The following is a 143,115-nucleotide window of genomic DNA, read 5'->3' on the forward strand; positions in this document are numbered from 1 at the left end:
GACCTGAAGGGGAATCGAAAAAGGTTCGAGATATCGGGAGTTCAAGTTATCGAGGGTAAAATTAATAAGAAAATGACCTGAAGGGGAATCGAAACAGGTTTGAGTTAGCGGGAGTTCGAGTTATCGGGATTCAACTGTATAACCCCGATAATGGGAATCTTCTGCAAGGTTGGCACAAGGTTGGCACAAGGTTGGCACAAGGCTGGCACAAGGTTGGATCATTGTGGATCACACGTCACATACCAGGAGAACGATAGTCGATGTTTTTGCAGTCAGGGTCGTGACACTTTTGGTAATATACACCAAGCCTCAAATCTGCAACAATCCTGAACAAAAAAAAAAAAAACAAGAAATAACATGGTTATTTAATAGCTTCTTGAACATAAAAGAGTCTGTTAAATAACGTTTCATTATTGGTTTTGGTGCAAAGCAATGATATCGTATTTTAGGGAAGTGGTCATAACAAGTGTACTCAGTGAGGACCCACCTAGTAAGGGGAAGGGGGTTATGCAAGATACCACCTGTCTGATTAACAAAATAGACAAAAAAAATTTGGCTTCATAAGTTGAGTTAGGACTTTCGTATTTGGTGTGCATGAAGATTGTACTGCTATAGAAATGGCACAAGGAGGTTTAATTTTTTTTTTAATCGCTACTCCTGATAGAGTAGGTACATAAAGAGACCACCTGTCTTTTTGCAGAGTGGTGGGTCCTGTCTGAGTACAATAGTTTTGACCATTTGTCTTATAAGAAGAAAGCAACATTTCAGAAAAAAGTGGTTATTCCGTACATTATGTGGTTGCTTTTGTGTGCTCTTCCAATGTTTTCTCACCAACGGTTCTTCCAGATGTCATAAGTCAGTAATTTTCCTGTCAATTAAAAAAAATATATATTTAGCCTCCTCTAAAGGAAGGTATATACGACTATCATTAAAGCTATATTAAGGGCCTCAGAAGGGTTACATGTTATGTTATGTTATGTTATGTTATATGTTATGTTATGTTATGTTATGTTATGTTATGTTATGTTATGTTATGTTATGTTATGTTATGTTATGTTATGTTATGTTATGTTATGTTATGTTATGTTATGTTATGTTATGTTATGTTATGTTATGTTATGTTATGTTATGTTATGTTATGTTATGGGGTATTCCTTTCGCATACCTGCAAAAGGGATTACGGCATCTCTTTTACTTTTCAATTCAGTGACCCATTAAATTACGACTTCCTAAATCGGGCCGTTCAGTGGATCTTTTCGAAATATTTTAGAATAGCTTCATTTGCTTGTTGTCCCATTTGAGACCACATGATGTTACCCTTGAAAATTAGCTTTTTCAAATTAAAACAAATTCCCCTGAACAAACTTCTGGACAACAACACATGATAGACATAGACATAATTTATTTATACACGAAGAGCTTAGGAGCCGTAGCTCGTTAAAACGCTCTCGTGAAATGAAAAAGGTTTAAAAATTACAAATAAAAGACGGTTAAAAAGGTAAAAAGTGTATATGTACAAAATTGTGATTATGTAATGTTTAATAAATGAGCAGCAGTGTTTTATCAAGTTTAAAACACGAGGCGCAGCCGAGTGTTATAGACTTGATAAAACACGAACTGCGAATTTATTGAACGGCTTAAAAATCTTCTGATGTAGATCAACTCATTCTTGCACTAATATTTAGATTTGGGGTTATTTTGGCCTAGAAAATTGGACGTAAAGTTTAGCCGCGTCTTTATCAGATATAAAGACACTCATTAAACATTAATTTCTTTTGTATTTTCTTTATGAATTATTAATGAGTTTTTTAAGACATGAATAAATAGAAATCTATATAAATATAATTCTAGTTAAAAGGTAATTACAATTTCAATTAAAAAGGTATCTAAAATTACAATAAAAAGTTCATTAAAAAATTACAATTTTAATTAAAAATGAAGCTAAAATTGCAATTAAAAAGGTCTTTGAAAATTACAGTCAACAGAAAGAGCAACTGCAGCTTTCTTCTATTGGTAATTTGGATTCGGACAGTAATTTCTTAAAAGAGGTGAGATATTCGGCCTGGCGGACTTCAATAGGTAATAGGTAGGTAGGTATCTAAAATGTGCAATTAACATATTCTGTATACGTAGCTGAAGGTTTATTATATTTTCTACATGAAATTGTTTGTTAAGATCACTTCTTGTTGTTTTCACTTCAATTTTTCATTGTCCAAGTTTTATTGTACTTAGAAAAACATTAACATTTGTTAGCGAAATTGTTGAACCAGTGAAACTAGTTTTGTAGTCGCATTTTTTGTTTTGTTTTGCGATGAGGTTAAATTCAAATGAAAGTAAAATTCCTTATTTAGATAATGCCGTAACCTTTACAGTGAAATGACTCGCTATGTTCGTTGTTCCACTTTAGAGTTTTGACCTGATATGACGTCAGATATTATTGTGGTCGATTAGAATATTGCCTATGAAAGAGACTTCTCATTTTTCTGTTTTTAAAAAAGACCTGATCACCTCAGGAAACCAAAATCTCACAAGAAGGATTGCAGAAAATGTAAGAAAAATATTTAAGAGAATTTTTATTTTGATCTAGAGAATGAAAAGGGATCACAGCGGTTTGGCGTCGCTTTACTCCAACGACATCATTTAGTGATGTACAACACGAGTATTAAATGAACACATAGAGCCGTTTTCACTTGAGTGTCGAAAGTAAATTGCGTTTGCTTTGGTTTTTGCATTACTACGCTTAGTGATTGGCTTAAAAATCTCGCACCACTTTCTCAGCCAATCAGAACTAAAACCAAAACCAATCGTGACTCGCTCGCGCACGTTTTCCCGCGCTTCGTGCCAGCTACATGTATTTGCTACGAGTTTTGATTGGTTCACTGGATTGTCTGTGTCCTTTGTGATTGGCCAGAGTAATTACTTTGGTTTTAGTTTTACGACACTCAAATTGAAAACTGCTCTATTTATGTGAATTTGAGATGAAACCAATTGCCTTTTCTTAATGACATTGCTTGTGAGGATCGTTTTTTCAATTCAATTGCGGTATTTATTGTCCCCGTTTTATTATACTTAGGAAAGCAAATTATTTAACGGAACTTCTGCTCACATGCAAGTCGGTGGTCACGGGGTGGAATAATTAGCAATGAAAATCAATTAATATTTAACAAACTTTGCCTAACATCTGCCTAGCTTTGGAAAGTGGGACAATTCTCTTTTCGTTCGTCTCCATAGAAGAATAAGATGCATCTTCTGTATTTTGCATTCTTTGTCAGTGCAGTAAGCGGATCAAATCGTTTTACTAAACCAAGCTTTAAAGCAATCAATTTTGCAAGAGCCATAATTGGACAAAAACTTAATGGCAGTGTGATAAACGAAACCGAAATGGACTCAGAGATTTCTTGTCAATTTGCATGCGTCAAGGAAAGTCGCTGTTTGTCGTACAACTTTGGACCCACAGAAGACAAGAAGAGATTTAAGTGTCAACTAAGCGATTCTGATCGATTTGTTGGCTTGAAAAACTTCACTGAAGATAGTGAACTTATCTACCGAGGAATACAGGTAATTTCAAACTTTAGCCAGGATTAAACTATCATTATATTTTAGTTATTGCAAGAGAACCAATCATCAAATGAAACCTTGTTATTTAACGGAACTTCTGCTCACATGCAAGTCGGTGGTCACGGGGTGGAATAATTAGCAATGAAAATCAATTAATATTTAACAAACTTTGCCTAACATCTGCCTAGCTTTGGAAAGTGGGACAATTCTCTTTTCGTTCGTCTCCATAGAAGAATAAGATGCATCTTCTGTATTTTGCATTCTTTGTCAGTGCAGTAAGCGGATCAAATCGTTTTACTAAACCAAGCTTTAAAGCAATCAATTTTGCAAGAGCCATAATTGGACAAAAACTTAATGGCAGTGTGATAAACGAAACCGAAATGGACTCAGAGATTTCTTGTCAATTTGCATGCGTCAAGGAAAGTCGCTGTTTGTCGTACAACTTTGGACTCACAGAAGACAAGAAGAGATTTAAGTGTCAACTAAGCGATTCTGATCGATTTGTTGGCTTGAAAAACTTCACTGAAGATAGTGAACTTATCTACCGAGGAATACAGGTAATTTCAAACTTTAGCCAGGATTAAACTATCATTATATTTTAGTTATTGCAAGAGAACCAATCATCAAATGAAACCTTGTTATTTAACGGAACTTCTGCTCACATGCAAGTCGGTGGTCACGGGGTGGAATAATTAGCAATGAAAATCAATTAATATTTAACAAACTTTGCCTAACATCTGCCTAGCTTTGGAAAGTGGGACAATTCTCTTTTCGTTCGTCTCCATAGAAGAATAAGATGCATCTTCTGTATTTTGCATTCTTTGTCAGTGCAGTAAGCGGATCAAATCGTTTTACTAAACCAAGCTTTAAAGCAATCAATTTTGCAAGAGCCATAATTAGACAAAAACTTAATGGCAGTGTGATAAACGAAACCGAAATGGACTCAGAGATTTCTTGTCAATTTGCATGCGTCAAGGAAAGTCGCTGTTTGTCGTACAACTTTGGACCCACAGAAGACAAGAAGAGATTTAAGTGTCAACTAAGCGATTCTGATCGATTTGTTGGCTTGAAAAACTTCACTGAAGATAGTGAACTTATCTACCGAGGAATACAGGTAATTTCAAACTTTAGCCAGGATTAAACTATCATTATATTTTAGTTATTGCAAGAGAACCAATCATCAAATGAAACCTTGTTATTTAACGGAACTTCTGCTCACATGCAAGTCGGTGGTCACGGGGTGGAATAATTAGCAATGAAAATCAATTAATATTTAACAAACTTTGCCTAACATCTGCCTAGCTTTGGAAAGTGGGACAATTCTCTTTTCGTTCGTCTCCATAGAAGAATAAGATGCATCTTCTGTATTTTGCATTCTTTGTCAGTGCAGTAAGCGGATCAAATCGTTTTACTAAACCAAGCTTTAAAGCAATCAATTTTGCAAGAGCCATAATTGGACAAAAACTTAATGGCAGTGTGATAAACGAAACCGAAATGGACTCAGAGATTTCTTGTCAATTTGCATGCGTCAAGGAAAGTCGCTGTTTGTCGTACAACTTTGGACTCACAGAAGACAAGAAGAGATTTAAGTGTCAACTAAGCGATTCTGATCGATTTGTTGGCTTGAAAAACTTCACTGAAGATAGTGAACTTATCTACCGAGGAATACAGGTAATTTCAAACTTTAGCCAGGATTAAACTATCATTATATTTTAGTTATTGCAAGAGAACCAATCATCAAATGAAACCTTGTTATTTAACGGAACTTCTGCTCACATGCAAGTCGGTGGTCACGGGGTGGAATAATTAGCAATGAAAATCAATTAATATTTAACAAACTTTGCCTAACATCTGCCTAGCTTTGGAAAGTGGGACAATTCTCTTTTCGTTCGTCTCCATAGAAGAATAAGATGCATCTTCTGTATTTTGCATTCTTTGTCAGTGCAGTAAGCGGATCAAATCGTTTTACTAAACCAAGCTTTAAAGCAATCAATTTTGCAAGAGCCATAATTGGACAAAAACTTAATGGCAGTGTGATAAACGAAACCGAAATGGACTCAGAGATTTCTTGTCAATTTGCATGCGTCAAGGAAAGTCGTTGTTTGTCGTACAACTTTGGACCCACAGAAGACAAGAAGAGATTTAAGAGTGAGTCCGCACGAGATCCATGCAGGCGAGTCTACAGCGCATCTCACCGATTTCCCTCAAATTTGGCACACTTGTGTAACTTCACTAAGACATTAACCATGTGCAATATTTTGGTTCAATTGTTTATTGTTTTGGAGAAATGTCAATCAAACTGTCAGACAGTGGAAAGTACTTAAATTTGACCTAAAAATATTCACCATGTTTGATCCCCTGCTACATGCTAAATATAAAAAGAAATGATACGAAACTTTTACATAAGACAAATCAAGTCCCGAACAATAGAAAAACGTTCAGTAAACTTGTGTCATTTGCTGCGTTTGGCTGAAAGCAAAGTTCCAAATCTCCTTATTCAATTCGTATCAAAAAAGTGGGGTTTCAAAAGTCGTTGTTTGTAGACATGCGGCGTTTCTTCAATCGAATTTGAAAGTATCAATAGATTGCCAAGGAAATGGTGTCTCTATTTATCAAATAAAATCTCTGTTAAGTTTAAGAGGAATTACAGGTTCGCATCAATAAATGGTGTTAACTTCGTGACAATATGCAAATGAGCTCAACACAGAAATCGTGATAAGTTCAGAGTTTGTAAAATATAAACTAAATAGAATGTTGCTATAAGAAGTACAACATCGTTATGAAGCTTTTTGCATAAAAATACTTTTAAATCGTTAGTAGTTTTAACTACTGGAAGTCGTTGGCTGGTAATAAGCAAATTAAACAAATTAAACGAACACAAAGGTCATACCGACCTGCTGGTCGTACCGCACCAATGTGAAAGATATCCCCACAAGCAAGCATCATTGCATAAAAGTCATTTCCTTCAAGGGTTTTTGGCATCGCCCTCTTGGTGAGTAAGCTGCATTTTGTCGTATTTGCCAGCACCATAGTAATTTAAGAACAGATGTTATCAAAACAAGTTGGCGGCGAGGCATCAAATATAATATCCACCGATCATGAAAACCGACTTGTTTTAGAATTCGGTCGCGTGTTTTGTTCACATATAAAAAACATGTTTCCACTGCAAAGAAATTATGCAGTCATCGTTTCCATCCAGTGAGAATCTGCGGCACAAGTGGTTTTTGGTGCTGTCGTTCTTCGAAGAACACCGACAATAGTTGATTGCGTGACAGACCCACTTGAGAATTTTATCTCAAATTTCATGTCTCAAATTTCACTCTGACTCAGATCATATTGCGATCGTCATGGCTTCGTTTATGTGCTTTCAAGAAGGACCTGACATTCAGGGGCCATGGGATATGTATTGAGTCATCTATAAATGATCCAATACGCCACAAATCGCCATGGCTTTAATTTTCCACCTTTTTTAATTTTGAAAATCTGAAATCGAAAAATTAGCCTTTAATACCTAATACAAAAATTAAAACGCAAAGCGACTTGAAGACATGTTATCGGTTTTTTTCGGCGGAAAAGGGAGAGATGTCAGTGACATACCTGAAGAATAAAGACTTCGGCAAACTAGTCGTTTGTGTAAAATCTTCAAAATGGAGAGAGCGGACGGCACGGCGAACCAGGCACCGAAAGATTTTAAAACATCTTTTCACCGAAGGCTCTAACGCTCACGTCGAATAAGGTCGGGTCGAACATTTATATCAACGATGTAGGAAAGTTCAAGCTTTTCCCGTGAAGTGGTAAGTCCCAAACGCTTTCAACAATCACAATTTCAATATTCAGCTCGTGTTAGGGCAGGTTTGCACCACAAAAGTGCCAGAAGCGAGCAAATACTCTGCAAACGTCCAATAATCAAAAGCTGGCGGCCAGATGGAATGGATATTCTTGTTTTAAGGTTTCAAACTCAACGTTGATTCGCAATTTTAGCCATTTCAATATCCTTTTGACGGTTAAAAAGAGTTGAATTTTGCTGTTGTCGCGTCGTTTTACTTCAACTCGATTCATTCAAGAATTTGACAGTCACCCGTTAAACTTTTAAACCAATGAAATGATTTTAGCGTGCGCCATTGATTGTGCATGCAACTGGCTTCCTTTTCAGTACTCGAAAAAAGTCAAATAATAAATCCTTTATTGACCAAGCTTGTTCGGTCAAGATGGCAGGATATTGGCCTCGTTCTTTTTTTGCGTGTTTATGGACCGAGACGAAGTCGAGGTCCATAAACACGCAAAAAAAGAACTTGGCCAATATCCTGCCATCTTGACCTCACGCTTGGTCAATAACCCATATATACTACGCTTCGAGTAAAACAATGGGCGCTTTCCATTCGACCAAAAATTCTGGTTTGAGTTTCCGGAAAATTCCAGTGGCAAATGGAACAGCATTTTGCAACTTTTCCGGTTGACTGCACGGAAGGCAAAACAAAATTTGCATATGGTCAGGCAGTGCGTCTAATATGGAAATTTCTACGGTGCATTAAAATAATGCACTGTTGCCGGTTTCCTGGACATATAACTCGATATTTTTGCAAATAAAAAGCATTCCTAGCACTGAAAATAAACGCCATGAATGACATCGTGGCTACAAATACAGGGACCTTTCAAAAGGCACACTACAAGCAACGAAAACGTCGCCAACCCAAAAACTTTAATGAGCAAAACAATGCCGTAGCCTGCACGCGCGTTATAAATATTTGTACATTTCTTTGCTGCCGCCTGCAAAACAACAACGAAAAACAACCGAGTTTCAAGAATGCTTCCTTAACACACGTAGCTGCATTCAGCTGCACGAATCGCTAAATTTTCTGCCGAAGGAACTCAGGCTGAGTGTAAATTAGTAGCTTTTTCAAAAATTTCCAGAAAAGAGGACAACCTCGAAAGGTAGACCCAAATTTTCGAAAACAATTTCCGGGAACTTTCAGTTCCATTTGATTTTGCTTCTGGAATTTCCGGGGTTTTCGGTTGAATGGTTCGCATTTCGGAAAGTCAACACTTTCCGGATTTTCTGGAAACTTTCCCAGGAAATTTCTGTACCATTCGTCCTTGTTCCGAAATTTCCGGAATTTTTGGACGAATGGAAAGCGCCCAATGGTCCATTCCAGCGTTTCGATCGAGCACTGAGGCAAGTCTTGAGAGACTGGGTACTAGTCCAAAACAACATGGCGCCCGGGTGAAAAGTAACTTACCAGGCTTATGAAAATGTGAAGTACTGAGGCCATCGCTTACGAGACAAGTGGAAACTAAATCCTTGCAGAATTGTTTGTGAACATTATAACTACCGGGTAGACAGAAGTGAGCGACGTTTTCTCTTTCCAATCTGCACGTGAAGATACGCTTGAATTCGATCGATGATATGTCAAGTGGCTTGTTTACCTTTTCTCACGCCGTAAGTCTGTATTTATGGGCACTAAATAGCCGGATAATTAACATCACGAACCACTTTAGATGCTAAAAGGTTTATTGGATTTATGTAAGCGGTATTTCTCACGTCCTCAGCCGACCTGTCCATCATGTTATGAAACTCGTTCTAAAACTTTCAGAACTTTGTTTTTGTTTTGCTCACATGTAGCACATTTTTGTACGCTAAAATCATACGTGCCGATTGAACTTAACATACTTTTTTTGACTTTAATTTATTATTTGGTAAATGTTTTACAAAATAATGGCTAATGGAATCATCAGAATAACGCCGCATCGGCGATATTCAAACGTAATTTTACCCTAAAATCTCTAGTGTCACACATTGCCCGAAAGACCTTATTTTTAAAATAGGTTTACTACCAAACCAGAGAGCGATGAAAAATCTTGATGATATCATTTAAATTGTACTAGGTGATACTAATTACAGTGGTGTTTTGATATGGAAAGCTTCAATTCTTGCAGAGATATTTTGGTCGAAAGATGGGTCAAAATTTGGGTATTTTTTGGCTCAAAACCGACCATGGGCACGTTGACCACGATATCTTCCACACGTTAAAGAATTTTGCGATAATATTCTACCTACAGCATTGTCATCTCAATATGTAGCCCCATGCAAAATATAAAGGAAATCTGAGAGGGTCGATGTAGACTCAAATTTTAATATTGCATGGATTTCAGATGGACCCTTTCTTAAGTGTCAACTAAGCGATTCTGATCGATTTGTTGGCTTAAAAAACTTCACTGAAGATAGTGAACTTATCTACCGAGGAATACAGGTAATTTCAAACTTTAGCCAGGATTAAACTATCATTACCCATTCAGCTATAAGCCGAGCGATTTTTACACAAGTTCAGGCTAAATTTGGTGAATTCTGAGCTCAAGAAGGGGGTTCGGCTTATAGCCGAGATTTTTCCCGAAACAAAACTTTTTCCACTTATTAGAACAAAGAAAAATGGGCATGTATTCACGTATAAGCCGAGCGAGATTAAAGAAATAAACCAGAATAAACACAAACTATTAATCGTTGGTCATAAACTTTTTTATTTTATGGTGGCTCCTAAAGGAGCCGTTTTGTTTGTTGATGTTGTTGCTCAGCTTACTGCTCGTCGTCGTCTTCACTATCGGTGTCGAATTCATCGTCCATCTCTTCGTCTTCTTCGTCGGTGAATTCTGCTGTTTCTTCTTCGTAGATGGCGTCATCTTCCGTGCCGTCGAGCGCGTTGGAGATCCCGCAAACTTTAAATGATCGCCTCACCATCTCGTCCGGAAGGTCGCACCATGCCTGCTTAACCCAACGAAGCACCAGATTCCGTGATGGAGCTTTCTTCTTGCCAGCAGGAGTGAACTCGAAGGGGCCCGTTATCATCCACGACAGGTACTGCTTTCTGACATTGTCCTTGAACGGTTTGTTTAGGCATTTGTCGAGGGGTTGAAGCACTGGAGTCAGGCCGCCCGGAATAACTGCAACGTCGACCCTTCGTCGCTGCAAATCGGCTTTCACTGAGTCTGTCAGGTGGGCACGGAAAGAATCCCAAACCAACAGCGATCGCTCGTCCGCAGAACTTCTCGGTAAACATGTGCGAATCCATTCTTTTACACCTACGATCAAAGGAAAGATAAGAATCGATTAGCACTCGAAAAAAAATTGAAACACGTGCGAATTCAACTCGTAAACAATGGTCAGTAATTTCTTTCGATATGTTCTGATTGTTTGTTTGTTGTTGCTAAGCTATGAAAACAAAACGATTTCCCATTTTCCATTCTAAAGACGATACTCGAAGGTTTTTCTGGGCAAAATGATGCGAGCGAAATAGCGGAAATAGCATAATCGATCATCGGTGTTTCGCCTATAAACTGTCAAATTATGAAATAACAAACGCTTACCAGGTTCATCCATCCATCCTTTTTTGTGGAATGACACTCGTAGGGAGTCTGGAACAACGAGGTCTCTTGGAGTACGCACGCCTTTGAAGGTAACTGCCGGTTTTAGTTTCTTTCCATCGGCGGCAACGGCGAGAGTCACTGTGAAGCTCCTTTTCTCAGCACCACAGGATTTGACAGGAACAGTTCTGCTGCCGCTGAATTCAAGGGTACGGCTGGATGGAAGTTCGAACCTCATCGGAGTCTCATCCATATTGTAGATCCTGGACAAGGGATATCCGTAGCGCTGACGGGCTGCGATGACGAACCGATGGAATTTGACAGTTTGCTCTTCGAGATCACTTAACCTGAGTATCAGGCCTTCCTAAGGGGAGGGGGGGAGGGTAGGGAAGGAAAGAGGAGAGGAAGGCCTGACACAAACGCTTTGATTGGGTCATGTCGAACATCCAGATTCTGGATGTGGCGCTGATTGGGTAATTCACAATGGGCCCTGACGTCACACCACCGGCCGGAAATAAAAATTTCATAACGACGTCTTCTATGAACTGATGTCCATGCGAACGAACAGTGAACGAAAACTTCGCTCGACGTTATTCAGCGTTATTTCAGTGTATTTATGGAAGGCGACGACTTCAAAACGGCTCGTGAAGGCGCTCTACAGTTTTTCCTGGAATTAGACGTAATAGAGGACAGAAATTATGCCTCGAAAGCTGCTTGTGAAACGGAAAGTCGACGTCCTCGGAGTTTTAGCAAAATAAAGGTGACGGGCCTACGTTTGTGACATTTGTACCCTTGCCGTTCTGTGTTAAATTCGGTTTTTTGACGTAATTTGCTTCTCACTTGAGGGGAACTGTTTTATTTAGAGGCATTATGTATTAAATAGAGCCGTAAGATTGTGGCCAAGGAAATGTCTAGAGGTCATTGCATAATAGTCTGCGCTGCGTGGTTTCCTGTTTGTTTCACACTTCTTTGCCACATGTTTTGCTAGTTTGTTTTTGCTCAATTCTATTTGTAAGATATGCTTTAAACTCTCGAAATTTTCGCCGTGTAAAGACAAGATATATGTTCCGTGAAAACGTTGATTACTTGCATTTTATTGATGCCGGGATCGGCATTATAAATATTGTTGCAAGATGTATTGTGTCTTATCAGTTATATCTTGGTCCGGCTTCGCAAGTGACAACCGGAAATGAATTTGATTGGTTGACGCTTATCACGCCGTGAGGGGTGGAAGACTGGAATTAAAGCGTCTGTGTCAGGCTTTTCTTTCCGTCCGCGCTCCTTCCTTTCCCCCCTACCCCTTAGAAAAGCCTGATACTCAGGCTAAGATCACTGGGCAGACGCTGCGCGACGGTGGTTTTCGTGCGAAGGCTGATGGAATGCCGCTGTTTCCACCGCTGGTACCAACCGAGGGACGCTTTGAACTCGGGATCATCACAGAATTCTTTCGCCTTTAACCGCAGCATTAATCCACTAACAGCAATTCCTGTAACGAAGGAAAAAAGTTTATTAAAAGATGCAAAGATACAAGAAACGAGCAATGTTTTGATGCCTTTGTCAAACTGACCAATGAGAATCATCCGTTCCCACGGCTACGTAAACAAACTTGTCATATGATACAAGACATATAAAGTCATATGATTCGAAGATTTCGTTCGTTTCGAACATGTTTTCAAAAACACAAAACGACGCAAAGCACTCACCTTGACTTCTCTGCTCAGTAAACCATTCCAACATCCTTTGATCAAGTTCAGGATGCTTTGGCGTAAAGCAGCCCATCGTCTTGCGTTTTGCTGACAGCTTCAGTTCGCCGTTAAAGAGGTTCGCTTGGTCTTTCCTCCAGCGACGGACCATGGACTCGCTGATCCCGTATTCTCTAGCGATCTCGGAGTTGTTTTCGACGGCTTCTGCTTCTGCGACAATTTTCAGTTTGAAGGCGAGATTGTAAGACGAACGACGAGCTTTAGGCATGATCACGGATAGACTTTGAACGATTGCGAACGATTGACTTTGAATGATTGTTTTCTGAACTCAGTTTGTTGATTTAATGCCGTGCACTTGCTTTTATTGATTCGGTTGGATCACATTAAAATTCATCTTAACTGTGATTTGTTGTTTAGTTACACAAAATGAATACTAATTAATTATCAGTTAACGTTTTGCAATACGTGTGTTTTCTGAGAGGTCAGTCTTGCTTTCTTTAATGCTTTTTGATGCTTCTTAATATTCATGGCACGGTTCGCGTGCGTTTTGTCGAGTGTGTTGCTAGTACATAGTTTTTATTTACCCGTTCACTGTGATTAAAATACTTTTGATCGGTGTGTTTTTGCAAAAAATTTAGTGTTTGTTACGAACATTTGACTGAAAATGGGGTCTCGGCTTATAGCCGAATGTTTTGCTTTTTTTTTCCGTGATGATCCAACTAAGTTTACAAGTCCGAAGTTTGGGGTCTCGGCTTATAGCCGAGATCGGCTTATAGCTGAATAAATACGGTATATTTTAGTTATTGCAAGAGAACCAATCATCAAATGAAAACTTGAAAACGAAATTTCAAACTTAGATCAAAATAGTCGTTATCAAGTCTAATATTGCTGTTTCTTGATAGTCGAGTCACTTTAGTTGACCAAAATCTATCGTATTTATTCATCATGTACCATAAATATTTTGGACTGAAAGATTAATATTTTACATTTAAAATTCTACAGCAAACTTTGGTCAAATAATTGATACTTTGTGTTAAAAGGCAAGTTAAGTTTACAGGTAAATGTTAACATTTTACTCTTCAACATGGAACTTTTGCTGGATGATTGAAATAAATCGGCCAAAAAGAGTTAATTGTTCGCAGCTTGCCATCGAATATCACGTAGGGATACGGACGTCAACTAACTGACTAAATTTATTTTGTTTAGCAAAATATACAAAATAAAAAGGTGAAGTTCCTTTTAGTGATACAGACCCCTAACTTTCTGTTAGACAATTTTGCAGCAAAAAATTGCTACAAAACCAATTTGTTTGGTCCTTCAGATTATTTATGCGCGCTGGGATATTGAATTTGTTTTGACTTCCTTTGAATTGAATAACTGGAAGAATGTTCGAGAATAAAACCTGATACAACAAAAAATTAATTAACTTTCTTCGCGTTAACACAGATAAATCAAAGACAATCCAAAACTGAGTAAAATCACCTTCACGTTATTTTTTGAGTTTTACAATTTTAAGTATTAGACGTAAAAATTGTCGACGCTTAAAAACTGCCGAGAAGCTTCTATCAGTTACTAAAGAAATACTAAACCTCCTACCCAGTCTTGTATTTGCTTTGGTTTGCCTCAGGATCCAATTTCAATCCATTTGAACGCGTTCTGGCTTATTGGGCGGCTTCTCTTCTTCTTGTATCTGCAAGTTGCTTGACGCTATTTTGTTTCCTGTGAAAGCGAGAACTGGGACGTCGCAATCTTAACTTCGGGTGTGTCCAGTCCTTTAGACGGAAAACGACGCACTATTGTGGTAACCTTCTCCCAATCTCCCCCCCCCCCCTCCCCCAGACAAATCAAAATACACAGTGAACCATGCACAGCCATGAACCCCAAACACTCAAGCGCCATTTTGTATTTGTTTGTTTTTTAATCTTTCTTAATTTATTCATTGCTGAACAGAGTATCTGTGAGACCGGACCCTTTCCTTGCGGTGGCAAAGAAGTCTGTATTCCTGACTACCAAGCAGAAACTTTCACCTGCATTTGCGAGGATGGCTACTCGGGAAAACCCTGCAGTACGTTATTCTATTCATTTTTAGAAACTGCCCAAAGGTAAAACAAGTTATGAACACTTCATAATATTTCGTTGTCATGGACATTTTGCAGAGCCTAAGAGCTGTTCCCGCTTGCTAAAAGATGGTTTCACATCCAATGGCGTGTACACCATCAATCCAGATGGCGGCAAACCAATACAAGTGTTGTGTGACATGACCACGGACGGTGGAGGTTGGACCATTTTTCAGAAGCGTTGGGACGGCTCCGTTGACTTTTACCTCGGATGGGATTCCTACAAAAACGGGTTTGGAGATCTGAACGGCGAGTTCTGGCTTGGAAACGATGATCTTCACCGTTTGACAGCTGATAGTGACGTCATGCTGAGAGTTGACCTGGAAGACTTTGATGGCGACATCAGATACGCTGAGTACACGACTTTTAAGGTGGCAGACGAGGGAGATAAGTACCGGCTTTTAATTGGAGGATACAGTGGCACGGCTGGTGACTGCATGTACATGTCCGGCAACGGAGAAGAGTATGCCAAGTAAGTAATGGCAACTAATTAGTAAAATATTTTTTATTTAAAAAAAAAAGTTGATTGATCTATGCACGCCGTTAAAAGTTACATCAAACGTGAAAGTAACGATTGCATTTTAAACGAAGACGCGGAGCAATCATACCCGTGGAAAATTTACAGACCCATCCTTTTGGTTTTTCATGGTCATCTTGGCTAGCGGCATGGTTCGCGGGCGCGTACGACGTACGGAAGTCGTTCAACATGGCGGCCATAGTTTGATGGTAAAAGGAGTGAAGCAAGGCGGCCGTATAAAGGCGGCCTTTAAAATTTAAAGGGGTTTAACAAGAAAAACACGAAGCAAAGAAAGAAAACGTGGCTGACAATTACGTGTAGAAAGTACCGTATTTACTCGATTAAGCGCCGCCCCCGAATAAGCGCCGCCCTCGATTAAGCGCCCCACTTGGAAGGCGAAAAATTTAATAAGCGCCGCGGCGCTTATTCGAGTAAATACGGTAATCGACCGCCAAAAAAGTGAACATTAAGAGCCAAAATCGATCGATGGCTTTCGTGTCTATCTGCAGAGCTAGCGTCGTACATGAAGAAGCATTCGAAAGCTAAATCGGGTTTCACGTAAGCTTCATCAACGATGGATCTATCTAACACCAAAGCGCTGGCTAAAATCGAGTGCGTGGCTGCTTTATCGCAAGAAAATGAAAAGCTTTTCAGATGTAACAGCACAAGTATATTTTTTACCTGAATCAGTTTATATGTTCTGATATGTTATTTCTTTACTGCTTAGAAACAACTGCTTTTATTCTGCAATGCATACCTAAGGAGCGATATAATAAACAAACCATTTTATTGTTACGGGGTAAAAAAAGAAAAAGAAAAAGAAAAAAAACCTGACGCCACTGGGATTTGAACTCACGACCTCCCGCGCAGCATACCGGGCACCTTGAGCTAGATGAATATATCCTATATCAAGTAATAGATACTGCTGCGAAACTATAACAGGATCGCAAAACTATTTTCTATTGCTAGAAAGCAGATGATTCACTGTACTCTAAAGTAATTTTTCGTGCCATAATTAATGACATTTGCCCTGCTTTAAGATTATTATTTTTGTCGTACCGCAGACATTCAGTTTAAACGTGAACGATTTAAATTTGTCATGCACCTGTAAACCACCGTAAACATTAGTACTTTGGCCGCTTATTCACCAGAATAAAAACATTGTAAGCTCCAGTGAAAATGAAATAAATGGGGAGCTCCGCTTTTAGGCTTGCCTAAATCTATATATTATATTTTTAATATTAATGATAAGATATATTTGAACAGATGATTCCTTGCGTTTTTATTTTGTTTCCTAGTGTGCTGCGGGATGTGCTTGACAACTTTATTGACATACAGGCAAAACCTAATACGAACTGCAAAAAATTACTGTAATATCTTATTATCGAAGTGGCTATAAGCAACTAAACTTGGAAAATTAATTATGAAACAAGAATCGAAAACTTTAGCAAACAAAGATTTACCAGAACAAATCATGTTAAACTTTTCACACTTCAGTTCAATACATCCAAATTACCTGAACCCAGAACTTACTCGAGCCTGCTGTGATACAGTTCATAAGTTACTCTTTGCGCTGGATTAATATGTTTTGGTTAACTATATGTCGGTCTTAGTTTATTAGCAGCATGTCAGCAAATCGGCTGTGAGTTCGAATCCCCAATCCCTACCACGAAATTTTTTTCTTTCCTTTTTTTTTTTCACCATTTTGTCTTTTAGGATGTATGTATGTAACATGTGTTGTTTTTTATAATGTTTGTCACCGCAATATGTTTTTTTTTTGTTAAAATGACCTAAGAATAAGAATGTCATGATATATATGTTATTTTATGTATACATCATAATAAATGCTTTGCAAAATATTTTCACGTGATCTTGACAATAATAAGAAATGGTTGTGGATACGAAACCGATGCCACAGATTGCGTGGCGAAACAAAGACAATTTCTAATTCCATTTTTTTACACAATAAAAGTGTAAAATAGCGTTCTCTGGTTAAAAAGTTAAGAAAAAATATGAGCTTTCGGCTATTTTACTATAGCCTTTGACGAATGTAAATCAAAGTCTCTTCGAGATATCGACGTTTTTGCATGAAGTATGAGTCGAAGGTTTATCCTGTGCATTGTTCTTCGAACTTATCATTACAGTTTCTTTGTAGTTTAATTTAACAATTTCCTATCTTCGCGGAGGAAATGCAGCCATATAATTTTGTCAAAAATGGCTCGTTCGCGCCGGGTATTTATACACATATTCCTTAACATTACACAAATAAACAGTGCAAATTTCAGCGAGATCTGACAATTCTATACTTTAAAACTGCAAGGACCTTTCGAGGCAGTCGATTACGGCAGCGAAATTAGCAAATGAAACAGCAAAATATGCGTTCGACGCTTTGTTTTTGCGACGCTATATTTGAATTGTTATAGGTAGACCGCCGTTCAATGTGTTCAAGGCCGTATCGTTACGATTGCTCCATGAAAAAGCACGAAAAAAATACGGATATTTCCGACTACTGTCGGAGAAAACATTGCGCATATAATTGCGTCGTAAACAAATCGTTACACTCAAGCTGCGTTTTGTCTAGGCTCTGCGAGGGTCGGATATCAAGACCCAGGATTAAACAAAAGCCACATATACAGTGAATGCTTTCGAATTATATTTGAAGATGAAATACGAAAGAATTTTGCTGTCTTTGACTGAAATTCCACTCGAACTGCGTAGATACGATCGCATGTTGTAAAGCCGATTCATGCAACATTGAACATTGCTCTCAACGCGATGTAAGTGCTAGTGATTATTTATTCGTGTTTTAGTTACGCAATCCATTGTTTGTGCGACGCTTTTTATAGATCGCCTTTCAGACACACGTGCGTTGAGATAAGAAAGCTGACATGTCACTTTTAAAATTGTTATATAACGTTTGTTAATGTGACAAGTCACGTTTTTTCCACGAAATCGCAAGTGATCACCCACAGCGGAAAGTAATCCCTTGAGAAATTAAAACAGTCCCTTGAGAAATTAAAAAAGTCCCTTGAGAGTTTACAAATATGTGGTTCCAAATTTTGTTCACTAACCCCTATTCTACCATTTTTACTTGTAAACAAGCAAAAACGTCGAAAAAAGATAAAGCGCGTGGTTGGAAATATATACAAGGGAGGGTGTGAAAATAATTAAAAACTAAAATACAATAGAAGTGTAAAAAGCTAAAAAAGGACAAAAACAGACAAATTAAGAATTACAATAAGATAGAATATTGTCTTGGTAACGGTTTGGAGTTATTGTCTGCGCCGACAGTTTTGGCAGTGTGCCAAGATTCTAGTGTTCTTCGAATACGGTAATTGCCTTTGTCTATCACGGTAACGCCATCAAAGTCAATTGAGTGATTGTTTTGCCAAGCATGGTTAGCAACGTTCGAGCCTCTCGTATAATTTTTAAGATTTCGTTGATGTTCCTTTCTTCGGGTTTTAAAACATCTGCCCGTTTCTCCTACGTAACTCCAACAGCAGTCAGCGCACGGAATTTTGTAAACAACATTACATTGGAGATCCAGGGGCTGCCTGAATTGGTGTCCATGTTCTTCAAATGGGCCGATCCATCTGACACATCCCTGGGTTTCGCATGTCTTCCCTATATCCGCGGATTGACTGAACCTCTCACCAGGTTACTTCGTAAAAATGACATCCGTGTAGTAAGCAAACCAGCTAAAACCCTGCAACAAGAATTCCCTTCTCCTAAATTCAGGCAGCCCCTGGATCTCCAATGTAATGTTGTTTACAAAATTCCGTGCGCTGACTGCTGTTGGAGTTACGTAGGAGAAACGGGCAGATGTTTTAAAACCCGAAGAAAGGAACATCAACGAAATCTTAAAAATTATACGAGAGGCTCGAACGTTGCTAACCATGCTTGGCAAAACAATCACTCAATTGACTTTGATGGCGCTACCGTGATAGACAAAGGCAATTACCGTATTCGAAGAACACTAGAATCTTGGCACACTGCCAAAACTGTCGGCGCAGACAATAACTCCAAACCGTTACCAAGACAATATTCTATCTTATTGTAATTCTTAATTTGTCTGTTTTTGTCCTTTTTTAGCTTTTTACACTTCTATTGTATTTTAGTTTTTAATTATTTTCACACCCTCCCTTGTATATATTTCCAACCACGCGCTTTATCTTTTTTACATTCGTCAAAGGCTATAGTAAAATAGCCGAAAGCTCATATTTTTTCTTAACTTTTTAACCAGAGAACGCTATTTTACACTTTTAATATGTCTCATCCTGGTTGCAGTTCAATTTTTAACAATAAAAGTGTTCGTGTAAATTTTGATGGCCATTTGAAGGTTCAAAAATCACGGATAAACATTCTTGATGTTAAAGCCTGCCCTCCAGCATTTTTTTCTACACAAATCCTCCAAGCTGCTGTCATTATGCCACTACCATGTATAATTGCTAATTATTCGTTTCTATTTTCATTGGCAAATTGTCAAAAACAAGACGATTTTTTTTAATTTTGCATGCATGTTTAGACGGTACATCTGACTCCGTCAGTGTAACGGTTGCCTTAACAAATGTTCAATTATGTTGTGTGAGAGTTACAGAGCATACGTTACATAACATGCGATACATTTGTGCGCGTGCACCTGACCAAAACGGCATAAGGTAAAGGCGCCTACAAGGAACGAGTCGAATTAATGTAGTGAGGTTGACTCAGGTGGAGCTTTTCCTATTTAATGTACATGGATTTTTTTTGCTTAACTTGGTACCTTTTGGCTGCAGAGTCGAAACATGTATGTAAAATGGAAAAAGTCGTTCATTTTCATTTTTTAACTTTTGCTGACATTCTTCTTGTCAGTTGTTTTTCTTGTTGTTTTTGTTACTTACGACTTTTTTTGTTTTTGTTTTGATTACAGTGGCATGCAGTTTTCGACTAAAGACAACGACAATGAACCCTATAGTGGCAGCTGCGCTGTTAAATTCAAAGGTGCCTGGTGGTATCGTACTTGTCATGCCTCAAACCTCAACGGACTGTATCATGGTGGACAGCACGACTCTCGGGCCGACGGAGTTAACTGGTACACCTTTCGAGGATTTTACTACTCACTTAAACGTACTGAAATGAAATTGAGGCCGTCTCCGCAGAATTGATACTGAAGCTGAAAAAAAATCGCTCTTTAAGGCCATGTAGGATTTTATTGAGGAATTGGTAGAAGTTGTTAAAAAACATGATACATTCCTTTGTCGAGTGATCTGCGTGCAGAACCCTTCTATTTCCTAAAGAAATAGGAGACGTTTGCAAGGTACGATACTAGGATGCTCCGAGGCATCCTAGTATCGGAAGCTAGTGCCCAGTCTTCCCAAAATTCCTGCAGATGGCTACTTTTTCAAGATCCTCAGGCTTTTGAAATCACATGTACAAATGTAAAATACAATGCTGAATATTTGCTAAGTGGCCAAATAATGCCCTAACTTTAAAAATATATCCTCAGTACGATTTGGAAAGCAGCCGAAAAAGAGTAAGTTCTGCTGCCATTTTCTTGTTAAAAAAAAACTGTCAGTCATCTTTTTATTATGGGCAACAGACGTATCTATGTACTTAGAAAATGTAAGCCAATAACAAGCATAGACTATATTTCGTGTGTAAAAAAGCCAATAAATAACATGCTTGGATACTACGATGTCCCACTTATTTTACAGCAATACCTATGGTTATAAAAATCCGTTAAAAAGACATGTTATTTCCCATTACAATTTTGGATTGCAACAATTATCAAAGCAGTCAGCATTACGGTATAGTAACAGCCTTTGGAGTTTTTCTTCTCATAGTATGATTCTGCACATGTAGCATGTACAGTAAACACCCGCGTGTAAGAACCTAGTGGTTTAAGAACCTGCTGGCAGAAATTTGCCATTTTAATACCCCAAAATATAAGAACCTGTTTAGCCAAGCAAATTTCAGCAGGTTCTTATATGTGGGTTATAGAAAATTTTTATGAACATTTTTAACAGAACATCCCAAACTGTATTTACAAATAAAGAAAAGACAGATTAACATAGACTGTAATTGTCTTCTTTGGACCTTGCATGAGGCTTGAAGCAATACAGTTATGAATAAATGCTGTATAATGAAGGACCAAACCCATTTTTTTTCTTCTCGTACAATCAAAAACTATGGCTCCTCCTTAGAAATTAAGAACCTTATTAAGAACCTACTTAGCCTAAATTACCAATAACTACCCCCAAATACAAGAAACTATTTTGCCAAACTTAGAAAATTTGTAGGTTCTTACACGCGGGTGTTTACTGTAGCTTTTTTTCATTTTTTATATGAAAATGTTATTGCAGTTAGGTGTACCATAAAAACAACTTTTGTGATTTCATTTAAATGCTAAAACCGTGATATAGTAGTCAAATCATTTTATCTGTTAAACACATTCAAGAGACACTGTCACGGGGATTTTAATGCTTTTCGGTAAAATAGTACTTAAATTGGCGAATAGGTCTTTTCGTACATGAAATGCACCTAGAACATCAAGATGAAAATATAAAGTAATTGTTGTTGAAGAAAGAAGGGAGCCATAATAATTTTTAGGCGTCTTTCCAGTCTACAAGGACAAAACTTAAAAAACAGCCTGACTTTTTTAAGTTAAGATCTAAAGTTCCTGATGGCATCACAACAATATTACTTCTTTATCGCTTCAGTACACTTGCATGGTGATTTTTAACAAAATTGGACCACTATTCGTAGTTTCCATGTCTTAATTATTAAAATTATTAAATTATTAAAGATGAATTACAGTCCGTACTGCGCAATCTCGGCTGCAATGTTTATGTGAGCCTCACAAACAAAGCAAAACTAAAAATTACGTGACAAACTTACCTGTTTCTTCATTATTAACGCCAGATATCCTTGCAGAACAAATAATAACAAGTAGAAGAACCTTGATGCTATTTCAAACCGACGTTTCAGCTCATCGGAAGTTCTTGAACGAAGCGAACTGTAATGGCGGACTAAAAAACTTCATGTATGCTGTCACCGAAGTGTAACGTTTCAACGAATTCAAAACAAAAACGTAAACAAACCCCGAGTCTGCGCAGTACGGACTGGAAATCAGCTTTAAGACTCTTGAGTTAAAGAAGTGAAACTGGTGACAGTGTCCCTTTAAGACAAAAGATTAACAACTATTGTAGATTTATTGGTAAGCTGTATTTCAGCTTCCTCGGCAGCAAAGGACAGCTCTAAATCACTAACAGGATCCTCGTCCAACCAGCCGCAAACGTCTTCCTCTGATATAGCTACCAACTTGTTGTTCTCACCACTGCACTCTTCTAGTGAGAATCCGTGACAACTGTCGCAAGTTTTCGTCGTACCCTTCCCATTGTGAGCAATTTCTAAATGGCTGATGTCTTGGTTGCATAACCTTATTGGACCAATTGTTTCTCCAACAATCAATGTGGGTCCACTAGTGCCATTTTCTAATGATCCCAAACCCTCTCTAGTGCCTATTTCGTTTTTCTGAAACTCTTCCAGCGTCCTCTTATGGTGTTTTTGCATGTCCGTGAAAGGAATGCCAACACCTTCACTGACATCACTGTCACATTGGGCATGAACCTGAAGCATTGGATTATCGTCCCAGTCATCCCAATTAATGTCACACTGTGCGACATTTGTATGGCTTCTCGAGGAAGATAATCCTTTGCTATTGCTCTCAGTTGTATTGAGAGCATCTTGAGTTTTAGAGTTATAGGAATTACTGCTACCGTAATCCTCGCATTCAGCCGCAAGCTTACAAAGCTCTTGATCGTCCCAATCTTCTGACACAAACTCACTACACTGAAACGAAAACAGGACTGAAGTATTATTTTTATTATTTTAATAACAGAAATAAGTGGACAAAATATTTAACAATAAGAGTGAGAGCTGAAGGTTTCTTAAAAACAAGAATGTTTCTGTCGAGGGTCTATGGGCTGATAGCTGCCGCGGAAATTGTATGTTCTAAAGACAAATATTAGCCCAAAACGAAATTCGAGGGCTTATAAGTAGGCGTTTAGAACATAAAATCTTCAAGGGAAACTATCAGTCCATAGGCACGAGAGTTAAATAGTTCCCGCCCAAAAACGGCAAATGAAAATTTAGTGATAAACTTAAACTATAGATAGTAAGTGTCTGTATAGCCATGTTATGCTTTCCTCATTGTCGTAAGACCCTAAGTTAAATTACCTGAGCACATGACAATGGATTAATCTCGTCAGGAATAGGCCTTTCTGGAAATGAATAAACAAACAGTGACTTGCCAAATGTTATGAAGTAAGTTTCATTAATTATTGAAAACAATTTTAGCAACATCTTGGAATGTAGATTTTAAGGTGTTACAAATTTCCATAATTATAACCATCCCGATTATGGAAATCTTCTGCAAGGTTGGATTGGTCACACGTCACATACCAGGAGAATGATAGTCGATGTTTTTGCAGTCAGGGTCGTGACACTTTTGGTAATATACACCAAGCCTCAAATCTGCAACAATCCTGAACAAAAAAAATAACAAGAAATTACGTGGTTATTTAATGGCTTCTTGAACATATAAGAGTCTGTTAAATAACGTTTCATTATTAGTTATGGTGCAAAACAATAATGTCGTATTTTATAAGAAAGCAGCATTTCTCAGAAAACAGTGACACACATTCGTGGTTATTTCGTACATTATGTGGTTGCTTTTGTGTGCTCTTCCAATATTCTCACACCAACGGTTCTTCAAGATGTCGTAAGTCAGTAATTTCCCTGTCGATTGAAAACGAATTTTATTTAGCCTCCTCTCAAGGAAATTATATACAACCATCATTAAAGCTATATTAAGGGTCTCAGAAGGGTTACATATATAGAGGATATTACACAGCAGCGCGAAGATATGAATTTTATTTTCGAGTGGTAAAGAAATATCTTACGAATGAGCGCAGCGATAAGTAAAATATTGCTTTTACCACGAGGAAATAAAATTCATATCTTGAAGCCACCGTGTAATTCCCTTTTTATTATATAGACAAAAAACATACATAAAGTAGAAGTTAAAATATTCTTATTTATCAAAAGGTTAAACACTAGCGACGGCTAATATTAAGCTTAACAAATTGCCAATCTGAAAGGCATTCCGCATACTGAAGGTTTCAAAAGACGTACGACTTAAATGTAAAAGCTGTTTATAAATAAGCTTTCATCACTGTCACTGATAATTTATAATTCGCTGTTTTGAAATCTGTTTCTACTCAAACTCGCCGCTTTTCTGATTTCTAACAGCGAAGTCTTGCAGTTCGGCTGCTGGAATTTCTTGATTACCTTCCCTTCGTGTTCACAAACAAGAAACTCTTTTAAATAATTTCAAGTCATATGAAGTTTTCTTCCTCACGTTAGCATTTTCCTGCTCCTCAGAAAAAAGATTTTACTTTGGCTTCAGTGAACTTCACGAATTGATAGACATCTCAATAGCTCGCCATTTCCAACCGGCGTTTGGCAGCTTTGCACAAACAACCGTGCAAAGGGGGGAAATGACGTCATCGATATCCTCACTAGTGAGGATATGGAAAATACGCCACTACAGTCCCGGATGCAGTTTCGTATGAATTTTACGAGTGGTCTATTTTCCAGTAAAACACTCGCGGCTATATATATTGTAATAACCTAGCCTGTGCTGCTCTTGCTGAACTAGGTAAAACGGCTGAAACAAAACAGACACTGATGCTATACTTTAACTTCAGATTAACAAGCAACTGCCAGCATTTTACGATACAATTACTATTTCCTAATGTTGTTGGTACGTATGCGTCACCCTGTTTCCCTTTACATACAATGTGGGTATATGATGATGATGATGATGATGATGATGATGATGATTGGGGAGTTTACGCAACCATGATGGTAACGCTGAGGACAATTCCGATAAAAAAATTCATTAGCTTAAGAAATTCCTGAATATTTTGAGCTATTCAAGAAATATAGATAATTCACCGTCGTGGCTCACATTCTACCAAAAACGCAGAATTTGGTCATATCACGTTTTTGCAGCTCAGACGGATAACAAATATACCAAGATGTATAACACACATACTGATACAGAGTGCCATTTCGGGACATTCTTATTCCTATCAATCGTTTAGTCGTCGTTGTTTGCCTAAAACCCATGGCATATCATTTGATATATTTTTTTCTTAAAAATCCAAGACAGATTTTGCACAAGTTGCATTAAAAACTGGTTTAACATCATGGTGCTGATAGTTTAATATACAACACTATCCCAACCATCTACATAGGTGATACAAAGCAATCAGGCCTCTACCCCTTTCCTTTCCATCTTAACCCGATCTTATGCATCACTATGTATGCTATGAGCTCTCGGAAAAAGAATTGAGCGTTTTCATGCTACCACCACATATAAAATCATAGTAAGCAAATTGACTTTTTATCCTAACTTGCAAGAGTGTCTGCTTCTTTAGCTGACCAAGCTTGTGAATACCTTGCGGAAAGAAGACCCATCTTCTAATTTCACCTTGAACTCCTCCCTTGTTAATGACTTGTGATATGAATTGGTCAATCTCAGGATAAGGCGAGTGTTCATAACCACTCTGGGAAGATGCTGGGCTGTCTGAAAAGAAAAGTAATTCTGTCAGTACTAAGGGAGCACCTATTTTGAAATTTGAGGCTTAAGAGGTTCTTATACAGAGGGTGTATAACTGGCAAGTTTAAGCTAACAGGTTGTTAAAAATTAGGTTCTTACTCGCAGGTTTTTACTGTGAATGTCTCATGATATCTGTTATGATGGATGACAAATAACATGGACTTCTACACCATAAATGGACATCATAACAGTTTGTTGTCTAATAACATTGGATATTCCGAAGTTTTGGATGCTTTACCTGATGTATTTAAACCAATTATTCGCAGAAAAAATATTTTGACAAATTCTAACCTCCAATATAGATGTATACAACATAAGCAGGCTAACAACGTACCTGAGTCCTGTGATCCTTTCTGAGAGGATCTTTTGGATGATTTGGCACAACTGTCGCATGTTAAAACTTTCACATCCTTTCCTCCAACTTGCATGCTGTTCGGATTTGATCATTTTTGTCTTAACACACGATAGCCATTAAAAGTGCAGCTGTCTCTCTGCACAGCATACTAATAACTAAAATGTATTACATGCCTCGTAACCTCTTAAACTCATTAATAATTCATCAAGTTAAAACAAGGAAATTAGAACTGCAATCATGTTTTGGATATGAGGTTTAATTAGCATATTATCTGTTTTTTATGATTTTTTTCTCTAATTTTTTTCTGTAGCTTTTGTTTGTCTTGAGAAGGTATTTCAGACTCTTGAGAAAGTGTTTCATCACATTCCTAACACCTTGAAGTTGGTCAAAAATACTCTAGTCAGTGGCATGTGTGAGGCACTCCTCTCATGTTTGATTTATAACGTACATGTATCACAATCTTATGCCAGAGCCACTCTTAGCAAGAAGTTTTGATACAGCTAAGGTTCAGGGTGTGTTCTATTCAGGTAACATTGTGATTGTTGGGGTGTCTGACACATTCTTTTCATCAGAGCATGAGTATGGGAACAATATTCAAGTATGAACAGCAGTCTTTTAAATTTTTAGTTATGTTTATCAAAACCTGAAGGAAGTAAAGAAAATGGCAGTCTACCACTAAGCTGTTCCGAACTGCTTCAATATAATTATGGGTCAGATGTGCTCTCACCTAACATTGGAAACCAGTGAATCCAGGAATAACAAGTACTCAGGGTCTTTTGAAAAACTTCCTTTCCTATCCCTGAAGCTGGGCTGAGACAACAGTAACATATATTCTTTAAACAAAGATAATAACCTAGCAATATAGTCCTGAAATTTGTGCAGAGAGCTATGTAGCTAAAGTCCTTTGCATGTGATTCACGCTTATAACATTATAGGGCTGTAATGTGTGCAGAGAGCTATGTGGCTGTAGTCCTTCTTCATTGCAGGCCTATAGCTGGCCAATTACAACCTAGCAATATAGGCATGCAATGTGTGCAGATAGCTATGTAGCCGCAATCGCTTGCACGCATTGCAGACCAATCAAACTAGTATTATAGGTATGCAATGTGTGCAGGGAGCTATGTAGCTAAAATCCCTTGCACGCATTGCAGACCAATCATACTAGTATTATAGGCCTGCAATGTGTGCAGAGAGCTATGTAGCTGCAATCTGTTGCACGCTTTGCAGCAAATCATACTAGTATTATAGGCCTGCAATGTGTGCAGAGAGCTATGTAGCTGCAATCTGTTGACTTTGCAGCAAATCATACTAGTATTATAGGCCTGCAATGTGTGCAGAAAGCCCATGTAGCTGCAATCTGTTGAGCACTTTGCAGCAAATCATACTAGTATTATAGGCATGCAGCGTGTGCAGAGTGTTCGGTAGCTGTAGTCCTTTACAGGTACAGTAACAACCTGCGTATAAGAACCTAAAATTTAAGAACCTGTTAGGCTAAAATTTTCATTTTTAACCCCCTTTTCATAAGAACCTATTTAGGAACCTAAGTAGCCTAAAATCCCACTAAATACCATTTCTATAAGAACCTATTTAGGCTAAGTTGGAAAAATCTAGGTTCTTATACACGGGTTTTTACTGTATTACAAACCAAAATGTAATGATGCTATTTCTATTGTTGTGCTCAGATCTGGTATTACCTTAAAGATGTTCTGGTCAGACACAAGAAGATGGGCATTTTTCCCAATCTTTGTTGATTTGAAAATTCTAAAGTTTCGATTCTTTGTGTAGACTCCTGAAAGTTAAAAGCTCAATGACTCACTGTTGAAAACCACAGTTAGATTGAAATCAACAGAGGCCCCCATTTTCCATCATTTCAGATAACAATGTTAAGGTATACTTGTCACTTAGTAACAAATAAACTAACGAACCTCGGTCACAAAATGTTCCAAAATTGCCTTTTCCATCCTTAATAATAAGCTCTTGCAATTCTTGGAGACTAACTACAAATTAAATTAAAAGGTCTTTAGTAAACATAAGTCATACAAATCACTTTCTTGCAAGAGAATTGCTTGCAACTAATTCCAAAATTTCCACCTCAGTGATTCCCCCAAGACGTGATTTTTATAATGAGTGACACAATTCTTGTATGGTGATATAAGAAACGAGACAAGAGGTGGTAACTTACTTTTGAATAGTACTGTAACCCTTATTCAACAGTTAGTAAGGCTAAAACTAGCACAAGTACACAGTCAGAAATATATCTTTACACCCTTGCTAAAGATGCTGTGTTTTGACCCAAGAAATACAACTGACGTATATAGCTCTACAAAGGTCTGCATACATGTACATTAGACTTGTCTACAAGTCCAGCTCACAGAGCATGAAGTGCGAAAGTGAGCACGAAGTGCATGAAGTGATTCAGGCTGGTCATTACTTGAGAGTAAATTTCAAAACTAAGCTACAGCCAATCAGAGATCAACTTTCTGGCATAACACAGATCCCTTAAGTTAGATCATTAGTATGAAATTTGTCAGTTCAAATCTCCAATGTCCCTCAAGCGCCAGACAAATTGAGCATGTAATGAGGGGCTTACACTTTTCACTTCGGGTAGACAATAACACCATATGGACACGGCACAAGGAAACACATGGTACTTCTGAATACCTAAACACTATTCATACCTGAAGCAAAGCATTTATCTTCTTTCCCTTCAGTGCTGTCAGCACCAACAGAATCTGAACCATCATCTACACTTAAATTTTCAGTTAACGGGTTGGCTTGAATTGTTGGATGAGGATTATCAGAATCGCAATCTAGGTTCTTACATGTAAATATGTCAGATCCGAAGCCAAGCTTCCGTTCCAGTAGTTTACAAATGTGTCGCACAAAATTTCCTGGTAGGTGACAAAAAATGTAAATTTTTTTACTGAATGTCAACACTGCATTTACTGTACATGTTTATTGGCAGTTAACTTGTGTGAAATCTGATATATTTTTTTGTGATTTTCCCCTTGAAATACACTGGTCTGTTACGTAACTGTACCACCTCTGTAAAAAATTAAATGGCAGCAATCAGGCCCGGAGGAGGGAGGAGTACTCAGGTATGTTTTGGGTGGGTATGTGCCACCCGGGGTCTCCAAAAGAAAGAATATAGGAATTTAGAAAGAATTTGTACCCAAAATGATACACCGTTCTTGAAGCAGTTTAATTTTTTAAACCCACAATTTGGCTGCTGATTATTTGAAACTTTTCAATCCTGTGTTCAAAATATCATAAGAACCCCAATCAAGAAATTGTCCCAAAAATGAATACCCCATTCAAGATCGGGAGCACAAAATCACAACCCTGTTGGGCAGCATATACCCCGAAAGGTATTTTGGGGGAGTACCCCCCTCCCCGGACAATCACGCCTGACATGTTAATCTCACCAGCATCGATGTTATCCTTAAAAACAGCACCAGGCAAGTGGAAGATAAGATGTCTTGAAAACTTGGTAGTAGTGCTGAAATCATGTGCAAGGATAGTTAAAATTAAAGGAGATTAACACAGATTACAAAAGACAAATAACGTCAACAAAATAATTGTTTATGAAAGAATAAAACAAAATTGTTTATAAAGAATCATTCAAAACCAACCTTGAATCTAAATCTATAATGCCCTTTCTACTACAATTCATGTCATACATGTCCTTCAGGTGATGACAGACATACTGCAAATTGAAAAAAAAAACATCTACATTATTTTATGGTTTTTCAAATTACCCATTTTTAGTCAGCCTTAAAAAATCCATACACAACTGGAACTGACTTGGCCATTTCATATCGGTTCAATCATGCTTTGCTTTGTTGAATGCTAAAATTTCCCCATTTAATCTCTCTTTTTTTTCGTTTACTCAAACTTAAAACAGGCCAATAAAACAAGATACATGTAAATAATAAACAAGACAGAGTAGATAACTACGCTCTTGTGGTTTCCTTGAAAACCTAACTTAATAATTACAGACCAGATCTTAATTACCCATACCCGATTGTAGCCCAAAATGTCCCCTAACTCCCCCCCCCCGACCCCCACCCCCTTGGGTTTTTAAGCTGCAACTGATTAATATATTCACCTTTATAAAAATCTCAACCATCTTAGGTCCATCCTTTCCTGGATTAAATTCTGTCTTGAACTCCAAGTCAAAGTACAGCCTGCATGCAGCTCCTAGAATGAACATGTAACGATACAATTATTGCAGTACCATTAAACGTGGCAATATGCATAAATAAATAAGGTATCAAAATTAAGGACTACAGGTACAATGTAGAAAGAACAAAAACAAATGAAATGAAATTTACCCTCTGGTATGACCTCATAGTAATTTCTGTTTTCAGGAGAACATCCTCTGTTAATTCAAATACATGTATGGAATCTATCAGGAATGAAATATTAGAACTCGAAAGGATTTGGTTCAAATTTGCTGTCTGTGACGCTAGAAATAGCAACAATAAGATTTTTACTTCAATAAGATATATTTATCATGATGCCTTTCTGTGTGTAAATAAAAGGCATACTACATAAAGATCATGTTTCTTCAAAGAAACAACCTACAATCTTGGACAAAACTGTTGACAGAAATGCTTGGCCAAATTTCCACTAATTTCAGTACCACAGCTCATCGTTTTTTTCAACCTCCCTCCCTCATTTCAACTGTGCCGATGTTGTCATGTTGTGAAAACAACACAACAACAAGCATAATTAATGATGATGATGATGATGATAATGATGATGAAAGTTTATACCCAGTTGTAAGTCAAGACAATGACATTAATATTTTGCAAAATGTGTGTGACATCTGTTTGTCTCAACTAGTTTTGTCCATGGTTGAAGCAGTTCTACAAGAAATTTTTTTAATTTCTTTCTCTCACATTTTCCTGCCAAATATTTATTAATCTCTACTGAAGCTTGCTGTGCAGTAAGTCACTGAACCATACCTTGTGTATTTATACCAAAACTGTGGTAAAGTGGCAACAATGTAGACGCGCTTTCCATCACAATCCTTTTCTCTAGCAAACATATGAACATCCTGCCCAGTAATAACATTGAATACTTTAGTTGTTTTATCCACAACTCTAGAAAAACCTGAGATCTCAAATTTGTGCTCCACTTACAGAAATCATTAAGTAAACTGCCACACATTGTTCAGAACAGTATTGACATCGCAATAAACTAAACGATGGAAACCATGCTGGTGCTGCTTGGCTTAGCTTTCATGGCACAATAACTATTGAATAATCTCTTATAATTCTGAACAATTATTGTTCAAAATTATAAGAGAGCCATTAAGCCATTCATGGCCAGCCGTTTGAAATTTTTTATATGCCTTGCACATGGGTTGGTTACTCATTCAGAATTTTTCATGCGCTGTTCGCACAGTTCAACTACCTGTTTGCAATTTTTCATGACTTGTTCAAACCACTTGGATGTCTGTTCGGAATTCTTAATAACCCATTCGAACTTTCAGTGGAACCCGTTTCAAACCACTTGGAGGCCCGTTTAAAAACAGTTCGATAGTCCTTTATTTCACCTGTTTAATAGAAAGCCGTAAGTGTCCGTTTTCATGTAAAGGGTCACAATTTTAAACCATTGCCATCTAACCATACGTACATGTATCTAAGACTTCTGGTTACAATAGAAAAATGTCCCTTATTTCAGAACACAAGACAAAATATTGAGGTTTACTGGAATGACCATTTACGCAACCATGAAATACATGTAACAATACATTTATTACTGTTACATTAAAGTAGCAACCCACCTCCTGACAAGTCTTTAAGTAATCAAAGGCCATTTGTTGTCGTGGGAAGGTTTCAAATATGGGCACGGGGTCATCTATCCTAATTGACATACACAAGTTGTAAATTATTATTGATTCGTCAACCACTCCAAAAATCAACCAACTGGCCAGTAGGGTACTTTGGTTTCTTGGGCAATGAGTAGCTCAGAAACAAAGGACAGAGGACTAGTAAGAGTGCACACTAGTCTATCTATACTTTCTTATCTAGTTCAAACTTCACAATATTCTTTGCCGTTGGAGCAAGTCACACTGAGTAGTCAAACTGATTTTTTTTTTTTTCAGGCTTCTTTATTTCCAATTGCTTAAATTGGAAATTCACTGCGATGATCATTAATTTTATCACTTTCATATACATCCGCAGTTCATATATGAATCATTTCATATACATTGCATCATTTCACTCCTCTCACGGGAAAATATGAACTCACAATTGACCTCGCTCCCAATGTGTGGCTTCAATAGCTCAGTTGGTAGAGCATCGTTCTGGTATCGCGGAGGTCACGGGTTCGAATCCTGTAGAAGCCCTAAATTTTTTTTTTCAGGCTTCTTTATTTCCAATTGCTTAAATTGGAAATTCACTGCAATGATCATTTATCACTTTCAAAAAGAGTTTTATAACCATTTTGCTAAATTTTGACCATTTTGGTTTGAAATAGGGTATAGTTTCTACACTTGGGTCAATACGTGTAGCTGGGTATAATTCTTGGAAAAACTACTTTAATTTGAAACCATTGTTATTCATCTCTTGAAAACTGCATTTCTACAATAGTAGGCATTCAAAGCCCTTCTCAAATGTTTACACAAAGGTAGGGTCATGTCTGGAAATAGGGTATCAATCCTTGGGTGAGGTGTGAAATAGAGTAGAGAAAATGACATATTTTGGTCTGAGAAAGGGTTTACAAGGAGTTTAGCGGGAAGTGCATCGCACACCCCCTCCAAATTTCTGGATTGTACCCCCAGGGATTGGGTTCTAAATACATTTACAATCACTTTGAAATACTGTGTTCGCAAGGTCATAATATTCCCCAATTAACAAAGAAGTCAATACCCTGCTGGCACAGTCGCTTTGATATTTCCTAGATAAGTCAGGAAAGAGGAAGGAAAGATCAAAGTGGCTCTGCTAGCAGGGAAAGAAGTCAGCTAACATAATTTTTATAAACAAGTACAACATTTTCCTTTTTTCCTACCTTAGATGTCTTGTGGGTAATATTGGGTGTTTGCTGAAGTCATTGGCACATCTTTCCAGCTTAATCTTTTTTTGTTCCCAAGTTTTGTTTGATCTGCCACATAAGAAAAGTCACACAGTGACTTAAGATGATAGCAAAGTTGCTCATGATGTTTCTTGGGTGAGCAAAGGAGCGGGACACAAAACAAAATAAAATTTAATGTATTGTGTCCATGCTACGCAAACGGGAAACATTTGTTGCCAACACAAAATGTTTCTGAAAAAATCAGAAACATTTTTTCAGTCTCGGATATAAATTTTGGGTCTGCAAAAAATGTTGTGCATGCGGGCAATAGGGAAACATTTGTGCAAGCAACAATGTATCCACAACATTATTAATTTTTTATCCTTGTTTGCCACCACCTCTATATTTCAAATTAGGGTCTGGGTACAGAAGTACAAAATTTGAGGGTATTCCATGTTGTATCCACAGCCAGTGGATACAACATGGTCAGTTCTTAACACTTTACCCTCTCCCTCCCAGGTACATCTTTACTTCAACGGTATCCGGTGTGCGTTTTTAACATGAGCCCCTGGCTCAGGAGACTGGGTAACCACTCCCGATGTTAACGGCTTTAAATAAAATACCGTATACCTTACCTTATACCTTTACCTTATTCGGTCACCTCGCCACTAAGGAATCTCTCCACCAACCAACTCACCATCAAAACTGGTGTATTCCTTGTTCTTTAATCCATGAGCCAAGCTGACTTCACTTGGTGGCGAGATTGCTTGGTGGCGAGGTGACCGGCATTCATTTCAACCCAACCACCACCCCACCACCCCCACCCACATCACAGCAGATGAGATGAGAAACAGATCAGCATTTTTGTTTCATATTTTTAAATATTTTTTTTAAATATTTTTACATATTTTCATATTTTTTTAATATTTAAAAATATTCTTGGGTAGGGGAGGGCTTTGTAAAACTTTTCCTGTTTTCCATGGGTGAAAGAAAAAAAACTCGACTAATAAGCTTATATTAATATATTAAAGCTTACTTGTATTGTAAGCTTATTTTAAAGTTCACTTTTAATTACCTCTTCGAGCTATCTCCGTAGAACTTCCTGATCTTTGGATCACTTTTTGCCATCTTGTCCGTGGACACTACATATATTCAGTCTGATTTAAGGTCAACATAACACTTCTTTATCCGTTGATTTAAAGCAGTTCATTCCCGTAATAAATTGACAGAAAACTTTGCGTAGGACATGTAATCCGCCATGTTTTCAATGTTTCGCGGGCAATAACGCTCGACAGGGATTGTGGATAATAACACCATATTTAGAATCCTATGAGATTGCAAAGACTTGTGGGAGGAAGATGAAAAGCGCGTGTCTTTTGCATTTTCTTTACCGGCGAAATCTATGGAGTAGTTTTGACGGTGTTAAACCTGCGTTTACGAAGCTTTTGCAAGGTGATTTTCACTTAACCGCAGAGCAAGATGTCCAAAAGAAGATTGGATGTCGATGGGAACTCATCCAATTCGTTAAGCACCGCGAAAAGGATTCGGGAAGAGTTGAGGTAAGCAAGATATTTTTTGCGTAGGACAGATTTGCATTGCAGAAGGTTCAAATCGGCAGCTGTTGAATCTGATCTGCTATGAAAGTGAAAGTTTCTGCATGTAAATTGCCTCTGCTGTTTAAAATAAATCTGTGACTCCTCAGGATCCGGCAAATGCTTTTAACTATACGATGTACAGTGCTTCAGTATTGTTCGTACAATTCAATGCAATCAATGCTGATTGTTATTTGAGGGGCCTGAAAAGGTAAAATGGGAACTGGGATTTGCCTATATTTTCACTGAGAATGAGTTTTGGGTCACTGGGACCGAGAATCACAACGAAGAAATAAGAATGGAGCTGGGATTTAGGCAAAAAGTAGGCTGGAAAATGGGATTTGTTCAAATTTTGGCTGGGAAATGAGATTAGTACCCCCCTCCCCCCAAAAGACCCTCTATGTTCAAATATTGTAAACTTAAAGATGAATTCCAGTCCGTACTGCGCAATCTCGGCTGCAATGTTTATGTGAGCCCACCACGAAGGGAATGTTTACAAGCAAAACTAAAAATTCCGCGCCAAACTTACCTTTTTCTTCATTATTAACGCCAGATATCTTTGCAGAACAAATAATAACGAGTAGAAGAACCTTGACGCTATTTTAAACCGACGTTTTAGCTCATCGGAAATTCTTGAACGAAACGAACTGTAATGGCAGACTAAAAAGCGTCATGTATGCTGTCACCGAAGTGTAACGTTTCAACGAATTCAAAACAAAAACGTAAACAAACCCCGAGTCTGCGCAGTACGGACTGGAAATCAGCTTTAAGTTTGATGAGGGCCGAAAAATGCTTACATCAAATTTCCCTCTTTTGTTAAGTACTATTATCAGACATAATTTTGTTAAATGCCCTTAGTTTTCTGCCATGTAGTAGCCTCATGCGTATTTACATGTACATATACAACTTCTTACATCGAATCCTCGTCACTTCAAGTCCTCAATTACATCCACTTTTGTTTCTTTTTTTCACTGTTTTCAGCAACCCAAGTAATCTGCGTGGGAAGATCAATCCTTTCAATGGCAAGCTATTTACAGACAAATATTTTGACATTCTTAAGAAGAGAATTGAGCTGCCAGTATGGGAATACAGAGAAAAGTTTATGGAAGGCATGAAAGAACACAAAGCATTTGTTCTTGTTGGAGAGACAGGGTCTGGAAAAACAACCCAGGTATAATAAATGCAGTTAAATGCAAGTTAACGTAGTTAACAACAATGCAATTTAACGGAGTTAACAACAAAGAGTGTCAGTGTTCCCTTGTGGTCAGCGGTGTTTTGGATATGCCCATGCGCCAGGACTCCATGTGCTCCGGATTTCAGGCGTGTGTTTGTAGTGTTGGCCAGGCCAGTAGATTGTTTGCCCGGAGTTTAGCCTTTACTCTGTTCAACCCCTTCCCTCCCTCCCTTTCCACTGTTTAATCAGTGTGACGGGTGCCTGTCCTCCTTCTTTCTGCGTGGGGGCTCTTGGCTGGGTTGCCAGGATTTCCCAGCCATGGGAGCAGTCTCCATCTAGGCGCTGGCCACCAATAGTGGAAGCTCCTGGATGTCGCAGGCACCCAACCTCCATTTAGCGATGCAGTCGTTAAATGTACTTAATTAATCTTCAACAAACTATGACAGGATACATGTAGTGGTAGAATTTTTTTTTTTTTTTCGGGACAAAGAGCATCCCATTTCACTTTCAAACTTGAAGTTATTAGCATACTTTTTGCTTCAGAAACCAGACTTAAATACTGGTACCAATGAACAAAGCTGTGCTCTAAAATAATTGCAGGGTGCCCAAAGGCTCTTATGTACTAAGAAATCTTGGGGGCCCGCCCTAAAGCTTTCTGAACTAAGTTGCCTGTGGCACCTGGGCTCTGCCAAAGCACAGCTCTGAATGAGACCTCTGGCTTTTCCAATATCTGGGCGTCATGCATACAGTGTACTCTAACCTAAGGTTTACATGTACATGTAAGTAAAAAATTTCTTCAGAGATCAGTTATGAAAGTTTATGAACGATGCTTTGCAGATTCCTCAGTGGTGTCTTGAAACTCGCATGGACAAGCGCAAGGCTGTTGCCTGTACACAGCCCAGGAGAGTAGCTGCCATGAGTGTCGCACAGCGTGTCGCTGATGAATTAGACGTGATGATTGGTCAGGAAGTCGGGTACACTATTCGATTTGAAGACTGCACAAGCCCTAGAACATGCCTGAAGTGAGTACACTGTAGTTTACATCTAGCCATCTTGAGCAAATTACTGTGTCAAATAAATGATGTTAATCTTTACTTGTACATTTAACGGTATAATGGTGATTATAATTTTCCAAGGTCTTAATTTGCTCCCTGTCCCTATTAGTATAAATGAATGACTTACTGTATTTGTATGACTTTGTGTATGTTGCAGTTAATTTTAAATTTTACCTAGTTAACTTTTTTCTAACTAGTTAATTTTTTATACAAGGTAAATAATAGGGTTAGGGTATGGGTTGCAGTCATATATTTTTAAAAAATAGTGGTTCATCCAACATTTCCTACGTGGCAAAGTGGTAAGGGGTTGGACAGCAAATCCAGAGGTCAAGAGTTCAAATCCAGTGCAGGTTGGTAAAAATAAAAAAAATAGATGATAGTACTTAGAGGAGGGGGATAATATTAATAGCAGATAGTAAGGGGGGTGTTAGTAAAGATGGGGGGTGGGGTAATGAGACATCAAGGGAGGGGAGGTGTATTACTTTTTCTACTAATTAACCTAGAATATAAAAAAACTAGTTAGAAAAAATACTAACTAGTTAAAAAAAATTAACTGAGATCAAAAATTAACTGCAACATGTACATATAGTGTACATTTAGGTGATATTTTCAGAATCAACTTTCTTTATCATTTTAAATTTTGTCACATACACACACATGTACAGTGTAGCTTCTTGTTCTTTGAGATGTAACTTCTGTAGTTTTCAAAGATGAAGATAAAATCGAGTTCATACCAGAGAGAATGCACTCAGAAACAATTTAATATAATTTGATGAATGAGCTAATTTCAGTTTTCTGCAGGTGTAAAATTACATCAGATACTGTACTTGCATGTTTAGATACTGTAGTCTTCTTGATAGTCTTTATTTATTTGTTTTTTCATTTTTTGTCAGCCAGACAGTAGTCAAAATTCTTGTTAAGCAAAAATGTACAACAGTCAGTAAGGATTGTTTTATTCTGCACTCAGGTACATGACAGATGGTATGTTGTTACGTGAGGCCATGACAGATCCCTTGCTGGACCGGTATGCAGTTATTTTGCTTGATGAAGCCCACGAGAGAACTCTTGCCACCGATATCCTCATGGGTCTACTGAAAGAGGTACAAAACAGATTTACTTTACACCCACTTTTTTTTTTTTAATTCATTTACAAACACAATAACACTTATTACACGAAAAGAAACTACGTAAAATATTACTTACATTAACAACATACAAGAAAGAAAAATTAAATAAATAAATAAAAGGGCAACTCCTCTGCCTAAAAAGGTTTCCTTTTGCCTATTGTTACATCAGTTCATTATTATTATTTTTTAACAAATATTATACGCGATAGCTACTTCATATAGTTCAGTTTGATTAACAGCAGTTACTAATAATTAATATTTAATCCTAAATGTTATTTCTAGTTAATAGTTGATAATAATTGATAATAATTGGTGCAGAAAGATATCCTAGACTTTACACCCACTTGCAGTGTGAGATATTCATATAGCTATCTTTCTATTCATGTATATCGATCTTTCAACATCATCTTTCGACATGCTGTTTGAAATGAGCCAATTGAAACCAATACATACTGGTGTTTGTTTCATGCCAATGAGCAGCATAAGTTTTCACGCTAGTGGGGGTGATCGGTGGATTTCAATCCATCTTGTGTATTAAGCACATCAAAAGATGGATGTTAATCGAAAGCCACTATGCACATAACACTGAAAGTGGGTGTAATATTACATGTAAATTACTTTCTACAAGGAATGCAATTTTATGTTGGGAAGCGCACAGTCAGTGTTTTTGGCTGCACCTGAAGAGGTCTGGGCTTATGCCCTTGCTTGGGTCCTTGTATTGTGTTCTGTGGCAACTACACACTCTCGCAGCACCTCTCAACAGCAGGAGTATTAATAATATTGCTTCAGCAAGCGGCCAAAATGATTGGGGATTGGGTAACTTGTAACTGCTATTGTGCCATACTGACAGAAACTGGACACCCAACTCCACATCACAACTAACATCAATACATGTATAACTGTGTTTCTTTACAGGTTGTGCGTCAAAGACATGACCTGAAGATCATTATCATGAGCGCCACTTTGGATGCTGGAAAATTTCAAGATTACTTTGACAATGCTCCACTCATGACAATACCTGGACGGACACACCCTGTTGAGATATTCTACACCCCTGAACCTGAGCGAGACTACCTGGAGGCAGCCATTAGAACTGTGGTACAGATCCATATGTGTGAGGAAGTGGAGGGTGACGTTTTGCTCTTTCTCACTGGACAAGAGGTGTGTACCAACCTGGTTCACACTAGCGACATAACGATATAACGACATGGACATAACATTAAGAAAAGATCAGTTCTTTCCTCATGTCATTATGCTCCAACTATGTCATTATGTTATGTTGTTCACACTGTTGACATAAAACATCAATGTGAGGTTTTTTGCATTTGTGTGACCTTGCTGTTATATTGTTATGTTGCTAGTGTCAACCAGGCCTGAGTTTGATGGATCCCATTTTTGTGTTGAGCTGAATTTGTGCTGTGATGCTTGTTTTAACTTCTCCATGTAGCCAAATACATGTAGCTAGTAATGCCAACCTTTAAAGTTTCTTTTTCAATGACACCCCAAATCCTGTATTTCGTCTTGTGCACAAAAGTGATTCTAAACTGTATTACTGCGGTTGTTTATTGGGATTTTGACCTCCAAGAAAAACAACATGTGTAAAATTACGATATTTTTTTGTGTGTTTGATATCACCAATCACATGCTGACAAGGTGGCCATGTTTCAATGGTGAATGAGCCAAAGTTTAATCGATATTAAGTCGAAACATCTTCGGATCTTCCTCAGCAATCTTCGGAAAAGTTTGAACTGGTATGACCTTAGACAATATTTTTAAAATTTTCGAAAATCTTAGGAAAATGATCAAAAACCTCATTATTTGTAGGTTTATAAAATAAACAAAATAACACATGGTTGCTTGGAGATATAAGATTTCTCCTCTGGTGTTTAAATCGATATCTCAATCGATCGCTGCACTCACTCATGAGATATTGAGTTGAACACTCGAAGAGTAATTCTGTATTGATCAACATGTATGTGCACCCATCTATTATTCTCTATATGTTCCTTTTACACAGGAAATTGAAGAAGCTTGTAAAAGATTAAAGAAAGAAATTGAGAACTTGGGTCCTGAAGTAGGAGAGTTGCGCTGTATTCCTCTCTACTCCACTCTACCTCCTCAACAGCAACAAAAAATTTTTGATCCTGCCCCAGCTAAGCGACCCAATGGTGCCATTGGCCGCAAGTGTGTAGTGTCGACTAACATAGCTGAGACATCCCTCACAATTGATGGTGTTGTGTTTGTTATTGATCCTGGCTTTTCAAAACAGAAGGTTTGTTGTACCATACAATGTATGTAGCTTTGATATTAGCGTAAGAACACAATGCACAGGCAATGGATGTACAGTAGAATCCTTTTAACTGCAACTCTGAAGGGAAACAAAAAACAGTTTGAGTTAGCGGGGGTTCGAGTTATCAGGGTCGATTGAATATTTAAATTGCCTTATTAATAATTGATCTGATTTTCAGCACTTTAGTATATAGGACAGTGTTAAAATACTGACAAATACGTGATTTGTTTGTTGCACTTATCAAAATGAAATTGCTGTAGTGCCACTTTTAGTGTTTGGATCCGATTACACAACAAAAAGAGGTAGTGGGATATTTCAGTTATTATCCCTGCCGAGTTACAAGAACCATAATTCAAGTTAGTGGGGTAAATTTTGATCAAGGGAAACAAATTACAGACAGTGTAGTTGCAGTTAGCAGGGAATTTGAGTTATCCAAGTTCTAGTTAACCGAGTAAAAGTGGCTAAAAAGTGGGGTCAAATCCAAGGGAAATGGGACTTAGTTCGAGTTAGCAGGGGCATTTTACAGGGGTTCTACTGTATTCAATCCACTCACTGAGTCTCTTTGATTGTTTTACATAGGTGTATAACCCTCGTATCCGTGTAGAGTCCCTGTTAGTGTCTGCCATCTCAAAGGCCAGTTCACAGCAGAGGGCCGGTCGTGCTGGTCGTACCCGTCCTGGCAAGTGCTTTAGACTCTATACAGAGAAGGCTTATCAAACTGAAATGCAAGACAACACATATCCTGAGATCCTTAGGTCCAATCTTGGTACTGTGGTACTGCAGCTGAAGAAGTTGGGCATCGATGACTTGGTGCATTTTGATTTTATGGATCCTCCCGGTAGGTTTTGTTCCGTACTTTTAAAAGCAAGTGATTTTGTTGTTAATCAAGACAACAACAAATTCTGGAATTTAATTGGTTATCAACAGGTTTCATTTGAGCACTAACAGGACAGTTTAATGCAACATGTGTATTGTAACACTTAAACATCAAAATACACATAAGTTTGAATTCAAGGAAAAAATGGTTAAGAAAATTTTGCATAGAGCAATTTTACCCAATGTTTTAACCAAAAAAGGAAATTAAATGTACATGTATGGCACAAAGATAAATACAGAATGGATAGCCAAAAAGAGCCATTTCTTTCCATGCATCTTATCTTACAAAGTCATGTGAATCCCCTGTTCAGGATCAAATTGTCAAAGCTTGCCTCTCTCCACCCAGGTGTATAAATGGTTACCGGACAATTTACTGCTGCGGGTAACCCTAGCATACCACCTGGGGGGGGGGGAATTGAAATGCTCTTATCCACTTAATGCTACAGAAACCTGGATAAGCTCCGGCCAGATGAGCCACTTGGCTTGACAGCAGGCTTTACCTTACCTTTTACCTTGGATAAAAATGGAGTGAAAAGGGTCTTCTACAAATTTTGAAGTAGATGGTACCAGATTTTTTTCTCACCAAAACTAAAATTAATAAAACCAGCCATGATTAAACAAATTTCTAATATTATTGATTTTGGTTCTAGCACCTGAGACTTTGATGAGAGCTCTTGAGTTGCTGAATTATCTTGGTGCTCTTGACGACAATGGAGATCTAACACAACTTGGTTCTATGATGGCAGAGTTTCCTCTCGACCCACAGCTTGCCAAGATGGTGATCGCAAGCTGTGATCATAACTGTTCTAACGAGATTTTATCCATCACCGCCATGTTGTCAGGTACATGTATTGAAAAGTCATTTTGGGTCAAAATTTGATAATTACATGTATCTCAGATGGAATTATGAGGTACCGTACCGCTCAAAAGTAAGTTACCACCTCTTGTCTCGTTTCTCGCGAGACAAGATTCTAGTCTACACTTTAAGAGATTACACCTTAGACGTTTTCTTTGTTTTTAAGCTCCCGTAAGCAGACACCCCGAAGAAAATCCTGTTAACAACCTCTGTATCTTGTTTTTGTCAATCAACTTCACATCGCCGTTCGTCACAATGATTATACAGTAATAACCATTACATGTACCATATTTCGGTGCTTGTTTTGTCGTTATCCACGTCCTTCCGGTTATTGTTAGCTGGGCAAGCTCCCTTAAGCGGCCATCTATCCCCTACACTTCTATTGCTAGCTCCAGTTGTGGACACTTTTTTCGCATCCTGAAGGTGTCCGCTTACGAGAGCTTTAACTGTAGTAAAGTTATTCTGGTTTTTTCCCTTAGTTCCTCAAGTGTTCCTGAGGCCGAATGAAGCCAAGAAGGCTGCTGATGAAGCTAAGATGAAGTTTGCTCACATTGATGGCGACCATCTCACCTTGCTGAATGTCTACCATGCATACAAACAAAGTAAGTTATACAGCATTTGATGTTGTAAATATTATCAAAGCTAAACCATTCACTCACAACTCTTTTTGTTCCCAAATTCGTCTCAGTCGATTGAAGAGCCCACAACCACAAAATGCACTTTATTGGCACATGCCAAATTTGACTATCAAGGTTGTTATAAAACAGGGTTGCCACAAGTCAGGAAATAGTCATGGAAAAGTAAAATTCTTCAAGCCGAAAGGTTTGGGAAAAGTCAAAGAATTTTATTTTGAGTCAGGGAAAATTGAAATTTTCAAATGGTGAGGGAAAATTGGAATACAGTCAACTCTCTCTAAAATGGACACCTTCGGGACCAGCTCCAACTGTCCGTCTTAGAGAGGTGTCCGTCTTATAGGGAGTTTAGTTTCGGTAAAATGACTAAAAAACGGCAGGAATGGGGCCAACATAAGGTGTCTGTCTTACATTGTGTGGAGGTGTCCGGTAAGAGAGAGTTGACTGTATAACACCACTGATTTCATACAACTGAGGGCTGGAAGAAACAGTCATTTCAAGTCACAAGATCTCAGTGATGTTTCTTTTTGTTAGAAGCAGAGGCTCGAGGCTGCTACAATATACACCACCCCTGTAGCTGACATTTTTAGTTATTTGGTCAGGGAAAATTCATTTTTATCAGGGAAACGTTAGTAAAAAGTAAGGGAACTTTGAAAATTGATGTCTGTGGCAACCTTGCATGTGAAACCTTTTTCTATTACATCAGATCATGAAGATATCCAGTGGTGTTATGACAACTTCATCCAAAATCGATCACTCAAGTCAGCTGACAATGTAAGGCAGCAACTCACCAGAATCATGGACAGATTCAACCTTGCACGACGCAGCACTGACTTTAACAGTCGGGATTATTACGTGAATATCAGGAAGGCACTTGTGGCTGGATTCTTTATGCAGGTACCGTAACAACTTGCAGGCCTTAGTTAAAATGGCTTCAGCTTGAAATGCCTGTGACCCATAAACTCAATAAGTGGGACCACATGCCTTTCCAGACCAAAACTGTGTTGAATGCCATTTTGTTAAGGTTTGTTCTATTTGTTTACTTCATAATTCTTTGACATGCCACTATACACTGAGAACATAGCTTCTTCAGTTTTTCCTTTCCATTGTGTACAACACAACATACACACAATGGGCTTGCATTAAGATTGGTTGGTAGTTCCAGAGCTGTGCTCTAGCAGAGCATGGGTGCCACGGGCGACCTACTTTTGTCTTTGGGAGACTTGTTTAACTTAGCTATCATAAGAGCTTTTAAGAGCTGGGCACCAAGATTTCTTAAGGCCGATTTACATGGTACGATTTTGCCGCATGCGACGTGCTTACAACAGGCTTATGACACGAATTGTGACGTGTAAATCAAACCTACAACTCCTAAGTCATGTCGTAGGCCTGCCGTAAGGATGTAGCATGCGACAAAGTCGTACCGAGTAAATCGGCCTTTACATAACAGCCTTTAGCCACCCTGCAATCATTCTACGGGCACAGCTTTGAGTTCTGATTTGTAAAAGAGCAAAAAGTTGCTTACAGAAGAGATCAATAATCCATTTGTTGCATGTTTTTCTCTGTCCCTCACTGTGTTAAGCGCCACCATTTTAAACTTGTTTATTGTTATTATGTGCTGTACCCTGATGTCCACAGTTAGGGGAACGATGACCTGTTTGTCATGTCCATCAGAGGTGTTGCCAAGTGATGTGACATAATATTTTTTCTCATTGGTTGCTCTCGCTGTTTTACAATTGGCCACTAAAGAAATTTCACAAACAGTTAGGTCCACACTGTACTTCTTAACAGACATGACAAAAAATGGTTTGGTCGTGTTCCCAAAACTGATGTAGTAATTTTATTTGAGGTACCTCAGATATACTGACCATAAAATCTGTGAATCCCAACCTTACCCTCCCACTTAACTGTTCTGATGAGTAGGTGGCTCATTTGGAGAGGTCTGGACACTACCTGACAGTCAAGGACAATCAGGTGAGATTAAGTTACAGCAATATAAGAGCAGACACCGGCTGCCTCAAGGGGAGGGGGGGGGGACTTAATCAAGGAAGGGAACTTAAACAGTGAAATACAGATACAGTGGAAAACCGGTATTATGAACCCCTTCATAATGAAGTTCCCAGACAAACTACAATATTCCCCGGTGGGGGGACTTCCATATGAGAGGGACAAGGGTGTTCGCTGTCTCTTCCAGGTGTAAATTGTGAAGAAGCCACCAAGGTCTCAATTTAGGTTTCATGTGAAGACATTATAAGATGCTGTCAAATTATTGTGTTGGTGGTATGGACCAATCAATTCAGGTTTCATGTAAAATAGAAAATGGTATCTTTAAGGAGGAAGAAGAAGCCTGAATTACACCAAGATTGCTCTGTTTGAGGGATTTAATTCACATCTTCCGATGAGCATCTCATCCTTTTCATAAGGGAGTCCCCGCCCTCCAGGCAAAGTTCTTCACTCTGGTCAAAGTAAATAACAGTAAAATATATGGAAACAGCCCCTCAGCAAAAAGAACCTGGATAGTTATTTGTCCAGTGGATAGATTAATGCACCCTTTGAATAACCAGGACCTGATTTACTGAGAATAGTATCTCGGCTCTGATTACCACCTCCTTATTGCACCTGTTAAACATTTTTTGTCGCAACCTCAGTTACTATAAATCCCTTTGCAAAGCTTATAATCCTAAGATGGAGTGCGGATAAAAGTAAATCGTGCGATCGCCAGTCCACTCCCCTTGTGGCATTAAGCAATGGCTATGATGTCATCGCTTGAAAATGGAACATCCCGAGAAGACATTGACAAGCTTTAAAAAATCCTTAGATAATATCTTGATGTACCAACAAGTTCTCCCAGCTACCATTAAAAGAAAAGTATGGCGATCATTAAGGAGAGTTTATTTGTTGATCTTCAGGTTGTACAACTGCATCCATCCACGTGCTTGGACCACAAGCCTGAGTGGGTGCTGTACAATGAGTTTGTCCTGACGACCAAGAACTACATTCGAACATGTAGTGACATCAAGGCTGACTGGTGAGTAGTCGCACAACATTTTGTGTCAAGCAAAATTAATCACCCTGTAATTCTCCTCTCCAGAGCCGCTTATCTACCTTTTAGCCAGCTAAGTCTGTGCATGAGAAACAAGTGGCTCTGGGGACACATGGTTTGATTGGCTAGATTTTCGCAAGGGAATTTTAAAATCAAGCCAAGCAAATCAACCATTTCAAACTCCAGTATAACAAAGGGATTTTAAAACGGCTCAAGATTGGATGCTCCTTTTGTTGAAATCCAGCCATTTTAAATCATGTGACCCCAGAGCCACTTGTATCTCGTGCACAGTCTCTTAGCTGGTGAAGAGGGGCAAGCGGCTCTGGGGACGGGAATGATCACCCTGGGCAATGAAGAAACCAGCTCCACACTACCATGTGTTTCTGTTTTAAGGGGTAGGTCATGTGTATCGTCAAGCTACAAGAAGTATATTTTGTCACTGTGCGAGAAAAAACAACGAAGTTATAAATTTCTTAAGAGCGACCGAGAGAGACTGTTGTCGGTGGGCAAGTCAAACACAGTTCAAAGACAATTAAGCTCAAGTCACTGACCGACTCTTTTGTTATTTAGGCTGGTGAAGGTTGCCCCTCAGTACTATGATATGAGAAACTTCCCCATGTGCGAGGCCAAGCGTGTACTGGAGAGGATCATCGAAAGATTACAGAAGAACAGATAGGAAGCTTACATCTACAAAGCTACAGCCAACAACCATCATGAGAAAGAAGGATAGAAAAGACTTGAAGAAAAATACTTTGATATCATTGTCAACATATTCCCCCGCCCCCAGATATCTTGCTGTCGGAAAAGAAAGACACTAAATTAATGAAACGACAGAAATACACACACACACACACACACACACACACACATACCATTTTCATTTGTTAGCTTTTCAATCAACTAGAACTCATTTGCTTTTTTAAATGTTAGTTAAGACGGTAACTTGCTTTGACATTTTGGCTTTGTAGTATTCTAACAAGACGGTTCTACTTAAAACATGCCACAATATTTTCTGGCCTGCGAGAAGACAGCTTGCTCGCAGGCCACCATGTTTTCATGCATGTCTGTCCGTGTGTTCCCCATAGCCAGGTTGCATTTTTTGTAACTTGTAGCTGTAAATAGTCTAAACTGTGTATCACTGGGTCTTTCTGATTGCGTTACAAAACCTCTGTGATTGTTTCTCGATAAAACGATTTAACACTTTTGATGCTTCGTCCTTCTGTTGCCTCCCTCTCTGTGTTACCTACAGCACAACCCTGATCTGACGAAAAGGAAAAGATTTCCATAACCCCATACTTAGATATGCATACAATGTACTGTCTTTTATTCTATCCCTTACACGCAAAGGGAATAGACCCTTTCCGCACTCCAGTTTAGTGCGTACAGACAATAAAACCAGAACAAGGTTGGGGTGGGCATCTTCATACATTTCTTGTATTTTTTGCCCACTCAATTAAACCTCTACTCGGCCATTGTTCGCTGGAATGCTGGAAAGGTCTATAGAACGGGACTTACAAAATTGTATGTATAATGAAGTACGAGGACGGAAGTCTTGCCGACGAAAGTGTACTGGTCTCGAAAAATTTCTTAGTCATATATCTGCATGCCAGCGCAGTATTGTTTGAATGTATTTTACTGCGGCTAAGTAGCTGGCTCTACGAGATGTGATATGTTATGTCCGGAGGTGTGAGTTATTTACCGAGTCTGTCATATCAGGGTTGTACTGCAGATCCGTAAATTGAGTATCAACCAAATTACAGATGAATGTTTGTTAACAGATGTTCTGTGAAATTGTGCAATAAAATACGAGAAAGCCAGTCTTGTTTTGTGTGTTTCCTTAAAATGGACCTCTTGAATTGATTGGACGAGCACTGTTATTCATAACCCATTTCTTCTCAAACTCGCAATATTGACTAAAACGGCACAAAGGGGAGCTCATGGTAACACCGTCAATTTAATCGTAGTGCTGGCCATCAAACAGAAAATGACTATCCTTAGTGGCAATCGGGGAGGCGCGGTGGCCTAATGGCTAGCGCGCTCAACTCCGAGTCGAACGGCCCGGGTTCGAGCCCTGGCCGGGGCGCTGCGTTGTGTTCTTGGGCAAGACACTACTCTCACAGTGCCTCTCTCCAACCAGGTGTATAAATGGGTACCGGCGAATTTACTGCTGGGGGGGGGGGGGGGGGGGGTACCGGTAATCCCTGGGATGGACTGGCATCCCATCCAGGGGGGAGTAGCAATACTCTCAGTCGCTTAATGCTACGGAAACCGGGATAAGCCCCGGCTGTATGGGCCACTAGGCTCGGACACAGACTTACCTTACGTACCTAGTGGCAATCACGAGATAATATTTCAAAACTGAGCGAGGAAACTTTGGTGGATCAGCTAAGGATATAATTTTTCTAGAAGATTTTTCGTCAATTTGATGTTAGCGCTGTTTACAGTAGTTCACCAACGTTTCCCTTGATGAGAAATGCAAATGTTTCTTTACAAATTTTGTGCTTGATGGCCAGTACTACAATCAGTTCTTATTTAAAAAGAAAGACCACACTGTTTAAACCACCAGATTTTATTGGTGGCCTGCTGGGTGTTAGGTGAAGGGCGAACAAATAAGCGAATGGAGTGGGCCTGGGAAGGGGATCTCTGTGAGGATGCTCTCCGCTGGCCGATTTGTTTTTGGCGCCCGCTTATCTATTACTTATGCTTTAATAGTACTTTTACATTGACCATTTTGTTTCCTCGATCTGGCAATCGTTTATAATGTAACTGTATTTTGTCCCTTGTTTATAGTGCCTTCCCTTACAGTTAGCACCAGCGCAAAGTTGTACATCCAACTTTATGTTTAAAATTAATTAAAATGGACATCTTGGGCCAATTCTTGTGCTAGCCTTCGCCTGTTATGTAGGGTCACTGACATCCTCTGCACTGTTTGTGATACATTGTGCCAAAGCTCGTGAATTGGGTTGTTCAGCAACTGCTTTCACACTCCAACCTTTGTTTTTCATTGCTTCTGCTGTAGTTTTACCAATCGCAACAAGCTGTGAATATAAAGAATATAAAAGGATTTCGTCCATAACTGTTGATGTAAGAGGAGGGGATGAATAGGTGTACGAAATTCTGCGGATCCGTGCTATTTTTTGGCTAAATCCGTAAATCGGCCGCTATTTTCGTTCAAATCTGAATCCGTATTTCTTGAAAACTTTGTGTGATATAGTTTCACCGCAATGGACAGTAGGTGTTGTTTTTATGTCAATTTTTTAGGAAGTTTCGTTTCACTGTTTGTTTTTGCGACATTTCCGCCAACAAACCGTCGAAGACCCACCAAAGTGATCCGAGCTTCGTTTATTATCCACGATCCAAACTTCCTGACATGAAGAGTTCGGTATCCGGGCCAAAAGTCTCAGCTTATCCGCGATCCGCTGTATTTTCAAAATCCGCGAATCCGCTCAATGTGTAGCAAAAATCCACAATCCGTGCGCTTTATTGGGACTGGTCAAAAAGTACAGGGGGGGGGTGGGCCGGAGCAGAAAGGGGGTGGGTCATCCCTTTTTGAGCCCTCGAAATGGGGTGGGTTATATAATTTTGATCCAAACTTAGGGGGTGGGTCATCTTATTTATTCACTAACTTTAAACTTTTATAGTTCCAAGAAAATCTGTCAGTATATAAAATTGATAAATTTCTCCATGTGAGCATTTTGTAATGAATTTCTAGGGGTTTCAGAAGGCCCAAATATAAAAATTTCCTGGGGGAGCATGCCCCCTGACCTCCCTAGATGGCTTGTGATCATAACTTCAGGTTTGCCTGTCTCTCTTCAACCTGCATAGATTCGCGCTGGGCTTTAAGCCTTTTAATACCAGTAAACTCAAACACTTTGCAAATATGAATGATGTACAGTGGTTGAAGTTTCTGTTATCAAATTCTGTATAAAAATATGAACTCTTCAATAGTTGTTTATGAATTAATATTACAAACTGTTTCAGTTTTTGCATATGTTTGTATCTTAATTTTCCCATGGACTTTACACACAAATATGTGGAAAACTTACAAAAGACTAGTATAAGAAGTGATAAATTCCGCATTCTTCTTCGCTGTGTTAAGAAACGGGAAAAGACGTACATGGAACTGCAGTGTCCATCAGGGAAAATTAGGGTGGTATATGTAGGGAATTTCACTCAGAAACTGATGTCAAATCAAAAAACGTGAAGCCCTAACAGATAATAAAGAAATGATTGGCTCCTTGATTTTTTAGCGAAGGGGGTGGGTCATGTAATTTTTAACCCCCTATCAGGGGTGGGTCAGTCAGTTTTGAGCCAAAAGGAAGGGGTGGGTCACAAATTTTCGAGCCACCACTTTTCCAATTGCTCCGGCCCACCCCCCCTGGTACTTATTGACCAGTCCTTTAATCCGTCGATCCGCGAACCTATTTATCCCCTATAAGAGTAAAGGCTACCACACGCAAATCAGTCTTTTCATTCTCTCGTCGTTCACACTAGCGACAAAACCAATGTAAACAACATAACATGACATAGAAGGAACATAATGACAAGGATGAAACTAATCTTTTCTTTATATGTTGTTGTTGTGTCGTTAGTGTGAACCAGGCTTAACGGCAACGGCTACGGGAACGTCGCTCTACACAGCTTGCATTGTAAATCTCTATACATTTCTTTGCCGTTCTCTTTCAAATGGCCAAATTCTACGTTATGGTGAAAACGTGATCCACAACGGCGAATATACTCAGCTTAGGATAGTTCTGGCGCCGAATCTGACATCGAAGGAAAGACAAAGATTGCTGCTAAGATAATCGCGAGATTCATTAACTTGTAAAATATCAATTTACTTTCTAATCAACGTTGTCCTCGGCGTCGCTGTCATGGTTGATTTAATTCCCTATAAAATACCCTTCAGTGAGATCCACCTTCACAAGGGGAATACTGGCTTGATGTGAGTAAAATAAAATAGAGAAAATGTGTACATTTTTTCTAACACAGCAAGAGGGAAGTCCGTGAACCCCAACGCTCCAACCAACGCCATACAACAATCAATTGATCCAGTTCTGTACGACTTTTTTCCTGGGAAGTAAAGCCCAAATTGGAGCAGCTTTTAATGAAGTGCAACAGCCTCAACAGTCGTACCTTGACATTACACCATTGAGGAATACCAGAAAGAACATCTTGTGTGAAGTTAACTCCTGAAGGACTGAAGAATACGGCATACGATGGAACAACCTAAAAATAAGAAATAAGAGGAAAGTTACAGTGTCACTATTAAAAATAGTCAGTCTTAGAAATGAGCTATAGCATTTTTTAATAAAATCCGCACCCTATCTTGTGGACTGTCCTGAATTTTTTAATTCGGTAAACAATACTGCACCAAATATGGGTCAAATATGGGTCACCCTAAAGAATACCGTCCTCTCGGCCATTGTTCATCTAACCCTCCTGAAGAATGCCTTTGATTTGCTTCCTGAACCTTAGAAGAATCCCGGGGGGGGGGGGGGTACTCCCATAAATTTCGGATAGGGGTGTGCCGCCAAGGTTCTTAAACCCTGACCCTATTTAAGGATAAAGAAAGCGAAAATTGATACCCTTTTCAAGGCCCAAAACCGAAAAATGACACCCTATTCAAGGGGAGGAGAAGCGTTCCGTGACGATCCAAAAAACGGCTAACCGCGCACGGCAAGACACAAATCTTTATAAAATCGCTTTTCTAATACCTGAACAGAAAATTCAGTTTTAAGATATCTTTTTTTCGTTTAGCTGGGGGTTCATTTTAGCTAATAGAATTTAGGTACCCTATCTAAGGATCACACCGGGAACACATTACCAAAAGGAGCAAAAATGATACCCTATTTAAGGACCGGAAACCTCAAAAACCATACCCTATTGGGCGGCACATACCTATATAGGCCACATATGGGAGTACCCCCCCCCCCCCCCCCCGGGGAAGAATCACGGATAGTAGTAGTTTTAATGATCCATGGAAGAATTAATTTTCCTGGCTGAAAAACTCAGAATCCAGTTTGGTCATTTTACGCCGTTGTTTCTGACCTTACCGTACCCAAATTCGCACCTTAGCCAATCAGCAGCTTTGTCTACTGTCCTGATTTCCTGTGATATCTAGCCACTTACTTAATATCACCGGATTTTTGGCCAAAATTGGGTATGGTACCTATTTGGTATGCTTCGGCAACATGTCAGGTTCATTGGGTCTCGCCATGGGTATTTTGGCTCCACTGCGTTTCGCCCAAATACGAACCATGGCTCGACCAAACTCGCCTGATATGCTGCGAAGTATACCAAAAGATACGATAAGTTATGAGGATGGCACACATATGTACCAAGATTTTTCACGCACAGGCAGGGCTATTGTACTGTTGCATAAATAATTTTCTTTAGAAATGTTTCGTTAGAGATGTCATTGTTGAGGTTGATATAGAAGGCCCGCCACCCCCCCCCCCCCCCGGGATAGAAGGACATGGATTTAATTGCAATAACTGCATAGTAAGTGAACAACTAAGGCTTCAAGTTGTTAGCTCTGAAGGCAAAACATTACCTTTTCTCGTATAAAATCTTCCAAAGATTGCTTTATCTTTGAATCAGCACATGTGCTGTACACCTGAATGCCGTCAAGTGCTATCTCTGTAACATCAAAGTGTTGAATATTAAAAGCAGTGTGTAATAGACTGGTTCATCTTAAGAGTAAATTTAGTGGCCAATTCAAGCCAACTCAGCAAGTTTCATTAAACAGGTTTAGTTACACTGGCTTAGTTAAACTGGTTTAGTTAAGCTGGTTTCATTAAACCATTTTAAAGACAACACAGGGGATCTATGACATTTACCTGCTTTGGCCATCTCATTTGGTATTGTCTCTCTTCTCAAGTTACCACATGGAAACAATAATGGGTCACTGCCTGGCTTGACAGCTGAACAGATTGCAAAGACAAGAGAAATGTATTCATACATGCACAAAAAACCCAAAATCTACAATGATCAAAAAGGGAGAGTTAAAAACAAAGTTCACTCAGTTATTTTCTTTGATATACACGATTTTAATAAGTCAAGGGGCCATTTTGAATTTTTTATTTTTCCACAAATGACGTCATTAACAAAATATTCAAAATGACACCTCGGCCTATTACAATGTTAGATACTTCATTTTAATACGTCAAAGCACAAATGAATATTTCATTAACGACGTCATTCGCGGAAAGTTAAATATTCAAAATGGCATCTTGACTTATTAAAATGGTGTATAACCAAAAGTTTCATGATTAAGGGCCAGCCACCAGGCAAATTGACCAGATGTGTACATGACTTTGCCCAAAGAGGACTTTGCCCAGGTGCAATACCTGATGCCCACCAGACCTTAATGAATCACCTGTGTATTAGCTAATACTATTCTCCACATTTAATTATGTGAGGCATGCCGGCCCTATGGTTAGTGCACTTGACTCTGCATCAAACAGTCTGGGTTCAAGCCCTGGACTATAGGGCAGGGTTTTAAGGTATATGGGTTCAAGCCCTGGACTAGGGCAGGGTTTTAAGGTATATGGGTTCAAGCCCTGGACTATAGGGCAGGGTTTTAAGGTATATGGGTTCAAGCTGTGGTCTACGACAGTAAGACACTTTACTCTCACAGTGTACGATCACTCCACCCAGGTGTATTGGCATACCTGCCAACTTTCCAGGTTTTCCTGGAGCCTCCAAGTTTTTCATCAAATCTCCCAGTCTGATTTACGGAGAGTATCAATATCCTTACAATGCATTAAGATTTCTAGACGTCTCCAGATTTTTGTACTCTGGGGTTGGCAAGTATGAAAGTAGAACCCAGCAAGTAAAATGCTGGAGGTAACCCTCACCCATCCAGGGAGAGTTGAAAATTCTTTTAGTTGCTTCATGCTTCAGATCATTGCAAGAGATAAACAAGTTGGCCTGATGGGCAACTAGTCTCAAACTTAGACTTAACCTACCATAACTAATTGGCCATCATTAAGTGCTTACAACATAAGACCAACCTTGAAGAATTTTTGGCAACAATAAAGTAAGTGACTGTATAAATTATGACAAGAAAAAGTAAAACTGAAAAAGAAAACATAAAGAACAGCAAGTCTCACATTGAAGAATGATTGGCACCAGAGCATCAGCACTGCCTGCATCATGTCCACAACTTTCCAGTCCAAGTCTCTCATGGGCTAAAAGTAAAGAGACAAAATTACCTTAAATTTTTATGGTATATGTAATAAACATGACTAATATTGCTTACTAACATAAATTGTGCACAATTTAATACTACCATTAGCCTATTTACAGGCATTTACATACAGTCAACACAACTGCTTGCACACTTGTTTGACATCTCCTAACTTGTCTCCACAGATCTCTTTTAGATCAAATTTCTTTGACTAGTAATTCCTGTAAATTTATTCTACTGACTCGAGAAAAGTTAGGGGTAGGAAGGGTGGAATGAGTAGGAAGTTTGGAAAGGAGCCTGCAACCACATTCATAGTAAATAGGTACATGTAGTAAAGTCTGTGTTTGAGCCTAGTAACCTATCAGACCGGAGCTTATCCTGGTTTTCATAGCATTTAGCAACTAGGAGTATTTCTTCTCCCTCCTGGATGGGATGCTAGTCCATCGCAGGGTTAACCCAGCATTGTCGGCACCAACTTTTACAGCTGAATGGAGAGTGTTTTGCCCAAACACACAACATGGTGCCTCAGCCAGGGCCTGAACCTGGACCGTTTGATCTTGAATTTAACACACTAACCGCTAGGCCATCGTGCACTAACCATTAGGCCACCAAAACTATGACTAGGCAGCATAACTTACCAGCTTTTGCTGTAGCTTTTCCAACCACAAATACTGCCTTCTCTTGCCATCCTTTCACAGTCTTACTTCTCCAAACTGAGAACAAGAAACTATGCATTACATCACAAATATAATTTCTGAGTATGAAACTGTGTTAAGAAAGCAGGAATTTTCAATATATACTGGCACAACAAAATGTACACTTACCTTCATGTGATATAAAGTTAGTCACACAGAGTTCTATAGCTTCCACTGCACGCTGGCTTGTAAGGACCATACCTACCCAGCACAAAGTTTCTGAGCAATTAATTGCATAATATCGCTAAAAACCTCTTCAATGTTACAAATTGACAAAATTGACAAAAAGTACTTGAGCCACCAAAAACACCACCCCAACTCTATAACACATTCTCAAATCCTACTAAATCAGGTTAAAATATACAGGGTTGTAAAAGGGTTATGCGTGACGAATGATTTGGAAAAGAATAAGCGTGTGACACATGAAAGCAGCTCAAATCTGCCCGTGATTTGTTAATTTCCAGTCTAGTGTGACGCGTGATCTGCTTATTTTGAGGACGGTTATTCTTGATGCAAGCTGAGCACGTTTGTGAAAACCGAAGATAGATTGAGTACTCAAAAATCATTTTATGGCATCGAAACAAAATTGACGAATGATACTGAAGCCAAAGACTGATTTTACACTGTGAACTCGCCTGAGAGATCAAGTTTTGCAACTTGGCTAATGAAAGGTACATGTAAATGTGACACGAATTAACTAATCAGTCAAAGCTTATTTTCTTTAAAAATTAATTTATCCAAAGACATGCTTTGTGAAATGGTCAAAAAATATATGTGTCTCATGATTCGTGATTGGGACCCCCCCTTTACCGCCCTGATGTAGTCTCCAGTGATAGTGGCTCTAGAGCGGTTCTCACTTGAGTGTCGAAAGTAAATTGCGTTTGCTTTGGTTTTGCATTACTACGCTTAGTGATTGGCTTAAAAATCTTGCGCCACTTTCACAGACAATCAGGAGTAAAACCAAAACCAATCGTGACTAGCTTGCGCACGTTTTCCCGCGCTTCGTGCCAGCTACATGTATTTGCTTCGAGTTTTGATTGGTTCACTGGACTGTCTGTGTCCTTTGTGATTAGCCAGAGTAATTACTTTGGTTTTGGTTTTACGACACTCAATTGAAAACTGCTCTATGAGGAGGCCAACATGTAGGTGGACCAAGCACCCCTCTTGTTTTGTTACAAGCACAAAAAGGCTTTTTAATCCCCCGACCCCGGGCTGCCACCCCACCCCTAATAGTTGTATATGCAGTACCTCCATATTTGCTTGATTCTTTAAGTTTTTGGGTCAGCTCCTGTTGGTTATCGAACTTGAATGAAAGGACTGGAATTGAGTATGGTTCAAAACCGTGAGCCAGTAATTCCTGACAAAATGAGAGAGAAAATATTACTGTTTGTAATATCGCAGTGCATTTTAGAACTTGCAAAACAAGTTCATAAAAAACATTCTACACTTGTTTTAACCTCGCAAGCTAAGCACTAAAGAAACAGTATGTTGACAGCTAGCCTAGATAATTTTCCTCAAAGATATTGATCAAAAATAATTCTAAATATATCGGTTACTGCTACAAATCAGCAGCGGTACAAACAGATTATTGTCCCCCATTTTAAGTAACGATCGCTCACAAATTTCCTAGCTGGTCATTTATTCCATTTATTCATATTTCTTACCTTGTGGTATTCGTCCTCTGCAGGCGGTGCAGTTGGAGATCGAAACAACACAACAAGCGGCGCCATTTTCAACCTTTGGGACAGAGTTAAACCTCGTCAAAGATTCGCCTTATCTGACCATTGAACATGCAGATCCTTTTTTGTGATATTCTCTTGATCACGAAGCGTTTTCTTCTTCTTATCTGATCTATAACAAGGGAAAAGGCACAGAAAAATAACTACAGATTTTCCGTGACTACGGCCGCCATACTGTTTTTCTGGGGTCCGAGAGGAACTGGAACCCAACATCACGCCAGAACAACTTGTCACGCAAGTGGTTCCAGGCGTTCGGTCTTGTAGCTGGTAGTTGGAAAGTATCGCGAAAATAAAAAGGGTTTTGGATATTTTTGGATATTTTTGTCGTTGTGCTTCACGCCAATCCCCAAACCGAACGCATACAACTGGCTACCCAAAACAAGGCGTTCCACTTAGCTGTTTCGACCAACAGAATGATTAACTAATAAAAGGCACGCAACGCATGCAGAAGCGATGACATTTCACAAGGAGTTTTACATTAAATTTGTCAAAAACTTCACTTAAATAAAAGTAGCTGGCACCTTGTTCGTGAAAAGAGTTTTATCCTACTAAAGCTTACATTCTCGTTTATGAATTTACAGGCCAAGAACAACTATGAAATTTTATTTTATATTTTTAATTTTGTTTAGATTTCCCTATTTTGTCTCATTTAAAAAAAACAGCATTATTAAGAAGCGTGACATCTGATAAACGACAAATGGTACGCGCGACCAAGCTCAGTTTTTATCTGCGAGAAAGGTCAAACGGTCTCTTGCTCACAACGGCCCTGTATATAAGAAGTTTCTGTCCACTAAATCTAATAGATCCCATCATATATATTTAAACTCTTTCGTGTATACATGATAGTGTTCAATTCTAACAGCACTGGACTATTTTGATTTTTTGTTCTACACGGCGATTTCTTGTTTTCCAAGTTAAACTTGATTTCTGTTCGATTGCGCTAAACAGACAACAGAATAAAAGAATAAAAAAGATCCTGTCGATCGGTCTCACGCAGTCGTTTTTAGGGGCGATCGTGTTTCACTCCTCCCCACACTGAAACGCCTGCTTAACAGAGGCCAACATTTCTTTCCGCCGCTAAGGGAAGGTACGTTTTTTATTGGGGGGGGGGGGGGGTGGGCCGGGGCCTCAGAGGGGAGGGTCATCAGTAAAATTTTTACAAATTGGGGAGGGCCAAACCTGTTTTTTTCACAGGAGGGGGACGGTTACACTTTGTTTCGGCATGGAAAAAATTAACATGAAAAAAAAAAAACATAAATAGTGGCAACAAACATAACATGGGCAACGCATGGTTTAAAAAAAAGACCCTAAAATGTCTTCCTCGTTTCAAACCGCTTTCATTACCCTTCAGTTTTTCAAAGCATGTGCTTTTCCAAGTAGTGCCCAGTTTTTCCAAAAGAAAGATAGTTTGTTTTGTTTGGCCAGTTTTCCGGCCATTGGTGATGGAATGGAGTCTTTTCTGCTTGGCCAGAAAACTGGCCATCGCTGGTAAAAGAGTTGTTCGTGATTTACCACTATCGGCTAGAATCAAATATATGAAAAACGTTTAAGAGCACTTACGTATTCTAGCTGTATAAAATGACAATGTATGGTTCTGTTGAAATAACCTAATTCTTCCTCCAGAATGCAGGAAATGCACTCTTAGAGGTCCAAATTTTACTCTTATTAAAAACCCTGTAATAGTTGCTTTGTGCACAGATGAAGCTACCAGAAAGCGTTAAGGTCAGCAACACTCCCGTTTATTTTTGTTCCCAAGGAACCACTGAGTAGGTGGGGGGAGGGTCACATGTTTTTGTGTGCGTGTTTGTGGAGGGTCATGCAACAAAACATTCTAGGAAGTGGGAGGGCCACGAATTTTTTTGCAAAAAAATTCTAAAATACCCCGGCCCACCCCCCCTAATAAAAAACGTACCTTCCCTAAGCCCGGCAATCAGATTTTACCTAACAAAATCCGAAAGGTTGACCTTGACCGCAAGAAGCTGTTCGCGGAACCATTCTCGTCCCCAGAGACCGCGATCCTTCTGGTCAGCACCAGGGATGTTCGCGGGACGAGACCAAAACTAACCTGCGATCAGGCTTTCTTTTTTTCGCGGCGAAGGAAAGGAGAAAAATAACTCCGCCGCGAGAAAAATAACGCCTGATCGTAGGTTAGAACAAAACAATTGATTAGAGCAGTTAGCACCGTGTGCTTCCAAGATAAAAATGTTTCGCTTGAATTCATTCAGATGAAAGCAATTTCTAAATTTTCTGGCTACGATTAATCGCTTGCTTATCAAACTTGTCCTTTGCTGTGAGAAGGAGTGAAACACTATCGCCCTTAAAAACGACTGCGTGGGAGGCTAGTCGATCGGCTGCTTGCATAAAGCGACGACGTCATCACTTACACGTCATTGCTTAAAAAAGGCTTCTTCTGCTGCTATCAAATGGACTTCCTCCTTCCGACTTCGACTTTCAACTTCTGACTTCCGACTTCCAACTTCCAACTTCCGAATTCCGAATTCAAAATAGCTCAAGTTCAAGGTCATGTTTAATTCTCGTCCGTACTATGTTACGGACGCCCATCGAGCTTGGGCGACCTGTGTTTATTAAACGAAAGAAAATATTTTACCGATCTACCTGAAGTAGCTATAAAGTTTTCTATTAACATCCCTGAATAAGTTAAACATGGTACAGCATCTATATTTACCTAAAAGATAACTAAATGCCAAAATACAATATAAGAGTAATAAATTATCGTAAAATTCCGGTTATACACCACCCCCCCCCCCCCCCATCCGCTTATAAGCCCCCCTGGTTATAGGACCATCTTACCTGGAAACAGCCCCACCTTTTTTTGGCTGGATGACAGTACTCACAAATGGTGGGTAGATGTTGCTATACTATAACTGTTAAACCTAACAACGTATTTCCTTCAACACTGCCGTGGCTCGTTTCGAAACCTTTTAACCTAAAACGTTTTAACCTAAAAACGTACTTCAATCAACACTGCCGTGGCTCGTTTCGAAACGTTTCTTTATTCCGCTTAAACCCCCCCCTCCCCCGTGCCACCCCGGATATATGACCCTCCGTTTATATGCCCGCCCAAATAACTTACAAACTTGTATAAGCCCGTAGCTCATAACCGGAATTTTACGGTATATTAAAACGTACAAGGAAAATCTTAGACCGTTTCGTCTCAAAACAACTTTAAGGAAGTGCCACAAGGCAGTAAGTTAGCTGTTAGCTTTGACAGGCAACAAACCTTGAAACTTTTCAGAAATAGCTTTGTATTATCTCAAAATAGCTTTGTATTATCAAAGTAGTATTACTGACATCTTAAGAGTCAATTGAAAACAATTCTTTCAACAGTGTTCACTCAAACGCAACAAAAACATTAACAAATCAATAACAACACTATGCTGAAAAGGACGAATATAACCACAATGCAGATATAGGCCCGTTTTATGAAGAGTGATGTTGGCGCTTTTAGGCCGATACAAATGTGGAATGTTATAATCGTTGAGTACCCTTCACTAAAAGATTTATGTGCGCGAAGATAGCTACACGCCCCACTTACTTCTTAAGAAAGAGCAGACTTTCAGGAAACAAACATAAACCGAGCATAGCTTGTAGGTGGTCAATACGTTTTTGCTGTGAAGGTCTGTGAACGGCTTGGCCAGTGTTAACTAGCTTCATCCAACTTTGTACGCATGTAAGTAGCCTAGAAAACTACCCTAGAGTTAGACCATTCTTAAGTCGCGTGTGCCATTTGTACAGTGTGACTAATTTATGTTCAAGGCAATCCACGCTATTTATACCTAATCGTACCTTTTTGGTACGCTTCGGTGGCATATCAGGCGAGTTTGGTCGAGCCATGGTTCGTATTTTGGCGAGACGCAGTCGAGCCAAAATACCCATGGCGAGACCAAACGAGCCTGATATGCAGCCGAAGCGTACCAAAAAGGTACGATTAGGTATTTACCGTACCCAAATTCAGCCAAAAATCCGGTTATATTTATCGCTCTGTTGAAGCCATGCTTGCCAGGTACATGTACGTAGTACAAATTGTGTTGACCTGCTAGCTTGTATTAATACGTTTTTGGTCTTCAACACTTTAAACAAGTTCCTCTTCTTCCCTTTTTCCCACTTGTTTGTTTGGAGTTTCATTCTTAGTATTCTTTAAATTTCCAAATCCAAATTTAGCGAAAAATGTGAAAAAATTCCGACTCCATTGTTTCAGTCTGAATGTCTCAGTTCTCAGCAGCAAACATCGCGCAATTGGCGAGCGCGCTCAAGTTTAGTTTTGGCGGGAAAGTTTTTCTCCTTTTACGACCACTAAACACCAGCTAAATTTAAAATACAAGGTTCCGTTTTATTGGTAAAACCTCTTTTCAATTCATCGTACGGTAACACTATTGTACTTCAAAGTGACCGTGATATGGTGGCATATCAGGTCAGTGACTTGATATCGTAGGATATCAGGACAGTAGATCGCGCTTCTGATTGGCTACTGGCGAATTTGGGTACGGTAATTATGAAAAACATATCACTAGGAGATTTGATCCCAAGTATTTCAACTTTACACTTGAAAGCCTGAAAGAAACGCAATATGTTCAAATGTGATTACATCTTACATCATCAAGGGTAAACCAAGGCCGAAGCAAGACTTAAGGCGTAGACGAGGCAAGATCTTACTAAGGGGATCTGGGATCATGCCCCAGAAAATTTTGAAATCTAGAAGCTCTGAACTGGCCTTTTTCAACATTTTTATAAGTTATTTCGTTAGAAAAATAAATCTTCTTCAACTAGGGTTATTTTTCCCAACCAAACGTATTTTGTTTTACAATTGAAAATATTGGTTTCCTGCTCCGGATACATAGTTAAAAGGGTTTAAAATGTTTTCAAACTCGGAGCGCAAAACACCACCTCATTGACTGATGAAGTCTGGATGATATCAGACGAAATATTTCACGCTTTTAAATTTTATTTGCGCTCCGAGTTTGAAAACATTTTAAACCCTTTTTTTGTTTTGTTTTTTCCATTTTGGGTTAAAATCTAGACGAAGTAAGTGCCTCGTCATGGCTCTTGCTAGTTACGGCCATGGGTAGACATTATGACAGATATCGATTTTTACACCCATTTCTTCATTTTACTGAGCCTTTATCAAAGATTTTGATTTTTACAAGAAAGTTTACAGAAGCATAGTGTTAATGCTCTTAACACATTGCAAAAATCAAAAAATCCAAAATCTTCTTTTTGCGATTCTTCTTGAGACAGAAACTGGCATTTTTCTGCATGATGAGAATCAATTGAAATTAAAATGAACTGATGTGTATGTACTTCCTACAAAAATGCAAATAGCACAAAAGATGGAAATAGCAAGAAAACTGCAAAATGAAAATGCCTTATTTTTTAGCCAAAGAAAGCTGTTTAATCGATGCAAAAATATCATCAGCTCAAACGTTTCTGATTTTTTCTTGAAAGTGTTTATTCCAAAAAAAAAATAAAGGCATTGAAATGAATTTGCGAGGCATTATTAAATCTTCTCTTCCGCCCTTGAAAGTCAATATTTACTTTTATCTTAAACTCTAGTCATCGCATTTACAATTAACTTATCACTGTGTTTTCGTCAACTAAGATATCCTACCTTTTTTACCAGTGAAATTGGATTTCTAGATGAGATGAGATTTTGTTAAAAGTGATGTGACTTACCAAGGAAAAAAACTCTTTTACAATATTTTTTTTCTATTTTTCCTGAATGTTTCTGCCGGCAGTAACGCTATAGTTAGAATCCGAACGCCTGAGGGCAATGTTTCCTCAATTAAAGAACGAACTTCCATTGCAATGGCACAACAGTGATTTTTTACATGTCAAGCTGGGTCTGAACAATCCATAGGTTATTTTTGCACACAAAAGGGATGCAGGTTTAATTTGCTTTATTTGTTATTAGGCATTAATCACCTGCGAAGAAAAAAGGAGGATATGTTTTCTAGAACGTACAATAATCGGGCGTGATCAAATTGACCTATTCGCCGTTCTTCATTTGCTCCGAGACTAACTCTAGAGGTAGTAGTTAAGAGCCGGTAAGCGCAAAGAATGCCGATTACATTTTTATGTCACAGAAATGGACCAATAATTGCTAAACACCAACTAGATGGAATTTTAAAGGTGGCTATATTTGTCGGACCAGTCTATAAATGACATTCTTTTTAAGTTGATGCTTGAGAATCCGGCGCCGCTAATGGATCTTTTGAGAATGATGGAGCATTTTGCTGAATCATAGTTAGTAGACCACCCCGGCCAGCATTCAGTGTATTTTAATGAAGGGATAATGGAAGTCGACTTAGTTTGAAAAATAATCTGCACACATTTCAATCTCTTCGATAGCGGTCGTAATATGACTTACAGCTACAAAATATCTCTTCTCATCTTTAAGCGGAGTTTTACAATTTTCCATGGTTTCTCCTCCTGATATCTTCTCGCTTTTTGGTTCATAAATCAACGCAGTTGAACGCAAATATAAAGCATAAAGTGATCTGACCCAGTTAAGACTGTCAATAGAATGTCATCATTGTAACAAATCACTGCACAGCTTTGAGCGCTTCAAAAAACCTGACAGCACGCAAAGATGACTTAGGGCTTTGTGTACTTGCCAAACGAAAATTTAAACTTACCCAAGAACAAATCAATTGTTTCTTAAAATCTTTGACATCGTTTTTTAAAGAAATTTGAATAGTGATTGAGTTAAATTTTGGATGCAAGTGCTTTATATGTTAATACTAGCACTAAAAGCCTTATCGTTATTAAGTTACGGTAGCTAAAAGCTACATTATTGCTGCTACCTTTTAAACTTGCTCTGCTTCCGTTTCATGTTTGCCGATAATTGCGCCGCTAGAGCTTTTTCAATTAACATTTGGTTCAAGTAAGCTCTAGCGGTTGCCTTCTTTTAATATCGCTTTTATGCACACGACTAAAGCAATTACAAACTCTATTCAAGCGTTTTAAGTTGATGTGCTGTACTTAACTGTGTACGGTTGATTTCATCTATTTTAGATGCTTCTCAGCCCAGCCATTCTAAATTTTGGACGACACTTGGAGAAAGTAGTACAACTAGTACAACTATCAAGTAAAGGATTTGAGGAAGAAACATAGAATCGACATGTTCGGAGGTAAGCTCACCTTTTCTGGCGATAATAATTTCGCTGTTTTACGCCATTACTGAAGATGCAACTTCCATGCAAATTTCTTAGATTTACTTGCTATGAAAATAGTTATAAATCAAGAGAGAATGTTAAAATAGATTGACATACAGTGCCTCAAACCTAGCGCGTATGCTTTCGATTATCACATTTTACACCAAACTCGTACCGATATTCTTCGGTTCAACTGGTCAGAAACAGGGAGGAGTGACGGCTCTGGGAACGTACTTATTCTTGATCTCGTACTTGCACTCCAATCTCAAGGTTTTTATTTGTCTCTTTGCAGACGGTGTACTTTTCTTCATCGTTTGTCTCGCTACACCAAACGTTATTACAGCAACAAACACTACAACCCATCAGCTTCCCACAGTAGCTGGTACAGCTTCCTCCAGTATGGTCACACCAGCTCCAGAGCCAGGTCCTGACTGGCCAGTAGCCAAACAGCAGTGGGGACACACATGGGAGCTACACTGGATAGGAATGGCTATTGCGTTTGCTATCCTGGCATGCAGATCATTGTGGGCGATATTCAGTCGGACTCCAGACGTTAACAGCAGGTTTGCCCGAAGAAACCTCTACTATTCAATTAACTGGCTTCTGGTAGCACTTGGTATCACAAGGAGTTTGTATCTTTTGATTGACCCATACGAATCTGGAGAAAACATTCCAAACTGTCCCTTATGGGTTGATAGACCTCTTTTTGGCATCGCATTTCCCTGCCTTATGTCTGCATATTGCCTCGTGCATGTTGCTTTCTTGGAGGTTGCCAAGATTCAGCTCGTTTCACCAAAACTCAGCAGTCTTCGTTTCGTTGCCGGCATAATCCTTGTGCACTTTTCCGTTGTCATTGTGTCAGATACGACCGCTGCAATCGAAGCTGATAGTACGGAGCTATTGATTGTGTGCCAGTCATTCTTTATAGTGTGGGGGCTTCTCAACTCAATCTCTTTCCTTTACAGTGGAACACGAGTTGTGATTAAAACTCGCAATATTCGAAATCGAATTTGTGAAATGGTAAATGCTGAGTGGAATCTGCAGGGTCTGCAATCAAAGTCAGCTGAGCGACGTGCTGCAGAAAAGGAGCCTTCATGTGAGAAAAAAGAAACAGCTAGACAACCAAGCACACCACAAAACGATCACAACAGAGGTGGTCCAAAAGTCGCTTACACAATACAGCCCCTTGGGTTTGGCAATAACCTTACCGTTGGAGCTCTTGGTACCAAACACAAGGTTCCCAGCCAGGGCCCAAAACAAGCCAAGGGACAAAGACAACCCAAAGCCACTTTTGGCCCGACCGGTAGAGAGCGTGCCATACAAAACATTGCCAGTATCACGGTAATAACAAGTATTCTAAGCATCTCATGCTGTGCTCTTCAACTTTATTCACTCTTTGGAGTTTATGGCGCCTATTCCAAGATTATGTCACCCAAGCCATGGCCGTGGATGGCATTCCAGACGTCGTTTCGGTTTGTTGAGCTGATCTTGGCTTTCATGCTCTCTCACTGTGTTCTTCGATCACGCCCTGGTTGGAGAAGAAACATACTTACTCGATTGTTCAACCGCCGAAGAACAAGGAAGACTCAAGCTCCACACGTCATAACTATAGTTCAAGTCAAGGATGCATTTCAAGAGCGCCTTGCATAACAACTTCTACTTTATATGTATAAAATAACCTTGGCTAGCGCCAAAACTGGCTGTTTTTCGTTTGAAATCAGTCAACCAAACATTACCATAAAAGACATTTCAGCGGAAGCAGAGATTTTATTTGTTGTATTATATAACTACAGTACTGTAAACCGTAAATAAATGTAATCACAATATACGCTACAACCTCAGTCAAACGTGGAAGGAAGGTTTCCTATTTTTCTGCTCCTCTCCCCCCCTTATTCATAAAACTATATCCCTTTGCATGACCAAGTTTTACCTTTATAGCTATAATAGATCTTATTTTATTAATTTTGGAATGTGGCATCCCCCCCCCCCCATCTCAGTGTTAAATAACTCAGTGTTAAATACATGCGTACCTATAGAAAAGTTATATTTAAAAGACGTTGTAATCGAGGCTCCTTCTTGGTGTAGAAGCACAGAACACGTCACAATAGAACATAATCGAGGCGGGTTTCTTTTACATCCTTCCCAACCATTTTTGTCTGAGGTTGTAGATCGACGGTAGACTACAAAAGAGAACATTTCGCGAAGAAAGATCGCGCAATCACGGAAGAGATCACTCAATTTATTTTCCTTTTTCGAAAATAATTGTAGATTTTAATTGTATTGATCTAAGAACTTAAACAAGGCATCTATTACGTACACATTTTTTTTTTTTTTTTTTGGATTATCGTCGGGCAAGTGAGATAACCATTTACAACAGTTTTACAAGTTGACTTCATTTCCAATGCAAAACCCCAATGGTTTTACGGAAAAAGGAAACTTTCATTTCTTAGAATCTGATGACTTAAAGGGACTATGTCACGGATTTTTGCGAGATTTTTGAACCGCCAAAATTTTTAATTGTGTCGCATGAAACCTAAAAATAGTAGTCCATTTTTATTAAAAAAATGGCCATATTAGAGCACTGAATCTGTTAACTAACATCTTTGGCTGCAAATGGCTCGGATGGAAACGGATTGAAATTTGAAAACGTTAGGAAAACGTTTTCAAACTGTTTCCGCGCGTCTTTAAAAAAAATCGATATTATTTTATAGCCGTGGATTGATTTCTATCCCCAAATTAAGGTTATATCTTCATTTAGATGTTCAAAGATAATGTTTTTTATGGGTTAAGTTGCCTACCACTTATTTCAGAACAGTTTTGACCAAAAAACTGTGAAATCCCCGTGACATAGTCCCTTTAAGATTAACTTTTTAGGTTTTTACAAATGCACAAATTTTGTTTAAGTTTTGCTTTAAATATGTGTTCAACATGGTACATGAAGTATTTGTTTTGTTACTTCATTACAGGAGCTTTCTGTAGATATCAAAAAAGTAAGAGGTCAAGTTATTATAGTTTACTGATAAATCACTTGACTAAACCAAACAAATCAGTATTCGTTTCCCTGAAAATACGTTTGTGATTCCTTCGCATCAGAAATGTTATTATAGTCCACCAACAAAACTTGTGGCTAAACAAAAAAAAATCAAAATTCTTTTTCCGGATAATAAATTCGTGATTCCTTCAGTTTAGTAGTGTCCACACCTCTAGACAACAATTAATATAAAATGGTTAAAGGAGAGTCATCTAAAAATCTTTTCATGACTCCAAACAGGCCATTGCGTGAGCTTCAGGAATAACATAGAATGCATACGTCAGAGGTGGCAGGATAAGCTGATAACCGGGTGGGACTGGATTCGGCTGAAAGACTGGAAACGATGAGTCTGCACCCAACTCGAGCAGGTTGCCATTTAGCCTTATCTTCCTACAAAACACAGAAGGCCTTCTTGATTATTTATCAAGTAATCGGCTAAGCATCACATGCTTAACAAAGGAAACAACAATAGTTTAAATATCGAATACAGGTAGTCAGGAGTTGACTTTATATAAAACAACAATAATAAAGCATTATATAAATTAACTTGTTAACGTCACATGTGAAGATATCAATTTCGAAACGTTTGCTGACGAGTTTGTCCTGTTTCAATGCTAAATAAGCCAAAGTTGATCGATATTAAGTCGAAACATCTTCGAAACCTCCTCGGCAATCTTCGGCGATCATCGGAAATTTTCGGAAAAGATTTTTCGTAAATATTCCTATGGCAAGTTCGGAAATCTTCGGAAATGGTCGGAAATTTTCGGAAAATTGTTCAAAAGGTCGTAATAGGCAGGTTTTGAATAAACAGAACAATACATGGTTGCTGGGAGATATGAAATTTATCTTCTCGTGTCCAAATAAATTTAATATCTTCGCGCAACCATGTATTATCCTCTATTTGTGTCACGATGTAGAAACTTGTGAAGTGATTTGGGAAGTTTCGACTGCATACTGTTGTTGTTTAACAGGCGGTGAGGTCGACTAATGACCAGTCGAACTAATCGCCTGATGAAGACGAAACGTTTCGATTCACAAAACAAGTGCTACATCGTAAGACAAACGATAATACTTTATTATTTTTGTACTTTAACACTACGAACAACAAAAACTTTTTTACGAATTAGTTAAATTCGCGCAAAGCACTTAATCAAAGGCAAGGTAAATTTAAGTTGACATCATGATTTCCAAATAAAACATACTTCGTTTTTTTTAATATACGGTTATTTCAATTAACGTTGTCAGATCAAAGCTTTAAACCAATAGACAAGACCGAATTGTGATCTGGTTATTCACTGATGCTTTGCATATTGGTCTATAGGTAATGTACAATTTTGTAATTTGCACGTGAAGAATTAATGAATTTGTACTGTCGAGTGGCAGTGAGTTTTGATAAGTCTTCTAAAATTCAGTTAGACTCAAAGTACCTTGTTTCCACGTGTCTGTAGAGAAAGAAAACTTGCAATTCGCGTTTGTAATGCCAGTATTATCTATTAGTATTCAACACGAGCAGTTGCTCTCTTCTTCTACCCATACTAGCTTTTGTCTTCTCTTTAAACTTGATGGAAAGTTAATTCATGACAAACCTCGAAGTTATGTTTCCCTCTGGAGTGAAAAGATATTCGTCTACACCAAATCCGTGAAGGCCTTTTGAAGGCGTTATATCAGCTGCTTTATTTGGGTGTAAATTCATGGCCATGAATGATACAGCACCTTTCTTGTAAAGTCTATATGAACGCACAATAAAGGAACCATATTGTTTGAGAAAGTCATTTCATGAATGTATAAATAATCACATGTTAAGAAGTTGAATAAAGGGTAATAAAAGTGGGGCCTTCTTAGGAACAAATTATCTTTCATTGTTGTTTAATTTTATTTTCCTATAGTAACCAAACATTGACAAAAGCTTGTATAAACGGGATTGGAAAAGCAAATTTAAGATAGCCTGTATGATAAACTTCATGTTATAACGTGGATTAGCCATGCTGTCTTTCAGGGGGTAAAATCCAGAAAATCGGCCGTTCTCAATACTCAGAGTTTAAATTCTTCTTAAACAAAAAAGATAAGTAACGCCGGTGTATCCTAGTTAACCAAACCCTCTCATAAATACGCTTTGAAATAGGCAACAGTCCTTTCGAAATCCCTCCGAAAAAAGTCAAATCGTGATATCGAGAATTAGTATTCCAAGACATTTACCACCCAATTAAAACTGAGGAGCTAGGAAAGGCGGAGCAAGGTTTCCACAAAATGCCTGGAACTAAGCTTAGGTCTTTTACGCCTCACCTGCAGTTCCTCATCCTCATTTCCAGTGACGCATCCGAGATTTAATATTTCTTTTTGTTCTGTTTGTAAAGTTATCGCCTAAATTTCCCAGTGATTGTTTCAAATGTTTCTGGTATTACTGACAAAATGCCAACTAGTACAAATTTGTGACTTGTTTCTGACTTCCCCTCCCCAGAAGCAATACTTGGCTATTGGGGCTGGGTTAGATGGGTCAACGATGTGGGTGTGGAGTGGAAAAGGAAAAACAAAGTCCATTTGGAGGCAAAGATGTAAAGTGTCCGAACATTTTTGGCAGGGATTGTAGCTGTATACATAACAAATGACATTTTCTCACCCAGATTTCGTGTTGGTACAGTGAGCAAAGATTCTCACCATTTCTTGAGGATAGTTTATGCGATGTACTGCTAGGACTTTGGTGCCAAATAATCTTTTATGGAGGAGTGAAAGCCAGTAATCCTGAATGGATACAATTAGGTTAATACAGGTTAGACAAATGCAGAGCAACGTACATAACTTGAAAACTCTGCATGCCCATTTAGGTGCAGGCTATGCTTTATAAGAGGTAAACAAATTGACTAACTGTATGTGACCGGGTGACAAAGTTGATGTAACATTGCTTATTATTGTTGCGGTTGTTGTTGTTGTTCTTGTATTAAATAGCTTATCAAAACCTAAAATTTATATTGCTTTTGTCATAGAGTAGAGATGGAGAGTAAATTTGCCTGTCAGTTGAAAGGCAAACCATGATTTTCAGCTTTGAATTGAAGACGCTCTGCATGCTATGCCACTAATTCATTGCAAACCCTATACGCAGGAATGAAAAGCAGAATTTTTTTTATGTCTCGCGTTTTGTATTCACGTTTGCTCTCAATGCTAAGCTGATTATTAACTCGAAGCATATAAAGGTAAATTAACCGCGTTAGCGAATTTGGAAAAGATGACGCTGCGAGCATTAGTCCATCGTCTGCCCAAAAAGCGCTAGCGCCCGTAATAATGATCATTTTCATTTCTAATTTGTGCTCCTTTTATTTTGTTTTCTTTTCCTTTTTTATGATCTTCTCTTTTTTCACTCCCGCTCCAAAAGCTTTGGTCCAACAGCGACAAGGTACTAGATGTTTAAAGATGAATTAATTAACAGAAGCTAATTATAACGGAGTAATGAATCGTTAGAACACCGAACATATTGCAGGGAACACATAACAGGGAAGCAGCATTTTCAAACTTGGACTTGATCAAAACACTATCATGAGCGTGTTTTCCTACAGCACTGTGAGATCCGAAAACGTTTACAACTGCCTTTCGTACAGTAAATTAAAATTAAAACCATTAACCTTACAGGGTTTGGTTGCATGTCTTGACCAACCAATGAATATCTTCCTTGAAACATTGTTTGCCTGATAACCACCTTATAACCGTGTTGAGCTGCCATGCCAAGTTTGTTTAACCACCTAAAATGGAAGCAAACAGTACAAGATATGACGAAGAATAGCAACAAGGTTAAAGAAGAAGAACAGCCGCATTACCTGTTTAGTATTAATCGAGTTCGACCAGAAGTTTTGTTTTTTTATTTATAGCTTGGGGGAGCAGGGATGGCGCAGTGGTGAAAGCGCTCGCTTCCCACCAGTGTGGCCCGGGTTCGATTCCCGGACCTGGCGTCATATGTGGATTGAGTTTGTTGTTGGTTCTCGTCCTTGCTCCGAGGGTTTTTCTCCAGGATCTCCGGTTTTTCTCCCTCCACAAAAATCAACACTTCTAAATTTCAATTCGATCGGGAATCCGAGGGCCACAGGTTAGTCAGTTGCAAGGCTGTTACGTGCAACCGTCGTTAAAACAAAGTCTTTTTATTTTATTTTAGGGTAAGGTACTTGGACAGTAAATGAAAAGGTATAATTAATGATCTGGATCAGCATTAACTTACGGTAATTTCGTTTGTTTCAAAACCCATAAAGCGTAACAAGAAAGAATCTACATGCTATAAAGCTTATCATATCGTATATATCTTATTATCCACTCCCTTGGGTCTTTTCTTGGATAATTTACAACACTGGTTGGGGGACTTTGCCAGACTGCCTATTGTTTACAAGTAACGAAGGAATGAAAAATGATGCCACGTATGTGAGTGTGAAATTGTGATAGACCACTACACCGGGGACTTCGCCCCCTACTCTTAACGAAGGGTATGAGGGTCATGTAACATCCCACAGAATTTATTACATGTGCAAGGCTTGCATGTGAGACGGGGCCTACGGTTTATTGTCCTTATTCGAGAAGTCTAGAATATCTAACCTTTTGTAGATGTCATTGCAAAGGCAGCATATTCCTACTATTCCCCCCTTGTTACCTTAAGACCCTGAGTGCTGGTCCGGTCTGGGACTCGAACCCGAGACCTCCCGCAAGGAAGTCCGGCGCTCTACCAACGGAGCTAACCGGCAGGCCTTAAGGTAAAACTTAAATTTACATATTGATACTCACATAAAGCCAGCCACAAATCTGTCAGATATTCCTTTCACTCCTCCTCCGCTAGCACCAGCTGTTTCACCTAACCACTTTGAAAGATTTGGAGCAACTTGATTGATCACGGCGTCAGCCTCGTCAAGGTCTTGGCGTAATGTATCCAGTGTTTGTGGCTCGATGAACTGGGGTAGGCAGGCGTCAAGAGCCTTCACATAGTAACTGTCAAAGAAAATATGTAATGCTGTAAATCAGTAAATGGTCATTTTGCTCACATTGTCATTTGAAGCCATCTTGCTCTTTTCCAGGAGACCAAAAGAAGGGAAGAGAGATGATGATCTATAAAATGCTGTTATGACTGTTATTGACTTCTGTTACAATGAAGATGAATTGTTCAACAACGACACAAGCATGGGACAAAGAAAAAAATCTGAGTCCTCTTTGAGGACTCAGATTGGGGAATTGAACCCATGGCCTCCAGATATCGGTTGGGCACTATAACCAACTGAGCTATGAGAGACTCGTAGTGGTGAGCTGGGGCATTTACTAGGTTGATATGTGACACGCGTCCTGCATACTGCTAGGATCACCAATGTCAAAATCATCAAGTGTGCAGTAAATAATATATAATATAATATAGTGCACACTGGAGGAGTGAGCAAATCTCTTCGCAATATTGCTTTTCTCGTGTGGGTTTTGGTGTACATTTTCACTGGCAACTTTAAAAAACAATTTGACATGCATATGCTTTTAGGTGTTGGCGTTATCGAGTTATGGTGTTCTTGTCTGCATTTGGGAAGTTTGGAGATCATTCAAGAAGGTAGAGTTGTTTTAGTTATTTCCTCGTGAAACTCTTACACTTCTTTCGTGCTCTCCAAACTTCCCGCGTGCACCATAACTCGAAAGTGCACACTAAAGCATGAACCAATTGTTAATTATTAGAGGTTTTAATTCAAGAAGAGAAAAGAGACATCAATTTTACCATTTGATGTCAATGTACTCACTGATGCCACGTGACTGCATCGATACAAGAATGTCCTTTCTCGAGAAACCTACGGAGCAAATAAACCGTTGCACTCTTTTGGAGTCAGTGGGTCTTATTCAAAACATCCGATCATAACATCTTTACCATTTCAATACATCTTCTCAAGTCAACTGAAACTGAGTACTGTATATTGTACAAAGAAACCAAACCTCGGCAGAAAACAAGCACTTATAAATGTGTGATCGCTTCCGGCAACTCTACTTTTTCATAATAATCTAAATTCAGAAAAAAGCTGACTGATAGGAACAGTGTATAGGACCAAAAAAAATCAGTTTCTTAAATCGTTTTCCGTGACAGATAAATGGAAAAAATGTCACTTTTTAGTGGGATTTACTCGCCTTAGCTAAACCTGAAATAAGTGCCAAGTTTTTTCACATGATGTTTATGAAAAAGTAGAATTGCCGAAACTGATCACTGATTCTTCATGAATTCATGATATCCTTGTAGGCTGCCAATCCTGTGTGTCAAAGGATTGCAAAATACAGCACTGCACACGAAAAGGACAATTTGCATTCCCAGTGTATTCTTTGCCAAAATTTCACTGAACTTTGATCGACTTATGGTTGATTTGCAAAAAGCATAAAAAATTTAGTTATTCATTATTATTGGAACAGTGGAGCATACTATCCTCAATGGCATATAACCTCACCCTTTTAAATACCCCATTGCGTTTCCTCGTGGTTGTGTGACATCGGGTCCAACAAGAAAATTTTTAACGCCAGGAATGCTTGATAAATGTTCTTTTAGCGTTCTAAAATCTTCAGCAAGTTGCTCAGGCGGAATGTTAGCATTGAAATTCTTTAGATGATTTGGTTCTGCAGTGAATCAAAAAAAAAAAAAGATAACGGTCTTAGGTCTTTTCGCTACTTAGCAGAAAAGACATGGAATGCTTTGCCGGATTCGATTCGCGTTATATATGGCCGGCACAAGGGAATTTTTAAGAAGCATTCGTTATGTAACATTTTAATATTGTAATTATTGTAGTAATGTAGCTTTTAAAATTGTACTTTTTAAACTTTTAAATTGTAATTATTCATGCACTAATATATAGATAATTAGATTCTTAGATTTTTTAATTTTTTTACTTTTTAGATGGTTAGTTTTATTTTACCTTTCCATTTGTTTTATTATGCATTTGTTTTCTTATTTGTGGGCTTTCTGTAAAGTAGCTTTTAGCTAAGTGGAGTGCCGCGTTAAATAGTCAACTCTCTCTTAACGGACACCTCTATAAGACGGACACCTCCATAAGACGGACACCTGGTGTTGGTCCCGTCCCTGCCGTTTTTCAGTCATTTTACTGTAACTAAACTCCCTATAAGACGGACACCTCTCTAAGACGGACAGTTGGAGCCGGACCCGAAGGTGTCCGTTTTAGAGAGAGTTGACTGTACCAGTTAATCTCCAGAGCAAAAAAATTCCTTTGCGATTCTGACGGAGTATCCGACGATACAAGATGAGAAAATTTATGCTTCGTATCATGATACATTTTACAAAGGGTTCAATAGCTGTTATTGTAGCTCCCAGCGCGCGATTTGACATACGAAAGGAGAAAGGGTCATCCTGCATTGTTTCAACCGAAACATTGACCCTTTCGCCTCGTTCGCATACCTTCTTAACAAAGTAAGTAAGTAAAGCCTTTATTTCAATAGAGAATTCATCAGTTTTAAAATTAAATTAAAACTGTTATTAACAGAGGCCCTAGTTAAAAGTAAAAATGAAAAAGTCACAAAAAACCTATGATAACTCGAACTCGGATAACTCGAACAACCCTCGCTCACTCGAACAAACTTCTATTTACTCTTGGATTTGAACCCACTTTCAGTCATTTTTACTCGGTTAACTCGAACTCGGATAACTAGAAAACCCCGCTAACTCGAACTACCCCGATAACTCGAATTGTGGTTCTTGCAGCTCGCCACGCATGCCCATTGAAACACCCGTTAGCTCCTCTTGTCGTGTCGTCGGATTTAAACACTAAAACTAAAACAACAGCAATTTGATTTTAATCAGAGCAATGAATAGCTTGGCAAATCGAATATTCAATCGACCCTGATAACTCGAAACCCCGCTAACTCGATCTTTTTTTTCGTTTCCCTTCAAAGTTCGAGTCACCGGGGTTCTACTGTATATTAAACGAATATATTATCGCTAGCTTAACTGCAATTTACTCACGCACAGCGTGCGGTAGTATCATTATTTATATTCCCTTACCGTTACCAAGCTCCCAACCAAATTTGTATCCTTTGTCCGCTGCATATTTTACTATTCGAAAAGAGTTGCTAGGATCCCAGGAGCCATCCATCGATCTTCTAAACGCACTTAAAGCAAATACTACCTGCCAGCCAGCGTTTTTCGCTATCTGGTTAATTCTGTCCAAATCTTTACCAGTAATGTGTATGGTTAGTTTTCCAAATGGGCTGCTCCTTTCCTCTTCGTTGAATTGAAAGTTGACAAAGTTACTGGGAAGGCCTCCAATGCGAACATAAGCAGGAGAAAGAGCCTTTGTCAAAGCAATAATTCGTTGCTCTGTGGTAGCATTGAAGTTCCAACCAAGAATAGTCTTCCAACTCATGCTAACAGACAAGAACTTTTTGTCTACATTTGCAATCTCTTTGCTTGTTTTTATTTTAGCCATTTCAGCATTGAGGTCAATTATTTGCCTCTCTTCTGTAGAAAGGTTACCTCTGTTGACCACCCACGAGAGAGAAAGCGAATAAACGAACACAATTAAAATGATGCAAAGCAAAGTTACAATTTTCCTTCTGCCATGTTTTTCACAGGGCCACAACCTAAATCGCCGCCACATTCAGAAGACTCGCAAAGCAGTTAATGGTACGACAAGCTACCAAATGGTTCTTAAAGTAGGTATTTCGAGAGTCGCTTTGACCCCACAGCTCACTGTCGTATTTCGGTTGTTGCCCTTGGTCGCTCACTCACGGCCCGAGAAAGACAGCGGACGTCATGTCGCTTCTACCTTTATTCGAAAGGGAGAGATCGCCAGGCAAAATACATGCAGGAAGTTCGTTTTGCGACACAAAAGAAAACTTGCCTTTGTTTTTAAACAAAGGTTTTATTATGCCAGTCGGAGAGTTCGGAATAGGCCATTTCCGAGTTACCCTTTGCCTCTGTTTCAAAACGAGTCTACGTGCGAAACCATTCATATGAAAATGAGCTTCACCTACAGGTCCATTTTCATGCAAATCAAACTCATTTTCATTTGAATGGTTTCGCAAGAAGACTCGTTTTGAAACTCGGAAATGGCCAATTCGAGCAAGCGATTGTGTTGATTGACCACGCATCTTTTTTGGTGAGTTCCACTACGTTTGATTGAGTTCGATTCGGTTAGAGTGACTCCGGAGGTAAAGCCTGCGAACGAGGCGAATAGTCAGTGATACAGCCAAGCGACTGTTACCGGGCGAAAGCGATGAGAGGCGGCTACATAACAGGGAAAACAACAGTTTAACCCTTTGCTGACGTGAAATGCATACATGGATCGACGTTATTATTACAGACTTCGTGAAATGTTGTGGATACGGCATTTGTCTCATTGCGATAATCTTTAGCCTGCGTTGCGGGGTTTTGTTCGTCTGCAACGCAGGCTAGATAATCTTATACCACTCAGAAAAAAGTAATAAGAAACTTCCTCGAAATAAATTTTCTAACAAAAGTTAGCGATACGAAGACACAACGATTCGACCCCTCCGAGGTCATTTTCAAGTGCGAGAAAAAATGCAAAATTAGCATTAATATTTTACTAACTTTTAAAAAAGTTACATTTTTGTAACACAGGTAAGATTGTCAAGAGCGCGTAAATGTGATAAAATATTCTAAAGGTAAGAGATAAATTATATTGATGAAGTTAAAGAGGACATAAAATAATGAAACAATAAGACAATAACAAATGAGGCTTGTTTGTAAAGAAGGAACTGACTTGACCGAATAATATTCTGACTACACTAACACGAGACATTCAATGTGAAGAGTTTATTGAGGATGCGTCCCGGGGGGGGGGGGGTACTTGGGTAAATTTTTGTTGGGTATGTGCCGCTGGCCTCTCAGAACCCCTACCCCATTATAGTCATATTCTATGGCCAATTATAGACCCCATCTTAGTCACTTTTGGGTAAATTTAATTTTTACGACCCCAACTCAGTCACTTTCTGGGAGCCGTTTGTCAAATATTGAACAACAGCAATAAATACGGTAACATTTTTTTCGGCGAATATTTCCGTTCATAAATCACAACTTGCCAGATTTTCGTACTCTCAAAATCCCGGAAAAGTGTGACCCCATTCTAGTCACCCTATAAAAAATGCTTGAAATGGCGACCCCATTATAGTCAGTCCAGTCGTGAAAATGCGACCCCATCCAGCGGCACATCCCCATTAGCCCATTTATAGGAAGTGCCCCCCCCCCCCGGGGATGCGTCAGTCAGTCATCTGATGCAAAATGTATCGCACTGTTTGTTGAATGTTGTGAATGCTAATTTTATACTTTTACTCGCACTTGAACATCGTATCGCTAATTTTTATCACAAAAAATAAAGTTTTAACTTGTGAAAAGGCAGCAGGCAAATGTGTAATAGCAAAGGTTTGAGCTTTTGATCTCGTTTTTCACAGCTTTATAATTAGCCATGTTCAAAACGAGCAGGGGACTGGGTACGAATATTCAATATCGATTGCACTGAAAAACTGGGCCCGTCATCTGAAAGAGCATCCAAAAATTAGTAACTCAACCAAATTTGAGAGTTATTGGTTTAAACGCATAGGTATGGTTCCTGCCTTTAGAAATTGCTAAAATAAGAGAGCTTAGTATGGATTGGAGGGACAGCTGTCCATCCAGCCATACTAAGCTCTCTTATTTTAACGATTTTTAAAAGAGTTCCATGCCTTTGCGTTTAAACCAATAACTCTCAAATTTGGTTGAGTTACTTATTTTTGGATGCTCTTTCAGATGACGGGCCCAGTTTTTCAGTGCAATCGATATTGAATATTCGTACCCAGTCCCCTGCTCGTTTTGAACATGGCTAATTGCATCAGTATAAATGTTAACAAAGATCGTTGACGAAAAACTGTCATGTTGCAAGCAAACTTACTCTATTTTTATTACGTAAAACAGCTAGCAATTATTTTATTTATGCGTGTGGAATAACAAATGGGACCTTAGAAGATCAAGTAAATCTTTTTCATGGTTATACAAATTCAGATTGTTAAGTTCAAAACTTGAAAAGGCCAAACCGGCTGAATCGGGGACAGGTCGAAAACGTGAGGTTGGCATAGTCGCCTAAGTTCGCCCCCTTAAAATGGAAGCTCAGACATTGTGGTTTTTTTTAGCACCGGCTTTGGAGCGCACCTGTTTAGAGATGATTTAATATTCCCTGACAAGGGTGTAACTTTGTTTGCATTGTAGTTGTTTAGTTATAAAATTATTTTCTTGTAACGATCTCAAAATGCTAGCAGATGGTTGAAAAATAAATGTCAGCTTAGCATTTACATTTTAAGGGAGGTACAGGCCTAATGGTTAGCGCGCTCGACTCCGGGCCGAACGGCCCGGGTTCTAACCCTAGCAGGGACTTTACTCTCACAGTACCTCTCTCCACCCAGGTTTATAAATGGGGCTGGCGAATTTACTGCTGGGGGGTAACCCTGCGATGGACAAGCATCCCATCCTGGGGCCTGAGTAGCAATACTTCTAGTCGCTTAATGCTACAGAAACCGGGATAAGCCCCGGCTGTATGGGCCACTTGGCTCGGACATCGACTTTATACCTTAGCATTAATATTTTACACGGATTGAAGGAAGGAGTTGACTCTCACCGGTCATGCTAAGGTATGCACAAAATGCAGGAATTATGACCAAATAACCTAAACTCTTAAATTTTTTACTGTTTAAAATGGCTGAAAGATGGTTACAGCACAACAATAGGGTTGAGAAGGGGAGATTCTTAGCAAACAAGGTAGCGCTAAGGTCAAATCAGTGATGCAAATATATAGGAAGTCGGTATTCGTCCAAGCCAGTTTGCAAACGAACTATTGTGCGATTTCACCATATTGGAGCTCGCCAAGAGCGGTAGCTAGAGAGCTGATGATAAAGCAAATTACGACGGCAACGCGAACGGCAATCTCGTGCGCAGAGCTAGATACACTGAATACGTCTGGTTAATCACAAGATTCCCGAGTAAATATAAATTCAAATTTCACTGGGCGTTGTCTTCGGTGTCGTCATCATCATTAAGTTCCCTACTATTTGCATAGCATGAGTCATGTGACTTGTATTAACTGGTTTATACCTTGAAATCCTCTGTATTCGAATGTTAACTATGCTGGTTTGTTTGTCGCGGCCTGTCACAAATATTGCAAATAATTACAAGCAAAGCAAATACAAGTATTCTGAGAAGGTCAATAATTTATTACAAAAATTTGGTCTATCTAGATATAATTTTACTTTATACATGTATTTTTTCGTGGTTTGCAATTTTCATTGAGTTATTCTTGCCATTGCTTGTTTGTTGTTACCGATTGTGCAAGAGAGGCAGTTCTAGCACCTTTGACAAAAATACCAATGTCCACGATTTCATTTACTTTAGAAAAATGTCAATTACACGCACCCGTACCGTTGCCAATGGAGACAGCTTTGTGATGGGTTTCCCACTGCAAGGCTGGAAGGCGGGAAACTCAAAAGCACGTGCAGTTTTTGGCCTCTTGATTGGCTGCGACTTTCGGAAAACCAATAAAATGCTCTTGTTCACTGCACTGACCGAGCTCAACACGCACTTGCAGATTAATATTTCTCTATTCGTAGTTAACGTTGACAAATCAGTCATCTTCCACAATGGAAAGTGATTTTATCTCCGCTAGTTTTTGTTGAAGCTGTTGTTGGCAGTCCTCGTCTGAAAGATCTCCTTTCTTCCAGCCATTTTTGTTCGTGAGGTCTGAAAGAACTTGTGAAGCTTGGCTGTAGTAACTCGCCTGCGAGAAAAACAAGACAAGATTAAACTAAGGATGGGCCGATACTCGATACCAAATATTCGATACATCGATATTTTGACAATTTTAAAAAGTATCGATACTTTCGAAAAATATCGCACTTTCGATACGTTTTCGATACTGTTCACGTGACCTGAGCCTGCGGTCTCCTGGTCAGCACCTGAGGTTTAAAAAATGCAATTTTGCTCAAACAAATATTGTTGTTCTTGTCACTATTGAATTTTACTTGCCTTGACTTGATGTCCACACCAGGATCCACACACTGCTGATGCAACAGTGAATCAAAAAGACCAAAAAACAACATTCGTGGCTAACATCTATAATGCCAAGACTGTCTTTTGAATTCTTAGACGAATCACGTGACATACCTATGACGTCACGACGGAAATGACGTCATAATATCGATATCGAGATCGATATCGAGAAAAAAGGCAAATATCGTATCGATATCGTATCGTTTTGAAAAACCTGTATCGGCCCATCCTTAGATTAAACTCGACTTGCCTAGTTCCTGTACAGCTTTTTTCCCAGGCCTTCACGGTATTACTGACGTAACTACAGTACTCGTTTCGGTGACGTATCCGGGGCGAACACTTTTTCGCTCGGACCACATGACCCGAAACGAGTTGACCGCAACGACAATAGAGGCCTAGGAACTAGGCAAAAACTCGACTAAACACGCATGGCACACCTTGGGCGCACCTTGAAGATTTTAGCCTTAATTTTTCAAATTTGTCATTTGGAATCTGTCTCTATCAGAACATTCCCTGTTTTTAACCTTAGTAAAATTTTATCATGAGGTTTCCTTGATTCAAAGATAATTTTGTGCATGACAGAAAATTACTCAATATACCAAGACATAACCTTTTTTAAGCTTAACGTACGATACACAGGAGCAGTTGAAGTGCCGTATTTATTCGATTAAGCGCCCTGGGCGCTTATTAAATTTTTTGACTCTTAGTAGTACATAGTCAATTTCAATAATCAATACTTCTTTTATGGACTTCAGTTTTTTTTCTGGGGTGAGGGTGGGCGCTTATTCGAGGCTGGGCGCTTATTAACTTTTCCTACCTTAAGGGTGGGCGCTTATTCGAGGTGGGCGCTTTTTCGAGGTTGGGCGCTTAATCGAATAAAGGTATTTTTTCAAGGTTGCGGAAAGTCACACTTTGTTTGCTTGCCTTTGTGTTTGCGCTTGCATTTTGCGTTAGCAATCACTGTTCACACGCGAAACCTGCGCAAATGCAAGCGCAAACCAAATGCAATAAAATGGACAATTCTCCATTTCTTGCGCTTGCATTTGCATTCGCGTTTGCATCGCTCGTGTAAACCAGTTTTTAGGGTTAGTTTAAAGGGTTGGTGTTTCAATACTGTGAGAGATAACCTCAGCTTACTTCACTATAGAGCATCGAAAGTAATTCCTCAGCCAATAAAAAGTTAAACCAAAACCAATCGTAACACGCTCGCGCATGTTTTCCCGCGCTTCGTGCCTGCTACATGTACATGCATCTGTTTTGAGTTTTGATTGGTTCACTGGATTGTGGGTGTTTTTACAATTGGCCAGAGTGACTACTGTGGTATTGGCTTAACGACACTCAATTGAAAACTGCTCTAAAGGTTACGAAAGCCGTTGAACTTACCCCTGATCGGATCATGGCTTCAAATGAAGGCTCAAAGTAGTCTATTCTCCCCTCTATAAGTTGCGGCAAATCCTGTACGAAAACAAACGAAACTCGAGTAAAACAAACTCTTTAGTACTGGTGTAGGCAGAATTCATTTTGAACGGCTTGGTTGTAGTGATCTGCATCGTCAGTTGAATTGAGCAAAAAGCAGCGCCCGAACGCATACGCCAACAAAAGCAGAGAGTAAGATATTTTACAGAAATGCAAGACCTGTAGGAGATATAAATACAACGGAGCTATTCATCAGTTTAACGAACGCAGACGTACCTCTAACATAACGGCATTCTGCCTTTCATAATCCAGTTTGGCCGCTGCAAGCGCTTGGTTATTCTAAAAGAGACAACATCTTGAATTACCTCATGTAAGCGCGTTCTCATTATATCCTAAACGTTGTTTTAAGGCCTGGCGAAATAGTTGTGTCTTTGCTTTAAGGCCTGGACAAACGAGGCGCAAAAATTCGCAAGTAGTCGGATTGAACTTGCGTGCAGACTTGCGTTGGGTGGCCAAACGGACTCGCAAGTGAACACAAGCTGCAAAAAAAGCTATTTCAAGTCTGTGAAAATGTAACCAAAACGAATGACGTGTCATCAATTTGCGTCTGGTCGCCAAAACGGCCGACTTGGGTGTAAATTTCATCCCGACAAAAGTGAACGCAAGTATTCGCCAGCCCTGGCCAAACGGAGTCGCAAGTAGACGCAAGTTTTCCTAGCCTTTAGTTTTACATTTTATAGAACATTCTTATTGGTTTATAAACACGGGCAACGTGCTCCAGCCAATGCGAATAAAGGAGTTGTTTTCTCCGCCAATCAAATGCAAACCAATCGTGATTTGGCTGACGTTAACGTCCCCGCCCTTGTCACAAACCACGTGTTTTCGTTGCGAGCTCTGATTGGTTATTAAACAGAGTGCAAACAACATACAAAGAGTATTGGAGACAGCTGTCATCGTTACATTTTTAGTAGCTACTTTCAGAAACATTTTCGGTGACTAAATTCAATTCTTATTATAAAAACCACAGGACATTACCGCATCCAGTTTGGCTTGATTCTGTGGCGTTTTCTCCCTTTCTTGAAGCTTCAGTACTTTAGCTTGGTATTTCTGGTAATCCTTCAATGAAAAGGACACTCTTGAATAAAGTTGTAAACTACATCTACATCTACATTAGGGGGGTCCCGCAGAAGGGATACCCATTACTGCAAGACTTAATTGAAAATAAATGGGGAGATAAAACACCTATAAAGCGGACTTTTTTCTTGCATTACTCACTGCATTGTAACACTCAATAACACATTTGCATAATTTCAGTGGAATAATATTGTAAATCATTTTCCTTCAAAATTCTTATTCATACCTGTAGTGCTTGATCTCTTCTTTTTATTGCTGCATTCACACTGGGAAATACACCACTAAACCTGGATAACAGCAAAAAATAGATATGTATGTACAGTGTATTTAGTAACTATAAGCCAAAGGTTAAAAGGTTAATTTGAGCCCAGTGGCCCATCAGGCTGGAGCTTATCACCATTTATGCAGCATTAAGGGACTAAGAGTATTTTTACTCCCCCCTGAATGGGATGCTAGTCCATCGATGGGTTACGGCCCCCAGCATTAAATTGCATGTACCCATTTATACACCTGGGTGAAGAGAGGCACTATAAGTCAGAGTAGTGTCTTCCCCAAGAACACAACACAATGACATATATGGCCAGGGCTTGAACCGGGATTGCTCAATCCAGAGTCCAGTGCACTTTCCATTAGGCTACCATGCCTCCTATATTTAGTCACTGCTCCTATAAAAATAGCTACATGGATGACACTGAAAACATAAATTATATAATTTTGAAGACACATAGAAGAAGAAATCATGGAGTATTCCATTTACTTTTTCATAGGATCTGTTACAGTCTTCTGATTTCTACTTGCCTGTAGAAACAAATAAAGAATGAAGTTACAAACTTTACACAATATTCATTAAGGATAATAACAATTGATTATAATACAGTTTTATATAGCCTGTGATTGATGGAAATTTTAAAAACCTCATTAATAATTCATAAAGAAAATACAAAAGAAATTAATGTTTAATGAGTGTCTTTATATCTGATAAAGACACGGCTAAACTTTACGTCCAATTTTCTAGGCCAAAAAAACCCCAAATCTAAATATTAGTGCATGAATAAGTTGATCTACATCAGAAGATTTTTAAGCCGTTCAATAAATTCGCAGTTCGTGTTTTATCAAGTCTAAAACACTCGGCTGCGCCTCGTGTTTTAAACTTGATAAAACACTACTGCTCATTTATTAAACATTACATAAAAGTTTGTAGGAGAAATATGTAATACTTTATAACTTGTGGCCAGCAATTTGATACTATGTACACATGAAACTTACAATGTTCAGTCACATTGGAACCATGATTCACACATGCATGTGCACAACTTGTAAGTATGACCAAACAAACAAAAAAACAAAAAAAACAAACTGTACAAAGTTCACTAACCAGTTCTTGTCTTAGCTCATCTAGTCTCTCTGCACAGGCTGTGCACTCTTGAAGCTGCCAATACAACACATGAGAACAATTTAGTGACCATTTCAGCCGTGATGTCAACATCCAAGTAAAATAAATGGCTATATTTTGAGAGGATGCCACATCAGCACTAGCTGGTTTTCATGCGGGTCCTCTATCCAGGTTGAATTGGAATTTGGAAATGTTGGCTTTTCAGGAGGAAGGAAAACCGATGAAAGAAAAACCCTCAGAGCAAGGCGAGAACCAACAACAAACTCAACCCACATATGGTACTGGGCCGGAATTGAACCCGGGCCATATTGGTAGGAGGTGAGCGCTCTCACCACTGGGCCAACCCTGCTCCCCTTTAAAGTTCCTTCCCCTTAAAAGTTCCTTCCAAGAGTCACTCTCAAGTCTGCCTACATTTGTTAATGCTAGTTCTACCATTGTACATGATTAAGACACAAGTCTTACACAAAAAACCCTGACAGTAGGCAGTATATTCCTTAATTCTTAATGTCTACACTTACAGGTTCCCTAAACAGGTCATCCTGAGAAACTGGACTTGTAGCAAGATCCTGATAAATACGCAGTTCAGCTTTTGACAGGGCTGAGTAGAAAAACAGGATAATCAATAAATTGTGCTACATGTACATGTATTCAAGATGGCCACAACAACCAAAGGATATCTCACCTGCGAGTGCCTCGCCTTGTTTTCTGGTGTCTTTGTAAATTTTCTTGGTTGCTCCCTCTAACCTGATTTAATACAATATAAGAGCCTTAGTTTTAAACATCCAAGAACATAACATAATTACCCGGCCCAGACAGGAAGCAAGAATATTTTACACGATCCCAAACACGATCCCGGCCGCGCTTGTAACAGAGTGTCAGCAATCAAACAACACGCGGAATCCACCGCGCATGACATCCACCCAAGAAATACCACGATCCTTGAACGAGGAATCTCAAGTTACACCAAGAGACTGTTCTTAGAGTCGTGACACTCAATGGTGGATTCCAACGTAGTTAACGAAAGAAAAACCCTTCCGCACGCTTACACTCCACTGCTAAGAAATTAAAAATTGGATGGCATATTCAAACAAGCTTAGCACATGCTAATGTAAAACAAACATAATTTTACTCTGATAAAATTGGACAGAGGCCACCGAAAAAATTTAGTGAATTTAAGTTCAGATTGGATGAATCCTTCTACTATATAATAAATATTGTTTCAATTTAAATTGGCATCATTATTAAACACTTACTGGTTGAATTTTGCCACTTCTCTCTCAAATTCTCTATCACCCTGAAAAATGTATCAAGAAAAAGAATGATTTAAGCAATGTATTCACGAAAAAAAAAATCTCTAAAATCATTCTGACAACAATAAACTTAACAGGTTAAAAAGGTTGGTACAGAAGTTACAGCGTAAATATTGAGCTTCTGGTTGATATTAATATTGCAGTATGGTACAGGAAAACAATACACGTAAATAAAAAAAAAATATATATTTGCCAAAAAAATATATATATATATATATTTGCCAACTGGTAAGAACCTGTAAGCCTTTCATTCTAAAACTGACAAGAATAATTAATAAATCTTAGTTATATAAGCCACATCTTTTACTCGCTGTCAACTAAAGGAATTTTTTTACGAATTGATTCGGAAAACAAAAATAAAAAACTATTACTAACAGAAAATGTATACATGCATCACGTACATGGACCAAAAAAATAAACCTTTCATTTACTGTATGCACAGTAACTTAGCAGTGCTCAGTTAATTATATGAAGGCAGTACTGTTTATTATGTCAGTGAAATGTCTGACACAGCTGCCAACTTGTAAAGCCCACAACTTTTATGGTCGAATTGCTTTTCCCAGGAAATATAGTGTTTAAATATAATATGAATTTCTTTACAGGTCTTAGTTTATTAAATACCTAGCCTATAGCATTATTTTCCAGAGAACAAGATAATGAACATTATATTTTCACAAGCTACTTAAAATGAAGCTTCTTCTTGGTATAAGCCTTTAGTATTTACAATATACACTGTAAATAAAAATGAATTGCCAAATACAGTCGAATCCCGCTAACTCGAACCTTCAAGGGAAATCGTAAAAGGTTCGAGATATCGGGAGTTCGAGTTATCGAGGGTAAAATTAGTAAGAAAATGGCCTGGAGGGGAATCGAAAAAGGTTCAAGTTAGCGGGAGTTCGAGTTGCTGAGGGTTTGAGTTAACGGGATTCAACTGTACATGATATGTTAGTGATATATCAAAATGGAAGTTTGAAAAACATAACAAAAACAAGCTGAGCCACAATAATTGGAATCTTACCCAGAGTGTGTTATATTTTCTCCTCACTCTTGATCTCTTTCCGATGCAGCTAAACATTTTTTTTTAACTCAGTACAGAAATCACACCTGCCTTTCACAAGGACTTTCAATATACTTGAAAAACAGTTTGCTAATTAACATAATATAAACATTTTCAAGACCATAATTTCTGTGTTTGATTACATTTAACACAAGCCCGATTCTGAAAAGACTGAAAACCAATTGTAAACTGGAAAAGAGAATTTTGCAAGGCAGTCTTAGCAAGTGTAGATCCTTTTGGTCCCTTTTAACTAGTTCTTTGAGGTAATAATTATTATTCAAAATGCTTCCCAAGCTCCTGAGACTAATTGAAACTCTTTGTGAGCTTGAAAATTGGATAGCTAGGTTTGCTAATTAATTATTAAAAAGATCACTATTTGATAAAGGTATGTCAAGTGGGGAATTATTTGAACCATAAAAATATTTATCACTTTCAGAGATAATTAGGAAAACTACAGATAACTGTTGGGATGTATATGTCTTGTTTGGTTGCAAAAACTTTAAGATACATTTATGATGTTTGAATATATTGCAGATACTAACAATACTGCAAGCACGTCACATGGATTAAAGTGTTTCAATATTTTATTACTAGCAGGGCTGTCATTAGGTTTTTAAGCAGTGATAATACAATAATTATTGAAGTCATCACCCATAGCATTTTGCTCTGCATGCAAGGTTAGTGTAACATAACAAAAATTGTCATCTTCACTGTACCCGTAACATTGAGTACAATCAGCCATGCCAGGTGCTGAAAACAACTATGGGTTACTGAATAGTGATGATCAATGATTTCAACAAAAGATCCAATCAACAAAAACTTGCCTTAAGGGCAAGCTGGAAAATGCATTTTATTTTGTAGTACTATATATTAATAGTAATACAACTGGTATTTAATGAATGAAATGAACTAGTTGTAATTTATTTATTCTTCACCCTCATCTTTCAAATGATTAATAAGTTAATACTTAAATTCTGTCAAAATATTCGTAATGTAGTAAACACTCGGGAGTTAACACTAAGACTAAAGAAATTATCACTAGAGGATTTATCTTTATGTACAAATAAAGTTCTCAGAACAGACTACAAATTACACTGTGAAATGCCTGGTCTATGCATAACAAGAGAAGAGAAGTTTTTACCGGGGTGGGGGGGGGGGGGAACTCGGGTATATAATAAAAGGGTAGGGATTCCACAAGTTGTATGGGCAAGGAACGCAGGCTCACAAAATGGCTGGAAATCGAGCCTACCCACTCCCCCTGCCCCCTAAGATTTTACATGAACAGAATTTTGTTCCATAATATGAGGGACTGTACATGTCAAGACTGTCGCTTTGACTTGGTGGCCAAGCGAAGGTAGCAGAGATGTTCTGGGGCCTGGAGGGTCCCCCTTTTTCATTTGCTGTCTATTGGCTTATCATTTATCATCCCCCCCCCCCCCAATTATGGGATCAGCTTTCTTTCCTTGAAAGGAAAGAATAATGATAGAAACCACAAATTGTTTGGCTCTTTCCGCATATTACCAGCCCCGTGAAAAGCTTAATCATTATGAAGAATTGAAAATTCCAGGGAGCCGGATATTTGATGCATACAAGCTTAGATTAAACTAAAAATTCTGTTCAATAGCTTAAGCTTGGAAAAATATTAGAAATCTGTTGATGATGATTTATATGAAGTAGACAGATATCTCGACTCACCGTCTGCTTTGGAGGTGGCTTTGCTTTCTTGAAGGGATTCCTATTGTTTTGAAGATAAATTAGTGTAAGACAGATATAGCGATCCATATAAACACCTGCACAGGAATGAGCGGAAAAAATAATTTGCCAAATGATTGGAAGACTTTGGAGACTTCCCGTGGTTCAAAACAACAAAATTTAGCTTTCCGTGATTTTTGATTTCTAGTAAATCTATATGATATCGATGAAGTTTAAACCTTGCTTACCAACTCATGTTAGCAAATAATTTCTCTGTGAAAATCGACCTGTAATTTACAAGTTCCTGCGTTACAAACAACGTCTATGTGTCCGTCTGTGTTTTTCTCGTGTTCGTGATCAGTCGGAAATCTTCGGCTCCCTTCCGAATCACGTGTATATCCATATAAGGGCAACATCGTATCGCGCCAATCGGTCACTCGGGCACAAGTTGTACCACTTGTCACATGGGACTTGTAGCTGGTAAAGATGACTCCAACTCCATTTTGTTGACGAAGAAAGTGAGGATGAAGAAGGCAAATGCACGTGGTGGAAAGCTGGTTGTGACTGTGCCAAATGAAGAGAGCAGTTCGTCGCGCCTCAAACCTCCAGTGACTGTGAGTCAGCCTCGAAAGATCGTTCGACTCAACCGCAAAACTGGTAAACTGTTATTCTCTGTGTTATGTTACGGCAATGAGATATTTTCTGGAGCGCCATTACGCTTATGGTCTGTCCCCTTAGAAATGTGCTAAAACAATGTGCAAAATTATTTATTGGCTTGTTGCTTTTTTCGACTTAGAATCCACTAATTTGGAAAAGGTGACTGTTAAGTCTTTGGATGAAATTAAACGCGAAAAGGAGCAGAGACTACAGAGAGAGTCGGCCTCCGCACATGCGAGAAGCCACGATTCGGTGCAAGCTGGCGGGTCTGCGGAAGACACTGGGAAAGACTTACACATTTCTGGTAAGATTTCGATAGCCAACAGACATTGCATTTCAGATTTTGAGTTAAAAGAAACCATAGTGTCTCACCTTTCATAAAAGATTTGTGTGACCTTTACAAATTGAGACGTGGTCGATATCCATAATTCCCATCATTCGCGCCCTGTAGAAAATTTAAGCACATGCGCGCTTCTGAAGCAATGATGTTTATGTAGTACATCGCATCAATGTTTAACTTTAAACAAGGGTGGCAGCTAGTGCGTTAAATTTTGATTCCATAAGCCCTAAAAATTTAGTGTAAGTAGTGCAGGCTTATTCATCACAATAAGCTTCATTGTTTGTTTATGGTGTTATGCCCGAATGAAGTGTGTTATGAATAATGGAGTTTTGGGAAAATCCCTGGTTAACATAGAACCCATGAGTACTTGAAAAGTAATTCAAAAATATGCCACTACAGTGATTTTTCCAGTTCTATTGAAAGAAACAACATTCTTCACCTTTGCTGTTGAACAGAAGTTGCCCTGTGGATGAGTACAGTATCTAAGGCCTCAGTTTACATAAGAGTTTTTGTCCTGGGATAAATTCATCTCGGTGTCTGGTCATTTTCTTGTTGCTGTCTACATGATTTCGTGCCAGGATGAACTCATTTCGGGAAGATTTCATCCCTGTCCTGAGAACCGGGATGAAATGTGACGAAAAATGCCATGTAAACAGTCTTTCCAGGATGAATGTAATGTAATGTAAGCATGGGGAGATGAATTCAACTTGGGTGGGACGACTTACAGTACCGCTCAAATGTAAGTTGACAGTCTCGACTCGATCCTCGAGACTCGATCCTCGAGACTCGAACATTTCGAGTCTCGAGGATCGAGTCGAGGATCGAGAAACAAGGCGGTCTCGAATATTCATAACTCGAAAGGCTTTCGAGGAAACTATTTATTTCTCGAGGAAAGAATAATAGCCGCTCGCACCTCATGTACAAGTGTTTCGCGTCCACCTTCAGCGCATGAAATATACACCTTCCCCGACATGTAACATTCGACAGTACGATATATTCGCGCCGATCAAAATTCCGTTTACTTACCTAAAAGTACTGACACAAACTCGTCTTTGAAAGCCGTGATCGACGAATTAAATTTAGAAAAGGACGTGAAAAGAACCTGTAGTTCAAACTTGTGCTCTCCCTTGACCCTCCCTTGTCAACCCGCCGTAAGTCCATGTTTTCAACCACGAAGATGTTTCAGTTATTGGTTTACAAGTTCATTCTGAGTTTTCGCAAATAAAACTACAAATTTAATTTCTTTCACAAAATGTTCTGTAATTCAGCATCTGAAGCATTCGATGCGAAACGATGTAAATGCCACGAATCTTGTAAGCTGAGCCGTAGAATAGCATCGACAAATTAAAATCGCGCAAGCAAGTTTGAGAAATCTGAATCCTGAATTTCAGACGTCTCTTTCTGGTTGCTACTGAAATTCAGACAAGAGTTTCCGTAAATAAAACCGGTTCTTAAATTTGAGTTGTAAAAATTCTGTAGACGGCAAACGAAACATTCCACGTGAAAAACATCGAAGCCGTGAAGCCTTCCGTAAATAAATGGCGACAGACTTGTGTCGCGCCATCGCGTCTAGCTTGAAATGAGCGTGTTTTATTTTTTGTGAATTTGTCGTAAAATTCTTACAACCTAAATTCTTGTTGAATGAAACTTGTCATCATCATCATCATCATCATCACTTTGTTTACCCTCGGATTTGAAGAGTAGCTTATACAGCTAATATCTCCGAGCATTTCACAGCAAGCATAGTACAAGTAGGGGCAAAGACCAGACCACAACACCGGGAACTACATGCCCTACTCTTTACGATGAGTGTGTGGGTTCTTTTACGTCCCCTGCTGACCATAACGCTGAAGATGCAGGAGACGGGGCCTACGGTTTATCGTCCTTATCCGAGAAGACTAGAATATCTAACCATATGCAGATGTTATTGCAAAGGCAGCATATTCTCCTCAGTTATTTTAAGACCCTGAGTGTTGGTCCGGTCTGGGACTCGTAGCCGAGACCTCCCGCACTGAAGTCCGTCGCTCTACCAACTGAGCTAACCGGTCGGCGGTCTTTATTTATAACACAGATATCGGCGATAATTATTATTACAGCTTTAGAGAAGTTATACAAATTTTGCTTTTTTAAAGCGGCGCAGTTATAAAAGTCGGCAAAATTTGCATATGTCAAAAGTAATTTGAAACCTTTCGAATAAACTCCAGCGTAAATAAATGTAACACAATGCCGCCCGCAAGTATCCGATTTAGATTCTTTCATACACACTTAACTGCGTTTTTCAAAAGAAAACTAAATGACAGAGTGAACTTTAAGGTTTAATATTTGTATCCTAAATCATAACACAAACAATCGTATGCGTTACATTGCACACGTGCTTCATGTTTGTCCAAAGATATCGCCTGAACGCAGGTTGTATTTGTCCATGTTGATTCGGCGGGACGCGCTAACTCCAACTCGGTTACTTCTGGTTCGATTTGCCCGCAATTCATTCACTATCGACGGTTTCGAGCTCCTATTTCGAACTTTTTGGGACGGTTCGAAATATTAAACGACCAAGCACGCGTTGTTACAGCAGAGATGAGTAGCCGGCACGCTGGCTTCGACCATAGTACAACACTCGAGAATGCGGCCCGCTTGAGCAATTTTATTCTCAAGGAATCATCAAGCGACAAGCTCATTATTTTTCTCGACTCGAGACTCGATCCTCGAGCCTCGAGACTTGAAACTCGAAATTTTCGAGTTTCGAGGATCGAGTTTCGAGGCTCGAGGATCGAGGCTCGAGGGACTGTCAACTTACATTTGAGCGGTACTGTATGTCCTGTTATCCCAGGATGAACACGCCTATGTAAATGGAATTTTTTTCATCCTGGGACAAAATTCATCCCCGGACGAAACTCATCTCGGCTATCATGTTAAGAGGCCCAAAGCTTACATCTTGTTTTACACAGAAGCGTTGGCACTTGTTCTTTTCATATGGCGCATTGCGAATTGAAAGCATGATTTTTGGGGTAAATCGTAAAAAAAAGTAAGGCTACTTGTAAAAAAGAATTTCTGAGTCCATTTGCTGTGCCCAAGGTGGCAAACCAGATTCATAAGGTTTGGAGCAGGTTCAGGGTGTTGCACCCAGGCAAAGTATCAGCAAGGCCCTACCCTCTTGGCAAACTGAAGTCAGTTCACCTATCAGAGCTGCAAATAACAGTCGGTTATCGGACTTTGGCCGACCAAAATTTGCTAGTGTCCGACCAAATCCCAAGTGTGGTCGGACATGATGTCCGGACAATTTTTTGGTCGTAAATCATTTTAAAAATCATTCTCTGTAGCACATATCTCCTTTCAAGTGAAAAGCATTATTTGCAGCCCTGCATGTTGAAAGCAGCCGGGCAAAGTTGTGTAAATTTACAACCTGTCAATTTGCCCAGTGCTTGGCCCTTAATGAAACCCCTGGCAGGGAAGTGGTAAAACTGTGTGTATGTTTTGCAGATCATCTCAGTAAAGCAGTGAAGGTGAAGCCCGCTCGTCCACATGAACCAGTTGCAGCAACTCAATCAGAATCACAATCTGCAACATCAAATTCAAGTGCAGCGAAACCTAAGCTGATGATGAAAAAATTAACAATTCCCCTCAAAGCGTTACCTGCACATACGCCTTCACACTGCAAGGTGTTACCTGGCAAACAACCTGTCAGTGTAGCCAACTCAAGGTATGTCATCAAGCTAAGTGTACAGTTTGTGATTGTCTTGTGCCAGCAGTCTCGCTTTTCCAGGGTTCGCACACGCAAGGCAATGTTAAGACTGCCAAAATAGGCAATTTTTTTTAGTTCTTCAGCAAGCACATCAACCGTTGATTTGGGGTAAATTTCATGAAAAAAGTCTTTGAAATTTCCAAGAAGGGTCCTGGAAAGTCCTTGAAAAGTCCTGAAAAAGTGTATGATCCCTGCTTTTCTTTCTAATAGTGTGCAGATCAAAGTCCAATTACTCAAAAATATCAACAGAAGGCCACAAGAACAATTTTTTGTAAAAAATACAGTCGACTCTTAACAGACACCTGTATAAGACTGACACCTGGTGTTGTCCTGCCATGTCATTTTTCAGTCATTTTACTGTAATTTAACTCCCTATAAGACTGGCACGCCCTCTGTATATAACTGGAACCTGTCCATGAAACCACTCTTTGTGATTCACAAATTGTTCAGAATTTAATTCTCATAAAAACACTGTAATTTCTGAAAGTGTTGGCTATGCTTTGGAAACCCTGATAAGGTCTATTGTTTGAGATACTGTAAGTACATTGTAAAGAGAATTGACAAAATGACAAATTCTTTGGCTTGTCTTTTCTTTTTAAGCCCTGCAGAGACCGATGAGATCCAAGACTTTGATTACTCAGATAGCGATTCATACGATTCTAACATTAGTGATCTTGATGAGAACTTGTTGCTGAGTGAGAACGAAGAACTGGAAACAAAGCAAAACTCGCAAAATCACCAGGATGGAAAAGATGATATCACGAATTATGGCAATTTCTCACCTTATGTGGATTACAGTAATGTGCCACTGGGTCATAAAAAAGAAGAACAAGATGACCTGATCTCGCTGCATCCTGATGAGTCTTTGTTTGATGAGGAAGACGAATTCAGTACAAACAATAACAGATTTGTGCGTCCAAGGTTGGTTTTCTTACCAGTTTTAAAGCTTGTTTCATTTTGTGGACAGTTCCTTTCTTTGGAAGTGTTTTGTTATGCTGGTTAAAATTAAATGCAAGTTAAAACTTGTTCATAACTCACCCTCCCCCCCCCCCACTTTAGCAAATGCTTAAGTGGGGAGGGGGGTAGAGCTTCCATGAGAAGGTTATTACCCACTGGTGAAACGTTCAACACTTTTTGACAATCAATGACCTTGTTTAGATGATGTGTTACAGTAATAAAACAGCTGGATTATTCAGTGGAACCTTGATATAATGAAGGCCAAGGATTTGGCAAAATATGTTCGCTATAACAAGGTTTCATTACATCTGCGGTTCCTTTCCACATATTTTAACATTTTTGGGACCAAGAATATTTAACAATCATTTGCCGAAGGCAAAGTGAATCTCGTTCGTCTCGGGGAATTTTCGCCGAGATTAACTGAGCCTAAAGAGGCGAATAATTTTTTTAGTCTAATTTTCAGAGGTGAATATCAAGAACTATAAAATAAATAACCAAAACCCGAAAATGCTCCCTTGAATACGTGTAAACAAGTTTAGTTCTTATCGCCAATTCCTATGCCTTGAGAACCAGCTTTTGAAAATATTTTCGGTTCAAAAGCCTTGCTAGCCAATTTTCAAAATTCCAACTGTTTTGAATACTCCAGACTTGAAGTGATTTCTTTCGAATGAACGAAAATTTGATTCAGCAAATGCTGCCATGTTTACTTGCCTGGATGGCAAAGATGGTGTGGCTTAGTAACCAAGCCCTGAAATGTTATATTCACCTCCAAGCAAGGTTAATGTAGCACCATAAACCAAATTTTCTTGACCAATCAGAATGTCACATTCTTAAATTCACCTCTTGAAATTAGACTAATGTTTGATATACCGAGGACTTAGACATAGAGATTCGTTAAATCAAGGTTCCAGTGTAGTTAGGCATGTTTTGTAACTTCCATTCCAAAAAAATTTAATTCTTTGTTGCCATTAGTGAACTAAGAGTTGATAATGGAGGTTTTTTTGTTTCAGGGTTTTGGGAAGAAGATCAGGAAGCGAATCAAAGGATTTGAGAGCAATAATTACTGACAGACAAAAAGAGCCTCAAGAAAGCTCTAGCAGTAATGCAACTACAGTGATAAGATCTAACCAGGAGGTGCCTCAAACTGACAACAGGGAAACACAGGATCAAGAACAGGAAAAAGACGTTGTGGAAGGAAAAGACAAAAATGTTTCACCAAAATCACATCACAGAGAAAGATCTGAAAATGTTTCACCCAGAACACGCCATAGAGAGAGAAATTCAACGCAGAAAGTATCCAACAGACACGAAGATGCAAGACGAGGACCTAAGGCTCCGAGAGGTAGAGGTGCACACAGAAATGCTGTTTCAAGAAGAGGTGGACGTGGAGCAAGGCCAGGCGTAAGAAGAGAAAGTGGATCTAACGTTGCAGTTCCTTCATTGTTGCCGGTTGGATTACCGGCTATACCAAATTTGTTAAATACTGGTGACGGACTGCTACCTTTACCTGGCGCTGGGTTATTTTCACAGTTACGAGCTCAGTTAAATCTAGGAATTCTCAATGTTCAGCAGAAAATTCAAAAAACTACAGCAGAAATTCTCACAAATCCTCCGCCAGTGCCTGGTGAACATGTGCCTGACAACAGGCAACAACCTTTGGCACGACTTGGACCTCAGGGCCCTCGTCACAGCAGCAGAATTAATGAACGACATCCATCTAAAAGACCACAAAGCAGTGCACCACTTGCTAAAAATATAAGCCCATTAATGCCAGACCAGTTCGCACACAAAGCACAAGTTTCGTCCCAGAAAAAGACACCTGCAAGCGACGGCCTGCCAAAGTGGCTTCAAAGAACAAGGAACAGTGCCGATGATACAAACGACCAACAGCTTACTAATGAAACAAATAAAAATCTGTCCAATGTGGAAACCATTGTTGTCAAGGCAGGACGAGAAGCATCACGGTATGAAACAACTGAAAATGCACATCAGCGTGATGCTGTGCCGGCTGGTTTTCAAAATGACTTCAACAGCAGTACTCTGAGTGATGTGGAAAAAACAAGACTGGCAAGGGCAGGCCACTCGTCAACAGGTTCTGACTCAGAGATGCAGACCTTGACAAGCAAAAGAAAAAGCCCTTTTCATGCTGAAGAGGTGCCACATGGGGGTAAGATTGTGGTCACAACAAGTCCTGAAGGGTTGCCGCAGCCAGCTCCTGCAAGAGTACGGAAGGCTCATCCTAAGGGATACTGTTTCAGACAGCTTGACACCGGCCACTGTACTGCCTCTCCATGCAAATATCGCCATATGTCCAATCAAGAGCTTTTAGAGGTAATGCGTGATTTTATCCTTAATAGATTTCCTGAGCTTAACCTTTTTAAGCCCCAGTATCCACATACAATTTCTTTACTGATCTCCATACAGCTTCTTAAAGTGTCAGTTGGATTGTAAAAAAATCAAGACAACTTCCTTAGTGATCATTTTATTAATTCTCGTAACCTTTTCTCTTGATGAAGTATTGATATTGTGAGGAGTAATTTGATGTTGGTCACTCTTGGGGCATAAGGGGTTAAATGTGCAAGTACACTTAACACATGCAGTCAGACTTGGATATGAGCCCGGACCAGGCTTATTGTGTTGTGTTCTTGGGCAAGACACTCTTCTTTTACTTTGCCGTTTTGCACCAAGAAAACAGTTGTTCAAAGGGTGGATAACGCTATCCACCGGATAAATCACTCTCAAGGGGATACGTGTTAACAAAACTGACTACACTACTGCACTACCCAGTAGATAGTGATTTATCTGGTACTGGGGACTTTTTATGTAACATTGCAGTGTTTAAAAACAGTATGTTACAATGTATTGGAGATCTAAGGAAAATGGTTGAAATATTTGTTACTGTGGTATGTTCAGTGAGTTTTTTATATGCCTTCTCGCGTTGTAGACTTCTAAGCTATTTTTGTTAAATATTTTGCAGTACCAGAGATCTCAGCGGTTAGGAAACATGAACAGGTTTGTGTTAAAATAACAGATGTTTGATTTTGAGCTTTTTTGGAAACTTCTAACTTAATTAATATCTAATTCGAATTTGATATTTCTTATTGTGGATTAGGAAACCCAAATAACTGTGCATTAAAAATTATTGATTGTTCGAAGCTAGACCTTTGAACTTTGGCTTATAAATAAAGGCTTTTAAATTTGGAAGTCTAATTGCTGCTGGAAGTAGTAATGTTTGTTTAACATTTGCAGTCAAGACCATGCTGTAGAGGCAAAGCCTGAAGTCCAAGTGGAGCAAACAACAGCAATTGTGCAAGAAACTCAACCCGAAGGTAACAATCAAGCCCGGTGTGGCTATTATTTTTATCATTCTTTTCAGTTTTAAAGTTGAAACATGAATTCTTTCTGTTGAAGCTGCAAGCTAAGGAAGACAATACAGAGACCTTTCATTTTTCTTTCTTTGTAATAATGTGTACTATAGTAGCACCACATGTTTCTCACTCAAGCGTGGATTGTCTACTGCTAGGTGAGGTATTGTAGCGTTTAATCCCAGGGGGTTTTTTTGTTTCCCAAATTAATGCTCTCTGTGATGTTATATTTTCAGAAAACGTTCCTGCAGTTTCTTACCAATTAGTTGCTGAACTACTAACAAAGAAAGAATTAGGTAAGGAAATTGATAGAAAATGTCATTCTAGAGCATTAGTAGGTGTAACAGCTGTAATTCTCTACTGTGGAAATGCAAAATAAATATTGATACACATACTTATGGTAATGTGTTGGGTTCTGGATTGGGTGGCCCAGGTTTAGAGTACTTGCTGGGGATGTTTTGCATTCTTGGCACGACGCTTAACTCCCAGTGCCTCTCTCCATTTACATTGCAATGGGCTAGTGTCCTGTCCGTGCAGGGGCAAGGGGTGGAGTGGAGATAAGTGCTGGCATGATTGACTACTAGGCTTGAACACAGACTTGCATGTAACCTTACCTTTTTATCATGTGAGAATCTTGCATTCTCCAGGAAATTTGTGAATTGAAAATTGCCAGTGTTCAGGGGCACTGGGCTAGGTCCCCTTATTACTTTTGCTGTTTGATAAAAAAAAAAAACACACACACACACTGTAGGTGATGTGGTTTCCTCAGGGACAAGTTGCCACATCAATTTATTTTGTACCCTGGTCACTGAATAAGGGCCTCTTCATATGATCCCGGTTGACCGGGCTGGCCCAGTTACCGAGATCTCGGCTCACTCCTATTTTCTTGTAAAATTTTGGATGTGTCCATATAAGAAGGTGGGCCAGCCCGGTTACTGATATCTCGGTTTCTGCAACCGAGATCTCGACAACCAGGAAGAATATTTTCCCATATGAACGCTCCAGCCCGGTCGCCGGGACGCAACTTTTTGAGAAAATAGCTTCCCTTTCGTAATTGGGCGGTCCAAATGGTTTAATTTTGCCTTGTATCTATTTCCACTTCAGAAATATGCGAATTAGCTTTATTAATAAAGTTACATGGGTCAATAAAGCTATGATAGTCGCGAAAGATGCAACTTTATGTGTCGCCATTTTGCCTTCGTTTCTTGAATTTTATCCCCGTCAACCGGGCTAAAATTTTCCATATGAACAGAGGTCAAAATCCGTCCTGGTAACTGTGACAGCTCGTAAACCGGGCTCATGTGAAGAGGCCCTAAGTTGGTTTAACAAAAGCGCTTGCTTGTTGTTTGTTGTCGCCTGAATTTTGGTAAATTTAAAAACTATTTGACAACTTTCAGTTGGCTTTTGTTTATTTGGTCAGTTGAAATACGAGAAGTGAGTGAGGTCGAGTTAACAAATTTGTCCGTGAGCAAACAAAGAGCTTCACAGTGCTGCCTCTTGCTGTTCTTGCATTTTGAAAAAAATCTTTATTGAGTGGCAATGGTACACACATAACGTTGTAAGATGAAGTCCGTCGCTTGTTTGGTATATTTATTTGTTAATTTTAAATTTGTTTGTTAAGGTGCTGCCTGGCAGATGATTGAGAAGTTGTGCAGAACAAACAAGCTGGATTTTGATATCTTGAGGCGTACCCTGGTGGTTTGTAGTGAACATCTGGAAGAACCTGATATTGCAGCTAAGGTAACAGACCAGAGCAATGCACATTATTCCACGTTTTGTTAAGTGCCATTTTTACAGTGTTAACAGAGTTATATCCTGTATAGGTTGCTTGTCAAGCATTTGATAAGATTGGTGAAAGGAGTGGACAACAACATCGTCATGACTACACTGTTCTCATCAAGACTTTGTGTCATTCTGGACAATATATCAGGTACATCACTTTACTTTTAGCTGAGTACTTTGATGTGAAGTGAGGGATATGACATGAACATGTAAAAGAAGCTGTTTTTGTTCTCTGTCTGCTGCTTTCACTAACATAAATTAACGCATATTTTATTGATAACCAGAGCCTATGAGATGCTTGATGTCATGAAGAGAAACAATCATAAGCCGACATATGAAGTTTTTCTAGATTTGGTCCAGGCTTCCGCCAAAGATCCTCACTGGTAATGTGTTCTTTTGTTTGTTGCCATTTTCAAACCCTTACAAACTGAGAATTATAAAGGCTGGCAAGCAAAAGGATGTTAACCTTTTTAGCTGAAACAAAACCTTACGTGAAACTAGTTTCCTCAATAACAGTATTTGGAAAGATTATTTTATTTACATGTAACTATCAGTCGTGAAAGACCAAAATTTTGTAACACTACTGTTGTTGTTCACTGAATAGGGCTTTTAACCTGTTGGATGAAATCAAGCGTTCTGGATTGTTCAAGTCAGGGTAAGACTTGCATGCTTTTTGCTACAGTAAAACAAAGAACTTTAAAATTAAAACTGATTGCATTTAAATGTTTCTTAACAGGATTTGCAGTGATCTGATACTTCTCGGCTGTAATAGTGGGGAGCACTTTATTGAGAGGACCTGGTTACTCTTTCAGGTATGGCCTTCTTCATTCTTTCTTGAAGTAACCCTTCCAGGTAATTAACAGATTTGTACTTCACCATTCTTAGAGTAAATTCTGTAATTTTTTTTTTCTGTAGTTCTCTGATACCGGGTAGTTACATGTAGATATTAAACACTTGACTGTCCTTGTGTTTTTAGGAAGCCTTGCAGAGTCAAGTTCACCTTTCAGCAGATGCTGTCCAAGCTATGCTCTTGTAAGAGAATTTAGTAATACTTTTTGTTGTTAGTGTACAGTTATTCGGTTGATACGACAAGTATTATCTGATTGGCCAAATATAGCATAGCTGACAAAACAGCTTTTTATGTGTGTAAAAAAAATTAAAAAAAACATAAAAAAAAATTACAGAAATTCAAAACCAAGCAACAAGCCAAGACAGCTATTGTTACTGTGTTCAGCAAATAATTCCTCTGTTAGTTATAATTAGTGAATGTGTTTATTTTACAGTACTTTGTCACAAACAAATAACTGGGAGAAGATAATGACAGTAATACCTGCCTACCCAGACATAGTGCCGATTGGAATCTTGAACACAGCTGTTTCGATGGCACCTCGGAAAGCTGATTGGGTTCAAATGATCGTTGGACTGCTTGCTACATCTCCAGCAGAAAGACTGAATGAACTTGGACCAGAAGTAAGATTTGTGTTGTTGTATTAAATAATAATTTTTTTTGGAAACGGGAGGCTGGAGGCTGCAACTTTATCAGACATTTTGATATTTTTGGTCAGGAAAATTTGATTTTTATCAGTGAAAGTCAGGGAATTTTGATGTCTGCTCTAATGTAAAGACATCATAATGTGCAGACATCTGATGCCACTTGTTAGGGAAAACCAAGCACCTTAATGCACCTATCAATGTAAATCCCGCGGGGGGGAGTGCGGGCAAAGGCACGGCATTTGACAACAAGAACGATCCCCTCTGTCGGGCATTTGACTGCGAGTCGCGTCCCGGGGGTTGGGACATTTGACTTTGACCGGGAAGCGCCTGGATCCAATCTTCAGACACGATTACCAAGTTCTTCCTTCTCGTGGCTTTGAAATCATATGCTTCATTGCAAGGTACGATTCTGAGTTTTTCATCGGCATTTATCTGCCACTTTTAACGCCATTTAGTCATAAAATAGCGATTTTAAGAATATTTTACTTTCAAGTACATTTGGAGTAGGAATCCTAAGGGCAATCTAAGACGTCCGTGACCTTTTATTGTTTTCAATATGAATACCGAAACGGTTGGATTGACAGAAAATCAGTAAAGGTATGTAGAAAGTACTTGTTAGTTTGTTTTAGAATTCGCCCCTGGGTGGGTCTTCTTAGGTACATTTGAACAAAAATATTTTTCCCACCCTCGGGAATTTGACTGCAATTTTTACTTTTTTGTCAAATCCCCACCCCTGGCCCGCACTCCCCCCGCGGGATTTACATTGATAGGTGCATAAGTCCCTCCTTTTGACAAGTGCCTGTAATACATTATTAAATAGATTTAGCCAAGCCTAAAAGTGAAGCACCCTGGTAATTTACTTTGCCCTTTATTTAAATATCTGAATTCACTTACCATAAGCATAAAAAAATTGGTAATGAGCCCGCAATCCAATAGAAAAACCATTTTCCGGCCAGCGGTCAACTTTATAAAACCGCATTACCTCAATGAGTTATACACCTGAGCCAGTGATATGATCACATGATTCTGGTCAGCAGACACCTTGTATTAACAGCTGTCAATTGACCATAACGTGGATGCCCAGTAACATATCATATCATATTTCTGAAGTGCGCGGCACAGTACGTATGCGCCCACGAGCCATGTTGCTAGCCATGATGACCATGAAAACTCAAGTTCATGGTTTTCCTATTTCTGTGGTTTTTCTATGGGTATGGGGCTCCGCTCTGCGGCATTTTGGGCTGCTGTGGAGCTCCACTATTATGATCAACAACTCTTAATGTGCAAATTGCATGTAAAATATGCTAACTCTTAGGAAATATTCTGATTAGGTGTGGAACACATTCCTGTCCAACTGCTGCATAGAACATGGCAACAACATGTCATTTGCTGAGAAGATCTATATGTTGATGCAACAGAATGGAATACCACTGGCTCCCCAGGTAGGTCAAGGCTGGATTAGCCAGAGTAATCAGAGTAACCAGCAGTAATAAAAAAAAAAACAATTGTGAAACCAATCATGGAATTGTACACAAGTCCAGGGTCTGAAATTAACTTTTTTATGCGGGTGCCAAGTGGCGACTAAACTTTTTTTTTTCAGTCGCCAGATGGAAAAATCTGGTCGCCAAAAAGTGTCCGCAATTTTTTTTCTTAAAGAAAGACGAAAGCCGAAGGCCCTTCTTTGCTTTGAACTTTATTCTTACTTGTCAATGATTGCAAGAGTCACAGTCTCCTACCTACAAAGACGTTAAATTATTGTGTAGCTTACATTTAGTTGAAAAGGAGTTTTCGTAAATAGAAAGCTCTTTTAGTTTCAAGACTGCACACAACGGCATTGCCTGCAAATATCGTCAATAACATCTGATAGTTAACTTGTAAATTAAGAACGTTTTTAGTTAGCGTGGAAGGACCAACTTCTTCTGACTTGGAAGCCCCCCATAAATCCAAACCTTGAATGAATTTTTTACCACTTTCAACTTCTTCTGACTGCAAAAAGGTTTTTTCGATATCAAACAGAATTCCATGAGCCCTGGTTCAGAACATAGTCAGGACACTAAACGCTAGTCGCCTCCTGGCAACTGGCCCTTGAAATTCTGGTCGCAATTTCGGACCCAGGATAATCATAAAAAAAATGAAAAATTGGTAGCATGAAACCCAAGAATAACCCAAGTAACCTGTTATCTCAGTTGTCTTTCTTTGAGGGTTGAAGAAATCATGAGTAGATAGCTGATCAAATGACTCTGTCATTCTTTTTTTGTCACGTTTTTATGTTTCATCTTTTTGTTAATGTTGTTCTCATTAATTGACGTGGTTATTCGTGTTTTTATGTCTCTGTAGACTACTAGTAATTATATGAGTGCCTTGAGTCATGCCAACAACTGGAGTGTTGCTTTAGAGCTCTTCAATGCAGTTCATGAAGATCCTAAAGTCCTTGAACAGCTTCAGGTTCTCGAAGGAGGTCTCGCTGCACTGACTACAGCTTTAAGCAAAGCTGGTGCCGTGGTCCAGATGCTTACTGTTGTTCACTTCATGTTGGAGAACCAAATAAAGGTCAGGTTATGTTGTGGTTTATCTGGCTTTTGAATATGCTGATTAGGCACAAATGGTTGGATATATGGGGAGGGGGAGGGGAGGTTTCCATATGTTCAATATAAAGGTGAATTTCTGCAAAGACAGAGAAAACCAGTGTGTATTAGATGTACTTTTGCTAGTTTCACATTGTGGTCTCATTTGGTTTCTTTTAGCCTGATGATAGTGTCTTACAGTCAGCTGTGGAAAGCCTTGATAAGGAGAAGAACTACAAAGGTGTCCATCAGTTTTTCCATCAGGTATGTGGAAAACCCAAGTTTGAAGTGCCATTTCTCCTGACTGTCTGGTCTAATATAATTTATTTCTTCTGGGAATCCAGCTTTATTTTTTGCATGGTCCCTGGAAGAGTATTATTTGTGACCTCTCACGCGAAAACGTACACTAAGGGCTTTATACCGAACGGGTAACGCACGGCTCACAAAGCCGTGTGGAACGGGTGAAACTGCATGGCTGAACGGCTTGTAATTTATTCCGAACGCACGTTTATGAACAACTGAACGGCTGTCAAAAAATTTGGAACGCACGGTTATGAGCTACTGAACGGCTGCCGAAAAATTTGGAACGCACGGTTATGATCTACTGAACGGCTGTCGAAAAATTTGGAACGCACGGCTATGAGCTACTGAACGGCTTACAATTTATTCGGAATGCATAGCGATGAACGGCGGAAGGGCTTATGAAAAAAAAATATATTGTGAACCGACAGCTGTGAACGAGCCGACCGGTAAACCTAAAGTTTTAAACAGATAGCTGTAAATGCCCGAACGCGAAAAGACGGAATTAATTCGTGATTGTATGCAGACGGTGCGGAAAATTAATAATTATACTAGCGGCGGTAAATTTCAAGCTTAAAACAACAAAAAATAACTTTGAACTGACAACCAAAATGTTTCGAAAATCCATTAATAATTTAAATCTCTTTGGCTTGAACCCAGAGTGGCTAAAAAGTATAATAAATTTTAATCGATCAAGCGAACAATCAAAGATATAAACGTAAACATACTGAGCATGAAACGAGACGCAAAAGGTCAAATTTTAATTACATTCGACATTTTGTCGCTTTCTTTCGTTTGTACATGCGAGTTTCTTTCTCCAGACATATTTGATCGGTTCAACAAGCCTACTTTCGAATCCCAAATTGGAATTTACCGTTGCCAAGAACTTAAAAGGCAAAACAGAACAAGCGAACTACAAGCGAACTCCGCATTCGTAGTTACACTAATGAAAATTATAAACATTTAGTTGTGTATTTACACAGCATGTCTGGGTCTCTGAGAGAATTTGCGTCATTCTCAAAATGAAAAATTGTATCCATGTTTGCTAGCGTTGAAGACTTACGGTTTCAACGACCATTTTCTTGTTTACGATGTGTTAAGCTTTTACAGCCATGAAAAACGTGGCTTCAAAAGGTCCAGCTAACATTTTTCACACATGAGCGGCGATGTTGGCGGTAAAATTACTGTAGTTATGTTTGTGACGTTTGAGCACGTTGGAGGGACTCGAGCCATAGAAATTGTAACACTGACTACGAATCCAGCGTCAAAATTAGAATTGAGCGAAAAAAAGCTATTTCATTCCTTTCAAATAGTACTAATCGGCAAATAATGTAGCTGAACGGCAAATAAACTTCTCGTTGATTAGAAGCCGACTTTTGCATAAATCACAACAACTTTGTCGGCATTCGTCACCCGGAAGATAACACATTCCCCGCAAAAAATGTCGACGATTCCTCAATCTTCTGTGAACTTTTATTTTAATAAACGCTCGCACTTAATATGTTCTTTTTCATAACTTCACATTACAACTTCCAAGCCATGATTCGGCGGCAAGCGTGATGAAAGGTCAAGAAAGCATAACAAGCGTGACCTTTGTTTACACACCGTCGTAGATTCACTGTCAGATAATGATCTAAAGATAGGAAAACCTCGACGGCGGAAAGATTTCGCTTTCTTCATTTTCGGCTCATGTTTGAAGCGAGAGTAGTGCTTTTACAGGCGTCTTAACCATTCATGTTTTGCATTTTTGATAAGATAAATTCTTTAATTTTCGATTCAACAGCTTCTCGCGCTAGCACGCACGCAACATTTAATGCAAACCTGTGAAGATGTGGCAGTGTAACGCAAGTGCTTTGCTTTTGATTCTCGATTGTTGAGTTGCTTTTTCTGAACGGATGACCCTTCCTGCTCGCACGGATGTAATTTTTTACTGAACGGTTGACTCAAGCCACTCGCACGGACACAAATTTTTTCAGAACGGATGACCTTAGCCGTGCGCACGGATGTAATTTTTTTCAGAACGGATGACCTTAGCCGTGCGCACGGATGCAAATTTTTTCGGAACGGATGACCTTGGCCGTGCGCACGGATGCAAATTTTTTGAGAACGGATGGTGAACGGCTCCTGCACGGTTTTCCGTGTAGGAACTGAAAAGCCATAGTGTACGTTTTCGCGTGAGAGGTCACATTTGTTAAATTTGCAAAGTCAATACAACTCATTCCTTGAATTATGTTTGGATGAGTCTTGTAAGGTGGCTATGAATCATTTTTAACATTGCTAAACCTAAACTTGCAGAATAATCTCAGGTCAATTTCAACTGAATTTTATCCACAAATTATGTTGGATTGGGATAACTTAGAGGCTGTCAACAAGCTGGTCTAGGAAACTGTTTTTAAAGGTTCATGGTGTAATTCACTGCAGGGCTCAAAAGAAGTTTTGGATGGTTGCCGGTCATTTTGACCGGCCAGACCGAATTTAGCTCGGTCACGTGTCGTTTTTGACCAGTCAAAATATTGAAAATAGTAGTGACTTTTGCCTTTCGATGAATCGTCTTTGTTCGCATGATAGAAAAGGACTCGCTGTCTCTTCACCGTTTTGCCTTGTAAGATGTGATTGCGCCCGATCAATTATGCAAACATCTGTCACGTTGTTTTCCCTCTTTCGCGCTGGAATGAAATACCTAGTTGCCAAGCTTTGAACGTTTTTCCATGCACATTCTTTATGATGAATTTTCGCATAATACTAACTTATAATAGTGACCTGAACAGAACTGCACGGATCAAAATCTAGCAAAAAAAGATGTATCATATTTTCCGAATTGGAATGACATTTACACCTCATGTATTTGAGATTGGGAATTAAAGTTAAGACTTTGGAGTCACCTGTGGTTTTAATGTGGTTTTACAGGTTCCTTTGATACTGCGTATTAAATCGTTCCACGAGTAAAGGTTAAAAAAGTTGTTAGAATTAACGTTATAAATTGGCATGACAATTTGTTTTTTGGTCTGGCGCATGGCCGGTCAAAATGACCGGCAAATCGAATGTTTGTCCGGACAAATTGTCATCTTGGCCGGACATTGTCCGTTGACTGAAAGTTATTTTGAGCCCTGCACTGTATGTTAATGTTGTACATTGCTTTTAGCTTAAAGCAGCTGGAATTGTGCCACCAGTGGATGTTCTCAGACAGATTGTTTTGTCTCTGGAGAAGTGGATAGAAAATCCAACTGCCTCTATTGAGCCTTATATGGCAATGCGACGTGCATGTGCTGGAAATCAATCTGATGCTGCCAACAAAGGAGAAGTCTCAAGTAGTGACAAGTAAGTAAATTTCCCTGTTGCCTGGTAGAGACATGGCTGAAACTATGGCCGAACCCTTTGCTTGCAGTGTGAAATCCCATGGTGTTTAAAGCTAATTCGAAAGGCAAGTTGAAGTTCATTTAGATCCTGTCAAAGGCTGATGGTTAATCTGTGCTTTTGTCTAACTAACATAAAAATCTCGATGATTTGGTAAGTGCAGAATGCAATATGGAACAATTGAAAGTATGATATTTTATATATGTTCGTGTTTATTTGCTTTATTTTACTTTCGGAAAAACTGTTCACAGGCTACTTGTACTCTTTCCCAGGTGTTCCTTACGCTAATCTTTGCAAACGTAACACGACACTTTTGTTCGTTTGTAACAAAATACTTTTGTCTTCCTTGAAAATGCGATAACATGAAACTTTTGTTTTTTGTTTGTTTTACGGCGGCATCGATGACATTTGTTTAATTTAATTAAGTTACGGTTTAGACCTGCACGAAAGACGATTCTCAAAAACTAAAGAAACAAATCTAATCAAAAAACATCTTTTTCGACAGGTTTTTTAAAACGCAGTACAGCTAGGATATTTGTTTCCTGGTTATCAGGTGTTCACGCCGAAAATCCCAGTGCAAGTTTTTGCATACCTAATTACGAAAGCGCTGTGAAATTCTCAAAATCTAATTTAATTAATTTGCGGTTTTTACTTGGCGCCACGAAGTCTGCAGGAATCCTACCACAAACACGCAATACAAGCGATGTTCATGAGAGTTCCAGCAAAAAATGTAGACTAAACTGCGCATGCGTTTGGCGTAAAGAACGTTGCCCTAGAACGTCGAGTAGTACCACAAGGAGAGCAAAGGGTTTTCTGAAACAAATATATACGTTTGAGATCTTCATATGAAAGTAACGTAGATGTGCTCCAGGTTTTACCTAGAGGTACGGTCAGGTGCTCCCCACCCCCACCCCCTCCACAAGGAATAATTAATTAATTGATATTAATTAATTAATTGCTGATTAAAAGTTTACACCATAGTGCTTTAGCGCTTGAGGGGTTTAGGGGTTTATCACACGACTGCCCACCAAACCATCACAAAAGTGCATTCTGCACTAAAAAGTAAGAAGGACAGAATGGCTTGGAAAATTGTGTGTGGTCACATTCTGCTGTTTGTTCTCTTAAATGATCTATGTTCTACCTTTTTCTAGCAGAACATCCCAGAACCAGAGCAAAGGAATAGTGTGCCGCTTTTTTAGTACTCCTCATGGTTGCCGTAATGGAGACAACTGTAGATTTATTCATCCTCAAAGCAGTGTTGAGTTGTCAGCAAATGCTAATCCAGTGATTTCAGGTAGGTTTTTCTGCAAAGTAGTTTTAATGAGGTTTGCTTAAGGGGTGGTCCTTCTTAACTACAGATCTAGAGCAGTTGCTAAGGAATTGCTTAACATGGTTTTTGGTGGCAAGCTATTTTGAAGCATTGCTAATGCTTAACGGTGAATTTTTGGTGGGAGGACAACTGAATTGAAAAAATTGATATTGCGCACGCTTCACTAGTGCCAGTCCCAAACGGCACGCTAGAATTTGAAATCCCTAAAACTTTTGAGAGAAAAATAAAGTTCCGATTTTTTTCATATAATTAGAGATAGCATATCTTCCTTCATAATCCTTTGTATGGAATTACCATTTACATGTAAGAAAGAAACGCTACTGAAGAAAGTCCAAAAATACGAGTCTTTATTACGCCATAACTTTAGTACTAATGCGAATTTCCTAAAAATCATACGAAGCATTAAGTACATGGACGTTCTTTATCTGTTGATACTGATTTTAATTCTTATATCTAAACGCCCTTTCAGTTTTAAGATTTTTTTTCTATTCTGGTCACGTGACTTGTCAAATATGGCTGTGTTTTGAAACTTTTGAAGGACTCTTCAATAGAACTAAGTTGTGCAAAAATCTTATCCATAGGAGGTTCGGTTTCCAAAATTTGATGGTCAGAAATCTTTCTTAGCAACGAATTAATAGTTGAGAAGGAGCCCCTTAAGGTTTTCTTTTGAAGTTAGTGATCATAAAAAAAAAGCAACAATAGTCAACGTCTATAAAGTCAATACCACGTCTTATTTTTCACTGTGGTATATTTGCTGTGGCAAACCTAAGGAAAACCAGGGTAAATATGTGGCATCTCCTATCGATACCAGGGCTGAGGCAAAACTGCAGCAAATGGGTTTATTCTGATGCTACAGCGTCTGTCACAGTAAGCTGCTTGGGCTAGTGACATTGTTCTGACTTGATGTCTATTGTTTCAAACCAAGGTTCAGGGCATTGGTTGTATGAGTGGATGTTATACACTTGATTATTTCTGTTTTGCTGGGTGGTTATCGTGTATGAAAATAAACTTAGCAGCAAACGCATAGCTTAAGTCATGCAGTAAGTGATGCTTTTGGTTAACTGCTGCATAACAGACAAAATTGTCCTCTTAGCATTTTGCATGGAGGAAGTGATTGTCAATAAATTAACTGTGACATCAGATAATCAGGTTTTTGGTTAAAACATGCAGGTACTGTACAACATTGCCATGGTTATACAATTCAGGCTTTTTGACTCAACAGAAAGAACGCCTGGACACCGCAGTGGGTCAGTGGGCCATGATCAGTCTGGAAACCCTTTTGTGTTTAAGGATCCAGCTTCCTTGACTGGACAGGCAGTTGGACCAGTTGTGTTTCCTCCTGCTCATGACCAACAACATACAGCTACTAGCAGTAGTAGTAGCATTCAAGTGGGCGTCCAAAATCCAACTGCTTCTTTTGAGCCTTATATGACTGGACAGGCAGTTGGACCAGGTGTGTTTCCTCCTGCTCATGACCAACAACATACAGCTACTTGCAGTAGTAGTAGCATTCAAGTGGGCGTCCAAAATCCAACTGCTTCTTTTGAGCCTTATATGACTGGACAGGCAGTTGGACCAGTTGTGTTTCCTCCTGCTCATGACCAACAACATAAAGCTACTTGCAGTAGTAGTAGCATTCAAGCGGGCGTCCAAAATCCAACTGCTTCTTTTGAGCCTTATATGACTGGACAGGCAGTTGGACCAGGTGTGTTTCCTCCTGCTCATGACCAACAACATACAGCTACTTGCAGTAGTAGTAGCATTCAAGCGGGCGTCCAAAATCCAACTGCTTCTTTTGAGCCTTATATGACTGGACAGGCAGTTGGACCAGTTGTATTTCCTCCTGCTCATGACCAACAACATACAGCTACTAGCAGTAGTAGTAGCATTCAAGCGGGCGTCCAAAATCCAACTGCTTCTATTGAGCCTTATATGGCAATGCAACGTGCATGTGCTGGAAAACAATCTGATGCTGCCAACAAAGAAGAAGTCCCAAGTAGTGATAAGTAAGTAAATTTCCCTGTTGCCTGGTAGAGACATGGCTGAAACTATGGCCGAACCCTTTGGAACAAGACATTTTGACAAATAACAAATATTCCTGATTGCATGATTGGATGTTTTCCACAAATAACATGATCATACACAAAAGTATAAAATAACTGAAAAAGGGAGGAAAACCCTCATTCTCTATGCCCTTCAGTTGTTTTCCATGGTGCTAAATTTTATGATTAGCAAGACATAAGTACTACACAACATATCATAACATGAATTTTATTTCAATTCGAATTGTAGAGTAGTGTAAGGTTTTTTTTAACAAATTTTAAATATAAAAATTTTTTTTATTTTTTTTTTTTTATGTGAAAAAAAATTATATAATATTTTTTTTTTTTTTTTTTTTTTATTTTTTTTTTTTTTTTTTTAGCCCCCCCCCCAGTACTGCCTGAAATCATGTGCACAATGGCCGCAAATTTCACAAGGTGGATGCACAGGTGGTACTGTAAGGACAAAGATGGAAATGTGTCATTTATTAGAAAAGACATTTTTAAAGATGTTAGTTGTTATTAGTTGGTTGATAAAATAATTTTGTGATATTGTTGCAGAGATACAACAAGTTCTGAAGCATCTTTAAAAAGGTAACTAGCAGAGTAGTTATGCAAAAAAGGGTTATGCATGCAGTTTGAAATCCCATGGCCTTTAAAACTTTTTGATAGGCGAGGTGAAGTTGATTTAGATCCTGAAAATTTTGAAAGGCTGATAGTTTATCTGTGCTTTTGTCTAACTAACATAAAGAATGATAAGGTCAGAGTGGCGTGGCAAATTCTGTTTAGTGACATTCTGTTGTCTTTACAAATCTATGTTTTGTCTTTTTCGTAGTACAACATCCCAGAACCAGAGCAAAGGAATAGTGTGCCACTTTTTTAGTACTCCTCATGGTTGCCGCAATGGAGAGAACTGTAGGTTTATTCACCCTCAAAGCAGTGTTGCGTTGCCAGAAAATGCTAATCCAGTGATGTCAGGTAGGTTTTTCTGCAAAGTAGTTCTAATGAGGTGTGCTTAAGGTTCTCTTTTGAAGCTAATGATCATAAAAACAAAAGCAACAATAGTCAATTAAAACTCTACCACGTCTTTTTGACTCAACAGAAAGAATTCCTGGACACAGCAATGGACCAGTGGGCCATGATCAGTCTGGAAACCCTTTTGTGTTTAAGGATCCAGCTTCTTCGACTGGACAGGCAGTTGGACCAGGTGTGTTTCCTCCTGCTCATGACCAGCGACATACAGCTACTAGCAGTAGTAGCATTCAAGTGGGCATCCACTCAGGTGGACCCTTTACCTCACTAGCATGGCAACGTCCTGTTGCCAGACAAGCATCGGGAGGTGGGCCACATCATTTTCAACTTGCAGGCGCAAGCCACTTTGCAGGTACAAATCCATTTTCTATGAACATGCCTGGAAGATCTCACAGCATGGACGGTTTGTTGGGTGTCAGGAGAGCTGCAGACCAAAATCGTCAACCACACTCTGCCCCTATTGTGCCTGAAATGCCAGCAGTCAGTCACTTTCAGTTTCCTTTGAAAAAAAGCATCCAGTTTTACTTGCCAAGGATCAAGGTAGGCATTAACATTATTTTTGGGGAGGGAAAATCAGTTATATGTTTTATCGGAACTGTCCAGTTTAAGTGCTTGTAGTTTGTTTTTTATGTTCAATTAGTAAGGTGACTTACCTGAGAACATGTTTGGTATTTAAAAAAGTAATTTCTTAGGAGAGGTGGTTGTGCAGAGACAATGGACTGCAGTTTGGTAGTATCAGTCATTAAACTCGTCTGTAGCATGTCCACAGTGAAAATCTAACTCAAGCACTGGTTATTTTGCAGCATGCCAGTGAACAGCAGAGATGGGAAGACCTTGGTTATGTCTATGTGGCCATGAAGGATGAAAATGTGGAAATTGACTTTGGTGTTTTAGAGGCATTTTTCCATGCATTCGAAAACAACTGCACCCAAACTTTAGGAGAATGTTTTGAAAAGTTTAGCTCAAAGATACACCATTACCTGGAGCAAAGAATGCCAAACCCTGAACCTGGCCAAAGTCCAAGTGCTTTGTTAGATGATGATGACAAATATTTCTTTGGTCAGTTAGGTGTGGCCTTGATGTACCTGAGTTACAGCAAACAGCTGTTCAATCAGGGCTATTCTGTGTTGCATGTTTTGCACAACTTGAGCATTAACTACTCATTGTACACTGCTGAATTTGGGGTCCAGGGAAGGCCACTGACGACTACTGAGGTAGCACTGACAGCGGCAGACATGTGTCTTCGTCTTAATGAACCTGTGTACAGCAGTGCTTTGGAAGTTCTTCGTGGTACAAACTATGCTCTTCCAGCTGCTGGAAGAATTCTTTCATTTGTGGAGGCTGATTGGAGAAAGGGTGTGTTCCATACTTTGTGTGAGCATTTTTTAAGTACCAAAGAATTTCATGTTGTATCTGAACTGCTGGATAATGTCGGAGATATTGAAATCTTTGGTAGCGTTGAGGTAAAGGCTCTGTATAGTGCTCTCCTTCATGGCTTGATCAAGAACAATCAAATAGATGATGCGGCAAAGTTTCTCAAAAGAATGGGAGAGAATCGTATTTCAAGAGAACCAGAGTTAGTTAGAGCCTTGGTTAATGGCTTTGGAGATGCAGGGCGTACTCAAGATGCCAAGCGCCAGTTTTTGAGTGGCCTGTTCTCAGGGGTGTATCCTCCCATTGCTGCTTCAGTCAACCCTTGGACGGTTACTGTTACAGTCAGCTATTCAGCTCTAGAAAGCAAGCTTTACATTGAAAAACACTTGAATACCATTCAAGAGTTCATTGAACAAAATGCCACTAGAGGTCGTGTATTGGATGACAATTTCTATAGACCACTGACAGTTGTCATTAAATCAGATCAGGTGCCCAATTTGTACAGCAGCCACAATTACATGGGGCATGATGATCTCATCCGTGCTTCGCGTGAAAAGGTTAGAGCTGTGTTGACTGATGACTTTAACCCACCCCTCTCGTTTGTGCCGCAAAGTAAAGAGGAGGTAAGTGAGGATGAAGACAATTTCTTAGTTGCAGTACTTTTAACATTTTTAACATTAGTTTTATTGAAAATGTCACCTCTGTCACAAAGCGTAATTAGCTTTCATTTCAAAAAACAAATTAAAAAATTAAAATTAAAACCAATAAACAAAGGCTTTCATCATGCATACGTGTATGTACATTGTATCATAGCAGCTTAGAGGAAAGAAAGGAGAGGTGTACATAACAAATTCTTTTTGACATTTAGAATAAACTCGTCTCTAACAGAATAGAAATTAAAAACATTTTTTTTTATTTTTTCTAAAAGGTGAAGTTAAGATTGTTAAATATAATGAAAGTATGAAATTGAGTTAATATTTACAATAATGATTAATCAAAGTGTTGCCATCATAACTGTTCCATACCATTTAGTGGTGATTGTCTAAATGCTCTGAGTGTTTTTCTCCGGGTTCTTTGGTTTTCCTCCCTCCACAAAAACCAACACTTGTACAGTGATGCACAAAAACCAACACTTCCAAATTCCAATTCGATCTGGAATCAGTGGGATAAAGAAGAGCCACTGTGGAAGATCCCACTGGAAATTCCTATTATTTATTATTATTTAGTGGGTATTGTTAAACATTTTTATAATGAAAGTATAAAAATTGAGCTTATATTAAGAGTAATGATTAATCAAAGTCTTGCCATTATAACTGGTTAATACCATTTAGCGGTGATTGTCTAAAAAATAATATACCATTTAGTGGTGATTGTTAAATGTAATGAAAGTGTGAAAATTAGCTAATATTAACAAAGTTATGCATTTTAACTGTTCGATACCATTTAGTTACGAAGTAACTGTTTCAGTGCTAAGTTGAAACTAAAAGAGGAGAATGTCCGGCTGGGTGCCACTAAAGCACAAGAGAAGCAAAAACGTTTAAAATAAAAAAGAAGGGTTTAAATGTTAACACTAATAATATTTTGCTTTCAAGGTGATGGGAAATGATATAGATATGAGCAAATGTCTTTCAAAGGCCAGAATAGCTTTCCAGTAAAAAAAAGGTTTTCTTTATTAGATGCTCTGCTGGTTAATTCAATTGTTCTTTGTTAAGAAAATAAAGGTAATCTCCTTAGTTTGAGAGTGGGTCACATAACATAGTTATCAACATCATTGATCATGTCTTTAGAACCGCCTGAATAGACCATTTTGAAGTTGCTTGTTGCCTCTGTTTTAGTTCCTGGTGCGAAATCATTCAGTCTTTTCTTGCACTTGGACTTGCTTTAAAGGATCCTAGTCAGCCTCCGCCATTTTCTCTGCCATCTAAATTGAGACATTTTGCATGTTGAAACGAAATCCATCCTTGTGCGTTTACTTTACTGAGGTCTTAAACTGTCACAATTTTTTTTTCAATTATTCTATCATTTTGTTTGTTTGTTTGGAGTGGAATTTGTCATTTGAACTTAAAGGATCCTAGTCAGCCCTGCCATTTGATGCCATCGAAATTATGAAAATTGTATGGCAAATCGAAATCTTATTGCACTTGAAGTCTGTTGCAGTTCTGTTTAATTACTTTTAGCAGTTGCACAGTGATTTCTTTCCTTTAGACACAATCCGCGCATGTAAACAAAAACAGGCGTGGCTGAAAAGGGTCCTTTAAAGCAGAGTCAAAAGAAACTTGGAAATGGCCTTTTGTCATTGTCTGAGAGAATGAAAGTATCGAGGTGTGGTTATCTTTCCATAACAGGAGCTTGTAGTCAGTGCCATGAGTCTGAAGCGGTGGTTTAATGCCAATCCTATCAGTGGACGGTTTAAAGGGGGCAGTTTTGGTCGGGCTACACCTCAGTCTCTTATTTGAAGAAGCACCATATCTGCAACCAGGTATGAGTTACGTAGTGTCCTCAAATGGTCTGGAAAGTGAATCCTGCAAAGTGAACAACATGTTACCTGGCTTGTCATCAGGATTTTCTGCCTTCTTGAAAAAATGTCAGGTAGTGGGCATGCAAAGTTCCCCAAGTTTATGTAAAGACTGGAGACTACCTGATTATCCATTACAGTGATGCAGTAGAAAAAGTTAAATGCATTCAAAGATATGAACATTGAACTTATAATGCAATTTAAGTGTACCTGAAGTTAGAACTTTTATTTTGGTTTGCCACCTTCAGTGTGGATTGCAAAGTCTTGATGTTTTTCAGTGAGTTAAAGCTTTGTAAATACAAACTAGAATCAGTGCAATTTACCACGAGCTGGTGTGGAGATGAAATTGAAGCGATGTTATTGTTCTTGGATGACCACAGTAGTTAGTCAAACTTTTAAAGCTGTGGTCCTTGATTGTTTGTCATTAAATTTTGTTAAGCTATTCAGGCAAGTGCCATTTTGAATTCAAAGTTACATAAAAGACAAAAATACTAGAAAGCGGATGTGTTCTTGGCCATCCTGTTTAGCAACCAATTATCAGGTTTCCCAGAAATCATAAAAGTGTAAGAAGGCTGGCAATTAAAGATATGTGTTGCAAATTGTGTAATTGGACAGTGTTATTTTGGAGCGGTTATTACAAAGCTCTGCCATGTTATCTATATTGCAAACCAAAAGGGTGTTAATATGCAAAATAAATGGAGGTACTAAAAAAGTTGTCCACCTTAAATCTTATTCTTTATTATCACCATCTAGGTGATAATGAACTGAGCAATAACTGTAGCTGTCTGCTTGTCTTTGGATAATTTCTCAGTTTGATCCAATTTTGAGTCTGCGTCACTGTGCTCTTCACGGTATCTAATCTTATTGATGCCCATGAACTGCTAAGGTGATGTCCCCTTCCTGTATGCAAATGCCCAATGGGAGTACGTTACTTCCTCCAACTTTAAATCTAAACAATACCATCCTCTCTATATCTTTGGAAGAGGAAGGACCTTATTATGTTTGCCATTCTTGGCTGCTGCTTATCACAAGAGCAGATTAAGTCCATTTTATTCCAGCGGTAAACTCAACTGAAGCAATTCTACAACGCTAACTTCTTTCTCTCAATTTGTTGTTGAAAATGCAATGAAGGGGGGTCTGGTCACACTAGGCTGGCAAAATTTTTCAAGCTCTACCAAATCTCAAGCAAATTTGTCCTGGCCATTGGTAACTGTTGTTGCTTTAGATACAAAAAATATTTTTACAGCGAATAGCAATCAACTTATTATTATTGTGCTGTGTGATGACACCTGGTTTTTGAAATTCGATCAAACATAAAATAGCAATGCTCCAGAGCAACATTTCCAGTGTTAAATTTCTCAAAGATCCCAGTTGTTTACCCTGTTCTGTAGTTGGGGCCTGCTTGTCTTTGTGTTGACTGTTTTCTCTGAGCTTGATGTACTGCTAGCTGAAAAGAAAGCTGGATCTAACCAAAGAATCTGTCTAGGCAACATGCTGGAACTTAGCAACATCATGCATTTTAAGAGCTGTATTCATTGTATCATAAAATGGTGGTTTTCAAACTGAACTGTTTTCTGTTCAATTCCTTTCTTTGCTAATACCCTTCATCCGATATGGGTTTCACACTGAAGTAAATTACACAAATTGACACTTATGTGACCATTTTTTTTTTAGTGTTTTTGTTTTTTACTGCTATTTTGAAAGTGTCAAGCATCAGTTGGGAATTTTTTCTTACCCGCATTTGTTGTTTCATATGCAGTTTGTCTCTTGCAAATGTTTCATTTACCTGTACCTCCTTAGTAGTCTGATTTTGGTATTTTCTGGAGGCCATTTTTAGATATTTGGAATGGTCATTGTAGAGATTGACTTGGAATCTTTCCTAGGTCATAAAAAGGTTTTATATTGCTTCTTCTTGGACAAGGTGTTGGTAGGGACCTGCCATACAAGATTTGGCCATTAAGTAAATTGGTCTCTTGTGTGAGCGTCCTCACAGTAGTTGAAGTCTGGTTTCTTTGTCTGATGGTTTGTTATCGAGTACTCAGCTAATGGAGTTAACAACTGCAAACATGTAACATCAGACCAAACAGTTGGCCAGCTCCAAAGTAGGGCACCAGCTGTTTTAAAGATTGGTAGAGTTTGCCAGAATTTTTTCAAGGTAAATTACTCCAGTTGTCAAGTGCTGATACTGAAATCTTTTGCCTAGTGTGACTTATCCCATGGGCTAATTTGTATTTTGTTGAGTGTGGCTTGGGAGCTATATGTAAGTGAAGTTTTTTTATTTACCAGAAAAAAATATCTAAAAACATTTGGTGTCAAAAGTGAAAAATGTCATTGGTAAATAACATGGTGAATAAAATGTTATTAGGGGGAGCAGGGGTGGTCTTAGTTTCCCAGACTTAGCATCAAGTGGGTTGAGTTTGTTGTTGGTTCTCGTCCTTGCTTCAAAGGTTTTTCTCAGGGTCCTCCAGTTTTCCTCCCTCCATGAAAACCAGCACTTCCAAATTCCAGTTCAATCTGGAAAGAGTGAGCAAATAGCCACTTCATGGATGTGCCCCTGCAAATTCCTATTTATTTATTTATTTATTTATTTATTTACTTATTTATTTATTTCCATTTTATTTAAAATGGTTGAATGCAAGTGCAACTTTGTGCTGTTATAATGCACCATGTGTATATGCAACATACACCAAGTGTATGTGTGACTTAGGGCAGTTGCCATAGCGGATAATTCCCTTAAAATTTTTGTGTTCTTGTAAAAAAAACTCAATGGATTTTATACATAAATGCAGCTGATGGTAAGTCTAATGACAAATTTCTGGAAACTTTTTTGTTTTTTGAGTGTGCGAAGGGGAGGGGAGGGGGCATTCTAACAGTAACCGCCTGGGGCCCAGAATAAACAATGAATAGCCAATAGCTCACAGAGATTTTATTACCAATTTTGTTGGGACCAGCAAGAAGCTTGGTCCTTCCCCAAATAACTGGTCAGCTGAAAAAATGTACTTCAGCTGTTATTAAAGTACTGAAGAATGAGGCTTTCCATTGGGCAACCCTACGAGTAATTCCTTTTGACTCTTACCAAAGACGAAGCAGTTTATTAGCAAAGGAGTTGTGAAAGAAAGGTCAAAGAAAGGCATAAAAGAAGACTGCAAACCTGCAACCCTTTCAGGATGGAAAACCAGAACCTGCTGCAAAACTTGTAGGTGGCCAAGGGAGCCCTGATCGTCTGCAGGAACCATGGATGTCCCTTGATTTTTACAATTTCATGAGACCTGACCTTTCAAAAGCTATTATGACTGCTGTGAATCTGTCTCCAAAAGTCTGCAAGCGGTCCTGCCTGATGGTGGACTTACCATCAGTGAGACACCCAATCCACAGTTGACCATTAAGCTTTTACTCAGCTTTGTGAACATAGCCAAAGAGAATACCTAGGGCATTTAGCATACTGCTCTCTGCACCTGCAGCAAACCTTAGGAAGTGACTTTCTAAGCTTTTAGTGTGGCCTGCATCATCTAAGTGACAGCAATAACCAGCTGAGTAAAATTGTAACAGCTGAGTAACATTGTTTCTGTGGCCCTGTGATGGGCACATCAGCTTGAGCAATAACCAACTATTGACAATACAAGCACAGTTCCTTTCAACATTGATGTTTACGCCACAAAGGTTGATAACTCTACCATGAGCTTCCTGAAAATGCTGCAGACAAGTGGACTAAAAAATGAAGTCTTTGTGCTTTTACTTGTTCAACAAGACTGCTACAGAAAGTTGCTGATCAGCATTTGCTCAAGCCTCACTACCGTCTGCGACAGTCGTTCTCTAGAGCTAGCCCTTTCAGTTGTTTTTCCCCTTTTACCAGGAGTGCTATGTTTTAGTTTTTTGTTGTTGTTGTTGTTGTTGTTCTCATGTTTTGGTTGATTGACATTGCTATCTGCTACCAATCTTAGTGATGGAGTGATTAATGATTTATTCCTCTGCATTTTATTGTATGTTTTGCTAGGTGTCTAGTCAGCCCCTGTCAGCTCTGAAGGTAAATAAATTTTATTAATTGATTAATTTTTGGCCTATGTTGAGACTAAGGTTGTGGCATGTGCTTGCTACTGCGACGGGTTATGATCATTGGGATCTCCTTTGATGGTTTACGCTGGTGTGGCTTGGCATGAAATGATGTTAAGGAGTGTTGTTGCACACATTATTTACGTGGAACAAATTTGCTTCGGTTGGTTCGACAAATGGGGACAAACTGTTGCAAGATATTGGTGTTAGAGTGCAGCCAAAATTGGTGCATCCTCTTGTGACAAATATAGTTTAATGGGTATTCTTAAGCTGATTGCCAATGATGTTATGGCTGGTTTACACGTGACCAAAATAAGAAGAGCAAGAGTATTTTGCTTAAACAAAACCATTGATGTAATCTCTGACTGTTTTTGATCAGGTCTTTCAACGTGATAACTTTGTTATTGGTTTCTTTTGAAGTATGTCGCACTTTAGCAGATAAGAATCACTCCACTCTATTGTGTTAATTAAAATTTTAATTGGTTGGGTTCTGGCTGTTACTGGAAAAATTTAGGAGGTTAAGCTGTTAAACAACCACACCTTAAAACAAGATACAAAAGTTGGAAAGAAGTGATTTATATACAATGCTGATTGTATAAAAAAGATTTATGTAAAGGAAATATATGAACTGAACATTCCATTGTGTTGTCATCATCAGGGTAGAAAGGAATACCATACCAAAAAAAAGCAACAAGGCTTTGGCTTACAAAGACATCTATTCAATTTACCTTATTGCCTGAAATTTTCGTGACACATTAATTTCACGAGTTTTGAAATTCCAGAAATATTGCAAAATTTAAGTGACAGGAAAATAACATGAGCACGCACACTTTTTGTCAATTATTAAGAAAGGGTGAGGTTATTACCTATGAAACGTCTACAAAATAATATTTTTAACTTTTTTTGAGGCAATATCTTGGTCCTCCTCGTCATAACTGCTTTCTATGTGCACTCTTTTGTTCAGTCTTCAACTGTCCATTTACTGTGAGAACTGCTCTGTTGTTACTGTTTGCATTTGGTCCCGCCGTCATGTTTTTGTCAAGTTTGATGGTATTGTTTATTTGATAAAGACATATTTAATTCAAGAACATGTTAAATAACATTGCCAAGGAAATGTAAATTGTGTTACTAGAAAATAAAATTAAAGTTATTCAAAACAAAATTTGGCAAAATCGCGAAATATGTGCATTTCAAAATTGTGAAATGAATGTGTTGTAAAATTTAACGCTTTGGAGCACGACGCTCAACTCAGTAGGACCTCGTAGAACACAATGTAGATCGCAGAGTCATGTAGGCACATCTAGAAACATGTAGTCACACGTTGGTAAAAGGTTGTCCCTTACTGCTTTCTGAGTATAAACACCGTTCTGAAGCTAAACTAAACTTCGTACAAAACACAGGAAAACACAGGCGCTAAAACACAATGGCGCCATTTTCTACACATGTTCAACAATCTCCCGCAAGGAACGATGGGTCTAACAAGCGAAACCGCTGGCTAAAGCAAAACGTGAATCGTAGTGAGTAAAACATAATAAAAAGTTCCCAACACAACAATTTCATGTAATAAGGTACTTAACATATGACTTACAAAGCAAGTCTGAATTAACATTTAGCATAAGATAACACGAAGGTTTACATACTAATTTCCCTAAAAAGGATTGTAGACTTAAATTGTTTAATAAAGAAAATGGACAATTCTAATAATGAATGAATAAGTTATACACACGGCTTTTAACTATTTAAAAGATCAAAATCACCAAGCGTTTCAGATGTGTTGTAAAAAGGAATAGTATAAAAATTCTTCCCTGGTACAAAGAAAACATAAGTAACAAGGCATGATTTACAAAGACATCTCATCTGTTAGAAATTGCAATATTCAATCACTCAAATGTGACAACATTAACAACAGAACCAGAAGCCGACCAGTAACAAAAGGACAGATGTTGAACAAGAAAATGGACCACAGTCAGGGCCCCCCAATTTGTACATTAACACACAAGCGTTTCAGATGTGTTGTAAAAAGGAATAGTATAAAAATTCTTCCCTGGTACAAAGAAAACATAAGTAACAAGGCATTGATTTACAAAGACATCTCATCTGTTTGAAAATGCAATATTAAATCTACTCAAAATGTGACTAACATTAAACATACAGATAACTCAGAAGCTAATGTACCAATTAACCTTGAAAAGGATACTAGATGTTTGTTTAACAAAGAAAATGGACCATTCTATGTCAGATTGATTTCCCACCTAACTTGTTTTGTACGTTAACACACAAACTGGTGTTCACGACTAGTTCAAAGTTTACCTCATTTATTGTGTTGTTGGTTTTCATTCTTGGGAGGGGAACTTAGCTAGAGAGCCCTGATCAAGACTGTAAGTTATTTTAATTCAGGTAATGTATGTGTTGTAAAAGCTTCCCAAAATGTTGCACACTGACCTTCTTGTTCACCAGGTTAAAAATGGCATAAATGGCTTAAGTAGGGGAATTTGACTCTGGAGGCACTACATTTACACAGAGGTTGTCTACATGGGTGCATTTTGTGTCACATTGCCAGCAGCAAAAACCTGTTCTTTTCCATACACATGGGCATGGTTGTGATGTCATCTTGGTGTGAAATTCTGAAAATTCTAAGTAATTTGAGGGTTAATAGTCTGCCTGGCAATTAACTCTTGATTCCACTAACCCCTGCTTTTACTGTGCTCTTTGTGCACTGAAAATAGGACTTGCCTCAAGGGTTTTGCACTGTCTTTCAAGCTGAATTATAATCGAGCAGAATTCTACAATTAAACGAGACTTTCCTGTAAGTTGAAGTTTGATTAAGATTCTAGCTTAGAAAAAGTTTATCACTCTATCATTAGTGATTTTCTTCCAAACTGCAAAATTAGCAGCAACCTGCTCAGCCTTAAAGTTTTGGCATAAATTATGTAGGTAGTTTAAAAGATTGGGTAAGAAATTGGTAAAAACACTTACAGAGTTTTTTATTTGCAGTAGTTGCTTCATTATTTCCTCTCGGCATCGTGGTTTTTTCCTTTTGAAGGATCTGTTTTGTCCCTTGAATAAAAAATCACTCTTGGGACCTTTAGAATAATGGCCAGGGTGGCCCGAAGAACGTTGACCACCTGTATAGGTGGGTCGGTGGGGTGAGTGGCTCACACTCATCCCAATTTTACTGGATTCTCTGGCGTCTCGGAGTTTCTTGTCAAGATCATCCCCAAATAGGTACTGACTGCTTAGAGGGACTTCTGCTGAACATATTGCAGAATATTCTGATTTTAAAGCAGGTTTTATTTGCTCCCTGCGAAACTGAGACAACTGAGTATTCAGATGTCCAAGCATGGCTATAGAATCAACTGACTGAGTGATGGCCTTAGAATTATCAGTTGCACTGGAGGGGTTTTCGACCAACACGTTAGTTGTTTGCAAGGTTGCAAAGGTAAATTTACGTATAACCTGCTGCAGGTTGGATAGCTGCAGATCCGTCTTTCTTTTCTTAGAGTTCAGTTGACTCCATATTTCTGGGTTAACCTTTGTGCCCTTTATATCGCCACAATTTTCCGGCCGTTTGTACTTTTCGACCAGGCTTTTTATTTTGTCGGAGGACAGTTTTTTATCCCATCGTTTAGATATGAGAGTCTCTTTTTTTTCGAGAGTCGTCGGTTGGGTTTTTTTTTGGTGGTGGGTTGGAAAAAAAAAAGTGGGGGGGGGGGGGGGGGGGGGGGGGGGGGGGGAAAAAAAAAAAATTTTAGGGCGCAAGAAAGAGAAAAGAAAGAAAAAAGTTTGACTGCAACGTCAGCCAGTGCTTGTTTAATTTTTTTGTCGGTGGCATCGTTGTAAAAGCCGTTGGCGATATCTTGGAGAAGCTTTGTCTCCGCGGTTGAGTTTTCCCGCTCTTTTTGGCCGCTGGCCTGAGGGCGCTCGGTGAGCTTTTTTAAATCGTCTTCCTCATCAAATTCATCACTTGCATGAGCACTGAGATCATCATCAGGTGGATAACTCTCGCGGCTCCGTTTTCTTGGCCTGCGAGTCGTGTTTTCAGAGTCAGACCCGGATTCAGAGAGATCCGATTCATCAGCAGTTCGTTTCGATCTTTTCTCGCCCGGTGGGCTTTCGCTTCGTGGAAGCAATTTTTCTGCTATTTGCCCTAAAAGGCTGGCCATGTGACTCATGTTTTTGTCCGTTTTCTCCAAGTATTGAACAAGGCCTTTGTTAATGTCTGGAGTAACAACTGTGGGCGGTTTGGCAGAGGCGTCCGCCTCATGGCTGCCTTGCGAAGTACCGTCCTCATTCATTTTCTCAAATTAGAGAATCTTCCAGCTGTGAATATAAATTGCAATTATAAGAATCACGCTTACCTTCCTTTCCAGAGTAAGATCTGAGCTAGGTAGCGGTAGGATGGCTAAGATATTCGTAAATTTGTACTGGATAACACTCACAACATGCTTACCTTCCAGTGAAATGCTAAGCACTGACCAGCATCACGCATGTGCATCTCGTGTGACTACGTAGTGACGTAGACTGATGACAAGATAGAATGAGGTTAATTCCTCTGTCGTTTTTTATTTCTGACAATTTTCCTTTCTTAATAATAATAATAATACTTTATTCAAACACACACATTGTATCTGAAAAGGAGGACCATAAGGTCATCCCTATTTAGGTCCCCTAACTAAAATTACAATCTAACATTTAAGTTCTTGTACCACAGAACCTGTTCTTCAGCACAACCCTTTTCTGACTGACTCAAAAAGGCAAAATTCGACAACATTGAATGTTTATTTCATATCTTAAGTACTATTTACGGCCGTAAAGGCCACAATATGCCAATTGAAAGTGTACAAAAAGGCCTTTTCAGATATAAATATATCCCATCGTGACAGCCCATAATTCAGCATAAATTATTCATGATAATTGTTTAAAACGTTTATTTTCCCAGATTGATAGATAATTGTACAGAGATGTTCCAAAAGAAATTGTTTCCTGTCATATCTTCAACGTGTCCTGACAATCTGGCTGAAAAAGATAAAATCTAGAATTATATTACACAACCTCTGTCAGATGGGATGGAATAACTATCAAGTATGTTGCTTCGTGATCATAAGATAACTTTGGGCTGAAGTGTCTTTCCAAAAAGGTGGTAAAATCCGCCTTTGGTTCCCATGAGTGATGCTGAGATGCTGGATCATAAAAATCACCGCCATTTCCCGACACATTTGGTGCATTTGGCCGCTTTCGGCTTTATTTCCGCTTTGAGGTTCAGAAATGTCGGTTGGTGGCTCATTAGCCCCTACAGGTGGCTATAAAGCCGTACCCAAACCCCCATCACAGTGAACCATCAAAGTGAACCATCACAGAGGGAGCGTCATTTGAGGATCTCTGACGTTCATGAGGGCTTGGAGGAGGAGAATGCCCTGGGTCGCCATGCTTAGTTCTCAAACAAGATCTCGTGCATAATGATGATGTTTCTTGCTAATTAGGGCATTCTTGCTCATTGAGAAAAAAACAGAGAAAATAGTTCCTAAAAGAGAAGCGACTACTAACCCAACAAACGAAATGACTCTAAAAGAGCCAAGGTTAGCTCTGAGATGGCCAAAAAGGGAGTAAAAGAAACCACTTACCTTTCTTTGTGGTCTGCAACACAAGGGAAAAGATGGAGGGCTCAGATGCCAGCAGTCTATTATATGATCGCTGGGAGTTATGGTATAACGTCATGTGTGACATTTTCTTACCTAGGGGGTACTGTTGTATTTTCTTTTATTCTAGATGCGTTTTAGAGTGGTTTGTAGCACGGTAAATGGGATTCTACCTGACGTTACTTCATGTATTTATATTCAATTCACTCCCCGCTCAACCGAATATAAAACATTTATAATGTACAGTAGGTAACCACTTTTAGGGGTGTGTCAACACGAACCGTGTGCGACCCTCTTTATTATGTCTTACAATCACAAATACATAAATTTCGCAAACAGAACATGGCGAAAATAAGGACAACTAATAACAACTATAAAGTTTACAAAAATCGGAACACCTGCTAGTACAATATAAATATGATAACATGATAATCCAATACTCGAAAACGCTAATCAAACTTAGTCATTGGGTATTTAATTTAGAGGGCGAACTGACGCGGTCGTAAGACTCGAATGAATACAAATGAAGACAACGCAATATATATACACCCAACACCCCGCTAATGAGGCATTGTACAGAATGCCACATAACACCCCCAAGACTTTGTTACATAACCCATGATAAATTCATTTATATTCTAATTCGCTCCCCGTTCAACCAAATATAAAACATTTATCATGTAATAGGAAACCACTTTTAGGGATGTGTCAATGCAAACCGTGTGCGAACTAAAAGAACGGGAAAATAAATTAAATACCCAATGACAAAGAAACAGACAACAAAGATGAAATATTATCCTTAATGTAGCCATCTTTGGCTTAATCTGATTTCCATCGCCCGTGTCTCTTAAACAATCTATCAGTGATATGAGCATTTGCTGCAGCAGAAGCGCCTCCAGCTCTTAAACTATGAAGACCGTAGTCACATCTAGGAAGACCAATAGCCTCAAAAGCGGAAAAAACTATCTCGCACGCTCTTGAATAGGACAATGCATCAGAACCACGGAATTTGTAAGATCCATCCCTACTACAGAAGGTAAGCGGACGAAAAATAAAGACTTTGCTATCTTCTAAACATGGTGGATACCCAAGCGAGCTTGTAGCTAGAAAAGGCCAAAAAGCGTTGGGACGGCCAATAAGGGACGACTAAAGTCCCAAGAGGTTGTACAACTTTACTAATGCAATGCACTGGCGGAACCAACCAATTATTCTCTCCAGTCCATTTGACTGAAAATGCATCAACAGCTTTGGAGCCCAGTACACGAAACCTAGAATAAAACCTAGAAAGATGGGCATTGGATGCCTTCGCAAATCTATCAACAGTGTGAGGGCCCCAGATACTATCTAAGTGTGCAAAAAACCCCTGGGTTGTACACCAGTCATCGAAATCTATTGCATTGCTAATTTCATCAGCACAAGCATTAAGTTCTTTCCATGTGGAGCTCTTAGCAGCCTTGCATGGACTCCACATGCGATGGGAAACTTTATTAGTGTCAACAAGATAAGCGCCACAAGCTACATTACTGGCATCGGAAAAGCTAAGTAAAAAAGGCGCCTGATAAGGCAAAATAAGTCTAGATTTAAGGCTAACAACATTGTTTTTCCAGGAAAATGTCTCTGAAAGGCAATCGCTATGAAGCCCGATATTAAAACGAGAATCCCACGATGGTCTGGAATCTATGACCTTGTAAAGAAAACGGGTCTAAAGACGGGTCAAACTACCCAAGACCGGTGACGTGGACATAACATGACCCGCAATAGAGGCATAATCCTGAGCCGTGACATATGGAGCCAATCGAAGAAATTTGTCAATAAGTGCAATGAAATTCGAGATACGCTTGTCGGTTGTATAAATAGTACCAGAAACAAGATCCCAGTTCAAACCCAACCATACAAGTGACTGGGTAGGTTCCCATTGCGATTTGGAGGAATAAGCCATAAACCCAGCATTACTTAACGATGTCTGCACAAACAACGAATTCCCTTTGGCAATTTGCAATGACTCACCCTTGCCACACCCATCGTCAAGAAACACAACTATTTAAACGCCATTAAATCTCCAAAACTTAACAAGCGGTCTGAGGCACTTGGTAAAAATGTACGGGGCCAAACTAAGACCAAAAGGAATAACTGTAAAACAAAAATATTAACAGTACCGTAAGAAACCCACGAAAAACCCAAAAATGTCTGATGATCAGGGAAAATATCGAAATGGTGATAACCAGACTTGAGATTAAAACTAAAAAGGAAATCACCCTTCCTGACCTACGAAAACAAAACTCTCCAATCTTCGCACTTGAACTTCTGCTTCCAAATAAACTGGTTAACATGCCTCAAATCGAGAATAAGCCTTTTCTTACCAGACGACTGAATAGACACAGAAACAGGGTTAACAACATGAGGAATGAAAGGCACCTCGACAACTGAATGATTGACAACTAATTCAGAAATAGCCGACTCAACGAAAGATGCATTGTCCAAAGCTGACTTATTGTTATGAAAAGACGCCTTACAAGGTGTACTAATGAAAGGAATACGCTAACCAAAATAGATAGTATCAATAACAAAGTTATAAGTGCCAATACAGTCAACACTCTCTTAATGGACACCTCTATAAGACGGACACATCTTTAAGACGGACACCTGGTGTTGGTCCCGTCCAGACCATTTTTCAGTCATTTTACTATAACTAAACTCCCTATAAGACGGACATCTCTCTAAAATGGACAGTTGGAGCCAGTCCCGACGGTGTCCGTTTTAGAGAGAGTTGACTGTAGTATACCAAAAATCCAGTTTCAAAAGTCTACCCTTAGGTACAGGCCATGCAGAGCCCTGTTCAAATTCAAATAGATTGCGATCGTAATCGAAATCGACTAGTAAACTAGAATCTCTTTCTCTAAAAAATTCCAAATTAGAAAGAGACATAACTACTAAGTCTAAGCGAAAAAAATTAATACTTTACTTGTTTGGCAAGTTCTCGGGAAGGTTCTTATTTACCTCCAACACTTGTGGACAAACCAGCATTTGAAACACCAGAACTTGAAAGACTGAAACGTGAAAAGCTACGGCAGTCAGACTTCCAATGGCCTTGATGACCACACACGAAGCAGATGTCGCCGGACTTCGCTTTGCTAGCTGTGAAGGGACGAGAATTGGACCTGAAGTTAGGTTGACGATGGCCAGTTAATGACGTGTTGGTGGAAGAAGGTTGAAACTGCTTGCCTGTGGACTTCCCTTTCTGTTGCTGATGCTCTTTACGTTTGCGAAGGGCAAAAAGTAGAAAGGCAACTTGAAGAGTATTTCCTTGCATGTCAAGACTGTATGCTTGATTGTGTTGCCCTTGTGAAGCCACGTGCTTGAAAATTTATCGATCTCTTACCTTGATAGTTCAATCCGATTACAGAGCTGCCTGTCTTAATTGCTTTCTTCATCACAGGAAATGCCATCTTTGTCGTTATCGAAAAGAATGTTTAGGATGTCTTTTGGATGAAAATATTTGACACGTGATGCCCTCGCATGCCGACACCATATTTTAACACAATAGGTGACCAATATTTGTTGGGCCCATCAGAAAAGAGTAAAGTGGGGGGTGAAAAGTTTGATGGTCATGTCATTGTATTCACACCAAATGTGGAATTGTGAGGGGTATGAGTTTATCAAAATTGTACAGAATTCATTCAAGACAAATCTAAAGACAAATGCTTGAGCCAAAATGGGGTTGGGGACATGCTTAAAAATATTGATTTTATTCCTCCAAAATGACGGGAAATGCATTTATAAATAGCAATCTAGATTTTTAAATGTTCCGTGCTGTAGTTATCAGATATTCACATCAGCTTTCAGTGTTACCTGCAAAGCACCTTTTTATTAATATCCACCTTTTGATGCGCTAAACAAACAAGATGGATCGAAATCAGTCATTCACAGCTCGCTAGCATGGCCTTCTGAACTTCTGGACTCATTCGCATGAAACCAACAATGGCATGCATCGGTTTTGATTGGCTCATTTCAAACAGCATGTCTAAAAACAATGTGGGAAGTTAAAGGTAGAACGATACACTGAGAGCAGGTGTAAATTCACTATCAGTAAATTGAAAGATCCTTGACTGCAGTTCTACTGTTATCAACCCTTAATTACTATAACTAACCCAGAAATCCAATTATTTTGCCTGAGAATGTTGTCAAATCAACGGGATAAAAAATATAACGAAACGGTGAAGTAATAAATAGTGACTGATATTTACTGTACATAGATACCTTTAAGATACCAAAATTTCTCTTTCTGTTACTGTTGCAGTCTGTAAATTTGTTTGCAATGTCTAAAAGAGAAAGTCTGTGTGTTCTTTCTTTGTGTCTGTTTAAAATCGTTAGATTGCTAAATCATTCTTGGGTCATTGTTGATTGAAGCCATGCTGGGCATGGGCAGTTGAAAATGATCTTTCTCCAGCTGTACTGGTTGCCAGGTTTACTAATATTCGGTTGCATATCCTGTGAGTTTGTTACCGACTCTTAAATGTTAACTATTAAACCGTGCTCTAGAAGCACTTTCAAAACTTTCATTTGGGCAGTTAGCATTTCAATATCAATGAATTGTAGTTCTGTGTAGTTAATCTGAAATTGAGTGCCTTAAAAGAGACTCCATCCTGTACAAGTATCAAAACTAGGTTGGTCAATACACTGGTTGCTAGCGTTGAATATCAAGTCAGTAGCTTCCAAGTAAAAGTCCTGTGCAGTTGCAGGATATGTTGGCTCTCCAGTGCCAATTTTTATTTTCCTTAGACTCTGTAAGGCACTGAAAGTAACACGGAGCATTACATAAACCAAATGGCAGTACATAATGCAATCTTGTTTAATAATTTACTTTTTAGAAGTCACTAAAGGACATGTCCCCATGACTTGTCCTGCCACACGTACTTGTGTTGGATACCTTTAGCTCTTCAAACAAATTCAAAATTTTCTCACTCACTTCTGAATAGCAGGAAAACACGTTCTGCTATTTTCAATGGTCTAGGATTCAAGTGTTGCTGAAGGGTTGTGACGATCCCTTGGAAGCTCTTCGTGGCTGGTTTATCCCGTGAAATAAGTTCCCTCAACAATGTGTATGTTTTGCTCCCGATCAAGCTTAACAAGGTTGGCACTTGGCAGTCCTCATCGATGTTGTTTGCTAAGAAAAACTGTTCTACACGTTCCGCATAAGTTTCCAATTTCTCTTGCGTCTCATCAAAACTCTCTATCTTCCCGATAGCAGTCATATTTTCGACGTTTTCCTACAACTTCATCCTTGTCGCCACTGTCATGTATTGGGTTTATTCGAAAAGCACATGGTACAGAGTGCGCATAAGTGCGCATGCTTATAATCGCTGGCTCAATACACTACACTCGCTGTAATGGCAATCTTTTACCACTTGTCTTAACCCTATTCAGACCGGGCTTTTTTGGACCTTCTAAGACCAGGAGGGGGGGGGGGCTTCGGTAGCTCCCCCTATGTAACTTCCAGAATATTAAAGCAATCACCATGAAACTTATAGGATGTATTGTACGTCCAAAACTCTTTCTTTTGGTATACGTCACATGGGATGGTGACGTCACATCACGTGACAATTACATCATAATGTCAAAACAGCCGCCATCTTGGACCGCCATCTTGGATTTCAAAATTTTTCCAAAATGCCAGAAAACCACCCAAAATCATTGCAAAGTGCTCAAAATGAATAAAAATGTGCTTTAAACCCGTAAAAATGTAAAAATAATGTTATTTAAGTTGATTTTTATTAACAGAAACACGCAAAATTACAAATTTGGGAAAACATGCCTGTCAAAATGCCGTTGCCATGGTGAAGTCAAGTTCTTGACACATCATCAACCCTACCAATTTGTTGCCAGATAAATTTTAGGAAAACTCGGAAAGTTTGGCAGCGTTTGTGAAATCTTAAAAAAGTTATTAAAACTTCAAAGTCAGCACGGGCCTCAAAAGCCCCCTCTCCCGGTCTGAATAGGGTTGATCTTGTCACAAATTGATCTATAGTTTAGTGGGTTTTCATCCATCGTTGTCATTGCCTTCCAATGCTCAAAGGAATGCCATGCAGATTGAATGGTTTCTCACTGAACAAGTCATTTTTCTTTATCCATCCGATGGTTCACTCATCTTGGGAGTTAATATTTAAACCGATGGAACTTGATTATTGCAGGCAAATAACACACATCCTAAACAAATCCGCTATTCTTTAACAATCACCTTCCATACATGCTTTTCTTTCCTATTAAAGTACTCCATCTATGGTACATTAAAATATTCTGCACAAACACTTGAGGATTGAACGAGACCCCATTTTACCCTTGGAGCCCTTTTTCTCACTACTGTCATGTTCAGAAGAACCTTTATCGCAATCAGATTTTCTAGAACATATGATCCTTGTTGTCAATGTAAACTCACTTGAAAGTGATACATTGGGCTAAACTTACTTTCATTCTCGTCATTGAGATCATTGGTACTCTCCCCACAGTACAGTGGCTCTGTAGAAGGATTACCACCCCAGATTTTCCTTGGCTGATCAAACATTTTAAACAATTTTGCCATTCTCTCTTCTCGAGCCAGTGTAACTGCATTTGCAAAAGTTTTGGCATATTTCCTTTAACTTTTCTCGAATGTGGCTATACTTTTTTGTAAGTTCTTTGTCGTTGTTCTGTCTACTCTGTATGTCGGCCATCTCATGCTGCCTGACCTCATCTGGTGATGGCAATTTGGCAACAAAAAAGAAGAGATTGGTGAACAGGGAAGGTTGTACACGATTTATATGTGTCATTTTCGCAAGCTTTCCTTAGAGCATCTACAATAGCTTAATCAAATGTGAGAGGTATTTGTGCCCCTCTTTGCAGCCTCTTAGAACAGGAAAAATTGATAAAATTGGCCTTGCACCATTTGTCATTAGTGATTGTTTGCTTTAAGCCTTTTCATACCCTCGTAGCTCTCTTCAAATAACTCGCTTTGTTGGCTAAAAGGTCATCAATTTGTCTTTTGGTACTGGTTGATTCGCATCTTGATACACTGAATATTCACCCCACTCAAGCTTCACATGTTTGAGCCAATTTCAACCCAGTAAAGTAATCTTATTCTCATAATTAGCTACAATGATTGGCAGTGTATACTTTTGGCCCTTGTACTTAACATCACATTGTATCTCTCCACACACTGCGAGGGTTTCACCAGTATAGGTTTTCAATTCAACTTTTGATGGAAAAAGTGGGCAATGACTGAATTTCTGAGTACATACTCTCACTCATTATTGAGTAATCGGCAGCAATATCTACCTCCATCGCACACGGTGAACCATTTATAGTTGTCTGCACAGTATAACCTTTGTTGGTAGGATTATCTGTACCAACTGTATACAAGGAATATATATACCTAACACATCAAGGTGACCTGTTTTCTTACATTTATAGCATGTTGCTGACTTACACTTTGGTACAGGATGCTTTCCACCACATCGATAACCTAAAGGTTCATTAGTGTCCACAGTTTCCAGTTTATTCTCTTTGCTTTACCTGTCTGGATTTTGGGATTGTTCAATCCGCATACAAAACGGTCTCCCATAGCTTGTTTTTAAATTCACCAAAGAAGTGGGCATAATAATATTAAGAGGATCAACAGTACTACTTTCAATCCTCAAAACATGTACAAGGTACAAATTTCATATCAATGAAACTCCAAAATGTTTATTAACTTATACCCAAGACACTTTAAAGGCCATCCATTGCTGGAGAACATAATTAAATGATTTCACAATCTTATTTCAGTTGTCTGAAGTGTAATAATTATTCTGCAAAAACTCACGATTCTTTCTAATTACATAACAGAAACAATTTTCTGCTAACTAGAAGGAATAAGGCAGAATAGATAAAAATAAAATTGAAAGAGATTTACGATTCAATCTAATGTATATTTACCTTTTCGAAGGTATTGAACACCAGCCGCCGATTTAATGTATCTTGCCGCCATACTCCAATACTCTGCTTCTGCTAGCATGGCTGGCCACTCGTTTTCAGAAGCCTGTGCGTCCTTGTGTAAGGCGATGAACTCAACTAAGGTCCTGTCTTCGGCTAGAGACCAAGGATACTCTTCGCCAGACTTTTTCGTACTGATGTTACAGCTATAGTTCTCTGTAGAACTCCTCTGATGCATGGCGAAGGCGACTATAAAATGGACAAATTACATCAGATAAAAAATTAAATGAGGAATAAAAAATCTACGATTTCATGAGCCCAAGAATCGCTAAAAAACTCACCTTATTCGTACGTTCGACTGACTCGTAGTCGACCTTTTTTCTAGAGCTAGCATGCCGTGTTTGTGGCCGATTCTTTTTTTTTTTCATTCGGCGTTTGGCCACTCGTGACGTGGCATCCCTTTTTGTCTTTCGTAGGAGTAGACATCCCTCAAAATGAAAGAAGACCCATTTCTACTTCTATTGCAACTGTACAAGCGAAAAAATGCAATTTTTCGACTCGGGAAATGCAAAAACTTTGCCATCAGCTCTACCAAAACAACAGTTGAAATGTCACGCTATGAGCCCGCCAATTTCTACAGCATCAGAAACCCATAAGGGTTGAAACGTGTAACGCGCGCGCACAGCGTTTGAATATTCATTTTGCTAAGTACCATATTTGGAAACACGAACAATTTGTATGCGAATGCTTTATACACGTAATGAAACACGCAACATAATTTTTGGTTTTGCGGTAAGTTGCTTGAATTTCAACCTAAACGCCGTAAATTTCTTACAGAAACTAAAGAAATTCATTAAGTCTATCAAAGCGAAGTTCTCCAGACTACCTCATGAAGATGAAAAAGGAGAATTTAACCAAATTTAACTTTATTAAACCAAGCTTGTTCAAAAACAAGATTACGCCATCGAGCGCGAGCTAGCGCACGCTGTGAATTTAATCCAAATATGGTACTTAGTGATTTTCGTGACTTTCCAAATATGGTAATTAGTGTAAACGAATGTGCAAACGCTTTGTACAATGCGAATCATAGGGAGTTACACGTTTCAACCCTTATGGGTTTCTGACAGCATACATTACACAGCTCATTGAGGACAAACAAAGGGATTTTCAATGGCTTAGAACTAAGTCAATACGAAGGGCGACCTTTGCATTCATTTCATTCATAAACTATTCGCCTTTGACGTCATAATGTTTTAATGGTAAAACCTCCGCGTTAAACTTAGATTAAAAGGGTTTTTTTAAAAAGCACTTTTGATAAAAAATAACCCGCCAACTGTTATAATTATAAATTCATCCCATGATTGCTGGATTTTCAAGTCGTTCAAACCATTTTCTCGCCGTAAAAAATAAAAAATAACAAAGAAGAGATCATAATGAAAAAATTCTTACTTTTTTTGGCTCCATGGCACTAAAGTAAGCAAGAGAAAAACGACGTGAAAAATCTTCGAAATTCGGCTTTTTGCTGAAACGTGATTGAATACGTGGCGCCGCGCGCTACGCAAAGCAGTGTGGGACTAGGTTCCCATCCTCCTTGCAATAAACCGTCTTTGAACTTTATGCATTTTTGCTTCTTTATACTCGTTAATAATAACTGTTAAAACTTTTTTTTTTTTTTTTTTTTGCTCTGTGCATCAACATGGCTTAATTGCGGACTCTTCTTGCTACCCATCTTGTTCAGCCTCTCTGTCTCGGCGAAGACAGCTGTATTAATGCGCTCCATTAGCTCCTCTTCACTCACATTCGCCTTCTCCAAGAGTGGTCTTAGCTTTGCTCTGATAGATTCTTGCTGCAACCCGATCTTCACAACGTGTATGAATAATGACTGAACCAGAGGTGCCTCGTACTTCACATAATGTATCTAATTTATGCAACATGACACTCAGACTGTTCTTTCAGCCCAATTAGTTCTTCTAGAGTTCTTGTGAAATTTCACCGGCCTTCTTTTGACTCTGCATATGCTTCTGTACTTTTTAGCCAGTAGTGAACATCTGTCACGAACAGATCGAACAGTGACCTTGAATTTAGGTATGTCGATGTCTTTTTGGTTTCTAGCAACTGTTTCCCACATTTTGACACGTTGGGAAGTTTTACGCTTTGCAAAGAAGGGATTTACAGCTAGCATTTCGCTACAGAGAAGCACCTCATGTGTTGTTGACCATTCCATTGGTGCTTTGAGTCTATAAACAAAATGCAAAGGTTACACAATTTCCCAGGTGCTGAGGTTGTTTTACTTTTTAGTGGGTTGTGTGGGCAAGGTACCATTTGCTTCTCAAAATATCTAGTATCTTTTATTTAACCAAAATATAATTCCCATACCTCTTTTAGACATTTATTATTGAATGAGATTCCTATTTAACTGTGATCTAAAGCAAGATTTGATTATGCTTTGGAACCTCTGCTCCTTTTTCTCACGGGTGTTGTTTAAGAACAATATGTACTACAGTATAATCAATCTAATTTTTTAAAACGGTTAAATAAAATTATTTCGCTCCTAAGAAAGTGTGCAGATATCCCTTACACAGATCACCTAACACTGATATTAATGTGCTGTGTATGAATACAATTTTTTATTACTAACAGCAACGTTACACATGTAAATTATTAACGACCAAATTTTCATTTACGTTCAAATAAAATTAATTACACACACCATGTAAAATTGGAATTCCTAGCCGTAAACACCAAAGCAATTGCAACAAGAGCTCTTAGAGCTTACAACTGCGCTGGTCTCGTGAGCACTTTAGGGGAGCCATGTGGGGGGAACAAAAAATGCGCCGCCCCCCTTATCCCCTTTACCTGCGTCGAACAATGTTGCGACTGACAAACAAGATGGTAGGAAAACACCTTGCGTGACATTTCATGGTTGACTAGTTCCATCCGAAATTAAATATTTTTCTTAGGGCCTGTTTACATGGAAGGCGGGTGCCCCGGCTAACCGAGTTACCCGGCTAACCGAGCTACCCTGGGCGAGCCAACTTTTCATACGTTTCTTAAGTAAACGTACTGAAGCCTTTACATGCTAGAAGGGTAACCCGCCTTGCCGGGGCACTCGGTCTACTTGCCCGGGGCACCCTTCTAGGCGGGACAGCTTTTTGCCATGTAAACGGTTATGACCGAGTTATCCCGGCTTGCCGGGATAGGTTTTCGCGCGTGTTTTTGAACTAAATTTGAAGTAAATGGCATAAAATGTATATATTCTGGACCCAAACAGTGCTATTTGATCAAAATTAATTTTATCGGTCGGCTGGAAAATATTTCTTTGAGCAACAGCTAATTAATTCGAAATTTTCGTTGGAATGATTATCCTCATTCACGACACAACAAATTTAATTTCAATTTGACAGCCAAATACTGTTGAATTTCGATTGAATTTCGCCAAAAATGAACGCAGTAAATTTCTGAGAACTTGCACATCAAATTAAAATAGGTTTGAAGAGGAAAAGCCTTGATTATTCAGTAAAAAGTCATATTTTTCTTCAATCATTTGGAGCTACAATGTTTTCCCACACCGTGTCACGCTTCAATGACGCTGTCTCATCTCGGGTAGAAGGGCTGTGAATTCTACATGTAAAGGCGGGCTAGGTTTTATCCCTTCTAGCCGGGTAACTCGGTTAGCCGGGGCACGCTCCCTCCATGTAAACAGGCCCTTATATGCTAATGCTGGCCAAATTTAATTCCCACGATCCTGATCCGTGAAACAAAAAAATCTTTTAAATCAGCATCCAGTGTTGTCTTGAATTACCGTTTAAAGATTGAATTACCAGCTCCGAAAATGGAATATTGGAGCAAATAATTAAATCAAATTTGAGAAAAACACCAGACCTGTGTTTTGCTGAATGGGAATTCCCCGGGGAATTAATTTAGCAATGACATAACCCTTGCAAGTCAGGGTTTGTCTCAGTGGTTTTCCATCAGATTTCAGAAATCCTCCAGATGACACAGCTCCAAAAAAAAATAACGCTAAAAAGTCAAACATTTCACACTTAACATGCTAAGTTTAGACCAGAGGATTTGTTTAGTTTCCGTTTGTGGCAGATTTAAACCTTTCAGAGCATTGCGTGATTCTTGCCGATCAGTGCCTTGTGAAAGTAAAAATTTGCTAACGCCAGCACATTCCAGGACACAAACGTAATGTAAATAAATGCAAATTCTTGCCCGCTAAAGCGTATTTGTTTAAAGCGTGAAATTTTAGTATTTTCTTCGATTCAAACTTTTCAAAATACTTCACACTGAATTTTGTAAGGAAAGATTAATGGCTTCGCAAAGATTTGAAAGGAAGCTGATAATAGCTTTGAAAAATTACGTGACTCGAGGTCTAGCCGATCGAAAGTGAAACTTGTCATGTCAGCACATTCTTTTACACCAACGTAATGGTATTTATTCACAGATTCTGGCCCGCTGAAATATATTTTTCTTTTGACGCATGAAAATTTAGAAATTTCTTTGAGTAAAACGCTTCAAAATCGGACATTTCATGCTAAACATGCTTATTAAGACCAAAGCATTTGAAAATTTCCCATTGGTAAGTTTTTTCTAGCTTTTAAACCTTGCGTGACCCAAGCTCGGCCGAGCGGGGCATCAGTCTGGTCACTGAGAAAAAACAAGAGCTCTTAGAGCTTACAACTGCGCTGGTCTCGTGAGCACTTTAGGGGAGCCATGTGGGGGGAACAAAAAATGCACCCCCCCCCCCCCTTATCCCCTTTACCTGCGTCGAACAATGTTGCGACTAACAAACAAGATGGTAAGAAAACACCTTGCGAGACATTTCATGGTTGACTAGTTTCATCCGAAATTAAATATTTTTCTTATATGCTAATGGTAGTCAAATTTAATTCCCACGATCCTGATCCGTGAAACAAAAAATTTTTTAAATCTGCATCCAGTGTTGTATTGAATTACCGTTTAAAGATTGAATAACCAGCTCCGAAAAATTAATGGAATATTGGAGCAAATAATTAAACCAAATTGAGAAGAACACCAGACCTTTTTTCTGAATGGGAATCCCCGGGGAAAATACCAATACTAACCCTGCAAGTCAGGGATTTTCTCAGTGGTTTAAGAAGAAACCTCTAGATGACACAGCTCCAAAAATAAATAACGCTAAAAAGACGACATCACACTTAACATCTAAGTTTAGACCAGAGGTTATATAGCAGATTAAAAAGCCCCGAATGGTAAAGAAAAATCTACGCCAGCCAAGAACAAAATAAATAAATATAAATTTTCCCTAAGCAACGAATTCCGCACACATAATAATAAAATAAGGACGCAAGAGGTAGCAAGCGAAAACGACCAAAGTAAACACCACACATAAGACCCGCATTGAGGCTGAATTAAATTTGAATAAAACGCTTCAAAATCGGCCTCACGCTAAACATGCAGACCAAAGCAAAATCCCATAGTAGTTTTTCTAGCTTTTAAACCTGCGTGACCCCAGCCTGGCCGAGCGGGGGCACAGTCTGGCACTGAGAAAAAAAAAAAAAAAAAAAAGGACGTGCAGAGCAAGAACTGCGCAGCGCAGTTAAAAAAACCGTTGCAGAGCAGATGCGCGCGAGTTAATAACATTTTGTCAATAGAATAAAAAAATAGGTACCCAGTGGGTACATGAGTTAATTGTATATTTGGTGCGGTTGTAATAGGTTGTTTGTAGGGGAAGAGAAGATAAGGGGTAGTAAGGTAGTAGAGTGGTTGAGAAGAAGTAGTCGATAATATTGTTTTGTAAGTATTATTTTTATTTTGAAAGTTGATGAAATGTATATTTAAATAGGAAAATACATTTTAGTTAGGGTTGGAGTCGACAGATTGTGAAGTGTTTATTTTTGAAACATCTTGTGAGCCGTCTAATTGGAAGTCTTTTCCAGGCTCTCGGTTTGTGTAGGGGTTGGAACAGGGATTAATTGTAAAGTAGGATATGTGAGTCAATCAGTTTCGCACAGGCTTGATAAATATTTTTTTGTGAATAGACCATTTCTTACTTGTTTTCATGTATGCCTGTTTCAAAAGGATTCGTTGTACAATAAAAAATATTCATTTATAAAGATTTAATTAAAAAAGTTCCCAGAAGAATGATTGCGCAAAATGTATAAAATGACGCAAAGTGAGGTCTCAGTGTTATATGTGAAGGAATGATGTCAATTAGTAGTGATTTTTTATAGTAAAATGAATTTATATGACGACAAGAGCAAAAACGTACAATGTAATTATACGGATAGATAAATAAACTCAAGATTAATGTGGCTATCTAGGTAGAAAAAATTTACGTCGTCATATCGCACTAAAAGGCACTCTTCAAAATTGATTTTTTTAGTAACGTTAAAGTACATATATAGTGTATTACAGTTACCTTAAGTTTTGAAAGGACGGCAAGTCATTGGAATGTAAAAGCTTTTTATAATTACCTCTTACATTTAATTACGGAAATGTTGTAAAATTTCTCTTTTATTAATAATTTTTATAGAAGAAGACAGCTATTATAATTTATATAAGATATTGTAGTATAAATAAGTTAACGTCTCATAATCGCACTTAAAAGGCATTTTCAAACTGATTTTTTAGTAGGTAAGTAAGTATGTACTAGTGTAACTTAGTTTCCAAGGGACGGCAAGTCTATTTAAGTTTTTTATATCAATATTCTGACCAGTTTTTACTTAAGTAAAAATTTTAAAAAGGTCAGCAGCCTAGTACTAAGTTTTTATAATATGTAGTAGTACACAAATAAGTACGTCGCATAATCGGACTATAAAGGCGTTTGCAAATTTTTCTAGTAACGGTAAGTTACCTCTAGTTACCTCTTAAGTTAACGGAAATTTGCTGACCATTTTTTACTCAAGTAATTAATTTTAAAAAAGTCGTCAGCAGCTAGTCAGTAGTTTATTTTTACTGACGTTAAGAACGAAATTAATCTGTGTACTCACTGGAAGTCTCAGCCTTTCTTATAACTATTTGAAGAGTTGACTTCTAAGCTGTAGGTTAGCACTTATTAAAGAAAAGTACAGTAATATAAATTTATTGCAAATAATTTTAATGCAGCTACCACTTTCCCTTTATTTTTCCCATAGTTTTGGATAGTGGGTTGCATTTTTGTTTTACTCTGAATATTATTTTTTTAGTAAGATATTTACATCGTTAATGAGCGGACACTAACGTATAATAATAGTTTTTTATTATTTATGATTCTTCCCACACTACAAGTTTAATGCTGGCAAAGGGGTCAGCTATTACATAGTCCACTTTTTCAAATTTGCCCCTTAATACATACTAATAATAAAAAATTATTAGTGTAAATAAAACTCATTAAATATATTATACTATGTTTTTTTTATTTTTTTAATTTTTTCGTCTTTTTCTTACGTTTAGCTATGATGGTTGAACGCTGTCTATAGTGACAGCAACCTTTTTTCTTGAAGTTCTTTTATTTGAGGCGCTTCTCTGGGAGTAGCATATTCCACGTACCATTCGTCGGGGACTGAACATGAATCAAATCACATTTAGATTTGGTGTGTAATGTTATACTTGTGCAACAATATCTTAGGGAGAGATAGTTCAAAGGGAGAAAAGTTTTTTTATTTTAATGTATTTTTTAAACTTCATTGAGTGTCAAAATATTTTTCTTTTTTCAACACGATAGTGATCACTTAAAAAAACTCGCGCCACTTTCTCAGCCAGTCAGAACTAAAACCAAAACCAATCGTCACTCGCCGCACGTTTTTCTTGCCAGCATTATTTTATTTTTTTATTGGCCAAGTTCGACCTAAAGATATTAGGAGTGATTTGTGGAGTGTTGTGTATGAAAGAGGAGAGTATATAAATAAGTTTATGAGCTGGAGAATTAAGGAAACAGTGGAAAGTTTTCTTTTTGATTGATAGAAAAGTAAGAGAAATGTGTGCAGCAAGGAGAGTGGTAGAGTAAGAAAGTTAATAGTTGGTAGTAGAGTATCGTTGTGAGTGTGAAGTAGAGGTGATATGATAAGAGGTGTAAGTAGATAGTATCTTCTTGAAGTGTCTTAAGTAGAGAGGAGAACTTATTTAGTAAAATTGATATATATAAGGTGTTTTTGATTATATTATTAAAATAAAATATAATGTTAAAGTAAAAAATAAAAAATAGTTATAAATACCTGTCTGCAGAGGAAAACGAGCAGGTGGGGGAGAAAAAAAAAAAAGAAAACAACAAACAAAGTTCCAACCGTAACCAGTTCGAATAAATAACCCAGCAATAAAACGGAAAGAACAAAAATAATGTGTGAAAAGTAGCTAGTAGAAGAGAAGAATTACGATGGTTTTATGGGTGCGATTAAATCGATTGCCTCGAGAACAGAATTGGAAAGATGGATATAAAGGATGAGCGGCATTTTCTTAAGGGGGCGTAGTCTTAGACGAGAAGGAAAGGTAAGGTTTCTTAGTGTTAAGGATGAGAGGAGGTTAATGAGAAAATATGAAGAAGAGAGTAAGAGGATAGAGAGGGGTAGGGGAGAAGAAAGTAGGTGAGGTGAGTAGTGGGGGGAGAGAGGTGTTTTTTAGTGGTTTTTTTAAGAGTTAAAGATAAAATATAGGGGAAGTGGGAAGTGTAATGGAGGGGATGAGAGAAGTATGTGAGGTTAGAAAGTAGTTTAATGATATAATTAGGGTAATAATTTCTTGAAGTGGTTAGTTGTAAATGAGAGGAGGGTAAAGATAGAATTAGTGTATTAGTATTTTACTCTAGAAAGGAAAAGATGGTAGTATTATGATAGGGTAAAAAAAGTTAGTAGTTAGTTTATAATAAAATAATATTTTCTAAAGTGGGTAGAAGGAGGTAAATGAGTATATTTAGTTAGTTTATAGTATATTAAATATTTTTTGAGTGGTATAGAAGTGTGAGTAATTCAGGAGGTAGTAAGTTAGTATAAGTTTAGGAAGAAGATGGAGGGGTGGAAGAGAGAGTGTTAAAAAGTTAGTAAATTTATTTTTTTTAAGTGGGAGATGCTGAGGTGTAGATGAATTTACCGGAGGAATTTTAAATTATCTATATAATTGTTGAAATTGTATGAGGAGATTAAGTATATAATTATATTAGATTATATAAAAGAAAAAAGGGTATATATTTTTGTGGTTTAAGTTTTTTGGGATAGTTTTAAAAGTTGCTAATATGAACTAACAGGCAATTTTGTTAATTTTATTGTTATATAAAAGATTTTATTTTTTTAAGACACTTACAAAAAATACAAATAACTCCGGTAACTTGAAGTCTGAAGGGTAACGAAAAACAGTTTGAGTTAGCGGGGTTTCGAGTTAACTGAGTAAAAATGATTGAAAAGTGGGTCAAGGGAAATAGAAGATAGTTGAGTAAGAAATTTTATTTTATTTAGTTACCTTTATATTTTTTATTTTTATTTTTTTGGACTATTTGCTCACTTCAGATAATGTAAATAAGATAAAATTGAGTAAGAAGTAGTGATAGAAAAGCTATTATAGTGATGGTAATTAGTTTTGTTTATTATTTTGAACTTATTAATTTTTTTTTTTAGTTATTTTTTTATATTTTTTTTACGGAGTGATACAGTAGTAGAAAAATAAAACACTTCCTCTCTCTTAATGTCTCATAACCTCCCCCCACTACCTCTAGCACCACAATCCTTAATAACCCTCCCCTACTATCTGCTATTATCCCCTACCCTAAGTACTATATTACATGTATCTATTTTTTTCTTTTTTACTAACCTGCACTGATTTTAAGTCTGAATGTCTGATTTTCTGTCCAACCCCTTATCCGACCCTTCCAATTAGACATTATTGCAGTGATAAAGTTTTGAGCTGGCAACTAAATTAGAACTGAAGTCACTAGCCTGGCAACTAAAAATTGAGAAGAACGATTGAAAGAAAAATTTTTCACTTCACCAAATTTAAGTTGTGGCCAAATGGCTACCTGGGTGCAGAGGTTTTTTTGGTTTTGTGTCGGTATTAGTGACCCGCGCGAAAACCTCTGGACAGAGCGTAGCTGAAGCGCCGAGCCAATGACAAGCCTGTTTATATCAGTTTAGTCCAGAATCTGGACTAGAAAGCTGATTGGCTTCTTACGGCCTCCCATGGGTCTTTTAATCTAACCAACCCTGTAATTGGTGTATAAATATAGCGAACACTCGTGAAATCGAAAGACGCTGTGGAATTCTTAGGTTTTCATAGTAAGTGCCGCCGAAATGGGGGATCCGAGGATTTAAAGATTGCGAAAACGTTCGACAAAGATCTATAGGAAGCTGCTTCGCGGGACCCGCAAAATAAACCGCCTGTTCTGCAAGCTGATGGTGCTGATAATCTAAGCGCCGAGCATTTAGATGGAATTTCAAATTTTATTCGCCGAAAGGATTTTTTGGTCTAGTCTCCTTAACAGGGCGCCGGTTAGTGAACTCCGTTGACGAACCACGAGACGTTTTAATTACTGGAACAGCGCTTTGAACGCGTATTCTCATTTTTTAGCTTCTGCCTTCCAGCAGGCAAGATTTTCTTTTAACATCTTGTTAACACTCAATAGTTTTTTTCTTTTACTGTAGCTTCGAATTTTTCTATTCGTCGGTCGCACTTCTTACAAAGGATATGCGGCCCTACAGACAGATTGTCATTTTCCGAAACAAGGCTGTAATACCCGCCATTGCACACAACACTAGCTTCACATAACCGACACGACAACGAAGACTTGAATTAGGAACCTACCGCCACTGACACCTCGTAATATCTTCACGTGCCAGTGAGTGATACAGGGGAGATTTATGTGAGTTTAAATGCAATACGAGAAAAAAGATCAAAGTTCAACGAGAAC

At 38.7% G+C, this 143,115-nt stretch overlaps 9 protein-coding genes across 14 annotated transcripts in view; 4 read left to right on the plus strand and 5 right to left on the minus strand.

The window, feature by feature from the left end:
* LOC144641674 (uncharacterized) overlaps window positions 1-877 on the minus strand; it is a 2,954-nt gene extending 2,077 nt beyond the window's left edge. The window contains exons 1-2 of the mRNA XM_078500705.1: window positions 790-877; window positions 244-326 (exon numbers count right to left, since the gene is read on the minus strand). Coding sequence (XP_078356831.1) covers window positions 244-326; window positions 790-791 — 85 coding nt within the window. The 5' untranslated portion in view covers window positions 792-877. The remainder of the gene's footprint in view (window positions 1-243; window positions 327-789) is intronic.
* Window positions 878-4,574: 3,697 nt separating this feature from the next.
* Window positions 4,575-20,651, plus strand: LOC144642475 (microfibril-associated glycoprotein 4-like). The gene is made up of 4 exons (XM_078501439.1): window positions 4,575-5,229; window positions 14,565-14,679; window positions 14,771-15,203; window positions 20,158-20,651. The coding sequence occupies exons 1-4, from the start codon at window positions 4,912-4,914 to the stop codon at window positions 20,390-20,392; spliced, it is 1,101 nt and encodes a 366-aa protein (XP_078357565.1). The 5' UTR covers window positions 4,575-4,911; the 3' UTR covers window positions 20,393-20,651.
* A 137-nt stretch (window positions 20,652-20,788) lies between these two features.
* LOC144642466 (DNA-directed primase/polymerase protein-like) lies at window positions 20,789-34,496 on the minus strand. The gene is made up of 18 exons (XM_078501426.1): window positions 34,368-34,496; window positions 33,290-33,382; window positions 32,064-32,142; window positions 31,240-31,331; window positions 30,604-30,650; window positions 30,378-30,469; window positions 29,902-29,975; window positions 29,695-29,768; window positions 28,948-29,160; window positions 28,195-28,266; window positions 27,964-28,058; window positions 26,997-27,079; window positions 26,249-26,343; window positions 25,753-25,881; window positions 23,948-24,026; window positions 23,691-23,773; window positions 23,466-23,509; window positions 20,789-23,078 (listed from the first exon to the last, which is right to left on the minus strand). Exons 1-18 carry the CDS (start codon window positions 34,418-34,420, stop codon window positions 22,407-22,409), a joined length of 2,169 nt encoding a protein of 722 aa, XP_078357552.1. The 5' UTR covers window positions 34,421-34,496; the 3' UTR covers window positions 20,789-22,406.
* A 138-nt stretch (window positions 34,497-34,634) lies between these two features.
* On the plus strand, window positions 34,635-47,754 carry LOC144642467 (putative pre-mRNA-splicing factor ATP-dependent RNA helicase PRP1). 3 transcript variants are annotated; one of them, XM_078501427.1, is made up of 13 exons: window positions 34,635-34,851; window positions 35,866-36,055; window positions 36,896-37,080; window positions 38,081-38,213; window positions 39,156-39,401; window positions 40,258-40,512; window positions 41,110-41,368; window positions 42,057-42,248; window positions 42,742-42,864; window positions 43,601-43,791; window positions 44,818-44,868; window positions 45,804-45,922; window positions 46,508-47,754. In XM_078501427.1, the coding sequence occupies exons 1-13, from the start codon at window positions 34,772-34,774 to the stop codon at window positions 46,611-46,613; spliced, it is 2,130 nt and encodes a 709-aa protein (XP_078357553.1). In that variant the 5' UTR covers window positions 34,635-34,771; the 3' UTR covers window positions 46,614-47,754. The 3 variants fall into 3 exon arrangements, 1 of the variants encoding a protein (XP_078357553.1); XR_013568736.1 differs by lacking the exon at window positions 46,508-47,754 and having other exon boundaries at window positions 44,744-44,868; window positions 45,804-45,902; XR_013568737.1 differs by lacking the exon at window positions 46,508-47,754 and having other exon boundaries at window positions 44,753-44,868; window positions 45,804-45,902.
* A 736-nt stretch (window positions 47,755-48,490) lies between these two features.
* On the minus strand, window positions 48,491-56,744 carry LOC144642463 (uroporphyrinogen-III synthase-like). Its single transcript, XM_078501419.1, has 9 exons — window positions 56,491-56,744; window positions 56,075-56,183; window positions 54,956-55,027; window positions 54,770-54,844; window positions 54,055-54,132; window positions 52,780-52,863; window positions 52,494-52,579; window positions 51,074-51,166; window positions 48,491-48,975 (listed from the first exon to the last, which is right to left on the minus strand). Exons 1-9 carry the CDS (start codon window positions 56,554-56,556, stop codon window positions 48,835-48,837), a joined length of 804 nt encoding a protein of 267 aa, XP_078357545.1. The 5' UTR covers window positions 56,557-56,744; the 3' UTR covers window positions 48,491-48,834.
* A 6,959-nt stretch (window positions 56,745-63,703) lies between these two features.
* LOC144640401 (uncharacterized) lies at window positions 63,704-65,387 on the plus strand. Its single transcript, XM_078499564.1, has 2 exons — window positions 63,704-63,713; window positions 64,030-65,387. Exons 1-2 carry the CDS (start codon window positions 63,704-63,706, stop codon window positions 65,385-65,387), a joined length of 1,368 nt encoding a protein of 455 aa, XP_078355690.1.
* A 423-nt stretch (window positions 65,388-65,810) lies between these two features.
* LOC144642468 (heparanase-like) lies at window positions 65,811-75,349 on the minus strand. Its single transcript, XM_078501428.1, has 8 exons — window positions 74,759-75,349; window positions 73,197-73,362; window positions 72,507-72,554; window positions 71,524-71,724; window positions 70,388-70,499; window positions 69,386-69,507; window positions 68,355-68,495; window positions 65,811-67,158 (listed from the first exon to the last, which is right to left on the minus strand). The coding sequence occupies exons 1-8, from the start codon at window positions 75,180-75,182 to the stop codon at window positions 66,993-66,995; spliced, it is 1,380 nt and encodes a 459-aa protein (XP_078357554.1). The 5' UTR covers window positions 75,183-75,349; the 3' UTR covers window positions 65,811-66,992.
* A 3,584-nt stretch (window positions 75,350-78,933) lies between these two features.
* LOC144642465 (bridging integrator 3-like) lies at window positions 78,934-88,135 on the minus strand. Of its 2 annotated transcripts, XM_078501425.1 has the most exons (12): window positions 88,037-88,135; window positions 87,792-87,831; window positions 84,983-85,023; window positions 84,412-84,473; window positions 84,248-84,327; window positions 83,712-83,765; window positions 83,094-83,134; window positions 82,563-82,623; window positions 82,238-82,318; window positions 81,479-81,541; window positions 81,170-81,241; window positions 78,934-79,514 (listed from the first exon to the last, which is right to left on the minus strand). In XM_078501425.1, exons 1-12 carry the CDS (start codon window positions 88,042-88,044, stop codon window positions 79,362-79,364), a joined length of 756 nt encoding a protein of 251 aa, XP_078357551.1. In that variant the 5' UTR covers window positions 88,045-88,135; the 3' UTR covers window positions 78,934-79,361. The 2 variants fall into 2 exon arrangements, with proteins under 2 accessions (XP_078357551.1, XP_078357550.1); XM_078501424.1 differs by lacking the exons at window positions 87,792-87,831; window positions 88,037-88,135 and adding an exon at window positions 86,058-86,637.
* On the plus strand, window positions 88,125-115,235 carry LOC144642464 (uncharacterized). Of its 3 annotated transcripts, none has more exons than XM_078501421.1 (26): window positions 88,125-88,445; window positions 88,585-88,749; window positions 92,266-92,485; window positions 93,128-93,448; window positions 94,495-95,815; window positions 96,462-96,496; window positions 96,734-96,813; window positions 97,086-97,145; window positions 98,471-98,589; window positions 98,673-98,779; window positions 98,916-99,014; window positions 99,236-99,286; window positions 99,368-99,443; window positions 99,608-99,663; window positions 99,915-100,101; window positions 101,457-101,567; window positions 102,463-102,675; window positions 102,870-102,953; window positions 106,132-106,307; window positions 107,495-107,637; window positions 108,896-109,679; window positions 110,274-110,306; window positions 110,548-110,690; window positions 110,815-111,284; window positions 111,548-112,741; window positions 114,464-115,235. In XM_078501421.1, the coding sequence occupies exons 1-26, from the start codon at window positions 88,253-88,255 to the stop codon at window positions 114,572-114,574; spliced, it is 6,552 nt and encodes a 2,183-aa protein (XP_078357547.1). In that variant the 5' UTR covers window positions 88,125-88,252; the 3' UTR covers window positions 114,575-115,235. The 3 variants fall into 3 exon arrangements, with proteins under 3 accessions (XP_078357547.1, XP_078357548.1, XP_078357549.1); XM_078501422.1 differs by having other exon boundaries at window positions 107,498-107,637; XM_078501423.1 differs by lacking the exons at window positions 107,495-107,637; window positions 108,896-109,679.
* Window positions 115,236-143,115: the final 27,880 nt, after the last annotated feature.

Source organism: Oculina patagonica, chromosome 2 (genome assembly GCF_052425735.1).
Source record: "Oculina patagonica isolate OP01 chromosome 2, crgOcupat, whole genome shotgun sequence".
In the NCBI taxonomy this organism is placed as follows: Eukaryota; Metazoa; Cnidaria; class Anthozoa; order Scleractinia; family Oculinidae; genus Oculina; species Oculina patagonica.

Excerpts from the sequence above, each read along its gene's own strand:
- LOC144642475 (XM_078501439.1), top strand. The coding sequence starts at position 4,912 with ATGCATCTTCTGTATTTTGCATTCTTTGTCAGTGCAGTAAGCGGATCA. Across the intron at positions 14,680-14,770 it reads CTACTCGGGAAAACCCTGCA|AGCCTAAGAGCTGTTCCCGC; the intron begins GTACGTTATTCT and ends GACATTTTGCAG. Across the intron at positions 15,204-20,157 it reads AACGGAGAAGAGTATGCCAA|TGGCATGCAGTTTTCGACTA; the intron begins GTAAGTAATGGC and ends TTTTGATTACAG.
- LOC144642466 (XM_078501426.1), bottom strand. The coding sequence starts at position 34,420 with ATGGCAAAAAGTGATCCAAAGATCAGGAAGTTCTACGGAGATAGCTCG. Across the intron at positions 29,161-29,694 it reads TAAGGATAACATCGATGCTG|GAAATTTTGTGCGACACATT; the intron begins GTGAGATTAACA and ends GTCACCTACCAG. Across the intron at positions 23,510-23,690 it reads CATCGACTATCATTCTCCTG|AAAGGCCTATTCCTGACGAG; the intron begins GTATGTGACGTG and ends ATTCATTTCCAG.
- LOC144642467 (XM_078501427.1), top strand. The coding sequence starts at position 34,772 with ATGTCCAAAAGAAGATTGGATGTCGATGGGAACTCATCCAATTCGTTA. Across the intron at positions 42,249-42,741 it reads CATCACCGCCATGTTGTCAG|TTCCTCAAGTGTTCCTGAGG; the intron begins GTACATGTATTG and ends TTTTTCCCTTAG. Across the intron at positions 44,869-45,803 it reads TGACAGTCAAGGACAATCAG|GTTGTACAACTGCATCCATC; the intron begins GTGAGATTAAGT and ends GTTGATCTTCAG.
- LOC144642463 (XM_078501419.1), bottom strand. The coding sequence starts at position 56,556 with ATGGCGCCGCTTGTTGTGTTGTTTCGATCTCCAACTGCACCGCCTGCA. Across the intron at positions 54,133-54,769 it reads AAAAGCTACAGCAAAAGCTG|CCCATGAGAGACTTGGACTG; the intron begins GTAAGTTATGCT and ends CTTTACTTTTAG. Across the intron at positions 52,580-52,779 it reads AAATGAGATGGCCAAAGCAG|AGATAGCACTTGACGGCATT; the intron begins GTAAATGTCATA and ends TTGATGTTACAG.
- LOC144642468 (XM_078501428.1), bottom strand. The coding sequence starts at position 75,182 with ATGGCTAAAATAAAAACAAGCAAAGAGATTGCAAATGTAGACAAAAAG. Across the intron at positions 72,555-73,196 it reads GCAATGGGGTATTTAAAAGG|GTTTCTCGAGAAAGGACATT; the intron begins GTGAGGTTATAT and ends TTTGCTCCGTAG. Across the intron at positions 69,508-70,387 it reads AAGACATGCAACCAAACCCT|GATTACTGGCTTTCACTCCT; the intron begins GTAAGGTTAATG and ends GTATCCATTCAG.
- LOC144642465 (XM_078501424.1), bottom strand. The coding sequence starts at position 86,114 with ATGTTTAGCTGCATCGGAAAGAGATCAAGAGTGAGGAGAAAATATAAC. Across the intron at positions 81,242-81,478 it reads AGAATGCCGTTATGTTAGAG|GATTTGCCGCAACTTATAGA; the intron begins GTACGTCTGCGT and ends GTTTTCGTACAG. Across the intron at positions 79,515-81,169 it reads AAGCCATGATCCGATCAGGG|GCGAGTTACTACAGCCAAGC; the intron begins GTAAGTTCAACG and ends TTTTTCTCGCAG.
- LOC144642464 (XM_078501421.1), top strand. The coding sequence starts at position 88,253 with ATGGGACTTGTAGCTGGTAAAGATGACTCCAACTCCATTTTGTTGACG. Across the intron at positions 99,287-99,367 it reads TCTGGATTGTTCAAGTCAGG|GATTTGCAGTGATCTGATAC; the intron begins GTAAGACTTGCA and ends GTTTCTTAACAG. Across the intron at positions 110,691-110,814 it reads TGCTAATCCAGTGATGTCAG|AAAGAATTCCTGGACACAGC; the intron begins GTAGGTTTTTCT and ends TTGACTCAACAG.